We start from the raw sequence: 135,504 nt of genomic DNA, 5'->3' as shown, positions 1-135,504 counted from the left end.
CCTTCTCAAAAATAAATAAACATTAAAAAATTTTAAAAAATAAATGGATTGTAAATTGCACTGTGTTAAGATTCAATTCCTCCTCCTTTGATCCAAAGGCTTGGAAAATAATAGCAATACCCTTGGTGTCGGCCTCCAAATTCTCCACATTTGTGTTGTTTCTGTTTAGCAGAGAATGGATGCCTCTGCCATATGAGGAATGGATGAAATATAAAGGGCTTTTACTGAGATATATGGGAGCCATCTTACTAAACTTAGCCCATTGTATGCCGAAATTGATATCCACATGGCTGGAACATATGTGTGTGGGCATTGCTAAAAAAGACAGGGAAATAGACCTTGACTTTGGCCCTTTAATCCCCTCCCTCAATGGTGGGTGATCAATATGTAAGTTCCTGTTGGGCAAAAATAAAATTAGTGCATTCTATGACAACCAGGGAAGTCTCGAGTGGTCACAGTCCATACCCCCAAGGTCCTGCAGGCAGGAAACGGAGGGGTAGGAGAAATTGGGGAAGAAAAGGTCAGCTCTCAGGGGTAAGGTCAAGCCTGGGTAAGAGTGGCTACTCCCAGCACCTCACAAGACTGACAGGGCTTTTGGCTGCCAGTCACATAGCCAGCCAAAACACGGGGTCAGAAGATCAGGTTTCTCCTGGCCAGCTATAGGAAATTGAGATAAGGGATGCCTTTCTTCCTTTTTCTTATAGATGGATAATTCCCCAACCAAGGCCATTATTCCTTTGGAATGCATTATGATTCATTTCCTATTGCACAAAGCCTTGGCCCCAATACAAATTGGAGGAGAAAACATGGCTTCAGAAGGAAAATATCAATGATAATACTATCCTACAATTGAACTTGTTTTGCAAATGTAAAGAAAAATGGGGAGAGTCTCCCTATGTTCATTGTTTTGTGGCCTTAAATCAAAATATATGTAAGCAATGTAAGGTGGATCCTGATTTAATGGCAAACCTTTCTAAAGCCCAGCAATCAAGAGGGGAAACAATTAAGGGCCCCTTACCTGTATCCAAAGCAGACCTAGAGAAGGAGGACGGAAAGTCTTCCACCTCAACCTCCTCCTCCTCGGGTCCTCAATCTATATAAAAAAATTCAACTCTGCTCCCTGCTACCCACCTTATCCAGGCATGTTTCCCTTACAAGAAGCTAGAATGCCAGAAGGGGAAACCATTACATTATAAGATTTAAGACAGATAAAAAGAGATCTAGGTAAATTTTCTGATCGGATAAAAATGTACAGGCTTTTCAGAATATTGAGTATGTTTTTAAGTTGACCTGGAAAAATATAATGCTTTTGTTAAATCAGACTCTTAAGACAGAAAAATGTGGGGTTCAGGTAGCAGCTAAGAGATATGGAGATGAGCAACTCATTAATTACCATGGGACTGGAGGTCCTATAGGGAACTTTCAGCTCCCTACTACTGGAGCTCAGGCAGTTCCACCCCAAGATCCTAATTGGGACCATGACCATCCCAATGGGGAATGATATTGCTCCACCTCCAAGCTTATGTTTTGGAAAAATTAAAGAAATCTAAGATTAAGCCCTTAAATTATGCTAAATTAGCCACTATTTTACAAACACAAAATGAGAGCCTGATGGCCTTCCTGGAGACGTTGAGGGAATCTCTCATTAAATATATGGGTATCTCCCCTGACACCTCTAAGGCTGAGATGATTTTAAAGGACAAAGTTGTCAGTCAGCCCAAGATATTCAGAGGAAATGCAAAAATTGGCTGTTGGTCTGGAAGGGACACTGAAGGAGCTCTTACGAGCTACCAATTGGGTATATTACAACCAAGATTTAAAAAAAAAAAATCTTGAGGCCTTGGTCATGGCCTTATGTACCATGTCAGTACTATGTAATACTAGACTTCCAGAGGTCCTGGCACCAAATGCCACGTATGTGGCCATAGAGGGCCCTGGAAATAAGACTGCCCTCAGAAGAGACAACGAAGTCAAAGCCCTGTAAGCCATGCTCCTTGTGTGGAGACAATCACCGGAAGCCTGAATGCCCCCAGGGACCTCTATCTGCAAGGGCTCAGAAAACCAGAGTCCCTGGAAGGGATTGATGGGGTCTGGGCTCTTCGGGATGGCTCCCAGAACCAATTGTCTATTGGAAGCCCAGAGCCTCGGGTAACTCTGGAAAATTCAGGTAACTAGGAAGCCGGTTCAGTTTCTTCTTGATACTGGAGCCACCTTTTCTGACCCCCTTTCCACTCCAGGCCAACTATCCAAATGCCAGCATTACAATTAGAGGCATCTCTGGAAAACTTCTAACTAAATATTTTTCTCAGCCCCTGGGATGTATGAGGGAAAACCTAATTTTTTCTCATTCATTCCTCATAATGACAGAGAGCCTTACTCCCTTGCAAAAAAGGACATTATAACTAAATTAGAGACTATAGTGCTACAAACTCCAGGACAGATAAACAATTATGTGAGTTGGGAAATTACTGGATATTGTAGGCTGTGGATACCAGGGTTCAGAAAATAGCTCTCCTGCTATATCAACTATTTCCGACCCCCCCCCCCCCCAGGGGAGTTCTACCAGACGTTTATTTTTTTATTATTATTTTTTTCATTTATTATTTATTTATTTATTTATTTTCAATATATGAAATTTATTGTCAAATTGGTTTCCATACAACACCCAGTGCTCATCCCAAAAGGTGCCCTCCTCAATACCCATCACCCACCCTCCCCTCCCTCCCACCCCCATCAACCCTCAGTTTGTTCTCAGTTTTTAAGAGTCTCTTATGCTTTGGCTCTCTCCCACTCTAACCTCTTTTTTTTTTTTTTCCCTTCCCCTCCCCCATGGGTTTCTGTTAAGTTTCTCAGGATCCACATAAGAGTGAAAACATATGGTATCTGTCTTTCCTTGTATGGCTTATTTCCCTTAGCATCACACTCTCCAGTTCCATCCATGTTGCTACAAAGGGCCATATTTCATTCTTTCTCATTGCCACATAGTACTCCATTGTGTATATAAGCCACAATTTCTTTATCCATTCATCAGTTGATGGACATTTAGGCTCTTTCCATAATTTGGCTATTGTTGAGAGTGCTGCTATGAACATTGGGGTACAAGTGCCCCTATGCATCAGTACTCCTGTATCCCTTGGGTAAATTCCTAGCAGTGCTATTGCTGGGTCATAGGGTAGGTCTATTTTTAATTTTTTGAGGAACCTCCACACTGTTTTCCAGGGTGGCTGCACCAATTTGCATTCCCACCAACAGTGCAAGAGGGTTCCTGTTTCTCCACATCCTCGCCAGCATCTATAGTCTCCTGATTTGTTCATTTTGGCCACCCTGACTGGCATGAGGTGATATCTGAGTGTGGTTTTGATTTGTATTTTCCTGATGAGGAGCGACGTTGAGCATCTTTTCATGTGCCTGTTGGCCTCTGGATGTCTTCTTTAGAGAAGTGTCTATTCATGTTTTCTGCCCATTTCTTCACTGGGTTGTTTGTTTTTCGGGTGTGGAGTTTGGTGAGCTCTTTATAGATTTTAGATACTAGCCCTTTGTCTGATATGTCATTTGCAAATATCTTTTCCCATTCCGTTCGTTGCCTTTTATTTTTATTTTTTTTAAACGTTTATTTATTTTTGAGACAGAGAGAGACAGAGAATGAACAGGGGAGGGTCAGAGAGAGAGGAAGACACAGAATCCAAAGCAGGCTCCAGGCTCTGAGCTGTCAGCACAGAGCCCGATGCGGGACCCGAACTCACAGACCATGAGATCATGACCTGAGCAGAAGTCGGACGCTTAACTGACTGAGCCACCCAGGCGCCCCCCGTTGGTTGCCTTTTAGTTTTATTGGTTGTTTTCTTTGCAGTGCAGAAGCTTTTTATCTTCATAAGGTCCCAGTAGTTCATTTTTGCTTTTAATTCCCTTGCCTTTGGGGATGTGTCAAGTAAGAAATTGCTACAGCTGAGGTCAGAGAGGTCTTTTCCTGCTTTCTCCTCTAGGGTTTTGATGGTTTCCTGTCTCACATTCAGGTCCTTTATCCATTTTGAGTTTAGTTTTGTGAATGGTGTGAGAAAGTGGTCTAGTTTCAATCTTCTGCATGTTGCTGTCCAGTTCTCCCAGCACCATTTGTTAAAGAGACTGTCTTTTTCCATTGGATGTTCTTTCCTGCTTTGTCAAAGATTAGTTGACCATACGTTTGTGGGTCTAGTTCTGGGGTTTCTATTCTATTCCATTGGTCTATGTGTCTGTTTTTGTGCCACTATATCAACTATTAAAGGAGACTCAATCCCACCTACTCTCCCAAGGAAATAAACTGGGGTCTAACTAATGGATACTGACTCCAGCCCTTGGGATGTTTATGAACAGAGCAGGGGTAATTACTGTTGCTGAGCTAACAGAGCTAAAAAAATCATTAAAACACTGCCTCAGGCCCTTCATTTAGGGAGGGATAAAACTTATCCAATAGCGCAAAGGATGTTTACTAAAAAATTTGTCAAGGACAGTTCACCACATAGTATCAACCTCTAAGATATGATAAATGACTGCCTTGACTCTTTCTCTAATTAGGACTCCCAGCTCCTGGAAAAGTTTTACACCTCAAAAGAAAACAAACTGTCTGCTTATACTCAGCAAAGCTATAAATAACACCTCACAAGCATTAGATGCTTTAAAAAAATTAAATAAAGTTAGGGCCAAACTCTTGGAGAATAGGGCCATCATTGATTACTTACTGCTTGTCCATCACCTGGGATATGAGAGATTCCCTGACATATGTTGTTTTAATATAACTAGTAATTCTCACAGAGTCTTAGAACTGATAGATGACATTTGGGCATAATTGGACAAAGTTAGGGTCCCTCCTAGATTGTTTGACTGGTTTGGGAACTAGGAACATTATCTTTTTTAATTTTTTTAAATGTTTATTTATATTTGAGAGAGAGAGAGAGAGAGAGAGAAACATGAACAGGGAAGGGGCAGAGAGAGAGAGACACACACAGAATCCGAAGCAGACTCCAGGCTCTAGGCTGTCAGCACAGAGTCTGACGTGGGGCTCAAACTCATGAACCATGATATCATGACCTGAGCCAAAGTCAGACACCCAACCAACTTAGCCACCCAGGAGCCCCTAAGAACATTATCTTAAGTTGCCATCTTGTTGGTCAGTATAATTTTTATATTTTTCTCTTTGTGTCTGCTAATGTTTATGCCACCTCATGCCTGCCAGCCTTCCTGTAGAACCATACCGTGGGCCTCTCGACTGACCCTTGGGTAGACTCTAACTGCTGTACCCCCCAACACCATCCCTTATCAGCCTAAAGAAGCCAGAACGGTTATCATCCCTGTTCCCTAACAGCAATTACGGGCCCTCTTCCAGGGGGAAATATGGATAGAGAAATAGTTAACATTAGGCAGGAAAAGACAAGGGAACTTTAGAAATGCAGACTTCAGCTGCAAATGGGAAGCTAAAGCAGCAGATGGGGTTCTCCCCTTATAAAATCCTTTATGGGTACCCTCCCCCCATTATCAAGGGCATAAGGGTGGGATATAAATAAAAGTAGACAATCTAACCCTAAGGCAACAGTTGTGGGCCCTTGGCTCTACCTTAACCACCTTACACCACTGGGTTAGAAAACAAATCAACAAACGGAAGCAGAAATTAGCAGACTTATGGAACTCTTGGAGCAATATATAAAACTGGGCATCCTGGCTCCTCCCTTTAGCTGGTCCTCTCCTAATACTTTTCATAGCCCTCCTATTTGGTCCTTATATTCTTAATATGCTAACCAGATTTGTTTCCTCTAGCCTGGAAGCTATAATACTCCAGCTGATGCTCCAGTTGGACCATTCTAGCTGTAGCTATTGTCCTTTAAATGGTGAAAAACCCTAGTTGTCACATTCCTCCCTTCGACATCCCTGTCTAGCAGGAAGAAGACAGAACGGTCTTCGCCCCACCTCCCGTGGCAGCAAAGGTTTCCCTGGCCCTCACAAACTGATTTTCTCTAAGACTACTACAACAACTTGAGAATCAAGAGTGGGGAATGAGGAGGAAAGCTGATAAACGCAAAATTAAAAGGGCCAGCCAGATGTCCAAGGCCGGATACTCCCCTTACATGCTTTCAGCTTCTGCAGTCTTACTTGCCTTTTGCATCAGCCAGCATCCAGGAACCAGAAGTTTGACTATACTAGTCCTATCCAACCCAGAAGCACATATGTATAAAAGATCAGTAAAACCTGAGCCAGATGCTCAGTCTTTCGAGGTGACTCTGCAGGGCTGGCACCAGTGTGAAATGAACAGTCTTTTCTGATTGCCCGAGTGCTTGTTGCTTGTCTCTTCCTGGGCGCTGAGTATTTGCTGTAACATAGGTTGTGTGGCAAAATGTTCTGACCTAAGTAACTTTAGAAATTAATGGAATCTCTAAAGGAAAAATGTACTTAACATAAACAGTGGACTCTATAAGATTTTTTCCCATCTGGGTGGGTCTGAAAATCCCACATCTGTAATCTGGAAAGGAGCAATGAATTATAGAAATGGCAGGCGGTGGGAGCCAGGTATCTCACCACAGGAGTGGGGAGTTACAGACTAGCAAAGGCAGAAAATCACAATGTCCATGTGATGATGGAGAGTTTGGGGACATCAGTATAAACTCATCTTTAATTTAATATAGGTACAGACAGTTCCACATAGAAACCTTTATAATTAGGTGTGTATATATAGGTTAGAATACATGCATACATTTCTTTGCATTGTCCACTGAGCACATTTAGTTCCCACATTTAAGTTTTTTTCATACCATTCCCTAATGAAAGGAACAAGGGCTCCTTGAAGAAATTGCTGACACCAAGACTGAGACAATATAGGAGCCATGATAATCTTGAATATTAGAAAGTAAGGAAGTACCAAGGAAAACCCCACAAAGATGGAAATATGTCAAATGAAAACATGAGCCAATGGAAAGTGATCTCAGTGGCTAAGCAGGAATGAACCAAGGAGCAAACACTATACTGCTGGAGTATACAACAGCTTAAAGTGACTACCCAGGTGTCCACACTGGTAAAAATAAATGATTAGTTAAAAAACAAACCACAGGCCTCAAAGCGGACTCACTTATGTTCAGAGACCCAGGTCAGCAAACCAAGATGTACTATCTAAACTAACTGCAGTTTCACACACATGCCCCAGGTAACCTGGAAAATGTACTGAATGGCCTCTTCTGGTTCCCTTAGGACGGCGGCCTTGCCTAAAACAATGCATCCTGTGCTAATAATTTCCTTTTTTCAATTCTCCCACTACTTTTAAAAACCTTTCCTTCCCTGTAGCTCAAAGGAGTTCCTTTTTGTTTGCTAGATGGGATGCTGCCTGCTTCATTAATTGTTCAATGAAGCCAATGGGATCTTTTAAATTACTCAGTTGCATTTTTATCAACAGATTACACAGGTTTGTTTTACAAATGGGTTGAATAGACCTCTCCTATAAAATTCCATGTAATAGGTGTAGACATTCAGCCATCCATCAAGGAGGCAAAGCTAACTCCCCTCTCCTACAGTATAGGCTCCACATAGTGTATTCCTGCTCAAGAAGACTCATCATACACACATGGGAAAGAGTAATTCATGGTGAAGAAGTCTGAAAAACACTGCCTCAGCCAGGTGACCATAGTGAACACAGTGGTAAGTGGCCTCTAGAGTGTATTCCCTTGATATAAAGTGATGACAGAGCACTGTACCTCTGTGATCTGCTTCCTCAAAACCCATAACCCCAGTCTAATCATGAGGAAAACACCATCTAAATCCCACTGCGGGACTTTCTACCAAATACCTGAGCAGATCTCCTAGAAACTTCCAAGGTCACTGAAACAAGACAAGTCTAAGGGACTGTCACAGCCAAGAAGAGCCTAAAGAGACATGATGACCACATGTCATGTGGTTCCCTGCATGGGATCCTGGAGCAGGAAAATGTAGAGCAGAGGGAACCTGAATCAAGTATGGACTTTAGTAAATAATAACATATCAACATTTATTCGTTAATTGTGACAATTCTGTAGAAAACTATAAAGAGAGTAGATATTAAAGGTCAAATAAAAGAAATGTATTGCATCACACTGGACACCTAGAGGAAATGGGTGGATTCATAGTAAATATACATGTTAACAAAATGGACCCTAACATAAGGAAGAAACAAGCAGACCAATTAACCATCCAGGGACCTCTTTCTTCCTCCTGCTGGTTCTCCTTCCACTTTTCTGGAGTTTTCCTCTCCAGGGACAGAGAAGGAACAGGAACAGAGATGTTCTGGAGGTCCCCTTGAGACCTAATGCCACCTACTGTCCTCTCCCCAGCTATGGCCACTGTGCACAGGGAGTCTCAGGGACTGTTGATCCCCATGTGTCAAGATTTTGGATTGCAAGGGACTGGACACACTTAACTGCAGTAAAATAAGTTAATATTTTTAAATGGTGGAAAAAATTAATGCTTGCAAGTGGCAAGAGTGGATTTGGATTTGGCAGATCCAGGGGCTCACAGTCTCATTTGGATCTGGCAGACCCAGGGGCTCAAAACTCTCCATCCTGCTAAGTGCCTTTGGGGAGGCCCCATTCACAGGCACAGTCTCTCTCACTGCATCTGGGGCCTCCAGCAACTCCACGCTGACACTCACTCACTGTCCATTCTACTGGAAAGGGATTCTTTTTCCCTTGGGTTCCATGAAAAGTCATGGCTTTAAATGTCTTTGGCCACATTCTCATCCTTGAAGCTATCAGAGCACCCAAAGGCTGGAGCATGGGTTTGGCTAGATTTGGATAATATGCCCATCTTCAAGGTGGGTGGAATCTGGGGGCTGCCCTCTGGAGCTGCTTGGATGGGAGGCAGGGGGAGATACAGTTCCTAAAGGAAAGCCATAGTGCTGGACTTAGGCATGAGAACAGATGTTGGGGCAAGGAAAGCAACAGATTCCACACCCTTAAGGGCCCACTGCACGGTTGTAGAATCTGAAGACCAAGGAAGAAAGGGTTTTACTTAGAGTCAGGGGCTGCAGCTGCCCATCCAGTGCTCTTGTCCTCCCACAATGGCAAGACACTCTTCCACTTGCTGAAAAAGCAACTTTACTGTTGGTGATAAACTCAAGGCTCCTGCCTTGGGCATTGGGTCCTCACATCTCAGATACTGGAAGGCACACAGACCTCAGTTGTGTCCCTGGGAGGAGGGAGCCCAGGAGTCACAACTGCTCCCCAGCCACATTAATCACCCATCCTCAAAAAACAAAGTGGCCCATTTTACAGTCTCTTCTCTCTCCTTTACTAAGACCAGAGACCAAATGTGAGGATGGTAAGGAAATTATTGCTCAGCGAAGCAGTGGGAAACTCAAGGACTATTCCACAACACAAATCCACACTTGGCAGGCCACAGGCCCTGGGTCATGCAAGTGGTTCTCTGAGACCATGCAGCTTCAGTGAGAAACTGCTCACTGGGAGACACAATTGCTCCCATATCCTTGATTCTTAATGAGTATGCATGTTAAAGGTTTACATTACAATCAGGAGGCCAAAGGACTGCAGGGCCATTCTGCTTTATGGCTGTTGTGGTCAGGGCCACATTCAGCATTTGAAGGATTATTATCTCTCTTGGCAGGCTAGAAGGCTGTGATAGAGGAGGTGTTTTTCTCAACCACACAGATGTTAGGAATGGAAATATCTTGAAGGGCTGTCTACACTGCCCATGGGCCTGTTAAATTGCCGGGAGCACAGCCGCTCAGTAATTGGCCATGGCGGTTGTCAAGACCCTGGCTGGCCCAAGCTGGAGGACCACAGATGCCTGCCTGGATGGCCAGAGACCAAATACTGTCCTGTCTGAAACCTGACTACTGCTGCCTACTCATATGGGATGAAGGACCCAGCCAGTCCCAGGATGGCCCCACCAGCCCTCAAGAAGTCTGCATGTGGGGGCTGGAAGTTTGCTGCACTCTGTCCTGTATAAATCAACATGTCTACTGAGTGCCCTCATGTGTTAAGGCTGTACTGGAACCTGGAGATGCCCAGAGTGTGGCAGCAGCACCCTTTCTTGGAGGGAGGGTAGGAGGAAACCCTGCATGACTTTTGAGGCCTTCCACAATCCTTGACCCTTCTACAACACTTGAGGTTGTGTTATATTTGAAATAGGCAGTGTCCAGACAGGCATTTCATTTTTCTTCTAAAAGAGCCCAGTACTGGGGAGAATACAGCCAATGGCCCAGCCTAATCCCTGCCTCATGTGTGACCCTGGGTGAGTTCTGTCCCTCCCGGAGGCCCAGAGAGTTGGAGAGAGAGAAGGGGGAAGAAGGCTAGTTATGACTAACTATAATCCTAACCCTAACCCACTGACCCTAATCCTCTAACCTCTAAATGTAACTCCCTAACCCCTGACCTCTAACCCAGACTTCTGGCCACCAATCCTGATCCTCTAACCCTAATCCCTAACATAAGTAAATCTTGAGTCCCCAAAGCATTTGGGGGAGGTTAGTGGGAAGGGAAGGGAAAAAGAAAAGACAAATTCTACTTTTTGGCACTAAAATTGCAGTGAAGCAGGAGGTAGCTATGATCTTTAACTGTGATAGGAAATAAACTGGGAGAGAGCTGGAAAAAAGAAATCACTGAGGGGTTCTGACAGTAAAATGAAGAAATATCTCTTTTCGTATCAAAGTTTCTTGAAATATTTGATTTCTTTGTTAAGGCTTTGAAATGCATACTCTATTGTGACATTTGTGTGACATTTATTATGGGGAACTCAGTATAAAGAATGGGGAAATAGAAAGGAAACCCAGAACCTAACCCCTAACCCACTACCCCACCCAGCCCAAACCTAAACCTTAATCCTGAATCTTTAGCCTCAAATGCCAACAGTGCCAAGGGTGAGAAATCCTGGTCTAGGCAAGACCCTTCTGAGTATTCTTACAAATCGCCTGTGAATCATGAGATTTTCCAGTCTGTCTGGTAGGTACAGGAAAAATCCCTTGCCCTGTGTGAGTGTAGGATACTGTTCACTGTAATCTTTTGTGGATTCTTTCTCAGGCATTTGAGTAGTTTCCTAAGATCTCTAGAGTCCTCTCTCCAGGGCTCTCCTCTCCAATACCCAAGTCTACAAAGACTATGTGTCTTGATCTCCATGAAAATCTCAGTCACGTCTCTACTTAGGGAATCTTCCAGGCTCTTCCTGGGTTCCTCCTCACTGTATAATTGTCTGGGTACCCTCTCAACATAAGCTGGGGCAGTTGCTGTGTTCACCTCTTTGAAGTATCACTGCCTTACCTTGCCTAGAGTCCAGTGTCTTAAAAACTGTTGTTTCATATATATATTATTTTCCTCTGTGGGGTTATTTCAAAACAGAGGATAATTACAGTCCTCCTGTTACTCCATCTTGCCTAGAAGTGAAATCTGTAAGGGGCAGTACTGAATTTAATGTTCTCTCTGTGTGCATGAGACCTTTAAATTTTTTCTTTATGCTGTTACAAAATTGGAATGGGAATAAAAAAGTTATATCAGGGTGTCAGCCTGTGCATATGAATTTTCTCATATAGAGTATTGCCATTGTTTTCCTTCTTTTTGGAAAAGAGATGTAAAAAATCACAACATAGCTCAGATTTAGGTAATGTTTTGGTTTAATAAGCAGCATGAATCCAGCATAATTTTGCACAATGTACCCTAACCAAAAGAATGTTTTAACTTGCCCAAAAGGTCTTTCTCCATAAGGTAAAGCAGTTGAATTGATATTACAAATGAATCTAGGAGGAAATTGGCTGTCCTAACTGGAACCACTGATCTTCCCAGAAGCTGGGAACTTTATAGAAACTTCTTTACCTATATACTTTTAGGATTATATTTTGCCAGTGAAATGAACTCATGTGAGACTTGGAAAGCAGAAAGGAAGTAGAGGCCAATACTTTCTGAAGGTCAGGGCAGTCAGACACAAAGATGATAAAGTGCCTGGTGTGCCCCAGCTTTTTCTCATTCTCTTCCAGTCCATATCCACTTCATCCTCCTGTCTGCTGATCCTGCTGACCAAATGGGACCCCAAGCCAAGTACTTCACATCAAGCTTCCTGAGGCTATAGCTTCCATAAATCTTTCCACACCATCCTCTTCACACAGTTGCTTTGTCAAAAAGATATGTAGGGATTCTCAGGTTTTCCAGCAAGCTTCAACCTGCCCACTAGTGCTAATGCTTCAAGTAGAAATGCTTAGTACTATTCCTCTGGTTCCCTTGCGCCTCCCTTCCAGATCTTCCCTTCCCAGTTTTTTAGACACTTGTATAAGCTTAAATCCTGTATTAAACCCCCTGCTTCTTTAATTGTCTTGATTCAGTTTTCCTCACTGAATTCAAATTGACTCATAGATCAACCATCACCACCACCACCACCACCACCACCCCACCTCATTTATTATTCTTAAAAAGATGGAGCAGTCAGTAACAGACCTGCTTCTAATGTAGAATACTGTAGTAAAGTCTAATGCTGCTATTATTTTTGTTACAACCTTCAAGATACTCTAAGAAGCAATCCATTTTCTTTATCTATCTCAAGGCTAGGAAAGATAGGTACTAGCAGAGTTAAGCAAGGAGGAACCATTATCTGATGTAAGCCATATCCACTAATTCAGAAGGAAACATATGGATTGTGGCAACATTTGGCCTTACAGTCAAGGGTTTGAAGTACAAAGAAAGAGTTATTTTGATTTTTTTCTGTAAATGTCTGATTAGGGATGGAATACTTCAGTTGAAACCTAGAGGAGGCCTGGGGAAAAGTTAAATGGGTTGTTTAGAGTTGCCTTAGTCTAAAAAAACAAACAAAATTCTACCATTCCTGACTTGTTACCTAGGTTCAAATAGCTGATTATTGTTTTGTTGTGACCAAACTTCTTGTACATTTGATCTTGGCCCTTCTTTTTTTCTGTTTAGCTATCCCTGTCTGTCATAACGAATGATTGTCTCCCACCACCTTTTGCCTTTCTTTGAGCCATCTCATTCAGAGCCAACCATGCAACTTTAGATAGAAAGATTTTTTCAGAATTATGTTGAATTAGATTAAAATCCCTGTTTTTGTTTTTGTTTTCGATTATGTCTCAACCATGGTTTAAAGACGATATTTGCAGAGGTTGTGTGGTCATTTCAGTATCTTTCACTGGTTTCAGTATGGTATACATATACATTTTTTAAAACTTTTTCTGTGTCTTTTCATTTTGAAGAAACAAAACATAGCTGAGACAATGCCCTTTATTGAAAGTTTCCAGGTCACACTTCTTCTTCTTTGTTTCAAGTTTTTATTTAAATTCTAGTTAGTTAACATATAGTGTAATATTGGTTTCAGAAGTAGAACTTAGTGGGGCGCCTGGGTGGCTCGGTTGGTTAAGCGTCCGACTTCGGCTCGGGTTATGATCTCACGGTCCGTGACCTCGAGCCCCGCGTCGGGCTCTGTGCTGACAGCTCAGAGCCTGGAGCCTGCTTCGGATTCTGTGTCTCCCTCTCTCTCTGACGCTCCCCTGTTCATTCTCTGTCTCTCTCTGTCTCAAAAATAAATAAACATTAAAAAAAATTAAAAAAAAGTAGAATTTAGTGATTCATCACTTACATACAGCAGACACCCAATACTCATCACAACTGTCTTCCTTAATACCCATAACCCTTTAGCCCATTCCCTGCCACCTTCCCTCGATTAACCCTCAGTTTCTTCTCTATAATTAAGAGTTTCTTATGGTATTTTTCCCTCTTTTTTCCCTCCCCCTTCCCCTATGTTCATCTGCTTTGTTTATTAAATTCCATATATGAGTGAAATCATATGGTATTTGTCTTCCTCTAACTTATTTCTTTCCCTTAGCATACTACACTCTAGCTCCATCTGTGTCATTGCAAATGGCAAGATTTCAGTTTTTGATGGCTGAGTAACATTCTGTTATACACACACACACACCACATCTTCTTTATCCATTCATCAGTTGATGGACATTTGGGCTCTCTCATAGTTTGCCTATTGTACATAATGCTGCTATAAACATTGGGGGGCATGTGCCTTCACATCTGTATTTTTTATCCTTTGGGCAAATACCTAGTGCAATTTCTGGGTTTTACAGTAGTTCTAACTTTTGAGGAACCTACATACTGTTTTCAGACTGGCTGCACCAGTTTGCATTCCCACCAACAGTGCAAGAGAGTTCCCCTTTCTCTGCATCCTTGTCAAATCGGTTGTTTCCTGTGTTGTTAATTTTAGCCATCTGCCAGGTGTGAAGTAGTAACTCATCATGGTTTTGATTTGTATTTCTCTGATGATGAGTGATGTTGAACATCCTTTCATGTATCTGTTAGCCATCTGGATGTCTTCTTTGGAAAAAATGTCTATTCATGTCTTCTGCCCAATTCTTAACTGGATTATTTGTTTTTTGGGTGTTGAGTTTGATAAGTTATTGATTTTGGATACTAACTCTTCATCAGATATGTCATTTGCAAATATCTTCTCCAATTTCATAGGTTGCCATTTCGTTTTGTTGATTATTTCCTTCAATGTGCAGAAGCTTTTTATTTTGACGAGGCTCAAAAAGTTCATTGCTTTTGTTTCCCTGGCCTCTGGAGATGTGTCTAGTAAGAAGTTGTCATGGCTGATGTAAAAGAGGCTCTCCTCGAGTATTTTGATGTTTGGTGGTTTCCTGTCTCAAATTTAGGTCTTTCAGTCATTTTGAGTTTATTGTTGTGTATGGTGTAAGAAAGTGGTCCAGGTTCATTCTTCCGCATGCTGCTGTCCTTTCACAACGCCATTTGTTAAAGAGACTGTCTTTTTTCCATTGGATACTTTTTCCTGTTTTGTTGAAGATTCATTGATTATATGGTTGTGGGTCCACTTTTGGGTTTGCTTTTCTGTTCCACTGATCTTTGTGTCCGTTTTTGCTCCAGTACCATACTGTCTTGATCAATACAGCTTTGTAATATAACTTGAAGTCCAAAATTGTGATGCCTCCAACTTTGCTTTTCTGTTTCAGGATTGCTTTGGCTATTCGGAGTCTTTTCTGGTTCCACACAAATTTTAGGATTGTTTGTTCCAGCTCTGTGAAAAATGTGGCTAGTATTTTGACAAGGATTGCATTAAATGTGTAGATTGCTTTGGGTAGTATTGACATTTTAACAATATGTTTTCTTCCAATCCATAAGCATGGAATATGCTCAATTTCTTTGTGTCATATTCAACATCTTTCATAAGTGTTCTATAGTTTTCAGAGTACAAGTCTTTAGACTCTTTGGTTAGGTTTATGCCTAGATATCTTATGGGTTTTGGTTCAATTGTAAATGGGATCTGTTCCTTGATTAATCTTCCTGCTGCTTCATTATTTGTGTATAGAAAGAAATGCAACAGATTTTTGCACATTGATTTTTGTGTCCTGTGATTTTGCTGAATTTGTGTATCAGTTCTACCAATATTTTGGTGGATTCTTTCAGGTTTTCTACATAGAGTATCATGTCATTTGCAAAAAGTGAATGTTTGACTTCTTCCTTGCCAATTTGGATGCCTTTTATTTCTTTTGTTGTCTGCTGAGGCTAGGACTTTCAGTACTATATTAAGTAGCAATGGTGAGAGGGGACATCCCTGTCTTGTTCCTGACCATAGAGGGAAAGCTCTTTTTCCCCACTGAGAATGACATTAGCTGTGGTCTTTTGTGTGTGGCCTTTATGATGTTGAGGCATGTTCCCTGTATCCTTACTTTGTTGAGGGTTTTTATCAAGAATGCATGCTTTATCAAATGCTTTTTCTGCATCTATTGAGAGGATCATTTTGTTCTTATCCTTTCTTTTATTAATGTGGTGATTTATGTTGATTGATTTTATGAATATTGAACCATCTTTTATTCCTTGCGGCCCAGGAATAAATACCACTTGATCATGGTGAATAATTTTTTAATATACTCCTGGGTTCAGTTTGCTAGTATCTTGGTTGAGAATTTTTGCACCCATGTTCATCAGGCAGATTGGCCTATAATTCTCCTTTTTAGTGGGGTCTTTGTCTGGTTTTGGAATCAAGGTAATGCTGACCTTGTAGGATGAGTTTGGAAGTTTTCCTTCCATTTCCATTTTTTGAAAGAGTTTGAGAAGAATAGAGTTAATAGACTATTAATTCTTCTTTGAATTAAAATTTCCTGAAAAATTCTTGGAAATTTCCTAGAAAATTTCCTCTTCTAGCTCCTTTAGGTGTAAGTTTGGTTTTGTGTTTGGGAATTTTCTTCCTTCTTGAAGTAGGCTTATACTGGTATATACTTCCCTCTTATGGCTGCTTTTGTTGCACCCCAAGGCTTTGGACTGTTGTGTTTTCACTTTCAGTTGCTTCCATGTTTTTTTTTCCTTCTTTAATTTCCCAGTTAACCCATTCATTCATTCATCCTTTATTTATTTATGTATTTATTTATTTATGTCTTTTTAAAATATAATTTATTTTCAAATTGGCTAACGTACAGTATGTACAGTGTGCTCTTGGTTTTGGGGGTAGATTCCTATGGTTCATCGCTTACATACAACACCCAGTGCTCATCCCAACAAGTGCCTTCCTCAATGCCCATCATCCATTTTCCCTCTCCCCCACTCACCCCCGTCAATCCTCAGTTTGTTCTCTATATTTAAGAGTCTCTTACGGTTTGCTTCCCTCCCTCTCTGTAACTATTTTTTCCCCTTCCCTTCCCTCATGGTCTTCTGTTAAGTTTTTCAAGATCCACATATGAATGAAAACATATGACATATGTCTTTCTCTGACTGGGTTATTTCACTTAGCATGATACCTTCCAGTTCCATCCACATAGCTGCAAATGGCAGGATTTCATTCTTTCTCATTGCCAAGTAGTACTCCGTTGTATATATAAACTACATCTTCTTTATCCATTCATCATTTGATGGACATTTAGGCTCTTTCCATAATTTGGCTATTGTTGAAAGTGCTGCTATAAACAGTGGAGTACATTGTGCCCCTATGAATCAGCACTCCTGTATCCTTTGGATAAATTCCTAGTAGTGATATTGCTGGGTCATAGGGTAGCTCTATTTTTAATTTTTTGAGGAACCTCCACACTGCTTACCAGAGTGGATGCAATAGTTTGCATTCCCACCAACAGTGCAAGAGGATTCCCGTTTCTCCGCATCCTTGCTAGCATCTGTTGTTTCCTGAGTTGTTAATTTTAGCCATTCTGACTGGTGCAAGGTGGTATCTCAGTGTGGTTTTGATTCTTACTTCCCTGATGATGAGTGATGTTGAGCATATTTTCATGTGTCTTCTGGCCATCTGGATGTATTCTTTGGAAAGGTGTCTATTCATGTCTTCTGCTCATTTCTTCACTAGATTATTTGTTTTCCAGGTGTTGAGTTTGGTGAGTTCTTTATATATTTTGGATAGTAACCCTTTTCCAAAAGGTCATTTGCAAATATCTTTTCCCATTCCATCAGTTGCCTTTTAGTTTTGTTGATTGTTTCCTTTGCAGTACAGAAGCTTTTTATCTTGATGAGGTCCCAATAGTTCATTTTTGCTTTTAATTCCCTTGACTTTGGAGATGTGTTGAGCAAGAAATTGCTGCGGCTGAGGTAAAAAAAGATTGTTGCCTGCTTTCTCCTCTAGGGTTTTGATGGTTTCCTGTCTCACATTCAGGTCTTTCATCCATTTTGAGTTTTGTGTGTGTGTGTGTGTGTGTGTGTGTGTGTGTGTATGGTCTAAGAAAGTGGTCTAGTTTCATTCTTCTGCATGTTGCTGTCCAGCTCTCCCAGCACTATTTGCTAAAGGGACTGTCTTTTTTCTATTGGATACTCTTTCCTGTTTTGTCAAAGATTAGTTGGCCATACATTTGTGGGTCCAATTCTGCGTTCTTTATTCCATTCCATTGGTCTGTTTTTGTGCTAAAACCATACTTTCTTGATGATTACAGCTTTGTAATAGAATCTAACATCTGGGATTGTGATACCTCCTGCTTTGTTTTTCTTTTTTCAATATTACTTTGGCTATTTGGGGTCCTTTGTGGTTCCATACAAATTTTAGGATTGTTTGTTCTAGCTTTGAGAAGAATGCTGGTGCAATTTTTATTGGGACTGCACTGAATGTGTAGACTGCTTTGGGTAGTATTGACATTTTAACAATATTTATTCTTCCAATCCATGAGCATGGAATGTTTTTCTATTTCTTTGTGTCTCCTTCAATTTCCTTCATAAGCTTTCTATAGTTTTCAGCATACATATCTTTTACATCTTCAGTTAGGTTTATTCCTAGGTACTTTATGGTCCTTGGTGCAGTTGTAAATTGGATCAGTTTCTTAATTTCTCTTTCTGTTGCTTCATTATTGGTGTCTGGAAATGCAACCGATTTCTATGCATTGATTTTGTACCCCGTGACTTTGCTGAATTCATGTATCAGTTCTAGCAGCCTTTTGGTGGAGTCTTTTGGGTTTTCCATGTAGAGTATCATGTCGTCTATGAAAAGTGAAAGTTTTTCTTCTTTGCCAATTTTGATGCCTTTGATTTCATTTTGTTGTCTGATTGCTGATGCTAGGACTTCCAACACTATGTTAAACAACAGTGGTGAGAGTGGACATCCCTGTCGTGTTCCTGATATCAGGGGGAAAGCTTTCAGTTTTTCCCCATTGAGGATGATATTAGATGTGGGCTTTTCATATATGGCTTTTATGATGTTTAGGTATGTTCCTTCTATCCTGACTTTCTTGAGGGTTTTTTAACAAAGGATGCTGTATTTTGTCAAATGCTTTTTCTGCATCGATTGACAGGATCATATGGTTCTTATCCTTTCTTTTATTAATGTGATGTATCACACTGATTGATTTGTGAATATTGAACCAGCCCTGCAGCCCAGGAATGAATCCCACTTGATTATGGTGAATAATTATTTTTATATGCTGCTGAATTCAATTTTCTAGTATTTTGTTGAGAATCTTTGCATCCATGTTCATCAGAGATATTGGCCTGTAATTCTCCTTTTTGTGGGGTCTCTGTCTGGTTTGGGAATCAAAGTAATGCTGGCTTCATAGAATGAGTCTGGAAGGCTTCCTTCCGTTTCTATTTTTTGGAACAGCTTGAGAAGGATGGGTATTAACTCTGCTTTAAATGTCTGGTAGAATCCCCCTGGGAAGCCATCTGGCCCAGGGCTCTTATTTGTTGGGAGATATTTGATAACTGATTCAATTTCTTCCACTAGTTGTGGGTCTGTTTTCTATTTCTTCCCGTTTGAGTTTCAGTAGTGTGTGGGTGTGTAGGAATTTGTCCATTTATTCCAGGTTGTCCTGTTTGTTGGCATATAATTTTCCATAGTATTCTCTGATAATAGTTTGTATTTCTGAAGGATTGGTTGTGATAAGTCCATTTTAGTTTGTGATTTTGTCTATTTGGGTCCTATCTCTTTTCTTTTTGAAAAGTCTGGATAGGAGTTTATCAATTTTGTTTATTTATTTATTTAAAAAAAACAGCTCTTAGTTTCATTGATCTGTTCTACTGTTTTTTTTTATTCTGTATTGTTTATTTCTGCTCTGAAATTCATTATTTTTCTTCTTCTGCTGACCTTGGGATTTCTTTGCTGTTTTGCTTCTAATGCCTTTAGGTGTGCTGTTAGATTTTGTATTTGGGATTTTTCTCATTGCTTGAGATAGGCCTAGACTGCAATGTATTTTCTTCTAAGAACTGCCTTTGCTGCATCCCAAAGGGTTTGACTGTCATGTTTTCTTTTTCATTTATTTTCATATATTTCTTAATTTCTTCTTTAATTGCCTGGTTGACCCATTCATTGTTTAGTAAGATGTTCTTTAACCTCCATGCATTTGGAGGTTTTCCAAACTGTTTCCTGTGGTTGATGTCAGGCTTCATAGCATTGTGATCTGAAAATGTGCATGGTATGATCTCAATTATTTTATATTTATTGAAGGCTGTTTTGTGACCCAAAATGTGATCTATCTTGGAGAATATTCCTTGTGCACCAGAGAAGAATGTGTATTCTGCTGCTTTAGGATGAAAAGTTTTGAATATATACACCAAGTCCATCTGGTCCAGTGTATCATCCAGGGCCATTGTTTCTTTATTGATTTTCTGCCTAGATGATCTGTCCATTGTTGTAAGTGGAGTATTAAAGTCTTCTGCAACTACCATATTCTTACCAATAAGATTGCTTATGTTTTTGATTGTTTTATATATTTGGTGCTTCCAAATTGGGTGAAAAAACATTTATAATTGTTAGCATTGGGTGCATAAACATTTGTAATTTTTAGCTCTTCTTGATGGATATACCCCATAATTATGATATAATGCCCTTCTCCATTTATTATTACAGCCTTTAGTTTAAAATCCAGCTTGTCTGATATAAGTATGGCCACTCCAGCTTTCTTTTGACTTTTAGTAGCATGATAGATGGTTCTCCATCCCCTTACTTTCAATCTGAAGGTGTCCTCAGGTCTAAAATGGGTCTCTTGTAGACAGCAAATAGATGGGTCTTGTTTTTTTATCCATTCTGATACCCTATGTCTTTTGATTGGAGCAATTTAGTCCATTTACATTCAGTGTTATTATTGAAAGCTATGGATTTAGAGTCATTGGGTTATCTGTAGGTTTCATGCTTGTAGTGATGTCTCTGGTCATTTGTGGTCTTTGCAACATTCCACTCACAGAGTCCCCCTTAGGATCTCTTGTAGGGCTGCTTTAGTGGTGATGAACTCCTTCAGTTTTTGTTTGTCTGAGAAAACCTTTATCTCTCCTTCTATTCTGAATGACAAGCTTGCTGGATAAAGGATTCTTGGCTGCATATTTTGCCTATTCAGCACATTGAATATTTCCTGACACTCCTTTCTGGCCTGTCAAGTTTCAGTAGATAGGTCTGCTACTCCTGTTATGTCTATCCTTGTAGGTTAAGGCCCATTTGTCCCTAGCTGCTTTCAGATTTCTCTCTTTATCTTTGTATTTTGCCAGTTTCACCATGATATCGTTGTGCAAAAGATCGATTCCTGTTATGTCTGAAAGGAGTTCTCTGTGTCTCCTGGATTTTAATGTCTGCTTCCTTCCCCAGATTGTGGAAGTTCTCAGCTATGATTTGTTCAAGTACACCTTTGGCCCCTTTCTCTCTCTCTTCTTCTTCTGGAACTCCTATGATACAGTTATTACATTTCATTGACTCAGTTCTCTAATTCTCCCCTCATGGTCTAGAATTTTTTTATCGCTCTTTTTCTCAGCTTCATCTTTTTCCATAATTTAATTTTCTATTTCACTTATTATCCCCGCTGCCTCTTAAATCCTCACTATCACCACCTCTAGTTTATTTTGCACCTCAATTACAGCATTTTTAAATTTATCATGACTATTTTTTGGTTCCTTGATCTCTGCAGCAATATATTCCCTGCTGTCTTCCAAGCTTTTTTCAAGCCCAGCAATTAATCTTATGGCTATTATGCTAAATTCTTGTTCAGTTATATTGTTTGTATCTGTTTTGATCAACTCTTTAGCTGTCATTTCTTCCTGGAACTTCTTTCGAGTAGAATTATTCTTTTCATCATTTTGGCTACTTTTCTGTCCCTTATGTGTTTTAAAAGCTCATTGTGTGTCCTGCACCTGCGAGCACTACTATATTAGAGAGGAGTCATGCACTGCCCAGGGCCTGACCCTTCAGGAGGTGTTTTTTGGAGTGTGTTACTTGCTCTCTGTTGTTGTGACTTTGGTTGCTTTATCTCCCTACTTGTAGTGATGTTTGGACCCTCCACCAGCTGTGCTTTGATTTGTTCATTGAAGTAACCCTGGAAAGAAAACAAACAAAAAAACACAAACAAAAGCCAAAAACAAACAAAACGAAACAATGAAACAAACAAAAAAAACCCCGCAAACAAACCAGAAAACCCAAAAACACCATCTACAAAAAACAACAGGGTGACGGTGGTGTTGATGAAAGAGGCCTTATCCCTTACCAAGAGAGAAATGACAGGGGCAGGGAAAAAGAAAAGAAAAGAGAATTGACCAGGCAGAGAAACTACATGGCTTAAATCAGAGAGAGAGAGAGGAAAATAAAGGAGACATAGAATATGTATAAAGAGAATAGATTATATATGTCTGCTTAAACAAGCCAACAACCAGAATACCAGACTAGAGAAGGGAAGAAATAAGAAGGAGAAAAGGAAGGGGGGGAAATATATATATATGAATTGTCCAATAATTAAATTAGAAAATGCAAAACTGCTGGGTGCCTTGGTACTTACTGGTGGCAGTGCTGGTCTGGAGGAGGGGTCGTCTGGTTCGTCAGCATCTATCCCGCTCCAGTAGATATGCAGTTACCAGGTGCAGAGGGGTGTGGTTTCATGTAGGCAGGTCCTGCCTCCACTGTGGACCTGCTGTCTATTCCCTGAAGCCCCACCTTGTTGGTGATGGGGAGAAAAATGGCGACACCCCAGTCTCTCCTCCACGGGCCAGGTTTCTCAAACCACTCTGTTCAGTCCATCCTCAGAGTGCCACAGTCACAAACAAGGCAGTTTTTTCCACTCCGCTGACTCCCACACCTCCCTGGCACTCAGCTGGGATTTAAACCCCGATGTCTTAAAGGGTCTTGCTCCGTGTGCGTCCAGGTTCCAGGGAAGTGCCACTACGTGCCCACTGATATATGGTCTCTGGCTGGTGGGTGCAGGCAGTCTTTGTCCTTCGAATGGTTATATACCTTCTTCCCACAGCTCTCCATGCTTCGAGGGGGTTGCTTTTTTCACTGAGGACTGCGCCTCTGAACTAGTTACCAAGCCCAGGGCTGGCTCCCCTCCTCCCCAGGTGCATGAATTGGGCAAACAGCGCCAGTCTGGGGAAAGCCCCACAGAGATTGGATCTTGGTTTTTCTCTTGTCCAGATACAGTCCTACACTTCCCAAGCCTCTCTCTCTCTCTTCCCTTTGTCTCTACGCAGAAGGGGATCCCTCCCATCTGTGCCTGCACCACCTGTTTTATCTCTCCCAGTTTGCAATCACACACCTATGGCCCTCCAGGTTGTCTCTGTGGGCCCCTGGAGACATCTCTGTCACTCTGCAGCCCTGACTCTTGGAATTCAAAGTCTTTTGGCCTCAACACTGCTGTGTTTGAAAGACAAGGGAACTTTGGGTCCCCACACTTCTCCGCCATGTTGGATCTCCTCTTACCCATTCATTCCTTAGTAGGATGTTCTTTAATCTCCATAGATTTGTAGCCTTTCGAAATTTTTTATGGTTGACTTCAAGTTTCATAGCATCGTGGTCTGAAAATATGCATGGTATGATCTGTTGTAGACTCTGGGTCTGGAGTTCTCTCTTGTCCAGCAAGAAAGCAGGACACAGGATTAAAAATGTGAGAGAGGCTAATGTCCAGGAGGAAACAGCACCAAGTAAGGGTCCTTTCTCCATTTTTATTAGGATCAGAAGGCTTACAAACATGGTGATGGATGTGCACAGAGACAATGGAATCATGAACTTTAATTCATGGGCGTGAGGGAAAGGGGGTTTTGAAGATATGCAGTAAGGGTTTGGGTCAATACAAAACAAAATCTTGGTTTACAGCTGAGGTGAGGCCCCACCTCTGTTTACCTAAACTGGCCTAGGGGACATGAAAGAGCATGCTACCCCAGGGTCAACAAGGCACCTTTCTTTTGCTAATTAGTTCCACTCTGGGCAACTTCGCTCTGCTACGGTCCATAGCCCTATTTACCTGTTTACCTAATTTGGCCCTTCCTTCCTGTGAAAGCAGCTTTCTGCTATTATACTAAGTTGGGGTGCAATTCCGTCCTGAATACCTAATCTTTTTTACCTCATCTTGGATGTTTTCATCCTGAGATACCCTATTCCTATACCTTTGTCCTATACTGGGGGACTTTGCCCCATTTACCTAATCTTATTTACCTAATCTCATTTACCCAAACTTGGGTGTGTACATCCTATGGCTATTTCTTTATGCTTTGTTACCCATAGGTGCAAGCTCAGGAAATTCCTAAGCTTATTCCCCACAATGATCTAAATATTTTTGTTCTTGTTGAGGGCTGATTTGCGACCCAGTATGTGATCTATTCTGGAGAATGTTCCATGTGCACTCTAAAAGAATGTGCATTCTGCTGCTTTAGGATGAAATGTTCTGAATATATCTGTTAAGTCCTTCTGGTCCAGTGTGTCACTAAAAGCCATTGTTTCCTTGTTGATTTTCTGCTTATATTGTCTATCCATTGTTATAAGTGGAGTATTACAGCCCCCTACTATTATTGTAGTATTATTATTGAGTTTCTTTATGTTTGTTATTGTTTTATATATTTGGATGTTCAAGTTGGGGGCATAAATATTTACAACTGTTAGATCTTCCTCATGGATAGACCCCTTAATTATGATGTAATGCCCTTCTTCATCTGTTAGTCTTTGGTGTAAAATCTAGTATAAGTATGGCTACTCTGGCTTTCTTTTGATGTTCATTTGCATGATGTTTCTCCATCCCCTCACTTTCAAACTGCTGGTGTCCTTAGGTCTAAAATGAATCTCTTGTAGGCAGCATATAGATGGGTCTTGTCTTTTTTAATCCATTCTGATACCCTATGTCTCTTGATTGGAGCATTTAGCCCATTTACATTCAGAGTGATTATTGATAGATATGAATTTTGTGCCATTGTACTACCTGTAAAGTCATTGTTTCTGGAGATTTTCTCTGTTCCTTTCTAGTCTTTGTGGCTTTTGGTCTTTCTTTCCCTTTAATATTTCTTGTAGTGCTGGTTCAGTGGTCAGGAATTCCTAGTTTTTGTTTATCTGGTTAACTTTTGATCTCTCCTATTCTGAATGCCAGCCTTAGTGGATAAAGTATTCTTGGCATATTTTCCCCATTCAGCACACTACGTATATCATACCACTCCTTTCTGGTCTGCTAAGTTTTTGTGGAATGATCAGCTACTAATCTTGTCTTCCCTTGTAGGTTAGGGATTTCTTTTCCCTTGCTGCTTTCAGTATTCTTTCCTTATCTCTGTATTTTGTAAATTTTACTATGATATGTCTTGGTGTTGGCCAGCTTTAGTTGATTTTGATGGGAGTTCACTGTGCCTCCTGGACTTGGACGCCTGTTTCCTTCCCCAGATTAGGGAAGTTTTCAGCTATAATTTGCTCAAATAAATTTTCTGTCCCCCTTTCCTTCTCTTCTTCTGGGACTTCTATGATATGAATGTTATTATGCTTTATGGAGTTTCTGAGTTCCCTAAGTCTACATTTATAATCCAATATTTTTCTTTCCCTCTTTTCAGCTTCATTATTTTCCATAATTTTATCCTCTATATCACTTATTCCTCTGCTTCTTCCATCTTTATGGTCATTAAATCCAGTTGATTTTACACCTCAGTGATAGCATTTTTTATTTCAGCCTAATTTTTAGGTCTTTTATCTCTGCTGTAAGGGACTCCCTGGTATCTTCTATGCTTTTCTCAAGCCCAGCTAGTATCCTTATGATAGTTGTTTTAAATTCTGGTTCATATTACTTTTATCTTTCTTGATTAGATCCTTGTCCATGATCTTTTTGTGTTCTTTCTTTTGGGACAAATTCCTGTCTTGGCATTTTGTCTAGGTCTCTGTCTTCTGTATGTTAGGAATGCCTGTTATGTTTCCTACTCCTGACAGTAATGGATCTATTAAGAAGATGTCATAGGGGCGCCTGGGTGGCGCAGCCGGTTAAGCGTCCGACTTCAGCCAGGTCACGATCTCGCGGTCCGTGAGTTCGAGCCCCGCGTCGGGCTCTGGGCTGATGGCTCAGAGCCTGGAGCCTGTTTCCGATTCTGTGTCTCCCTCTCTCTCTGCCCCTCCCCCGTTCATGCTCTGTCTCTCTCTGTCCCAAAAATAAATAAACGTTGAAAAAAAAATTAAAAAAAAAAAAAAAAAAAGAAGATGTCATATACTGTCCAGGGCCTGGAGCTTCAGTGTTTCTGGTGCATGCTGGGTTCACTCTGCTGTTGTGTTTTGGCTGCTGTTTCCCTCCATTAAGTTCTCTGCAGAGTTTCTCTGCCTGTGTTGGGGAGTGTTTGGACCCTGCCCACTGGTTGGTGGGTTTTAATTAGGTGTGTTTTGGTCTGCTTGTTAAAAGAGGCTAGATCCTATTTCTCTTAAGAGCTGAAGCTTTGAAACACTCTATGGCCAGCAGACTTGATGTGTGTGTGTGTGTGTGTGTGTGTGTGTGTGGATTTGTGGTCCTCTGGGGGAGGGGCCCACTGCTGCTCTCACAGCACACATGCCCTAGTAAAAAAAGCACCTGCAGAACACGGGGGTGGGGTGGGGTGGTGGGGCTTGGCGCAAGCTGCTCAAGACTCCACTGTGGGTGCTGTGCTGCTCACTGAAGTCTGTCCATACTGATGGGCAGGGGTAAAAATGGCATCATCCCACTCCTCTCTCATCCCTGAGAAGTTCATGCCCACTGCTGTTCATGAAGCTCTCACAGAAGAGTAAATAATCTCCCCTCATGTGTCCCAGGTATCCCTCAGATCCCTGACTTCACCCTGTGTCTGAGCTGTCTGCCCACCCAATAGCACAGTCCTGTGTTTTATCTGCCCACCCAGCAGCACAGTCCTGTGTTGTACCTCAGGTGCACTGGTTGGGTTTCAAAACTCCAAATTTTAGGGATCTGTCATGGCATGGGCCTGCACTGATCTTCTAGGGGAGAGTCTTGCTGTGCTGCAGCTGGTGGTGTGTCCCAGAAGGGCAGTTGCACAAAAGCACAGGGGCTTGGAGTTTATGGTAAAGTTCAGCAAAAAGCCAACATCCAAGTTAGCTGCCCTCAGCAGGTGCCTCTGCTATGTTAATGAACTCAATGGTACCTAATGACTCTGCTGTCTGTGGAGAGACAGTGCCACCTCTCCTAAATGCACTCCAAGAAGGGGAACTGTCTCTCCCAGTGCCACCCAGAGGATTCTCAGACCATGCTGTCCATTCTTGGGCCTCTGCCCTCCTCCACAGGAACACCTCTATGCCCACCAAGCTCCACCCTGGTGATGGTGTGCACTTCTAAGACTTCAGACTTTGAGCTCTGTTGCTTATAAAAACTTGGGATAATCAGGTCCTCTCATTTTCCCCATCAATGATTTTGGGGAATTTTTTAAAAGTTTATTTATTTTGAGAGAGAGAGAGAGAGAGGGAGGGAGGGAGGGAGAGAGCGAGCATGCAAGGCAGGGAGGGGCAGAGGGAGAGGGAGAGAATCCCAAGCTGGCTCCATGTTCAGCACGGAGCCTGATATGGGGCTGATCCCATAACCTGGGATCATGACCTGAGACGAAACCAAGAGTCAGATGTTTAACCCACTGAGCCACCCAGGCACCCCTGGGGAATTGTTTACCTTGTGCACTGCACATGCACTCTCACTCTCCTTCTCTCCTCTCTCCCTAATCAGGGGTTCTGCTTCTCTGCAGCACCCACGATTCTATTCTCCTCCAGATCCCATCTCTACATCTACCTTCCTCAGTGTGGCCTCTTTTCTCCCACTAGTTGTGCAGTTTGTTCTCTAAGTCCTCAGATTGATTTCTTGGGTATTCAGAATGATTTGATATTTATCTGTGCTCAAGTGATGAGGCAAGCATAGGCTCCCCCTATTACTCTGCCATCTTAACTCCTCCCGGGCCACAATTCTTAATGTATTTTTAGCACAAGTGAACTATGATAAAACGTCATCAGACGAAATTAGATTCAAGGAGGAAAGCTCATTGCAGTAGTCTTAAATTTTATTAATGCCTTCAATTTGTGCGTCATTTAAAACAAGATATGTGCTTTCAAAAGCATTCTTATACATAAATAGACCAATGAACAGTTAAGTAATTTATCCCTAAAACATGCACATCAGTTTTACTCAGGTGTGTATAAGAAAGGGAAATAAGCTTTTAAGTCTTTTTCTTTGGATTAAAGACATCTGGAAATTATTATTCAGGAATGCCAAATGTTCTCCTGGAAGAAATGTGTTTTCCAGTAGGAAATGCTGATGTAATTAAAAGGCATTAGTGTTGATAAAGAAGACCGAGAAACACCTGTGCTATGTGTGATCACGAAGAGTTCCAGTGGGCCTAAAGTGTATGTGAAAGAAATGAATCAGAGAGCATGAATGAAAAGGTGTATGCAGATGGAAGAACAGGTAGCATGAGTCAGATTATGTGACACGTATATATTCAAGGCACGTGACTAGGATTACACAGATGGCTAGGTTTTACAGACTACATTGTTCTTTCATTTGGAAAATAGTCAAGTGTAGTATAATTTTCATTTACTGGCATTTACTGATAAATAAATGCAATTAGATTTAGGGCAGCAAATGTCCTTTCAGATACACACCAAACTACATAATAGCTAACAGATGCCAGTGTAGCCAAAGCAGTATGATCACACTCCAGTTTTCCCACACTGCAGTTAAATGGATGTTACACTTTCTGGTATTGTTTCTATACACCATGATGTCTACTCTCAAGTTTCACAAAAGAATTCTTCAAAACTAGTCAGATTAGAGAATTTATTAATCCACAAAGGATACTAAAACTAGTACTCAACAGCAGTCAAACCCAAACCCTAGAGTTGGCAGTTGACTATATTCAGTTTGGGCTTCTCCCAGACTGGAAAAAATTACCCACACTACCTCCTCTTCATACATCTCTAAAACACTAGCACATCCACTGTGGTTCTTTTATTTTTCTCTGGTGAGCCAGAAGAGTTTGCCTTTCCATCTCCTATACTACCCATTCTATTAACCGTACAATTGCCCTAATTATCCACCAAAGAGAAAGAAATATATAAAAAACCACAACCTTCAACAATATTTAAACCATCATCTTTTCAAATCAACTGCAATGGGGGAAAGAGAGGATATCAAGCTCTGCAAAGTTTGTGAATGGTTAAAACTTTCTTCCTGAAAGTGAATACTAGGAGGACAAGGTTACATCTGTGTGTTTCTAATGGGCTAGCAAAATGTTCCCCATATGACTGAAAGAAAATGTTTAAAACTTTACCTGCATGGGCTCCTGGAAACAAGCAGCACCAACAAATTAATTACAATTCCCCAAGTAACAACAATTCTCCATTTATATTGTTTTCAAGCACCTAAAACTCTTCAATAGCAAAAGACATTAGGATGAGATGTTAGCAATGCTTTCTCTTGAATACTGTTGTGTGCACAAACAAAGTTCATCCAAAGTCTTAGTAGACAGTGTTTAAGACTGGTGGTTTCTACCTTGGTGATAGCTTTGTGCAATTGCAAACAAAAATGTTTCTCTAAGCAGATGACTCTAGTTAATGAACTAAAGAAACAAAAGCCTTTTTAAGGCTACTGCTGCAATAAATGGTTCAATCTGAAGTGCACTGGAATAAACTGGACAAAGATAAATCTGGAAGCATACAACAAGATTAAAAAAAAGAAATAGAAGAGAGTTGAAGAGACTGGCAGACACCATCTGTCAGTATTCAAAGGCTTGAATCACATGGATTGCTTTTAACTCCTTGTTCTCTCATATCCTTGGTTAATGATAACTTTTCCTTGTTTTATTTCTTCACACAACTTGGCCATGTAAATCCACCACAGAGAGGTGACACAATGATATAGATGAACACCTAGAGGGAGAGGGAAGGCAATTTTTTTTCTTGAATCTATCATAGGCTCATAAATATAAAGCAAAGCAGAAACCTATTAACAGATATTAGTTCCATTACAGTAGCAGTTGTGTAATAATATAATACACCAACCAAGTATTTTCAAAGGTAGAAGTGGAATTAAAGTGATCCTTTTTATTATAGCTCTCACACGTTTGAATTCCACTATACTTTCTTCATTGGGAGAGAAAGCACTGGAGTTGTTTCTCTTCACTAGGAACCAGGCAGAATCAAGCTACATGAGTTAACGCTCATGAAACATCATTAATTATCAAGATCGCAAATTATCATAATTCTCCTGAAGTATGATTTTATTATGAAGCACATTTTTAGGTTTTACACATGCATTGCTTTTCATTATTAGGATGATTAGAAATATTTAAAAGTATAAGGAGAGATTCTACATCTATATAATCTATGAACAAGAATGTTATGAAACTTTTAGTGAATAATGATATAATTACAATTACCGAATCAAAGGAAAGCTGACGATACAAGTAACAGTAAAAACACTAGTCCTATTGTAGATGTGTTAGCTTTTTAACTGTATTGTAATTTTAAAGTATGATTTTTTTTTTTTTAATTTTTTTTTCAACGTTTTTTATTTATTTTTGGGACAGAGAGAGACAGAGCATGAATGGGGGAGGGGCAGAGAGAGAGGGAGACACAGAATGGGAAACAGGCTCCAGGCTCTGAGCCATCAGCCCAGACCCTGACGCGGGGCTCGAACTCACGGACCGCGAGATCGTGACCTGGCTGAAGTCGGACGCTTAACCGACTGCGCCACCCAGGCGCCCCTAAAGTATGATTTTTTAATGGTATATGCTTGTTCACATTACTAAATTCCAAAGATATATTTATTTTAAAAATTAGGTTCACTGCATTAATTTAGTCATTTGTCTTTCTTTAAATTTCAACTTTTTTGAGATCTTTAAGTGGCTGATTTCATTACTCAGTGCCTGGAAAAAAATACATTTATGAATTCCATGCTCACTTCCAAAAGTCAGCAGAGTGTTTTTGCCTACTCTATAAATGTCAGGGAGGGGGATGGTTTATAGCAAATTCTGGCTATTAATGAATAGTTTAAACTCTACACACACACACACACACACACACACACACACATACACACACAGACAACACACACACACAGACAACACACACACACACACACAGATATTCCAATTTGACATGAAGTTGACTATTTGCCACAGACGAAATATAAGGATTTTTAAAGCTAAAGTACAATATATTAGGTGACAACAGCTTTTGGGAAAGACTGATACTGCATTAAGAGCGGTGCTATGCATGTAGTAAGTAATCAATAAATACAGTCTGAATTTAACAATAATCTAGCTTTATAAATCAATCTAAATTCCCAGACCCAAGCAGAAGGAAGAAGGCTAAGCTAAGGAGCCTAGAATGTGCCACCTGAGTATCCTGAGCAAGGAAACATTCAAGGCCATGGCACAATTTCCAGTATAACATCAACAGATCGATGGCTGCCCTTCTCTGTTAGGTAGATCCAGCTATCTAAACTGGAGGTCTTTCAACAGGGGGTCAAGGAAAAGTGGAGCTGATTCAGAGGAATCTGCTCAGAATTAACTTTGGGCTTCTGCAAATGGCAACAGGATAGGGAGAAAGGCTGCTTTGCCCAGCCACAAACTACCTTCAATGTAAAGCATCTTCCTCCCACTCTCCTTAGAGCAGCAAGTCTCAAACTTTTGGTTCAGAACCTCTTTATACTCTTAAAATTTACTGAGGATTCCAAATAGCTCTTAAAATAAAAATAATAGACCCATTAGAGATAAACATGACTACTTTTCTCCAAGGTCAGTTTTATGTGTCAATTTTGCTAGGCTACAATACACAGTTACCCAATCAAACACAAATCTAGGTGTTACTGTATTTTGTAGATGTGATTAAAGCTCATATATCAGTTGCTCTTCAGTAAAGCAGATTATCCTACATAATCTGAATTAGCCTAAATCAACCAGTTAGAAGTCCTTAAGGGCAGAGCTGAGGTTTCCTTGATGAAGAAGAAATTATGCCTGTGTATTACAGCTTTGTTCCTGCCCCAGAGGTCCAGCCTGCCCTTCCTGACAGCCTGCCCTGAGGATTTTGAACTTGCCTAGCCGTTCCCACCATAGCATAAGCTACTTCCCTGTGATGCATATCTTAATATATATCCGGAGAAATTCAAGGAGATGGTACATCTGTTACAAGGACAATTCCACGGAAAAAAAAAAAGGTTATACTAAGAATAATAAGAGTTCTTAGAAATTTAAAGCATGGCTATGAAAAATAAATACATAGAATGAAGAGAGCTGAAAAGAAAATTAACTTGCAGGAAGAGTGAACTGAATGATTCTTCCAGAATGCAATGCAAAAAGGAGTTTAAGCATATTAAAATGGTTACCAGACATTTAGGATAGTTCAAAGAGGTCCAATTTATTTTTACATAGGGGTTACAAAAGGAGAACAGCATATAGACTCATTTATATTTATAGACAAGAGAAATACTAGATAAGAGAACTACTAAATAAACATTATGAAACAGAACTCATAATGCATTAAAGGAATACTACATAATAGCCACTTAGTATTTTATCCCAGAAATGAAAGGATAATTTTAAGTACGTTTATTAATGTAATTATTTATATTAATATTAAATGTAGATAGTCATATTATTAATTCATTGGGAACAGAAATGTCATTTCCCAAAATTAAATGCCTATTCCTGACTAAAACTTTAGGCAATCTAGAAACAAAAATAAAATTATTTAACTTGAAAATAAAAATCTAACAAGAATTCATAGTACCTATTACTCTTAAAAATGAAATATTAGAAGCATTCCTATTAAAACCAGAAACTAAAGATGCCACTGACACCATAATTATTCCACATTGCTAGTAACTTTAAATTATATATATATATGTATACATACCTATATGTAATTACACAGAATTATATATAATGTGCATGTATAAATTTGATGAGGTTGAAATTATTAACAGATGGTATCATAATTTACCTATAGCAGGGGCCAGCACATTACAGCCCATGGCTTGTGAGCTAAGAATGGTTTTTATATTTTTAAAGGTTTGTTTTTAAAAAAAAGGATATGTGACAGAGACTACATGCAGCCTAAAAAGCCTAAACTATTTACTACCTGGCACTTTACAGAACGTTTGCTGACTCCTGACAGAAGAATCAGAATACAGAATAAACTGACCAACTACTATAACTAGTAAGAGTTATGGAAAGTTGCCAGACACAAAAACAGATTAGAAAAGAGAAAAGAGAAATAAAGAAATGGAACATGCAATCAACTAGAAAATAGAAATGTAATTAGAAAATATGGAGTCAATTACAAAATGTATTTTTTTAAATACAAAAGGAGAGAGAGGGAGACACAGAATCTGAAGCAGGCTCCAGGCTCTGGGCTGTTAGCACAGAGCCCAACACGGGGCTCGAACTCACGAACCGTGAGATCATGACCTGAGCCGAAGTCGGAGGCTCAACCGACTGAGCCACACAGGCACCCCACAAAATGTAATTTTAAAAGAACGCCATTTCAGTAGTGACAAAAACATTAAATATCCAGGAATATTTGGAATGCCTTGCATGACTCCTTACATATAAACATTCTCAATAGCAAGATGAGATGTAAGTAGAATATTTTGGAGTGAATTCATAGCAAAGCCTCTTCTTGCTCATGTGTCTTACCACTGAAAGTTATATGTAGCTCATTTCAGAGTGCTAACAACTGAGAAAGAATTCCAGCTTCGAACTTCTTGAAGTTTGAAAAATAAAGTAACACACTATAATGCCAAAAACTTACGATTGATACGATGATGATGATGATAGTGAGCTTGAGATTCTTCATACACATGGCTCGTGCAAGATTTCTGCTGGTTGTTTTGAAGGTCACAGACTAGGGGAAAAAAACATGAATTATTTGATCCCTGGCACTGACTGCATGACTGATTTGTAGTAATTTCTGTAAACATTTTACTTTCATTAATCATGCTGAATCAAGAATTTATTACTGTCATCACAGGTAGAGACTAGCCATTCATAATCACTAGTTCTCAGAAGCAGGACTCTGTCAGGTATACAGTAAGCAGTATGAGCCCACTGGAAAAGCTTCTCCCCTTTTTCTTCTCCACCAAAGTAATATGTATGGTGCCAAGCATCAGAAGTGGTTCTTCCTGCTAGTGTGAAAGCCTTTTCCTCTTTATGCTTTTCCAGTAAGAAAGGTTCCCTCTAAGTCAGTTGTTTGCAAACACATTTGCCTGTTCTGCCTAATATAATTGTGGGATTTGAGCCATAAAAACCTGTTCAATTTCCACAAGAAGGTTATGTATTTACTTGTATGAGGCCCAAAACCCAAGGAACTTTGCTTCATCCATTATCCATTTTCTTCTGCAAGAGTGACTTCTCAATAATTCCCACCAGGACACAAACAGTTTAAAACAACCGAACAACAAAATTCCCTAATAGCCCAGCAATTCCACTCCTAGGTATATACCAAACAAAGTTGTATGCTCAAGTTCACCAAAAGTGGAAGAAACATTTCAATTATACATATACTTCAGATGCTCAAGAAGGTAGAGGAAAGTATGCATCTGCAAAGGAAACATGTGGAAGATCTAAAAAAGAACCAAATCAAACTTGTAGAGACAAAAAATACATGAGGAGGGAATAATAACAGATTACAAACCACAAAAGAAACGTAATACAAAGTATCCAAAATGAAATGCAGAAAGAAAAAAGGCTGAAAAAATGAACAGATCAATGGGACAAAATAGAGAATCTAGAATTAGAATGGAATCCCAACAGGTGAGCATGGATAAACAAATTGTGGTAGGTAAATTTATACAATGGAATAGTATAAAACAATAAAATAAACTATTACCACGTGCAACAATGTGGATGAATCTCATAGGCCTAATAGTGAAAGAGGCCAGAGAGAAAACAGTATATAACATATGAATCCATTTCTATACATTTAAAAACAAGCAAAACATCATCTAGAGTGAAATAAGTCATAAAATGGCTACTTCTGTTGGGGATTATTAATAGGAAGGAGCATGAGGCAGCTTTCTGAGGTATTGGAAATGTTTTTTATCTTGACCTAAGCAGTGGTTACATAGGTATAGATATATGTGTAAAAGATTACTGAATGGTACACTTGCCGCACTTTATCCTATATAGGTTATTCCTCCATAAAGAGAGACATCTGTTAGTTAATTAGTATCTTTCGTTATTCCGGGTCACACAGCCAACAAAATTAAAGACTTATTTGGAAAGTACAAACTATACTAACACTGGCCAAACACAGACTGTTCTAGCTAAATATAGGGCAATCTTCATAGATTAAGAATTTAGTCTGCAGATCTGGAATCAGATACTTCTTTGCCCCATAGCAATGGGTGACAAAGTGAGCCATTATAAAAACCTGGTATTCTGACTTGCTGTATGGTACCACCCTTCCTCCAATTTCCATGTGCTTTGACTGAAATAAAACTATTATCCTCCTAAGAACTATTGTTAATAGATGTCTCTATAAAACTAACAATAACAGTAAACATTGAAATAGCTCTTATTTTGCACCAGATACTGTGTTAGGCATTTTGCATGCATTACCTGCTTTAATGAGGTACATCTCCATTTTACAGATGATGAGGACTGAGGCATAGAGAAGTTAAGTAATTTGCCTAAGATCACAAAACTACTAAGTGGCAAAGATGTGATTCATCCCAGGCATCCTGACTGTGGAGCTTGTGCTCCTAACCACTACGATCTAGCTGCCAGTAAGAATAAACATGATTACTTACTGATCCATTTCAAGGTGTAAACTACTCTATATTTAAATGTGTAATTGTGTAGACCTAAAATTTAACTGATCTCTGCCCTCCATCTACTCACTGTATATCTATCATCTTTTCCTCAAAACCTTCATCCACTTTCCCGATGGAAAGTCCAAAGACACATATAACTGTAGCATAAGTAGGGCTCATTGGCCCCTCCCAATATCAAATGACTCTTGCTTGATACAATGAAGGCTCAAGCTGCCATGGTCAGCAAGAAAGAGACTGAACTGTTCAGTTTTCATGATTCATGCTGGATCACAACTGGCCTGCATATTTGTTTCATGTTTCACAAAATGTATAGAAACTGGTATATGCTGCTGAGCTAAATTATAAAGGCACCAATCTAAAGCTTTACAAAACTGTTTCCATACTGTATATTGAGTATATTCCCCAAACCAAAATTTTCTTACTGGCTTCTAATGGGTTGTGGCTTTTATTCTATACCTATACCTCATTATTATCCTCATCGTCACAACATTATCACATAATGGAGGTTAGAAAGGAAAAAAATCGCAAATTATTAAATTTAACATATTTCCCTATTATGTTAGCCATCAACCACAGTTTCTCTACTTTATTTAGACCCTGAAAAAACATTACCATATCCCATACTTACCGAATCCACAAGATTTTCTGTTTTATCTATCAATAATTCCAATCTTTCTCCTCGCTGAGCTACCAAATCTGAAAATGTTGGGAAAAAAACCCAGTAAATATCATTTTATATTATAAATCTTCTATTTTTGTTTTTAAGACAAATATGATTTTAATTGTAGTTGGTACTCTTGACAACTCATTTACTACAGGAGCACCTTTAAGTAATAAAAGACTTTAGTAAAGCTGACCAACTAAAGTAGGGATTGGCAGATTTTGTTTCTGTAAAAGGCCAGATACTAAATGTTTTAGGCTTTCTGGGGCAAATGGTCTCTGCTGCAATTACTCAACTCTGTCAGACATAGACAATATGTAAACAAATGGGCATGATGGTATTCCAATGAAACTTTATGTGGATTTGATCCAAAGGCTATAAGTTTGTAAAGCTCTAAATTAAGGGTATGATTTGAGAGTTTTCAAAAATGGAGCCCTCAACATGAGTGAGAGTTGGACACTTCCAGAATTTCAGTGTGAGAAGTTCCACAGATGCTCTCTCCAACAAAACAACTATAACTTGAAAAATTATGAAAACAAACCATAGCCACCACCATTTAAAGTGTCCTACGGGCATACAGAAAATGGGAGAAACATACACAAGAAAATTAACTAATTCTTAGTAAAAACAGTGAGTCTACAGCATTTGAGCCATGACCTGCCCCATCTTTCAGCACACTGACACAGAAGTTCTAGTCCTGGCAAGTAAGGCCAGGAGGCTCTCTTTCCCTCCAGGTCCCAGTCAAAGGCTATGCTTTCTCCCCACAAGGGACAAGTCATTAACATTTCTCCTCCTATCCCACGCTACCCCTAGCTCCATAATGCAAAAGCTCTGTTCCAGCAAGGCACACCTGATAGGCCTGGGTTCCTTTCCTTCACCTACTGCCACACATAGGGCAGAAGCTCTATTAGATTACACTGGAGTAATTTATGTCTGGGGGACCTCTTACCAAAGAATACAGCAATTAGCCTGCAATTAGTGGAGGCTGACATCTGGGTGTGACAGCAACAGAGGCAGACCAGCTATCAGCCTGACAGGGAGATTAGGAAAAGAGACACTGGAAGAGGATTGTGTCATTCCAGGGTGACTGCATATGCTCAAGGCTATTCCCTCTGAGAAATGACATTAGAGGCTGCACACTGTAGGAGAACTCAAGTTCAAAAAAAAAGTGCAGCCCAGTCACTAAGCAAATAAACAACAAAACAACAAACTCTGGAGGATGGGAATCAGTACCCAGAGTTGCTATGATACATTACCTAAAACATCCAGTTTTCAACAAAAAATTATGAGATATGAAAAAAAGAGGAAACTGTGATCTACAGGGAAAAGAGCAGAGGTTGGAAACTTACCTGGGGGGGGGGGTGTCAGCTATTGGACTTAGCAGTGGAATGATATTTAAAAATCAGTAACAGAAGGAAAGCTTATGGGGTGAAGCAAAAGCAGTTCATAGAAGGAAATTTAAAGCAGTAAACATCTACATTAAAAAGAAGAAAAATGTTATGTACTGAATCATATCCCCCCAAATTCATATATTGAAGCCCCTAACCCCTAATGTGATGGCTTTGGAGATAGGGGCCTTTAGGAGATAATTAGGTTTAGATGAGGCCATGAGGGCTTATGGTAGGATTAGTGCACTTGTAAGAAGAGACACCAAAGAACTTACTCTGTCTTACTTTCTACCATGTTAAGACATAGTGATAGGGGCCACCTGCAATCTGGGAAGAAAGTTCTCACCAGAATCTGACTAGGTAGAATATGACTAGGAAGGCACCTTGATCTTGGACTTCAAGCCTCCAGAATTGTGAAACAATGAATTTCTGTTATTTAAACCACACAGTCTACAGTAATGTTTTTATAGTAGCCTGAGCAGAGTAAGAAAAAAAGATTTCATACTAATAACCTTTCTACCTTAATGAATTGGAAAAAGGAAGAGCATACTAAATCCAAAGCTAACAGAAGGAAGGAAATAAAAATTAGAACAGAAAAATTTAAAACGCAGTAGAGAAAAACACTAGAGAAAAATCAGTGAAACCAGAAATAGGTTTTTGGAAAAGATCAACAAAATTGACAAATCTTTGCATAAACTGACCAAAAAAAAGCAAGGAGAGACAACTCAAATTACTGAAATAATCACTATCAACTTCACAGAAGTGAAAGGGATCCTAAGAGAATGCTACGAATAAGAGTATGTCAATGCATTAGATAACTTAGATAAAATGGGCAAATTCCTAGAAAGACATAAACCATCAAAACAGACTCAAGAAGAAACAGACAATTTGAACAGTTATAATAGACTGAATAATTATAATTTTTAAATTTGAGTACAGTTGACCCACAGTGTTACATTCGTTTCAGCTGCACAACAGTGATTCAACTTCTGTTATGCTCTGCTTACAAGTGTAGCTACCATCTGTCACCATATACTACTATCATTGACTATATTCCCTATGCTCTACCTTTCATCCTTATGACTTGTTAACTCCCATAACTGTATCTCCCACTCCCCTTTCCCCATTTTGCCCATCTCACACCATCCTCCCTTCTTGCAGCCATCAATTTTTTGTCTATATTTATGAGGCTATTTCTGCTTTTTTGATATATTCATTTGTTGTTTAGATTCCACACATGACTGAAATCATATGGTATCTGCCTTTCTCAGTATGACTTAATTTAACTTAGCATAATACCCTCTAGCTGCATCCATGTAGTTACAAATGGCAAGATATCTTTTTTATAGCTGCATAATATTCCATTATATGTACATACCACATCATTTTTATCCATTCATCTATCAATGAGCACTTAGCTTGCTTCTATATCTTCCTTATTGTAAATAATTCTGGAATAAACATAGGTATGCACATATCTTTTCCAATTAATGTTTTCATTTTCTTTGGGTAAATACTCTGAGGTGCAATTATTGTATCATATGGTATTTTGATTTTTAATTTTCTGAGGAACTGCCATACTGTTTGGACAGAGGCTGTAACAATTTATGTACCCACAAACACTGCATGAGGGTTTTTCCCACATCCTCACAGGTACTTGTTGTATCTTGTGTTTTTGATACTAGCCATTCTCACAGATGTAATGTGATATTTCATTGTAGTTTTGATTTGCATTTTCCTGATGAGGAGTGATGTTGAGCATCTTTTCATGGGTCTGTTCGCCATCTAGTTGTCTTTGGCAAAATGTCTATTCAGGTCTTCTGCCCATTTTTTAATCAGGTTATTTGGGGCGTTGAGTTGTACAAGTTTTTAAAATATATTTTAGATATTAAACCCTTATCAGATGTGTCATCTGCAAATATCTTCAACTTAGTACATTGCCTTTTTGTTTTGTTGATGGTTTCCTTCACTATGCAAAAGCTTTTTATTTTGATGCAGTCCCAATAGTTAATTTTTGCTTGTTTCCCTTGCCTCAACAGACCTATCTAGAAAAATGTTGCTAAGGCAATGTCAAAGAAATTACTTCCAGTGTTCTCTTCTAGGATTTTTATGGTTTCAGGTTGCACATTTATTTCCTTAACCCATTTTCAGTTTACTTTCATGTATGGTTAAAGAAAGTGGTCCAGTTTCATTCTTTTGTATGTAGCTGTCCAGTTTTCTCAACACCATTTCTTTTTTTTTTTTTTTTAAATTTTTTTTTTTCCACGTTTATTTATTTTTGGGACAGAGAGAGACAGAGCATGAACGGGGGAGGGGCAGAGAGAGAGGGAGACACAGAATCAGAAACAGGCTCCAGGCTCTGAGCCATCAGCCCAGAGCCCGACGCGGGGCTCGAACTCACGGACCGTGAGATCGTGACCTGGCTGAAGTCGGACGCTTAACCGACTGCGCCACCCAGGCGCCCCAACACCATTTCTTAAAGAGAGTGTCTATTCGGAGTCTTTTGTGGTTCCATACAAATTTTAGTTTTAGTTGTTCTAGTTCTGTGAAAAATACTACTGGTATTTTGATAGGGATTGTATTGAGTCTGTAGATTGCTTTGGGCTAGTATGGACATTATAACAATATTAATTCTTCGAATCCATGAGCATGGGATAATAGCTTTCTGTTTGCTTTTGTTGTCTTCAATTTCTTTCATGGACCTTTTTCTAGTTTTCAGATTACAAGGCTTTTGCCTCCTTGGTCAAATTTATTCCTAGGTAGTGTATTTTACTGTATTTTATTTATTTTATTTTGGTACAACTGCAAGTGGAATTTTTTTAATTTCTCCTTCTGCTACTTTAGTTATAAGTATACAACTACTGATTTCTGAGTATTATTTTTGTATCCTGCAATTTTACTGAATTTATTACCTCTAGTACATTTTGGTGGAGTCTTTAGGGTTTTCTATGTATACTATCATGTCATCTGCAAAGAGACAGCTCAACTTCTTCTTTTGCCAATATGGATGCCACTTATTTCTTTTTACTGTCTGACTGCTATGGCTAGGACTTCTAGTACTATGTTGAATAAAAGTGGTGAGAGTGGACATTCTTGTCTTATTGCTGATCTTAAAGGAAAAGCACTGCAATTTTTACCATTGACCATGATGTCAGCTGTGGATTTATCATATGGCTTTATTATATTGAATTATGTTCCTTCTAAAACCAGTTTGCTGAAAGTTTTATAGTGAATGGATATTGAATTTTGTCAAATGCTTTTTCCCCACCTATTGAGATGACTGTATGACTTTTATCCTTTGTTTTGTTGATATGGTGTATTTCACTGATTGATTTATAAATGTGTAACCATCCTCGCATCCCCATAATCAATCCTACTTGATTGTGGTTAATGATCCTTTTAACGTATTGCTGGATGTGGTTTACTAATATCTTGTCGAAGATTTTTGAATCTATGTTCATCAGGGATATTGACCTGTTTTCTTTTTCTGTGATGTCTTTGTCTGGTTTTGATATCAGGGTAATGCTGGCCTCATAGAATATATTTGAAAGATTTCCTTCCTCTTCTACTTTTTGGAATAGTTTGAGGAGAATGGGTACTAACTCTTCTTTAAATGTTTGGTGGAATTCCCCTGTGAATCCATCTGGTCTTGAACTTTTAATTTTTGGTAGGTTTTTAATTCTGATTTAATTTTGTTACTAGTAATTGTTCTTTCAGATTTTCTCTTTCTTCTTAATTCAGTTTTGGAATATTGTATGTCTCTAGAAAGTTATCCATTTCTTCTAGGTTGCCCAATTTCTTGGCATGTAATTTTTCAAAGTAGTCTATTATAACCTTTTTATTACTTTGGTGTTGGTGATTACTTCCATTTCATTTCTGATTTTATTTATATGGGTCCTTCTCTATTTTTCCTTCCTTCCTTCCTTCCTTCCTTCCTTCCTTCCTTCCTTCCTTTCCCTTTCCTTTTCCTTCCTTCCTTCCTTTCCCTTTCCTTTTCCTTCCTTCCTTCCTTCCTTCCTTCCTTCCTTCCTTCCTTCCTTCCTTCCTTCCTTTGAGTGAGTGAGTGAGAGAGAAAGCACACACAAATGGAGGAAAGGGGCAGGGGGAGAGAAATAATCTTAAGCAGGCTCTGTGCTCAGCAAGGAGACTTATGCGTGGCTTGATCCCACAATTGTAAGATCATGACCCAAGCCAAAATCAAGAGTTGGACGCTTAACTGACTGAGCTACCCAGGTACCCCTTTATTTTTTAAATTAAAATAATTTTATGCATTTGAGTTATTTCAGTATTTAATAATTTTACTTTGAGAGCCATTTAAGGCCTTAACTGTGTGACAGGTGGTGTTTAGCCATCATATAGACTGTTTTGTTTAGTAAACAATCAGGTAATTAGTAAAAGGCATATTTATAGAAACAAGAAAAATATAGATTAATATATAGTATATATATTACATACCAACATGGTTCACTGACTTTCTATATATATATATATATATATATATATATATATATATATATATATATATATATAAAACAGAGCAAATTACAAACCCAGGGTCTACCAGTGCTGCCAGTGAAAAGTTTTTTAGATGTCAGGCTTGAAGCATCCTCAAATGGGAGTTGGAACAAACAGCAGGAATCAGAAGGGTTTTTCTGGTTTGTAATCCAAATGTCTGTGATGATCTTTTTGAACGGCCCATTTTAAGAAGGAATTATTAGTATAAATTGGGGAAAGGAGAATGAAAAAGAAAAGTACAACCATCATAAGAGAAGTTTGACGTCTTTCGCAGGTTCACAGGAATGAGAAGGCACATTAGTTTGCTCATTAGTTTCCTGTGAAGGGGGTACAGGTTTTATTTTGGATATAGGAGCCCATGAAAAATGCCCCTATAGCTTTACTGCAGTGGGTGACATAATATGACCCAGTATCGCCCCTCCACAGTGATAGGAGGAACAAAGGCAAGAAGGAGATGGCAGGTAAAATTAAATTTCCTTATAACCTGCAGCCCATTGACAGATACTTGAGGCAAGCAAGCATAGCATTTCTCCAGGAACCCCCTATGGTCCTAATGTTAATGCTTTGCTAGAGGGAAAAACCACCTTAGCTGGACAATAGCAAGGCCTCAGGTATCTCAGGAGTCCTCTTTAGCATATCAAAGTCCCTCTGGAGGCCTCCCCTTTGACTGTACCCCCCCAACTCCATAGTATAAAACCAACCATTCTTCACAACCCCAATGTAGCTCTTTCTGCCCATGGGTCACCTTTTGCACCATAAATGAATGAATGAATACATTTTAATTCCAGCAAATAACATACAGTGTTGTATCAGCTTCAGTTGTACAATATAGTGATTCAATAGTTCCATATATTACTCAGTGTTCATCAAGATAAGTGTATTCTTAATCCCCTTTACCCGTTTCACACCACTCCCCACCTACCTCCCCCCACTGTTAATCTTCTGTTCACTATAATGAAGAGTATGATTTTTGATTTGTCTTTTTTCCCTTTGTTCATTTGTTTTGTTCATTAATTATACATGATTGAACTCATGGTATTTACCTTTCTCTGACTAGCATATTTCACTCAGCACTATACTCTAGATTGATCCATGTTATTGCAAATAAAAAGATTTCATTATTTTTCATGGCTGAATAATATTCCTGTGTGTGTCTAACATTTTCATCCATCCATTCATCTATTAATGAACACTTGGGCTGCTTCCATAGTTTGGCTATTGTAAATAAGGCTACTATGAACATAGGCATGCATATATACCTCTGAATTAGTGCTTTGTATTCTTTGGGGAAATACACAGTAGTGCTATTAAGGATAGTAAGGCAGCTCTGTTTTTAACTTTCTGAGGAGCTTCCATATGGTTTTCTACAGTGGCTGCACACTTTGCATTCCCACCAATAGTACAAGAGGGTTCCTTTTTCTCCACATCCTTTCCAGCACTTTTTTGTTTCTTGAGTTTTTTTTTTTTTAATTTTTTTTTTCTTAAGTTTATTTTTATTTTTGAGACAGAGAGAGACAGAGCATGAACAGGGGAGGGTCAGAGAGAGAGGGAGACACAGAATCAGAAGCAGGCTCCAGGCTCTGAGCCATCAGCCCAGAGCCCGACGCGGGGCTCGAACTCACTGACGGTGAGATCGTGACCTGAGCTGAAGTCGGACGCTTAACCGACTGAGCCACCCAGGCGCCCCTGTTTCTTGAGTTTTTAATTTTAGCCACTCTGACAGGTGTGAGGCAACAGCTTATCATGGGTTTGATTAGCATTTCCCTAATGACAAGTGATGTTGAGATCATTTCCGGTGTCTGTTGGCCATCTGAATGTCTTCTTTGGAGAAATATCTGTTCATGTCTTCTGCACATTTTTTAATTAAAATATTTGGTTTAATTAGTGTTGAGTTGTACAAGTTCTTTATATATTTTGGAAAAAACCTTTTATCAGATATATCACTTGCAAATATCTTCTTCCATTCATAGATTCTTTTAGTTTTGTAGTTTCCTTCACTGTACAGAACCTTTTCATTTTGATGAAGTCCCAATAGTTTATTTTTGCTTTTGTTTCCCTTCCCTCAGGGGACATTATCTTGGAAGATGTTGCTACAACTGTCAGAGAAAATACTGTCGGTGCTCTTCTCTAGGATTTTTATAGTTTCAGGTCTCACATTTAGGTCTTTAATACATTTTGAATTTAATTTTGTGTATGATATAAGGAAGAGGTCCAGTTTCATTCTTTTGCATGTTGCTGTCCAGTGTTCCCAACACCATTTGTTGAAGAGACTATTTTTTTCCCATTGCATATTCTTGTCTCCTTTGTCAACGATTAATTGATCTTATAATTGTGGGTTTATTTCTGGGCTCTCTGTCCCATTCCATTAATTTGTATGCCGGTACCATAGTGTTTTGATCACTATAGCTTTGTAACGTAACTTAAGTCTGGAATTGTGACATCTCCAATTTTTTCATTTTCAATATTGCTTTGGCTATTGGGGTCTTCTAGCTCTGTGAAAAATGCTGGTGGTACTTTGACAGGGTTTGCATTAAATGTATAGACAGCTTTGGGTAGTATAGATGTTTTAACAATATTTTTTCTTACAATCCATGAGCATGGAATGCTTTCCCATTTCTTTGTGTTATCTTCAATTTATTTCATCAAAGTTTGATAGTTTTCAGAGTACAGGTCTTTTCACCTCTTTGGTTAAGTTTATTCCTAGGTATTTTATTATATTTGGTGCAACTGTAAAAAGAATTGTTTTGTTAAGTTCTCTTTCTGTTGGTTCATTAATTAATGTATACAAATGCAATGGATTTCTATACATCTATTTTGCATCTTGCGACTTTACGGAATTCATTTATCAGTTGTAGTTTTTTGATGGAGTCTTTAGGGTTTTCTATATAGAATATCACGTCATCTGCACACAGTGAAAGTTTTACATCTTCCTTACCAATTTGGATGCCTTTTATTTCTTATGTTGTCTGACTGCTGTGTCTAGGACTTCCAGTACTATGTTGATTAAAAGCGGTGAGAACAGACATCTTTGTCTTGTTCCTGACCTTAGGGGTAAAGCTCTCAGGATTTCACCATTGAGTATGATGTTAGCCATGGGTTTTTCATATATGGCTTTTATTACGTTGAGGCATGCTCCCTCTAAACCTACTTTGCTGAGGGTTTTTATCATGAATGGATGTTGTACAATGTTAAGTGCTTTTTCTGCATCCTTTGAAATGATAATATAGTTTTTATCTTTTCTCTTCCTGATGTGATGTATTACATTAATTGATTTGCAAATACTGAACCACGCTTGTGGCCCAGGAATAAATCCCACTTGCATGTGGTGAATGATTTTTTTTTGATGTATTGCTGATTTGGTTTGCTAGTTATTTTGTTGGACTTTTGCATCTATGTTCATCAGAAATACTGGCCTGTAGTTCTCTTTTTTTGATGGCGTCTTTATCTGGATTTGGTATCAGAGCAATGATGGCCTCGTGGAATGAATTTAGAAAATTTCCTTCCTCTTCTATTTTTTAGAAAAGTTTGAGAAGAACAGGTATTAACTCTTCTTTAAATGTTTGGTAGAATTCCCCTGGGAAGCTGTCTGGTCATGGGCTTCTTTGTTGGGCATTGTTTCATTACTGATTTAACTTCATTGCTGGTAACTAGCCTATTCCAGGTTTTTTAATGTTTATTTATTTTTGAGAGAGACAGAGCACGAGTGGGGGAGGCACAGAGACAGAGAGGGAGACACAGAATCTGAAACAGGTTCCAGGCTCTGAGCTGTCAGCACAGAGCCCGACATGGGGCTCAAACTCAAGAACGGGAAGATCATGACCTGAGCCGAAGTCAGACGCTCAACTGAGCCACCCAGGCACCCCTAGTCTGTTCAAATTTCTATGTCTTCCTGCTTCAGCTTTGGTAGGTTATATGTTTCTAGAAATATATCCATTTTTTTCTAGGTTGTCCAATTTGTTGGTATGTAATTTTTCATAATATTCTATTATAAGCATTTCTATCTCTGTGGTGTCAGTTGTTATTTCTCCTCCTTTATTTGATTGTTTATTTGCATACTCTCTTTTTTTATGAGTCTGGCTAGACTGATGGATTTTGTTGATCTTTTCTAAGAAGCAGCTCCTGGGTCCTTTGACCTGTTCTATTGCCTTTTTTTTTTTTAACTTTCTATTTCATTTATTTCTGCTCTAATCTGTATTACTTCCTTCCTTCTGCAGGTTTTATGTTTTGTTTGTTTTTTTCTCTAGCTCCTTTAGGTATAAGGGTAGGTTGTTTACTTGAGATTTTTCTTGCTTCTTGAGGTAGGCCTCTATTGCTATAAACTTCCCTCTTACAACTGGTTTCACTGCATCCCAAAGATTTTGGACTATTTTATTTGCATTTGCATTTCTCTCCATGTGATTTCTGATTTCTTTGATTTATTGGTTGACCCATTCATTGTTTAGTAACATGTCATTTAACCTCCATGTATTCGTGGTCTTTCCAGATTTTTTTCTTGTGGTTGATTTCTAGTTCTATAGCATTGTGGCCAAAGAAAATATATGGTATGACTTCAATCTTTTTGAATTTGTTGAGATGTGTTTTGTGGTCTAATATGTGATCTATTCTGGAGAACGTTCCCCGTGCACTTGAAAAGAATGTGTTTTAGGATGGAATGTTCTGTACATATCTGTTAAATCTATCTGTTCCAGTGTGTCATTCAAAGCCACTGTTTCCTTCTTGATTTTAAATTTGGATGTGTCCATTGATGTAAGTGAGGTGCTAAAGTCCCCCACTATTATCATATTACTATCAATTCGGTCTTCTACGTTTATTATTAAGTGTTTTATCTATTTGGGTGCTTTCATGTTGAGTGCATAAATGTTTTTTTTTTTTTTTTATGAAATTTATTGACAAATTGGTTTCCATACAACACCCAGTGCTCATCCCAAAAGGTGCCCTCCTCAATACCCATCACCCACCCTCCCCTCCCTCCCACCCCCCATCAACCCTCAGTTTGTTCTCAGTTTTTAACAGTCTCTTATGCTTTGGCTCTCTCCCACTCTAACCTCTTTTTTTTTTTTTTTCCTTCCCCTCCCCCATGGGTTCCTGTTAAGTTTCTCAGGATCCACATAAGAGTGAAACCATATGGTATCTGTCTTTCTCTGTATGGCTTATTTCACTTAGCATTACACTCTCCAGTTCCATCCACGTTGCTACAAAGGGCCATATTTCATTTTTTCTCATTGCCACATAGTACTCCATTGTGTATATATACCACAATTTCTTTATCCATTCATCAGTTGATGGACATTTAGGCTCTTTCCATAATTTGGCTATTGTTGAGAGTGCTGCTATGAACATTGGGGTACAAGTGCCCCTATGCATCAGTACTCCTGTATCCCTTGGATAAATTCCTAGCAGTGCTATTGCTGGGTCATAGGGTAGGTCTATTTTTAATTTTCTGAGGAACCTCCACACTGCTTTCCAGAGCGGCGAGTGCATAAATGTTTATAATTGTTATATCTTCTTGTTAGGTTTTCTCCTTTCTGATTATATAGTGTCATTCTTTGTTTCTTGTTACAGTATTTGTTGTAAAGTCTAGTTTGTCAGATGGAAGTACTACTACTCCAGCTTTCTTCCAACATCCATTTGCATGATAAATGTTTTTCCATCCCCTCACTTCTCACAACCTTTTTCTTATTTTATCAGCTACTCTGTCACCCTGTACCTTTTGATTGTTCAGTCCATTTACATTAAAAGTAATTATTGATATATATTTATTACCATTTTGTTACTTGTTTTGTAGTTGTTTTTGTAGTTCTTCTCTGATCCTCTCTTTTGTCTTTCATGGTTTACTGGCTTTCCTTAGTAATATACTTGGGATTCTTTTCTCTTTATTCTTTGCATATGTATTACTAGCTTTTGATTTGTGATTACCATTAGGTTTGTATACAACATATGCATATAGCAGTCTGTATGAAGTTGATGGTCATTTAACTCATTTCTCACTCCTCTTCCCCCCACCACGTTTTACATATATAGCATCATATTTTCCATCCTTTTGTGGATCTCTTGACTGATTTTTACAGATATACTTATTTTTATTGCTTTTGTGTTTCCTACTCTTAATTACAGTCTTTCCTTTCCACTCAGAGTCACCTTTAATATTTCTTATAGGGCTGGTTTAGTGGTCATGAACTCCTTTAGCTTTTGTTTGAGAAACTCATTATCTCTCCTATTCTGAATAATAGCCTTGCTACATAAAATATTTTTGGCTGCAGATTTTTTCCTTTCAGCTCTTTGAGTATATCATGATACTCTTGTGTGGCCTGAAAAGTTTCTGCTGAAAAATCAGCTGACAGCCTTATGGAATTTCCTTGTGTATAATGGTCTTTTCTCCTGCTCCTTTTAAAATTATCTCTTCATTACCACTTTTTGGCATTTTAATTACTATGTGTCTTGGTGTGGACCCCCTCGGCTGAATTTTGGGAAGGGATCTCTGTGCCTCCTGCATGTGGATAGGTTTCTTTCCCCATATTAGGTAAGTTTTCAGCTATTGTATCTTCACATAAATTTTCTGCCCCTCCTTTCTCTTCTTCTGGGATACCTACAATGTCAATATTATTATGCTTGATGGAGTCGCTAAGTTCCCTAAGACCATTCTCATTTTGCATAACTTTTTTTTTTTTTTCTCTTGGCTGCTCAGCCTGATTATTTCCCACTGTTCTGTCTTCCAGGTCGCTAATTCACTCCTTGTTTTTTTCTAGCTTGGTATTTATTCCAACAAGGATATTTCTAATTTCATTTACTGTATTCTTCACTTCAGATTGGTTCTTTTTTATCTCTTTTTTAAGGGTATCACTGACGCCCTCCACTCTTTTCTCAAATATGATGAGTATCTTTATGATCATTACTTTAAATTTTCTACCAGGCATATTACTTATATCCATTTTACTTATGTCTCTTGCTGTGGTTTGGTCCTGTTCTTTCATCTGGGATATATTTGTCTTTCTCCGTGTCTGTTTCTGTGTGTTAGTCAGCTGAAAGTCAGCTACATATCCTACTCTTGAAGGTGTTGACCTTATGAAGAAGAGGTGCTGTAGTACTCTGCAGTTCAGTGTCCCTTGTTCCCCAGGACCTGGTGCTTCATGGGATATACCAATGTGTGCTGCATGCACCCTGCTGTTGTGTCCTGGCCGCTTTTTCATTCAATTGGTGCATCTGCAGAGGCTCTCTTTGCCTGCTGTGGGCAGTGTTTGGTCTCTGGTCAGGGTAGGCTGTAAAGTTTTAACAAGGTGCACACCAGTCTGCTTGCAAAATGAGACCTGCAGCCACCACGAGGACCAGGACCAGGTCAGCCTAGGCAGATCTGCAAGGCATACAGGACATGTAATTTTAATAAGGTAAGTCTCAAGCTCCCACAAGGCCTGCCACCACCGCTGCTGCCCCCACTTCCAGGACCGAGGCCCTGAAAAACATGTGGATAGGAAGACGCAGTGTTGATGAGGTTTGTTTGCACTGCTCTTCTGAGGGAGGGGATCCACAGCACGGAGAATGAGGCAAGTATGACTGGGAAGGGTAGATTCAACAAAGCACAGGGAGAACAGAGTTTCATGTGAGCAGGTTAGGTAGTAAGTGTTGGCCCCACACTTGTTCCCACAGATGCCCTGTGTTTATGCTGGGGGGTGGGGATGTAAGATGGTGCCTGCCGGCTACTTTGTTCCTATAGAAGTCTATCAGCCATCCCTGCTTCTCTGGGACATGCTCTGAAATGAGCAAGCTACTCTCCCTCCCATATGTCCCAGGCGTTTTCCAAACTACTGCTTCTATGCTATATCTCCACGGGCTGTTCATCATGCTGTCTCTATAAAGGTGGGGACTCAGTTTCCTCTCACCCTTCTAGGCTCTCCCAGAACTGAGCCCCCTGATTTTTAAAATTCCAGGTGTTAAGTCCCACTGGTTATAAGAACTCATGAAATTTGGCCCTTCTAGCTTTCAAAGCCAAACATTACATGGATTTGTCTTCACCATGCAGGCTTCCTGGTATAATAGTCTATTTCTCTCCCCTCTTCACACCCGTGGCTTGCCCCACCGCCACCACCATGGATGGCCATGGTCCATTTTGCTCTCCACCACATCTCCACCATTCTTACCCTCTTCAGTGTAGCCTCTTCTCTACCTTTAGTTGTGGAGTTTGCTCTGCCAGTCTTCCAGTCATTTTCTGGGTTATCTACACTGATGTGACTGTTATGTAGTTGCATCCATGGGCCAAGGTGAGTGTAGGGTCCTCCTATTCAACAATATCCCTAGCCTCCTTCCTTTTCTCTTTCTTTATTGATGAGTCTGGCTAAGGGTTTGTCAATTTTGTTTGATCCCTTCAAACAATCAGCTCTCAGTTTCATTATTTTTTTTCTATCATTTTTTCTTTTTTTCTAGTCTCCATGTCATTTATTTATGCTCTGATCTTTATTACTTCCTTCCATACACTCACCTTGGGCTTTGTTCTTTTTCCAGTTCTTTAAGGTGTAAGGTTAGATAATTTGAGCTTTTTCTTCTTTCTTGGAATAGGCTTGTATATTATTTACTTCCCTTTTAGAACTGGTTTCATTGTGTTCCAAAGATTTTGGACCATTGTGTTTTCATTTTAATTTGTCTCCATGTAGTTTTGGATTTCTTATTTGATTTCTTCATTGAACCATTGGTTGTTTAGTACCATACTGTTTAGGCTTCACATGTCTGTGTTTTTACCCGTTCTTCTCCTTGTGACTGATTTCTACTTTCATATCATTATGGCTGGAAAAGATACATGGTTAAGATTTCAATCTTCTTAAATTTGAGACTTGTTTTGTGACCCAACATGTAGTCTATTCTGGAGACTGTTCCATGTACACTTGAAAAGAGTGTATACTCTGTTTGTTGAATGGAATGTTCTTTATATATCTGCTAGATCCATCTAGTGCAGGGTGTCATTCAAAACCACTGTTTCCTTATTGATTTTCTGCCCAGATGATCTACCCAATAAAGTAAATGGGGTGTTAAAGAACCCTAATAATATATACTACCATCAATTTCTCTCTTTATATCTGTTAATATTTGCTTTACATATTTAGGTGGTCCAATATTGAGTGCATAGATATTTACAATTTTTATATCTTCTTTTTGGAGTGATCTCTTTATCATTATGTAATGCCCTTCATCTCTTATTACGGTACGGTATTTGTTTTAAAGCATATTTTGTCTGATACAAGTACTGCTACCCTGGCTTTTTTTTTCCACTTCTATTTTTTTGGTAAATATTTTCCTATCCTTTCACTTTCAGACTGTATACGTCTTTAGGTCTGAGGTGGCTCTGATAGGCAGCATAGAGATGAGTATTTTTTTCTTTTCAATCCATTCTGCCACTCTAGATCTTTTGATTGGAGCACTTAGGCCATTTACATTTAAAGTTATTATTCACAGATATATACTTATTTCCACTTTTGTTAATTGTTTTCTGGTTGTTTCCGTAGTTCTTCTCTGTTCCTTTCTTCTCTTGCTCTCTTTCTGTTTGACGAGTTTCTGTACTGTTATGTTTGGCTTCCTATTTTTGTGCATCTCTTATAGCTTTTGAGTTTGTGGTTACATTGAGGTTCATATATAATATCCTTATACAGCAGACTATATTAAGTTGATGTTCAAACACATTCTAAAAAAACACTATTTTTTTTTTACCTCTCTCCACATTTTGTGTATATGCTGTCATATTTTACATCTTTCTATTCATAATTTTCTTATGTCTAATTATGGTCTTTTCTTCTTCACTTGAGGAAGTCCCTTTCACATTTCTTGTAGGGCTGGCTTAATGGTAATACACTCATTTAACTTTTGTTTGTCTGGGAAATTCTTTATCTCTCCTCAATTCTGAATGATAACCTTGCCAGATAGAGTATTCTTGGTTGCAGGGTTTTTTTTTTTTTTCCTTCCAGCACTACGAATGTATCATTCCACTCCCTTTCTGGCCTGCAAAGTGTCTTCTGAAAAATCAGCTGATAGCCTCATAGAGTTTCCCTTGTAGGTAAGTTTTTGCTTCTCTCTTGCTGCTTTTAAAATTCTCTCCTTATCTTTAATCTTTGACATTTTAATTATTATGTGTCATGGTATGGACCTCCTTCAATTCATCTTGTTTGGAATTCTCTGTGCTTCTTGAAACTGGATGTCTATTTCCTTCCCTAGGTTAGTGAAGTTTTCAGGTCTTAATTCTTCAAGTAAGTTTTCTGTACCGTTCTCCTCCTCTTCTGGGATCCCTATAACATGAACATTTGTTTGCTTGATATTGTCCAAGAGATCCCTTAACCTACTCTCATGTTTTCAAATTATTCTTTTCGCTTTTTGCTATTCAGTTTGGGCGCTTATCATTACCCTGCCTTCCAGATTGCTGGCATGTTCTTCTGCATCCACTAATCTATTGCTGATTCCTGCTAGTGTATTTTTTTTTCATTACAGCTATTGTATTCTTCAACTCTGATTGGTCCTTGTTTATATTTTATAACTCTTTATTGAAGGTTTCACTAAGTTCTTCCACTCATCTTCAGCCCAGTGGGCACCTTTACAATCAGTACTTTAAATGTTTTATCAGGCATGTTGCTTATCTCCATTTCATTTAGTTATTTTACTGACATTTTTGTCTTGTTCCTCTTAGAGCATGTTGCCCTGTCTCCCCATTTAGCTTAACTTTCTATGTTTGTTTCTATGGATTATGTGGACCAGCTACTTCTAAAATTGAAGGAATGATCTTGTGTCTGGTTGTTCCCTGTGTAGACTGTGTGTGCTTGGTGATTTTTGCTGGCTGGCTGGAGCTGTGGCTGGCATGGGTTGGGGGACGCAGGGTTCTCCACACAGTGGGCACCCTGGCAGGAAAGCTAAAGCTGAAGTAGCTGCAGGCCAGTATAGTCCCTGGGCTCTCCACACAGCAGGTGCCCTGGCAGGACAGCTATTGCTTAAATGGCTGAAGTTCAGGGTATTCCACGTTGCCCATGGCGGGGCGGGGTATGCCCTGCAAGGTGGCTGGAGCTGAGACCGTGTGTGGGCTGGGAGGTCCATGGGCTCTCCACACAGAAGGTGCCCTGACGGGATTAGCTGAAGCTGAAGTGGCTGGAAGATGGGAGGGTCCTGGGGATCTATGCACAGAGGCCATCTTGGCAGGACAGCTGAAGCTGAAGTGGATATAAATCAGGATGTTCCAGGACTCTCTGCACAGTCATTGCCCTGGAGGGGCAGCTGGAGCCAAGACAAGGTATATGTCAGGGGGTCTTGGAGTGCTCCATGCAGTGGGCATCCTGGCAGGATGGGTAAAACTGAAGTGGATGTGGGCCAGTGTGATGTCTGGGTTCTCCCTACAAAGTATGCCCTGGCAGAACAGGTGAAGCTGAAGTGGGTACAGCTGACATGTCCTGGGGTGCTCGATGCAGGGGTGCCTTGGCTTGGTGAATGGAGCTGAGGCTGGCATGGGCAGAGGTGCGCCGGGGTGCTTCATGCAGGGGTGCCCTGGTGAGGCAGCTGGATCCAAAGCAGACATCAGCCAGGAAGTTCCAGAGCACTCTGCATCAAAGGTTCCCGAGCAAGCTGTCTGAGGCCAAAGTGGTGAGGTCCTGGAGTGTTCTGGGGTGCCTTGCACCTGTGTCACCTTGGCACAAAAGCTGGAGCTGTACTGAGCACTAACCAGGGGTGTCCCAGTGTGCAGCATGCGCTACTCTGTGGCCACCTTGGTGGGATGGCTTGGGCTGGTGTGGTGTGGTGTGGGCTAGAGGCCTGGGGCTCACTGAGGCGGCAGGTCAGTTTTCATGCCAAGACTGTGTACTGGTCTGTGCTTTCAAGGTGGAGCGGGGGACACAGACCATGTCTGTCAGTCCCTCCCACCCGCAGAGTATGCCAGCAGCTCCCTCACCATTTGGTGGAGTTCTAGCGCTGGCTCTTTTATGTGCTAGTTTCCCTTTTACACCGAGTTTTCCCTGTACCCCAGCTACCCAGGGCTGGTGTGCGTTAGGGAACCTGGGTCTCAAGAAGTGGCAAACTAGTTATGGCATCCAGACCTTGCTGGGTCAGTGCTTTCAAGGGGAAGCAGGAGCATAAACCATGTTGCTCACCAGTCCCTCCTCTGACCCAGAGATTTCCAGCAGCTATGTGGTGTTTGGTGGAGTTCTAAGAGTAGCTCTTTTATGAGCTAGTTTCTCTTTTAAACCATGCCTTTTTTTCTGTGCCCAAGGACAGATGACTGCTCCTGGTCCCTCAGTACTATCTCTCCCCACTGCAGTTCACAGCGTCAGGGGTGGGGGTTCCCTTCACTGCTGTGTCTCCATCTCTCTTGCCATTGTCTTTTGCTGTTCTATCTTCTGTTGTACAGAAGCTGTTCAGTTAGCCCTCAGTTCGTCCTCGGGAGGATTTGCTCTGTAAATAGGTGTAATTTGGTGCGTTCAATGGAGGAGGTGAGTTCAGGGTCTTCCTACATTGCCAACTTGAACTGGAACTTCTGAATCAGTAATTTTTAAACTTTGCCCAAGGAAAAGCCCATGACTAGATGGCTTCAAAGATGAATTTCAAGACGACTTAATACCATTTTTTCAAAAACTCTTCCAAAATAGAAGTGGAGGGAATACTTCTCAACTCATCCTATGAGGCCAGTTTTACTCTGATGTCAAAATCAGACAAAGACATCACCAGAGAAAAACAGATCACTATCTCATGAATATAAGACGTAAAACCACAGTAAAATATTAGAAGAAATCCAGCAATATATTAAAGGGATTATACCTCATGATGAAGTGGCATTTATTTCCACTATTAAAGGTTGATTTAATATCAAAAAACCAAATATTATAATATGCTGTATTAACAGAATAAATCCGAAATCCATATGATCAACTGGTGCATAACAGCACCTGGCAGAATCTAACATCCTTATGTATTATTCTATGTATATAGAAAAACATAAGGAACTCACTAAAAAACTATTAGAACTAATAAAAAGTTCAACAACGTCGACAATACAAAATCAATATGCAAAATCAACTGTATTTCTATACATGAGCAATGAAACCATCCAAAAATGATAGAGAAAAAATCCATTTACAATAGCATCAAAAAACTAAAAAATAAAACACTTAGAAACAAGGCAAGAAGTATGTTGGAAGAGAGATACTATTAAAGGGAAATTATTCTGACACCTGTCAAAAATGGTAAGGAAAATTTTATTCAAGATGACTGCAACAGGGATCAAAACTATCAAAATAGGTTAAGAAAGATTGAGCTCCACCGTAAATATAACAAGAAGTGGGGTGATGTCAGCATCACGGCAGTGTAAGACATCCCTCTATTTTGTTCCCTCTTTTAAAAAACTAATTAGGCATCCATCCTCAAACAAAAGCACCTATGTCGAAGTTGTCAGATCCAACACCATATGCCAAAGACCTGAGGGGGTCTCATGCACCCATACATTGGTAACAGGCAGACAGACCTAAGTGCAGGCTGTGGAACCAGCAGGACCAGTGAACCTGCCCTAAGCCCTCTTGGCCACAGTTGGAGAAAACCTGAAGAGTACTGACTTAGGCAGGTACTCATGGATAAGACATAATTTATAGAAGGCCAGCTTTGCCAAGAGGAGATTTCAGCAGGGGATTGGAGCATAAAATATAGATATTAAGTTTAGATGCATTGGAGAGGGTAAGAGGAACTTTGCCAGCACTGACCATCCCCAAGGTAACACAACATTGGGCTGACTAGCTGGTGGCAATCTCTCTACCAGGGGAAAGGAAAAACAGTGAGTACCTGGCTACATCAGCTATGTGACAAGCTACTGGCGAAACTCACGTCTCTTCAGCAGCACCCAGAGTACCGAGGCAAGAACTCCAAGACTGTGGGCAGGGAGGAGACTGGGAAAGAGGCGAATAAAAATATCACAGGACACGAAAAGAACATACTTCCTGATGACTGTGCTCAGAACTTAAGCAGGAAGTCCACCCACAAACCTCTTGGAGACCCTCACCCAATGATTCCTCCCCACACACCAGTCGCAAAGTCACCTCCTCCCACTCTGTGGCCAGCTCCTAATGCATGCTCCCAAGTGCAATGGCAAGAGTGCGCTCCAGTAAAAGGAGTGCTCTCAGAATATCAGATCAGGGTCTGAGGGCAAGGGAGAAACCATAAACTCAAACTGTAGTATCATTTTCTGGAAAACAATAAAAAGGTTTCTAGCTGCCAGCATGGTGAATTTTAAGACCAGAAAAGATATAAAAGCTTAAGAATTCTGCCACAAGAGTAAGAAACATGTAGCAGGAATATCCAGACAAAGTTGCAGAAAACCCCGGATAAGAGGACGACGAATGCTATTTCCTACCTGAGGGTAACTAGCAAAGACTTTAGGAGGTGTCCGCTACTTTAAAAGTGAAGGCAGCCACACAAAAGTTCAAGGACCATAAAGAATCAAGGAAATATGTCAACACTGTAAGATAACAACCATCCTCCAATAACTGAAATCAAAAGCATGAAATTTTGCAATCTAGCTAATAATTCAAAATAGCTGCTTTGAAGAAACTCAACAATCTGCAACCCCCCCTCAAAAAAAAAGGAAACAAAAAACAAAAAAACCCCGGAAAGATAATCAACAAAATCAGGAGGGGAGCCTGGGTGGCTCAGTCGGTTGAGTGTCCGACTTTGGCTCAGGTCATGATCTCACAGTCTGGTCTGTGAGTTCGAGCCCCGCGTCAGGCTCTGTGCTGACAGCTCAAAGCCTGGAGCCTGCTTCAGATTCTGTGTCTCCCTCTCTCTCTCTCTCTCTGCCCCTCCCCCTCTCACACTCTGTCTCTCTCTCAAATAAATATTAACAAAATCAGGAAAACACTACATGAATAAAATCTGAAATTTAACAGAGAGATAGAAGTCATGACAAAGAATCAAATTCTGGAGCTGAAGAATTCAATGAATGAGATGAAAAATTCAATAGAAAACATCTACCTCAAAGTAGACCAAATGGAAGACATAAATGAGCTAGAGGATAGGAACTTTGAAACAACACAGAGGATAACAAGGAGAAAATAATGTAAAATAACCAAATGCCTACATGATCTATGGGACTCCATCAAATGTACAAATATTAGAATAACTGGGGTTCCAAAAAGAGAAGACAGGGAGAAGAAGACAGTAAGCTTATTTAGAGAAATAATAGTGGAAAACTTCCCAAACCTGGAGAGAGACCTGGAAATCCAAGTTCATGAAGTTAAAAGATCACTCTATTATCTCAACACAAAAAGACCTTCTTAAGATACATTATAATAAAACTGTCAAAAATCAAAGATAAAGAGAAACTCTCAAAAGCACTCAAAGAGAAAACAAGATTGTAATCTACAAAGAAATTCCCATTAGGCTATCAATGGATTTTGTAGCAGAAACCCTAAAGGCCAGAAATGAATGTGGAATAACATATCCAAGGTGTTGAAAGAAAAAAACTTGCCAGCCAAGAATACTCTATACAACAAATTTATTCTTCAGATATGAAGCAGAAATAAAGATATTCTCAGACAAATAAAAGCTGGGGGAGTTCATCACCACTAGACTTGCCATACAAGAAATGCTAAAAGGAAAAGACACTAATTAGTGGCATGAAAACTTACAAAAGTATATAATACACTGGTAAAGGTTAAGTATACAGATTTAGAAAACTCTAATTCTGTAACAGGATGGTGTGTTAAACACTTAACTATAGTATAAAGATTAAAGGAAATGAGTATTATAAATCTCTACAGCTACTATAAATTTTTAACAAATACACAATATAAAAAGAGGTAAATTATGACATCCAAAGTATAAAAGGGGAATAAATAGGTAGTTTTGTATTCAGTCAAAGTTAAGTCGCTATCACCTTAAAATGGACTATTTTATCTATTAGATGGTTTATGTAAGCCCCATGGTAACTGCAAAGCAAAAGCCTAGAATAGATTCACAAAAGATAAAGGGAAAATGGAGCACACAATCCCAAAACATCACCAATTTTAAAAGGTAGGCAGAAATTCTGGACAATATAGATGGACCTAGAGAGTATTATGCTAAATGAAATAAAGACAAATACCATATGATTCCACTAATACATGGAACCTAAGAAACAAAACAAACAGAAACAGATCATAAATAATTACAACTGGTGGTTGCTAGAGGGGAAGGGGAGGGGGGGATAGGTGAAATAGGTGGAGTGGATTAAGAGGTGGAAAGTTCCAGCTATAAAATAATTAACATGGATGAAAAGTACAACATAGGGAATATAGTCAATAATATCATAACTTTCTATGGTGACAGACTGTAACTGCACTTCTTGTGGTAAGCATTTCATAATGTATATAATTGTTAAATCACTATGTTGTATACTTGAAACGAATACAATACGGTGTGTCAACTATTTTCCTTTTCTTTTTTGACAGAGGGAGAGAGCGTGCATGCAAGTGGGGGAGGGGCGGGGAGAGAGGAAGACAGAGAATCTGAAGCAGGCTCCATGCTGTCAGCACAGACCCCGATGTGGGGCTCGAATCCATGAACTATGAGATCATGACCTGAGCCAAAAATCAAGAGTCAGACGCTTCAGACACTTAACCGAATGAGCCATCCAGGTGCCCCTCAACTATATTTCAATTAAAAACTACATATATTTTCTGGGATACACACACACACACACACACACACACACGTATGTATGTATGTACGTATATATGTACGTACATACATATGTACGTATATATATATATAGTCTGGGGGAAATAAATAAAAGGAAAAAATTAAAAAGTAGGCAGAAATGGAAGGAAAAAGGAACAATGAAATTATAAAAACAACCAGAAAGCAGTGAATAAGATGGAATTAGTAAGCTCTTATATTTCAAAAATTAACTGTAGTAAGTTCACCAATCAAAAGGCACAGAGTAGCTGGATGGATTTAAAAAAAAAAAGATCTAATAATATGCTGCTTACGTGAGACTCACTTTAGGTTTAAGTACACACATAGGCTTAAAGTGAAGGGATGGAAAAAGATATGTCATGCAAGTGGAAACCAAAAGAAAGTGGGGATAGCTATACTTAGAAAAAATAAGACTGTACAGAAAAACAGTAAAAAAAAAAAGGACAAATACAGTCATTATATAATAATAAAGTGGTCAATTCATTAGGAAGATATAACAATCTTAAATATACATGCACACAATATCAGAGCACCTAAATAAGATTTTTAATACTAACAGATCTGAAGGGAGAAAGAGATAATACAATAACAGTAAGGGACTTCAATACACTACTTTCAACAATGGGTAGATCATCCAAACAGAAAATCAACAAGGAAACACTGGACTTAAACCATACAAGTGGTCATAACAGACATACACAGAACATTCCATCCAACAGCAAAATACACATTTTTCTCAAGTGCACAAGGAACATTCTCCAGGATATACCATATGATAGGACATAAAACAAATCTTAACAAATTTAGGAAGACTGAAATCATACCAAGTATCTTTTCCAACCACAGTAGTATGAAAATAGAAATCAATAAGAGGAAAGCTGGAAAATCTATAAATATGTGGAAAGTAAACAGCACACTCTTGAACAACTAACGGGTTAAAGAGATAAATCAAAAGGGAAAAAAAAGAAACCTCTGAGCAAATGAAAATAGAAACATAGGACACCAAAACACATAGGATGCTACAAAAGCAGTTCTGCGAGGGAAGATTATAGTGATAAATGAATATGTTAAGAAAACAAAAGACCTCAAATAAACAACCTAACTTTACCCTTCAAAGAACTAGAAACAGAAGAACAAACTAAGCCCAAAGTTAGTGGAAGGAAGGAAATAAAGTTCAGAGTGGAAATTAATGAAATAGAAACCAGAAAAATAATAGATCAACAAAACTAATAGCTGTTTTTTTAAAGATAAAATTGACAAACTTCTAGCTAGACTAAGAAAAAAAGAAGATTCAAATAAATAAAATCAGAAATGAAAGAAGAGACATTACAACTGATACTACAGAAATACACAGGATCATAAGAGATTCTTATGAACAATTATATGACAACAAACTGGATAACCTAGAAGAAATGGATATATTCATAGAAACATACAACCTACAAGACAGAATCAGAAAGAATTAGAAATTATGAACATTCCAATAATGAGTAAGGAGATTAAATCTGTAACCAAAAAGCTTCTAACACAGAAAAACCCAAAACCAGATGGCTTCACTGGTGAATTCTACCAAACATTTAAAGAAAAAATAATGCCAATCCTTCTCAAACTCTTCCAAAAAACTGAAGAGGAAGGAATACTTCCAAACTCCTTTTACAAGGTCAGCATTATCCAGATAAGGACACAACAGGGAAATAAAACTATAGGCCAATATCCCTAATGAACACAGAGGCAAAAATTCTCAAAAAAAAAAAATTAGCAAATTGAATTCAAACTACATTAAAATGATCATATACCACGACCAACTGGGATTTATCTATGGCATACAAGAATGGTTTAACGTACACAAATAAACAGATGTGATATATCACATTAATATAATGAAAGATAAAAACTTATAATCACCTCAATAGATGCAGAAGAAAACATTTTACAAAACACAACATCATTTCATAATAAAAACCCTCAACAAATTGAGTATAGAACATATTTCAGCATAATAAAAGTCATATATGACCAACACACTTCACCACATATATATATATATACATATATATATACACACACACATATATATATACACACACACAGAATATTATTGAGCCATAAAAAAGAATGAACTTCTGCCATTTGTGACAATATGGATGGATCTTGAGGGCACTATGCTTAGTGACATAAGCAGACAAAGATTATATACTACTTATACATAATGCAAGAATCTAAAAATGCTGAATTTGTAGAAACAGGAAGTAGAATGAAGGTTACCAGGAGCTGGAAGATGCAGAGCAGGGAGATGTTAAAGGGTACAAACCTGCAACTAGAACATGAATAAATTCTGGAGATCTAGTGTACAGCATACTGAGTATAGTCAACAACACTGTATTATATACTTCAATATTGCTAAGAGACTAGATCTTAAATGTTCTCACTGCAGAAATGACAATTTATATGATGTGATAGAGGTGTTATCCAAAAGCTAAAGTGGCAATCATATTGCATTATTTAAAATGTATTAACATGTTGTACACTTTAAACTCACATGATGTTTATGTAAATTATATCTCAGTAAAATAAAAAAACAAGGACAAGTAGGGTTTTATTAACCAACAAGTAGAGTGAAGGGGTGGTCAGTAGATGAAAAATTACTGGCAGAAATCAAGGGTAGGCCTAAACTGGCTTAAAAGTATCTTCCTAAAGGCAAGCCAAGGACTTTACATCAAAGGTAGAGGATGAGGAACTTGATCACCTATCAAGGGTGATCAAATATCAAGGGTAAGGGATTGACTTAGCAGGATTCTTTGGTTAAGACTCAGGTAGACATGGGACATAGCCTAAGAATGAGGCCTGGACAAACAGAGGGCTGAGAAGAGATGGTCTAACATTCGGTCAAGCAGAGAGTCTTTGTCATGTATGATCTGTATGCCAAAAACTATAAAACATCGTCAAAAAAAATTAAAAAGACCTAAATAAATGAAAAGACATCTCATGTTCATGGATCAGCTTAATATTGTTGAATTTGGCAGTATTTCCCAAATTGATCTACAGATTCAACACAATCCCTATGAAAATTCCAGCTACCTTTTTTTTTCAGAAACTGCAAAAAATTCTTATGGAAAGGAAAGGTACCCAGAATAGACAAAGCAATCCAGAAAAAGAGGAACAAAGTTGGAAGAGTCATAATTCCTGATTTAAAAACTTACTACAAATCTGCAATAATCATGACAGTGTAATACTGGCATAAAGACAGACATAAAGATAAATGGTACAGAACTAGGAGTACAGAAATAAACCCATACATCTATGGATTAACTGATTTTTGATAAGGGTGCTAAGATCATTCAAAAGGAAAAGAAAGCTCTTTTCAACCAATGTTACTGGGATGACTGGATATATACATTTGAGAGAATTAAGTTGGACCCCTTCCTTACCTTATACACAAACATTAACTCAAAAGAGATCATAGACCTAAAGGTAAGAGCTAAAACTATAAAATGTTTAGAAGAAAACACAGGAGTAAATCTTTGTGACCTTGGCTTAGGCAATGGATTGTTTTTTAGATATGACACCCAAAAGACAAGCAACAAAAGAAAAAAAATAAATTGGGCTTCAACAAAATTAAAAAAACACTTTTGTGCTTCAAAGATCACTATCAAAAAAATGAAGATAACCCATAGAATGGGAGAAAATATTTGCAAATCATATCTGATAAGGGCCTAATACCCAGAATATGCAAAAAACTCTTACAGCTCAAGATTAATAAGACAGCCCAATTAAAAAATAACAATGTGGGGGGCACCTGGGTGGCTCAGTCAGTTAAATGCCCGACTTTGGTTCAGGTCATGATCTCAGTTTGTGAATTTGAGCCCCTCATTGGGCTCTGTGCTGACAGCTCGGAGCCTGGAACCTGCTTCAGATTCGGTGTCTCCCTCTCTCTCTGCCCCTCCCCTGCTCATGCTCACTCACTCACTCTCTCTCTCTCTCTCAAAAATAAACAAACATAAAAAATTAAAAAAAAAATGACAATGGGGTACACCTGGGTGGCTCAGTCATTTTGGTGTCCAACTCTTGATGTTGGCTCAGGTCATGATCCCAGGGTTGTGAGATCAAGCCCTGTGTCGGGCTCCATGTTGAGCATGGAGCCTGCTTGGGATTCTCTCCCTCTCTCCCTTTGCCCGTCTCCCCCACTCTCTCTGTGTCTAAAAAATAAGTAAGTAAATCAAAATAAAAAATAAAAAATATAAAATGATAATGGATAGAATAGAATAGAATAGAAATTTGAATAGAAATTTCTCCAAAGATCTATAAATACAAATGGCCCATAAGCACATGAAAAGATGCTCAACATCATTAGTCATATGGGAAATGCAAACCAAACCACAATATGATACCGTTTCACACATACTAGCTTGGCTATAATAAAAAACACAATAATAAATTTGGACATGTGGAGAAATCAGAATGCTTGTACACTGTTGGGAATGTACAATGGGTGTAGCCACTTTAGGAAAGTTTGGTCTTACTCAAAATGTTAAACGTAGAGTTCCGATGTGACCCAGCAATAATAGTCCTCAGTATTTCCCCAAGAGAACTGAAAACATAGGCTCAAACAAAAACTCATACACAACTGTTCACAGAAGCATTATTTATAATAACCAAAAAGTGGAAACCACAAAAAGGTCCATCAACTGGTCTCAATACAATGGACTATAACATAGCCATAACAAGGAATGAAGTACTGATACATGCCACAACATGAATGAACCTCAACATCATTAAGGTAAGTGAAAGAAGCCAAGATACAAAAGGCTACGTATTATATGATTCCATTTGTATGAAATGTCCAGAAGAGGAAAATCGATAGAGACAAACAGAAGATTAATTGTTGCTTAGGTCTGGATGTTGAGAGCGAAAGAGAAGTGACTGTAAATGGGTATAGGATTTCTTTTAGAGGTGATGACAATGATCTAAAGTTGATTACAGTGATAGCTGCACAACTCTGAATATATTATAAACCATTGGATGGTATAATTTAAATAGGTGAATTGTATGGCGTGTGATTTTTATCTTAATAAAGCTGTTTAAAAAATCAAACTGAGATTATTAGAAATGCTTTTGATAAATTTTAATTGGATATCTCTGTAATTCTAAAAATAAGTAAGTCATTTAAAAGTTGACTTAAAAGGTTCATTTTCTGAGAAATTTATGCATTTGTAATAACACTGTAGCAGTTGGATGCTTCACTTTCAGGAGAAGTAAATACATCTGACAACCAAAAATAGAGGAAAAGTAAGTATTAGTAGTTCATTCCATAGGTTCTCTAGTTTGCATCCAGACATACAACTAAAACTAAAGTCAATGGTAGGAAATCACTTCAAATAACCAAGAGACAAAACATATCAAGAATTGCATGTTTCTCCCTTTTTATGCTTAACATCACTGATCATCAGGGAAATACAAATCAAAACTACAATGAGATATCTCCTCACATCTGTCAGAATGGCTAAAATTAACACCTCAAGAAACAACAGACGTTGGCGAGGATGTGGTGAAAGGGGAACCCTTTCACACTGTTGGTGGGAATGCAAACTGGTGCAGTCCCTCTAGAAAACAGTATGGAGGTTCCTCAGAAAGTTAAAACAGCTCCTCTACAATCCAGCAATTACACTACTAGGTATTTATCCAAAGGATACAAAAATACTACTTCAAGGAGATACACGCAGCCCAATGTTTATAGCAGCATTATCTACTATAGCCAAATTATGGAAGCAGCCTAAGTATCCATAGACTAATGAATGGATAAAGAAGATGTGGTTTATGTATACAGAGGAATATTACTCAGCCAGCAAAAAGAATGAAACCTTCCATCTGCAATGATGTTGATACAGCTAGAGAGTAAAATGCTAAGCGAAATAAGTCAGTCAGAGAAGGACAAATATCATATGATTTCACTCACATGTAGAATTTAAGAAACAAAACCAATGAGCAAATGGAAAAAAAAAGGAAATGAGAGGCAAACCAGAAACAGAATGTCAACTATACAGAACACAGTGATGGTTACCAAAGGCAAGGTGGGTGGGGGAATTAATACAGGGATTAAGGACTGTACTTGTGGTGATGAGCACCAGGTGTTGCATGGAAGTGTTGAATCACTATATTGTATACCTAAAACTAATATTACGCTGTATGTTAACTAACTGGAATGAAAATAAAAATTTAAAAAAAAGTTCCTCCCTTTTGACTATTAATCTCATTCCTGGGAATAGGCACAAAACCATATATAACAGTACTATTACTGTAACACAAACCTCTAAATCAGTGCTACCTAAGAATGTTTGCTACTGCTTCAACTATCTGTAATCACAGAGTTCAGTCCAACTGACATATTCATAACAAGATGTTCTCAATGAAGGAAGCACAGCACTGACTTACATGCTGGAGCAAGCTCTTTATCTGGTTGTAAAACAGTATTCTGAATACCACTTCTCTAAAGAACCAAAGGTCCAACATAAGGACATGATTTGTAACCTATAATATAACCCAATTACATACTATATGAGCAAAAAGTAGACTCATGATAGCTAACAGTAATTCAGCTTTCACTATATGCTAGGCACTGTACAATATGCTTCACAAATATTCTCTCCTTTTTCCTGGTAACCTTAGGTGCTATCATCTCCTTTTTGCAGATTAGGAAACAAAGTTCAGAGAAGTTAGAGGATTGACCAAGGACTGACTGGAGGTAGAAGTGACATCAGAACTCAAACTCCAGCACATAGGACTCCAAATTTTGGTCACTGTATTATACTGCCCAAACAAAACTGAATATAAACTATTATTATAATATGTATATATGGATAAAAAAATTTTTAAAAAATGGAAATAAATCTTTAGAATGGTGAGACCAAGAGTAAGTAATCTTTTTAAAAATGTCTTTACAGTTTATACCTGTTCTAATAAACGTAAAAGTAATTCAAATAGTAAATCCAAAATTACAAGTAAACTGACATTTATGAAATTTAACAATCTCAATTAAGTATCTTATAAAACAATAATATAATCAGCTTCATTCAATTTTATACAAGTTATCATCTGAGATATTCCCCTTAGAAAGAGTGGATCTCAAACTTGAATATGCATTAGAATCCTCTGGAGGGCTTCTGAAAACACAGATTGCTAGGCCCCACTCATAGTTTCTGATTCAACAGGTCTGGGGTGGGTCCCCAAAACTTGCATTTCTAACCAGTTCCCAAGGCATGTTGATGCTACTGGCCCAGGGACAGTTTGAGAACCAGTGTTTTTAGAAAAATTAGCATCATCCCAAATCTAAATACAACTACATAATCAATTAAAAAATAAACTGAGCCTGGATGGCTCAGTCGGTTAAGCATCCGATTTTGGCTCAGGTCATGATCTTGTGATTCACAAGTTTGAGCCCCGTGTTGGGCTCTGTGCTGACAGCTCAGAGCCTGGAGCCTACTTCAGGTTCTGTGTCTCTCTCTTTCTCTGCCCCTCCCCTGCTTGCACTCTGTCTCTCTCAAAAATAAAGAAACATTAAAATAAAATAAACTTGATGAATTTCTCTGGATTAGTTTAATGTGCTGAACAGCTTGAGAAAACACAGGCTGACTGAATTTCTATCATAGTTTGTCCTCTGAAGAATACAACAGTTTTTTTGGACCAATTCTTTCTTTCTCTCAATCAAGAGCTACAAACTTTCTAAGGAGGTCAAATAGTTATACTTTAGGCATCTACTGATAACATCAGCTATCTGGGTATCTCTAGCCAAAACTGATTAATTTATTCTTCACTGCTGAACTTTTTTGTAAGAGTCTCAGAAATTAGTATTGCTAAGTCAACTAACAAATTAGAATGAAGAACAGTTATAGTACTAAGAAAAAAACCATTCATATAGCAGGCAGTATCATAAGTAGTAATACCCATATCTTAGCCAATAATTAGTTTCCAATAGTAAGAATAAGGAAGTATTATTTCAGCCTTTCTAGAATAATTTGATCCCAATCAAGTAATCTATTATCATTTTTGCCCACATGCATGTGAACTATGCCATGAAACATACCTATGTTTCTGACCATGATTCCTTTCAGTTCATCCACTTGGGCTTGAGTCTCCACCACTTTGTCTATGCCCTTATTCTCAGAATGATGCTTCTATAAGAAAATAAGTTTTAACTTACCAGACATTATTTACAATAGGAAAACAAAAAGAAGAGGAATGACATTGAGGAATGCTATTAAATTATGCTGGTATTGACACAAAGGATACATGCCATTTCATTTAAAAATTGTTATCAGACCTAGGGAAAAATATAGGCAGCATAAAAAAGTGACAATCTAGGGGCGCCTGGGTGGCTCAGATGGTTAAGCATCCGACTTCAGCTCAGGTCATGATCTCACAGTTTGTGAGTTTGAGCCCCGCATTGGGCTCTGTGCTGACAGCTCAGAGCCTGGAGCCTGCTTCAGATTTTGTGTCTCCCTTTCTCTCTGCCCCTCCCCAGCTTGCACTCTCTCTCTCTAAGATGAATAAACATTAAAGATTTTTTAAATAAAAAAGTGATACCACGTGTTATAGTATAAAAATATCACCTTATTTAAATAATTAAATTAAATTAAATAATATAAAGGTATGTATATTATAATATATCAATATACATTCTGCCTTGGGACAGAAGTATGTGGTTCTATAATCTATGCTCACACAAGAAAGGAAAAAAGAGGACTGTAGTTGGGGCAGGGGGAACAGGACAAATAAAAGCACCCCAAATTGTTCCCCACTTCTTCGGTATGATGAAGTAGGGACTGGCCCAGCTTCTGAGCATCTGTTCTTTTATCTGTTGAGATCTGAGTATACATCCTATTTTCATTGGCTTCTTATAGGATCTAGAAATCTAAGACACTGATAATAGTATACATATATATACACATATATACATATGTGTATATATATATATATATATACACACACACACATATATATGTATGTGTGTGTGTATATATATATATTTTTTTTTCCTCCCTCACTCTTCCCTACACCCAGCACCTCCTCACTGCTAGACCCACTACTGCTCCTCTCTCCAATAGTATATATTTTGAAATTATTATCCATAGCTATCCATGGAGTGCTTAATATACAATATTCTGGTCACTTCACCATGCTAAATGCTTCAAAGAAGAAAAATTATTTAATCCACCCAAAAACTCCATGATGAAGATGCTTTTATTATTATCTCCATCTATAGATAACAATCCTGGCACAGATTCATTCATAGGTCACCCACAGATCTGGAGCTAATGATGAACTGGCTAAGTTGAAAGTTTTGCTGCCAGTTCCCCCTATTTACCTTCGACTGTGCATTGGTATATTTCTGGTTGGTGATGTTTTACATGGTTTCATATATTTGATTGTTTTCTAGTGGGAAGTATGAAACAAATGAACTGACTGAATATTTATAACTATATAAAGGAACTTCATCCCCAGAAGAATGCATATTTATAAGTGTAATACTCAAAAAGAATATTTAAAAAAACACTTAAAGGAGAAGTGAAAAGGAACGCATTCAATTATAATAATTCATTTTTCTCTCATTCACAACACAATCACAGAACATATGTCTTTGCACTCAAATAGTTTCATGGATAAAAGGGAAGCATTTATAAAGGTCTCAACATCATTAGTCATCAGGGAAATGTAACTTAAAACCACAATGAAATATCACCACACACCCACCAGGATGACTAAAATTAAAAAGATAGACTATGGCAAGCATTGGAAATGGTACAACCACTTTGGAAAAAAGTTTGATGATTTATTACAAATTGTGGTATATGCATACAATACTATTCAGCAAAAAAGAGACCTACTTATTTATGCAACATGAATGAGTATCAAAAGCTTTACACGGAGCATGCAAGACACACGAGAGTACATAATGTATAATTCCCTTTACAGGAAATTCTAGAAAAGACAAAACTAATTTATAGTGACAGAAAATAGAGCATAGGGTGCCTGTGGCAGAGTGTGGGGGAGGGGACTGACTGCAAAGGGACATCAGGAACTTTTAGAGTAATGGAGATATATCTTGGAAAGGGTGGTATTTCACAGGTGTATATATACGCAAAACTTCACCGAGCTGATGATTAGGTATTCATATAGATCAGCAGACTTGAAAATGACTAAGTTGAGCTGTTCAAAAATTACAATTGCCTCATGGGAGGGTAGAAGGTTAATGTATGAGTTAAAGAGGCCATTTGGCATATTAGTGGATTTATGCACTAGACAGGTAGCTAAAGTAGATGATATTTAATGTCCTTCCCCATTCCCAGATACTTTGAACACTAGAATAGAGAATATCACGTTATTTAAAATTTTTCTATCTGGTAAGTTTTCTTATGTTCACATTTAATGGCAAAATCAGAAAAATATATTTGCAGGTTAAGGTCTCCTTTATTCAAAGTGCCTTAAGGTAATAAAGAAGATAGGAATCAAAATACTACATCCTAAAAATATCTTACCAGCTGTGCAGCCAAAACACTTGAGAACTCGCTATTCATGGCATATGGGAGTGCTGTCTGTGCTCTTGAACCATATGTTGTCTGGAACCTCTTCTTTATCTCATTCAGAAAATTAAATGCTCGGGAACGTTCAAAATCCTGAAAAGAGACCAACACAGAGTTCACATCAGAAAGTAAACAAAGATGATATGGATGATTAACAACAACCATAAGAACAGCTAACATTACTGAGCAATGATTCCATGAAGAGGAACTAGCACTGACCTCATTTTACAATAAGGAAACAAAGGCTCTGAAAAGGTAACTTGCCAAAGGTCAAACAACTAGTAAAAGAGCTGAAAGTCCAATCTAAATATTAAACAACTAGTAAAAGAAAGAGCTGAGAGTCCAATTCAAATGTTTGATTACTTCCTACTAAAGATAACAGGATCTAAGTTAGCTTCTTGAGAGCAAGAATTGGGCTTTACTTCCTTCATATCTTTCACAGCATCTAATAAGAAGGCCCAGCACAAGAAGATGCTTAATAAATCCATAATAATACTGCAGTCTTTCACACACAAAGATAACACTACTGATAAATACTTTGAATTGGGTTTTTTCAGTAGTGATGGTACACTTGAAAAGATCAAGTGATGTACTCTTGTCTGGTCCCAGCCAAAAAGTATTTACATATGTATAAAATTACAACTCAAGAAACAGAAAACTCAACTCTGATGAAGCCAAATTTAGTGATATTTCTCATCTATTCCAATAAAGATTAAACCCTGACCTATGGCAATCGTGCCAATTCCATGCCTCTTGTCATTGATCAATTTAGAAATAAGTATGTAACCTACTCCTAGCCAATGAGCAATTTCAGATATAGCTGGATTTTAAAAATAATTTTAGAAAACAATGGGGTGCCTGGGTGGCTCAGTTGGTTGAGCATCCAACTCTTGATTTTGGCTCAGGTCATGATCCCAGGGTCATGGGATCGAGCCCTGCATCAGGCTCTTTACTGAGCATGGAGCTTGCTTAAGATTCTCTCTCTGCCCCTCTCACCCCTCGTGCCCTCTCTCTCTAAAATGAAAAAAAAAAAAAAAAACTACTGTGAAACCAGGGATAAAAATCATTGTGATGGTCACTATGGTTGACACTCATCTCCATTTCACCCAAGATGATTATTAGTCTATGCCAAGGGTTTGTAAGCTGGGGTCAATGGTCTGAATTCAAGGGGTCCATGTACTTGAATAGAAAGAAAAATGACATTATTTTCAGTAAGTTTTAACTTAAATTTCAAATCTGAGTGTAGGTAACAAACCAAAACAGTACCAAACAGTATCTGTCACTCTGTCACCAAAAGAAATCTTTTTTTCACATACCATTAGTTATAGATATCTCAAAATCTCATTTATATCATCGCCATTTCAAAATTATTATTAGTCATTAGACCTCTGACTAGATCTTGTTACTTAACGAATTCATAAAGAAGCATATACATTACTCTATCAATTTTTAAAATACTCTGAATACTGTATTTCAATATAATTGGTTTTGTTTATAATAACGTATTTCATACACTTAAAAACATCCTAGGAGGGGCCTATGAGTGTCAAAGGAGTCTGTGGCACAGTAAAGATTAAACCCTGACCTATGGCAATCATGCCAATTCCATGCCTCTTGTCATGGATCAATTTAGAAATAAGTATGTAACCTACTCCTAGCCAATAAGACATGAAAAGAAGTTCACTTCGAAAGCAGGGAGAGAGGACAGTGTGCTTTGGAGAACTTCCCTCATTCTTACAATAAGAGATTTGAGAAGACATAGTCCCTCTTCTCTGAATACAAAATAAGTAAGCATGTGGCTGCATGCAACCATAGGGAAATGTATCTAGGAAGAAGCTGACACCAAGGATAGCAGAGGAGAGAGAAATGACCTTGATGGCATTGTTAAGTTACTGAGCATTTTGGTCTAGAACCTACAAACTCTAAAAACAGCCTACCAATGTGAACTACAGGTCTACAAAACTGATTATGATATACTGTGATTTTGTTTTCTGAAAGTCTATATACATTAAAAAATTCATTATTGATTGAATAAAATAACCTATTTAATATTTCAGATAAATAAATTTTGGACTGGATACAAAAAAATCACGATTATGAAGACCAATTCTCACTGCACAATAGGATAAATGTAGAAGCTGCAAGAAATTAGTTAAGCTAAAACTCTACCAAAACTGAGCTGATATGCATGTACCCAGACATCACCTCTTCTTGTCATTTGCTGCTCCATATGATAAATGCAAAGTACAGAAAAAAATGTATCTATGGACACTTATATTCACATCATGTTTACCTACCATAAATATAGATAATTAAGAACTGACTCTATTAACAGTATACATACTTAAATAGCAACATGTCTTCAAGTTACTTACATCATCAGTGATACAAAGATATACAATCCTGTCTTGGCAGATGTAATGAAACAAATAACTGTAGGATAAAAGATATAAAACTTACTGTGGTTATGAGCAATATTGCTTTCACTTCCATCTTCTATGTATAAGCAAATTTAGTACTGCCAATGTGACCATATCATTTACCGATACTATCTATTCTCCCTCTCCCCCTCCCCTATACACCTGTTTCTCTCAAGTCAAACTGATAAGAATAAATAAGACATTAAAAGAAAGTCTCTACCTTAACTACATAGCACAACAGTATGCACATTACCTATTAAAATGACAGCTGCAAAAGCACAACTGGACTCTTAAGGCCTGAACAAGGGATGACATCTTAGGAGGGACACATCATTAAGATTAACCTCCAATGGGTTATCCGGTCTTCCTTGCCGCCTTTTACGATCTCAAAGCAAACACTTTTTCTACCAAACACTCAACATTAACATTTGTTTGGCATCTACTTGGAGCCAGTTACTGGGCTGGGTGCTGAGGATACAAATAGGCAAAACCATCAGTCCCTGCCTATACCAAGATCACAGTGCAGGGAATTACAGAGCAACATGGTAAAATAGGATGAGGAGAGGCAGTACACGGTGCTCTGGCAACATAAAGGAGACACCTACAGAGTTTAGCAGAGGGTAACGGGAAAGACATCCTGGAGCAAGTGATGTGTAAGCCAAGACCTGAATAGTAAGTAAGAGATGGCAAGGTAAAGAGCAAACAGAGTGTTCCAGAGTAGAAAATCAATAAACATAAAGGCTTGGAGATAAATAAAAAAAAAAAGCACATAATGGGTTTAGTAAAGTCAAAAGAGTCCACATGACTAGAGTCCACATGACTAGAGTATGAAATGGAAAGACAATTTGGCTGCACAGATGAGGCTATGGAAGTAAGCAAATACTAGGTTATAGAATATGTTACAACCTCACTATGCTTTATCCCCAGAATAATGAACAAGCATCAGAGGGTTTTAGCCTGAGGAGAATGTGGTAAGATCGGCCACGTAAAGGGATGTTTTGGCTAGAACACGGAAAACAGACTGAAAGGAGGACCTGACAGGAGACTGCTGTAGTAGAGCAGGTAAGCAAATGAGGAGGGAAATAAACTAAAGTACTATGGGCAATGGAAAAGAAAAGAGAAGAACTAGAATAGAACTTGACAACTGGCTATTGGAAGTGAAGCAGAGGGATAACTCAATTTTGCCTCCTGGATTTTACCTTGGGCAAGTGGATAGATAGGAGTACCTCTTGAATTATACTTTTAATGTCCATATAGAAGCTTAATATGAATAACAAGGAGGTATGGGGAACTCAGGCAAAATGTCTTCCTCCACTACTCTAAAACCGTTCACATCAATTCCATCAATGGCTTCCACATCACCATGTCCAGTGGCTCTCTCTGAAACATGGTAGTGTTGACCACTTCCTTCTTCTGAAAAGTGTTTTCTCTCCACTAGATTTCCTAACACCAGGCTTGCCTTGTTAATGTGGTAGTCTCTTTCCCTCTCTATTGATGTTTTCCAGCATCTTCAGCTCCCTGCTCTTTTCTCACACACTCCCTGGATGGTGGCATCCACTGTCATGTTTCGTTGTTGTTTGTTTTCAGCTACCACAATTATGATGATGATTCTCACATCTAGATCTGACCTACTTCCTGAGCTCCAGGCTTACATACACTACTGTCTACTAGACATACCCAACTGGACATACCAGTGACAACTTAAACACAATGTTCAAAATGGAAGTCATCAGTTTCCCCACAAAATTTGTTTCTCCTAAACTACATTAGGGAGTAACTTGGTGCAAAGACCACAAAAAATTACAAGGCATGGTCCCTGCCACCGAGGAGCCTACCGTCAGGGGACAGAGACAAAAAATAAAGATTGCAATTATGATACAGAGTGCTAAGTGCTACAATATGAATAAACAAAGGATGCTATGGAGACAAGCAAAAGGGAGGCACTTGGTCTGGTCTTGGAGTTCAGAGTTTCTAGAAAAGGAAATACCAAAGCTCAGGAAGACAAAGTCAGATTTTTAAAAAAGATAAACATTTTCCAGTAAAAGGTAATAGCTGCTGCAAAGAATAGGAAGAGAGAAAAAACCCAGCACTGAAATGAAAATAGCTGAGTATGGCTGGAGAACAAAACCAAAGGCTAAAGTAGTGACAGATGAGACCAGAGAAGGAAGCAGTGGCAGATCTTGAAGAATCTTCCTAGTCACATTAATAACTTTACCGACTGCACAGAGTAACTGCTGAAGAAAAGGGACATGATCAGAACTGCCCTTTTAGGACTAAAGTAATAATGAAGAAAATAGTTCATCTGGGACCTGTAAAATTAGCAAAAGTTTACCAGGGGGCTAGGAGGAGGAAGACAGTCCAAAAGCATGAAAAAAAATATATATACATATATAACAAAGCCGGGAATAACACAGCTAGGACAGGGTATAGCAAGGAGTCCTAAAGAGATAAGGGTAGAAAGGTCAGGAATGGACAAAATTGTGAAGGCAGAGTTCGGCCTTTACTCTAAAAGCAATGGGTTTTAAGCCAGAAAGTGTAATCACAGGAATATGCAAAACAGATTAAAGGAAGGAGCAACCAGAAGCCGAATGGTTAGGAGGAAGCTATTAAAAATGAAAAACAATAAAGGCCTAAACTACCACTATGACAAGTGGGGACAGAGGAAATGGAATGGATTGAAAAATGTCTTGTAGGAGAATGGCAAGGATTTGGTGAGAAAGTCAAATACGATTCTTAAATTTTAGGCTTAGCCAACTGAATGACTGGTGATGTTGTTAAAGAAGAAAGAAATAGGGGCGCCTGGGTGGCGCAGTCGGTTAAGCGTCCGACTTCAGCCAGGTCACCATCTCGCGGTCCGTGAGTTCGAGCCCCGCGTCAGGCTCTGGGCGGATGGCTCGGAGCCTGGAGCCTGTTTCGATTCTGTGTCTCCCTCTCTCTCTGCCCCTCCCCCGTTCATGCTCTGTCTCTCTCTGTCCCAAAAATAAATAAAAACATTGAAAAAAAAATTTAAAAAAAAAAAAAAAAGAAGAAAGAAATAGCAAGAGGAAGATCAGATTCAGGCAGAAATGGTTGTAATACAGTAAAAAAATGGACTTTTTTCTTCTGGTGTACAATAGTTAAAGATATTTTTAATAGAGATGATGGAACATGATTATAAGAAAGAAACAAAGACAGAAGATTAAAAGGAAAAAACTCAGTGATGGAGCCTCACTCTAGAGAATACTGGGCAGGGGTAGATTAGGAAGCAGGTGGGGAGGCATGGCAGGTGCATAATGTTTCCTTCTTGTACTATAATCATATTTTCACTGGATTACATACTCTAGCTTCCCTTGTAGTTAGATATGGCTATGTGACTAAGTTCTGGTTGATAAACTGCGAGTGGAAGGTATATCCCCTACTTCCCAGTCTTGCCTCTAGAAGGTCTGAATGTGCTTTTCCTGGGCATTTTCCTGAGAACTGACTCGGAACACAGAGACCACAAGCCTAATAAGTCTGACAAAATTATAAAGCCAGACGCACAAGAAACTGGGATCACTTGACCCCTAAGACCACGTCTGGACCGGTAAACTATACCAGCGGGCAGCAGACTACAAAACCTGTATAGTTCCCAAAGATGACACACTCTCTAACACCCATTTTGGATGTGGCCAGATGATAACGGACCAGGAAGAGCCTCGTGGAGAACAAAGCCAAGATTCAGGGAGAAAAGACAAGGGAGTTCTTCCAATAAAGCAGAACCACTAACCACTCTAGGATCAGAACAGGAAGTCTTTGAAATGGCTGTGAAGTAGTTATTTGAACACTGCTGGGAAGCAGTGACCTCTACGTGTTTCTCATTGTTCCCTTTTCTAAATTGGAGTTTGTAACTTCCACTGTGGTGATGTTGTTCTTCTTCTACAATTGTCTATTGGGTTGGCAGGGGGAGCAGGGGGAACATATGACTTCTCTTTTAGTTTATGGTCAGTAGGTCACAGGAGCCACACCTGGGCCTGATGGAGAAGACTGCATGTCACCCAGACTCTCTGAGCTGGACAGTGACCAGGAGTCTTTCGGGCCATCTCCTGCAGAGAGGATACGTGTTCTAGGTTTGAAAGGAAGGTACACACAGATATTTGAGTGGCCCAAAAGAGCAGAATGGAAGACTGCACAAGTTGTCTCCTAATATCCTCTAACTTCTAGAGCAACAGAATTTTAGCTGAACATACAGTTGCACAGCTATAAAGGACAAATTCTAACCTCCCTTCTAGCTCGGTTAGCTACATAACTATGTAGAGAAAAATAAAACGTAAGCAGAAACTTCTGAACAATAAAACATCGGCCTACTTCTGGACTTGGCCTTTAAAAACACTGGGCAAGTGCAGGGAGTTAACAAGACTAAAGGAGCTGCCTTGGCCACAGCTAATCAAAGACACTAACTGTAAAGGACAGAGCCACCCGACCAGCCTGGAAGCACTCATCTCTGGGATACCTCATTTAAGTAACACCATAATTTGGGGTATCTCTCTTATAGTGATTTAGAGTAGGTCCTAAATTATACAAGGAGGTAGCTCTGGAAAGCAATAAGAACCTCCTTCTGAGATAAGAACTAAGGAAATCAGGATGAGTTAAATAACAAAAGTTTTTTTAAGTACTGATGAGGAAGGTGGAGGCACTTTTTATCTGATTACTAAGACTTCCCATCTGTGCCCTCCCCAACCCATTCTCCAACTGCCCACCAGACTCTAAAGCAAAACCTGACCATGTCATACCCAGCTGAAAACCTTCAACACCTTCCCATGGCCCACAGAGTAAAGTCCCGTCTCTTAACATGGCCTATGAGGCCCTATATGACTTCTCTTCTACCTCTTAGCTTTGTTTTCACCAGGCTGGGTCCCAGTCACAGAATACCACCTGCAGTTCCCTACACATGCCCTATGATCTCATGACTCCATATTTCTCTACCAGCTGTTCGTTCTATCTAGAATGTGATCTCCCTACCTGCTACCTCCCACCATCTACTTCAATTATCTATGGATTTGACTTTCTCTTCCATTAAACTCTAACCTCTATGAGGGCAAATATTGTGTGATTTCTTGTTGTATCCCCAGCACCAAGCCCAGTGCCTGGCAATAGTCAGTCAAGTGCTCAGTAAATATTTACTGAAAGAATGAACAAAGGAATATCATCTCTCTTATCTGTTCCATGTTGCACATATCCTAGAGTTCTATAGCAAAGTCATTTTTACAAGTAACATTGCCATATCTTTCTTTAAAATAGTAATATAACTTCAATAAAATAATTTAAATTTATAATGAATAGAAGCAAACCATTTTCTAAGTTGGTAAAGGTTATTGTTCTGTCAGCTTATTTAAACTATCCACCAAGAACCTCGTTTTCCAGTTTTCTACTATGCTGATTATAATACAATTTACTTCTTTCACCCTCTACCCATGCAGAGCAGAACTCACTTGCCATGTGAGTACGTTAGTTTGTTATTTTCAGAAGGTATCTTAGCCAGAATCTGTTCTGTCACCTCCAGGAAGTTTCCTCCACACCAAGCATGTTTGGCAAGGATAGTTGTTCCCCTGGCAACAACTGCAAAAAGAATGGCCATGGCTTCAATCTATCAAAAGGAAAAAAGACACACAAAACTTAGAATATTTCTTTGACATTATCTTTCAAAAGAAAACTATCATATACCAACACCTACCCAAGACCAGTATTTTTTCAATACTCATTTATTTTTTTAATTGAAGTATAGTTGACACACAATGTTACATTAGTTTCAGGTATACAGCATAGTGATTTGACAATTCTATAAGTTATGCTACGCTCACCACAGTGTAGTTACCATCTTTCACCATGCAAAACTATTACAACATATTGACTATAATCCCTATGGTATACCTTCTATTCCTATGACATCGATTCCATGACTGGAAGCCTGTATCTTCCACTCCCCTTCACCTCTTTTTGCCCACCCCTCTCCCCTCTGGCAACCATGTCTGTCCTCTGCTTTTATACATCCGATTCTGCTTTTTGGGGTTTTTTTACATTCCACATGTAGGTGAAATCATACATTTGTCTTTCTGACTTATTTCACTTAGCATAATACTCTCTAGGTCCATCTATGTTGTTGCAAATGGCAATAGCTCATTCTTTTTTATGCCTGAGTAATAGTATTCCTGTGTGTGTGTGTGTGTACGTGTGTACACCACATCTTTATCCATTCATTTACCAATGGATACTTGGGTTACTTCTGTATGTTTATTATTGTAAGTAATGCTGCAATAAACATAGGGGAACATACACCCATTGAAATTAATGTTTTTGATTTCTTTGGGTAAGTATCTAGTAAAATTACTGAATCATATGGCATTTCTATTTTTGATTTTTTGAGGAACCTCCATACTATTTTCCATTGTGGTTGCATCAATTTACATTCCCACCAGCAGTGCACAAGGGTTCCCTTCTTTCCACATCCTAGCCAATACTTATTTCTGGTCTTTTTGATAGCGGCCATTCTGACAAGAATGAGATATGTCATTGTGGTTTTGATTTGCATTTCCCTGATGTTAGTGATGTTGAGCTTCCTTTCATGTGTCTGTTGGCCATCTGTATGTCTTCTTTGAAAAAATGTCTATTCAAATCCTTTGCCCACTTTTTAATTGGATTATTTGGGGTTTATGGTGTTGAGTTATGTAAGTCCTTTGTATATTTTAGATATTAATCGCTCATGAACCTATCATTTGCAAATATCTTCTCCTATTCAGTAGGGTGCCTTTTAGTTTTGTCAGTAGTTTCCTTTGCCGTGCAGAAGGTTTGTATTTTGACGTAGTCCCAATAATTTATTTTTTATTTTTTCCCTTGCCTCAGGATACATATCTAGAAAAAAATGTTGCTAAAGCTGATGTCAAGGAAATTACTGCCTATTTTTCTTCTAGGAGTTTTACAGTTTCATGTTTCACATTTAGGTATTTAATCCATTTTGAGTTTATGTATGGTGTAAGACAGTGGTCCAGTTTTCCCAGCATCGTTTGTTGAAGAGACTGTCTTTTCCCTATTGTTTATTTTTACCTCTTTTGTTGAAGTTTAATTAACCACATAATTGTGGGTTTATTTCTGGGCTCTCTATTCTGTTCCAATGATCCATGTGTCTATTTTTGTGCCAATACCATATTGTTTTGATCACTACAGCTTTGTAATATATCTAGAAATTGGGGATTGTGATACTTCCAGCTTTGTTCTTATTTCTCAGATTGCTTTGGCTATTCAGGGTCTTTCGTGGTTCCACACAAATTTTAGGACTATTTGTTCCAGTTCTGTGAAAAATGCTATTTTGATATGGATTGCAGCACTGAATCTGAAAATTGCTTTAGGTAGTATGGACATTTTAACAATATTAATTCTTCCAATCCATGAGTACAGGGTACCTTTCCATTTGTTTGTGTACCTGGAAACAGTATTGACCAAGGTCAATAACACTAACACTAATGTAAGACACTTAAAAACAGGCTTAACAAAAAGGTCACAGTCTTGTACAAACTTACGACCCTAAACCATGTTGATATGCATAGACATATAGAGATACACCAAATATGTACATGTGTGTGTATACAACGTAATGTATGTCACACACACACATAGATAGGGTGCATTTACAAATTATACAACACAATCAGATATCACCACTTGAAAAGCAATTACCATAAGCAAAGGGACATAAATAGAGGTGTTTCATCCTTTTTTTTAACTGAGGCACAATTAACAGTGTTACATTAGTTTCAGGTGTACAATATAATAATTCAACAATTCTGTGCATTACTCAGTGCTCATCACCATAAGTGTACTCTTAATCCTCTTTATCTATTTCACTCAACCCCCACCCCCCCACCACCCTCTGACAATCACTAGTTTGTTCTCTGTATTTAACAGTCTGGTTTTTTGTGTGTCTCCTTTTTTCTTTGTTCTGTTTCTTAAATTCCACATATGCAGTAATCCCATCCTGAAAATTTATCCTAAGAAAATAGTTCAACAGAAGTTTGACTCTAGATTCACAAAAAATACATAATAACAATAAAAACAGCTCATATTTATTGTTTACTGTGTGCCAGAGACCATTTTAAACACTTTACAATTATTAACTCACTCAATCCTTTCATCAATTAAATTATACACTATTATGATACTTATACTAAACTGAGCAAACTGAAGTATAGATGACTTACACAGTTTTCCCAAAATTACAGAGCTAGTAAGTGGTAACAGCTGGAATTTAAACCCAGGTGGTATGGTTCTAGAACCCACAATCTTATCCCAAACTATGTAGTGCCTCTACTTTAAAGGCATCATCCATAATAGAAACAAACCGGAAACAACCCAAACCTTCTATAAGAGGAATGGCTCTATAAATTATGGTAAGGTCTTTCATAAACAAAACATTTCTAAAACAATATACAGCATGAGTTTAGGTCTATTTTTCTCATATAATGAATTTGTACTATTTTTTCCATGTAACTTCCTCATTTCTCTTATCTATAGAATAAATTTATAAAAAGAGATGACAAAGTACTTTTCTATTCTAACTCTTCAACTTAATGTTTTTTGTTAACATGTTCAGTTTCATCCAACAGGCCAGTGGTTCTTAAAATGTAGGTTAATGAGTTATCCTGGGCAGAAGAATGACAGTCACTATTAAAAATTCAAATTCTTGGCATCATCACCTGAAATTCTGATTCAGTAGGCTTGAGGTGACACCATGGAAATACGTATTTAAGACAAGCCTGTCTGGATGCAGGTGATTCACACAACCATATTTTGTGAAATACAGCAACAGACCATAAAAATGCTTGAGGTCAGGGAATCCTGAGACTCCTTCGTGGAATCTCACACTAAAAGACAGCATACTGGGGCGCCTGGGTGGCGCAGTCGGTTAAGCGTCCGACTTCAGCCAGGTCACGATCTCACAGTCCGTGAGTTCGAGCCCCGCGTCAGGCTCTGGGCTGGTGGCTCAGAGCCTGGAGCCTGTTTCCGATTCTGTGTCTCCCTCTCTCTCTGCCCCTCCCCCGTTCATGCTCTGTCTCTCTCTGTCCCAAAAATAAATAAACGTTGAAAAAAAAAATAAAAGACAGCATACAGAGAAGAAGCACTCATCTGTCACTTGAGCTAAACACCTCCAGGGTCTCTTCTTCACTCCACTCTCTAAATAAGGGTATTCCCCCGGGTTGTGTCCTTCGCCATCATCTTCTTTCTGGATTTCTCTTTACACATATGTATCAAGTTACAATTTCCAAATCACTTTCTTGTATATTATATCCCTTGATCCTAAAAGCCTCAACTGACCCTATAACATGCCTCAGGTACTGCTTCACTTCTTAAAATCACAATCTACACACTATCTCTGCTTCTCTAGTTCTTACCTCTTCAACTTACTATAATCTGGGTTTTGCCCTAAAGAGTCCACAAAACCATGCTTGCTAAGATCATCAACAGCCTCTATGCTACAAAATTCAGTGGACACTTCTCTATTATCACTTACTTGACCTCTTAGGAACAGTCAACATTGCTGACTAACCCTCCTTCTTGAAACACTCCTACATGTCTGGATGCTCCTTGTTTTCTTTTTGAGCCCTCCTCTTCTAGCTAACTTCTAAATGTTGACTTTCCATGGGTATTAGTTCTACACTCTCATCCCAAGAAGAGCTCATCTACACCTGTTATTTTAAACATGATTTATTTGCTGAAGACATTGCATATAGAAAAAAAAAAAAAACAAAGGCACAACCAAAGTTAAGGGAAAACCAAAGACAAAATTCACGGCACAACAAATAGTTGAGAGAAAAGTAGATGAACAGAGACCCACAAAGAAGACTGAGGAGGACCAACTGAGAAAGTCAGAGGAAAGCCAGAAGAGTGTGGTGGCCTGAAAGCCCAAGGGAAAGCAAGCTTCAAGAAGGAACAAGTGTCAGCTACTACCTGTGTTCACTGATGCATAGTAGGGAGACTGTAAAAGAGCCACTAAAATTCAATAAAGAAGCAAGTCATTAGTCAAAGAGATATGTAGTAGAATGGAACAAAACCACAAAGAGAAACAGAGACAAGAAATTATATGGTCCATGAGACAGATGAAAAAGTAGCAGCTTCAGTCCCTTAGCAGCTTCAAGAAGTAAACTCAATTTGGCAACAATACAAAAAAAGTCTACTGTCTTAGTGGACCAGAAGTTCATTATGAACTGACATCAGGTAATTGCTTAAAATGCTTACATAATCCTAAATTATATTAAGAAAGAGTGTCTTGATCTTTTAAAGTACTATTACCATTATACTCTGTGCTGGTTAGAATACATGTGGAATACTGAACTCAACTCTGAGTATGGTATTTCAAGATTGGACGGAAGGGCAACATTATGGTTAAGGAACCTGGACATGCTATCATTTGAAGAATGGCTAGAGAAACTAGGAACATTTAACATTAAAAAAAGAAGACTTAGAACGTGACAGCAGCCTTGAAGTTTACATGAAGTACAGTCACCTAGAACAGGGAGTGCATTATTTGGAATATAATTAGGAACAAATGTCTGTTAAACATCAGGTACACAGCCACAGAAATTTTTACTTTCTTCTCATGTGTCAATAATAGGAATTTCTTACTCTCTTCTAGACTGTTAAAAACCTCACCTATTATCAAGTCTCATCTTCCCCCACTGTAACTCTCTTGCAATAGAATCTTTAATGTCTTTTTCAGCTTTTTTTTTTCATTTTTTAGAGACAGTGAGCATGCATGTGGGGGTGGGGGGGCAGAGGGAGAGAGAGAATCTTAAGCAGGCTCTAGGCCCAGCACAGAGCCTGACGTGGGGCTCAGTCTCATGACTGAGATCATGACCTGAGCCAAAATCAAGAGTCAAACACTTAACTGAGTGAGCCACCCAGGAGCCCCAATCTTTTTAAGTTTTTAATTCCAGTTTAGTTAACGCATAGTGTAAAATTAGTTTCAGGTGTACAATTCAGTGATTCAACACTTACATAGAACACCCAGTGCTCACAAGTGCATTCCTTAATCCCCATCACCTGAACCAGTAATGTCTTTTTTTTTTTTAACATTTATTTATTTTTGAGAGAGAGAGAGAGAGAGACAGAGTGTGAGCAGGGGACTGGTAGAGAGAGAGGGAGACACAGAATCTGAAGCAGGCTCCAGGCTGTGAGCGGTCAGCACAGAGCCCAACGCGGGGCTCTAACTAAAGAACTGTGAGATCATGACCTGAGCCGAAGTTGGACGCTTAACCGACTGAGCCACCCAGGCACCCCTGAACCTGTAATGTCTTCATGAGTATTGGGATAATAGAAACAGCTGTAAAAGAATACTGCATTTAAAGTGAGAAAACCTGGCTCTGCTAATTATTAGCAGTATGTGAATGTCTAATAAATCCTAACATGCTATAAAAATATAATATTCAAGAAAAAAAGAATGAAAAAGATAAGCCAGAGAGAAAAGAGAAGGGGAAAAAAACCCAATGATGAAATATAAAGGAAAGCCCTGTCTCAACACAGTTCTCTTTCTCATTCCTTTCTGGGTCCCAGAGCCGTTATCCCAATTCTACTTCCTTCCTGCTAAGAGTCCTGTATGAGTTTCCTGTGGCTTCCTTGACAAAGTATCAAAAGCTGCAAAGGCTTAAAACAAGAGAAATTTACTGTCTCCTACTTCTGGAGGCCAGAAGCCCAAAATCAAGATGTTGGCAGGGCCAGGCTCCCTCTGAAATGTGTAGGGGAGAATCTTATCTCTTCCTACTTTCTGGCAGTTTGCTGGCAATCCTTCGCATTCCTTGCCTTTTAATGCAGCACTTCAATCTCTGCCTCCATAGTCATATGGCATTCTCCATGTGTACCCATGTCTTCACACAGCAGTCTCTGTGCCTTTTCTTATTAGGACACCTATTCCAGTAAGTCCTCATTTTAACTTACATCTTAATTATCTCTGCAAAGACCATCATTTCCAAATAAAGTCACATTCATAGGTACCAGTGGTCAAGATTCAACATGTCATTTTTGAGGACACAAAACATCTTAGAAACTCACTGTTCCCCCCAATCATTCCTACTCTCTCTTCTACATGTATTCACATCATCCCAACTTGCCTCCCACTTCTCTCTGAAACCGTTATCCTCTTTCCTTACTCACATTATAGGCCTGTCTTTAGGGTGATGGGCCATAAGGGCAACCTCCAACAGCCTGGAGTTAGAAAGACCTGTTTCTACTGCCTAGAAGATTCCAAGGAAAGGTCATTTTTGTTTCAGTTGCTGGGATTCCAAAAAAAGATATGCTATGGAGGAATCCAACTGAGAATTCTAGATGTAGTTTTTTATAGAGGAATTATTAAATTGTGGTGAAGGTCTTTAAGTCCATTAAATTAAAGATTAAGTAAGATGTTACCAGCTGGCATAACAACTGAAATGTCCTGAATAGCATTATTTATAAAGAAAAGGCATCAAGTTTCAAATAATCTTAAAAAGGAATTTTTGGAATATATCCATTAGTAAGTAATGGATTACCTGTATTAAAAACAAAGTGCTTCCCATACCCCATCCAGAAAAAAAAATAAAAATAAAAAAATAAAAACAAATTGCTAACAAAATAGCACAGCAACAATACAAACACTGCTCCTCGGTGGAGGCATCTTCAAGTAGAGGTTGAAGACTGTTTTAGAGAACTGAGCAAAGAAAAAGGCCAAGTCAATTTTTCTCACATTCAAGTCTATGTGTTCTGACAAATTTTTTAACGTTGATTTATTTTTGAGAAAGAGAGAGAGACAGAAGGAGGGGCAGAGAGGGAGACAGAGGATCTGAAGCTGGCTCTGCACTGACAGCAGAGCCCAATGTGGGGCTCAAACTCACCAACTGTGGGATAATAACCTAAGTCAAAAAGTCAGATGCTTAACCAACTGAACGACCCAGGCACTCCTAATTTTTTAATTCTATATTTTTATTTTGATAACATCAAAAAATTTATGTAAATATTCTGGATCTACACATACACCTTATAAACGAGCAATGGCACACAATTCCATGCTGCATTTGCATTATGAAGGCCTAAGTGCCAAGAAATTCTCTAAAATGACAGTGCCTAATTTCGAATGTCTTGGAAGCATGTGTCTGGCTGCTCTTAGGCTAGCAAATCCTAAAATCATAATGACAATAATGACTCAAGAACTCCTGTATTTTTGTTGTGTTTTTTAATCAGTTACAAAGACATAATTTATCTTTTGCAGTAACAATTTACAATTGAAATCTATCTGCATAATAAAAACCTTTTATTTGAAGAATTAAGACTTGACATGCTGAAGATGACAGAGTAGCAGAATAACATTAACAATTATCTCAGGCTAAGGAGAAAATAATACTTAAAGATATGTCTGAACCAAGCAGAAACCAAATGATACTATAATGTGTTTTATGAATAAAGGATGTGCAACTGTTCAAACAAAAAAGAAGTGGAAGAATTAACTTCTGACATAGCCCATGGTTATAGTCAGTGTAAAATCAAAAGAACACATTCTGTATCATTATTTATATTATTGCAAGGGGATGTGTTATGTTAATCCCTGCAACAGTTCATTAGCAGAATGGTCCACAGGAAATACATAATGGCAATTAGATTTTTTCCACCTTTTTATACTATTAAATTGGCCCAATAAATTAAATGGGAGAGGGGCATGGAAAGTGCTCAGGAAAGGATGGGAACTCATTCTAGGGGGGAGCTATGGAACAAGAGAAGCTATAGGAGTGAGATCAAATTAGGGAAGGTAAACTAGCCTGATGAGATGGAATGGTCCACATTTGGTGGTTGGGAAGGACTAGGGATAAGTCTAATGACCTTATATAAAGAAGGCCTTGTATAAGTTAAGTAATTAATGGATTGGATCAAATAGTTTTTCTATTTCAGTTCAACACATATGTCCTAAGGGTTTACTATATGGCAACCAATGTAGTAGACACTGGTGGCATGAAGGCCATTAAGAAAGGACCTCTATACTCAAGGGAGCCATAGTATAATTGGAAAGAAAGACATAAACAAATAAATGAAATAAAGTATAACCAGTGAATGATCTAAAAATGCACACAATTGTTCAGATTTCTTAAAGTTTTGTGATTATTTCACCTGGGTGAAGAAAAACAAAACAGGTGTCAGCCTATGTATTAGGAATCTCCTCAGCATAAAGAAGATGTGGTATCTATACACAATGGAATATTACTCAGCCATCAAAAATAATTAACCAATGTGGATGGATCTGGAGGGTATTATGCTAAGCAAAATAAGTCAGAGAAAGACCAATACCATACGACTTCACCCACATGTGGAATTTAAGAAACAAACAGATGAACATATGGGGGGGAGGAAAAAGAGGGAAACAAACCATAAGAGTCTTAAAGACAGGAGAACAAACTGAGGGTTGATGGAGGGAGGTGGGAGGGCTCGATGGGTGACGGGTATTAGGAGGTCGCTTGTTATGATGAGTACTAGATGTTGTACTTAAGTGATGAATCACTGGATTCTACTCCTGAAACCAAAAATGCACTGTATGTTGGGGCACCTGAGTGGTTCAGTTGGTTAAGTGTCCGACTTCGGCTCAGGTCATGGTCTCATGGTTCATGAGCCCAAGCCCTGTGTCTGGTTCTGTGCTGACAGCTTGGAGCCTGGAGCCTGCTTCGGATTCCTTGTCTCCCTCTCTCTGCCCCTCCCCTGCTCTCTCTCTCTCTCTCAAAAATAAATAAACATTAATTTTTTTAAAAAAAATAATGCACTGTACGTTAACTAGAAATAAAAATTTGAAAAGGAAAAAATATATGTAACTCAGATTTTTACAAAAGTATTTCATTAACATACTGTTAAAATTATTTCTCTTTGGAAGAAAGGTCAAAGTCTATTTTATCATTACTGGCTTTCCAGTGCCCAGCACAGTGCCTGGCATATAATTTTCCCACAAATATTTGTTAAATGAATGAATACCGAGCATGTTTTGGTTTAAACAACAGATAACTTTATATTCAGTAGGACCTGGTAAGAAGGATATTTTGATTACTAAATTATCTCCTTAAGTAAGATAAGGCAGTTGAGCTGCCTTAATCTAATCTAATCCCCAACTCTTCTGTCCTGGTCTTAGGAGGAAATAAGCCAATGGCAGATAAACTACCAATTCTGATGTAATAACCTTAGAGGAGACAGAAGAATGATGAACAAATATTGATATGGAAGAGGAAAATGTGTTTATGAAAAGCCTGGAGTCTGGTCACAGACGTGGTGTATTCTTCTTGGCGTTACAAATATTCTTTCAGGGTGATGTTCTGAACCCAACCCAATCCCTCTGACTTTCTCAGGATAGAAGCCTACCCTGCTAAGTCAACAACCTGTTCTATTTTATATTAACTACCACCACCACCACATCACATCATCTGGATTACTCCTGTTCCCCCCCACACACACACACACAAACATGTGAACTAATGAGAGTAGCAATCTCGTATGTCTTGTTTCTAGCTATATCCTTTGAACTTGGAAGAGTATCTAGAACATATTAGCTGTTCAATCAATATTTGTTAGACATATGAATGGGTCTGGTCTCAGCCACAGCTATTCAAAGGAAAACATGTCTCTGGGATCAAGTGTGGGGCAATGGAGGTACAGGCAGTTGAGAGCAATTAATAAGACAGAAAGAAAAGGACTTGACAACTGGTCGTTTGGGGCGGGGGTTATGGGAGAGGGAGATATAAAGCATTTACCGAAGTGTCCATTACATGGCCAGAGTTTGTTAAATATTGGCCAATTATAACAACATACAGGTCTGACGCTGTGGAAATAGATCTGGGTAGAGATACAGAGTACCTATCCGAACTGAGGCAGAAGAGGAATGTCAACAATGGGTGGTGAAGAAACGGCACGCGGAAGGATAGAAACCCACGAAGGAGTTCAGAAGTAGGAGATGAAGCAGAAAAGTGACGTCATCAAAACAAGGGCGTAGAGACGAGTCGTCAAAAGACTCAAGAGAGGTCTTTTAGAATACGAACTGACGGAAAGTTAACATTTTCCTCCTGCTGTAACAACTTGAGTGACGCATTCTGACACTCATTAAATCGAGGCCTTTTCAGAGGCAGAAAACGCACTTCGCCAAAACTGAACCTACCCGACAATTCGAACCGTCGACATCAGAGAAGCCCAAGTCACCCTTGCACTGCTTCCTCAATCCACCCCAGCACCTTCCAGTCCACACCTCTACCCTCCCTCCGCCGTCGTCTCCCCGCCTCCTGCCGAGCGTGCCCCGTTCCATTTACCTGTCCGGGCACCCCCTGAGAGCGCGTGGGCTCAGGACAGAGGGGCGCAAGTCAGAGCCGGACCGCCGATTGCCAGCTCCCAGAGGAGGCTGGGACCCGACGCCGCCGGCTTCCGCGTAAAGCGCCCCGCCCGCGCGCGGCCTCCTGGGAATGTGAGCGTTCCTCCAATGGGAGTGGGCTGGGGGGGCGGGGTCTGCTGCATTCCCATCCCCAACACTTCCCAGCAGCCGCACTGCATTCTGGGAATGGTAGTTCCAATTGGCTTATAGCCCGGTCTGTTGCACAGTTGGTAGGTAACTTGTCATAAACAACATCGAGCGCTGATTCTCCGGCAAAAGAAAAGAACGCACAAAAGGAAAGGGCCACAAGGAGTCCACCAGTATTGAGTCTGCGAGATAAACGAAGAGCGAAGCTTACCCCGCCATCTCCCTGCTTAGTGTCAGCAGTTAACGTCTCCTGTTACTTCACAAATAAAATAGAATTAGTCTCACAGGAACTCCCTACTTTCTCCACGAAATTTTGTGACCTCCTTAGACCCTCAACATTTTTTTCTCCCATGCTTTTGTAGTAATAATAATAACTCCTCTCCTTTGATCTAAGCTCCCCCGTCCTCTTTTCATTCGTATTCCAGTCTTGCCAACTCAGAGTCTAATTCCACTGATGAGCCCTTCTGTCTCGTGACTCTTCAACGGCTCACTGTTTATTCCCTCTTTATTATCAGCATTTAAAGACTGGCAGAATTTCTCTCCTCTAAAACGTTACAAAGTCGCCTTTCTCAATCCCACACCCCCCAAACCTGTCACCACACACAGACTTAACCTGTGGTGTTTTTCCCACCTCTCTTTTCTAGTCAAAATTCTCAACTGTGTTGCTAAAACAATTGTCACTTTTCAACAATTCCCATACTTCAAACTTGCAGGATTTTACATTGCTTATTTCCTCCTTCTTTAAATCCTCTGTCTTAGAATGGACTTCTTTAACAAAATATAATAAACTGGATGGCTTAAACAACAGAAATTTATTTCTCAGTTCTGGAGACTGAGAAGTTTCATATCGGAATGCCAGTCAGTTGGGTTCTGGCGAGAACCTGCTTGCTACTTGCAGACTGCTGCCTTCTTGCTGTATCCTCACATGATGGAGAGACATCAGCTCTCTGACACATCTCTTACAAGGGCACCAATCTCATTCATGAGGGCTCCACCCTGCTGACTTAATTACCTAGAAAGGCACCACCTCCAACTAGCATCACATTGAGGAGCAGGGCTCCAACATATAAAAAGGGGGATCACAAACATCCACTTAATAGCACCCTCTATTCTTTTATCTCTGAGATGGTGCGCATTCCCGGTTCCCCTCCCAGTTCTGTGGCAGCTCATCATTTTCCTTTGAAATGTTCATGTTCTATAGTGCTCCATCCTACACTCTTTTCTCATTCTTCACAAGTTTCTTGGGTGATCTTACCATTCCCATTGGTTTGGTTGTCATCTGTATGTTGATGATTCCTACATACAGGGAGCCCAGAAAAGACTCCTGTAACCCAGACTGAAATGCCTAATGACATATGGGCATCTCTTCCAGGTGCTTAAAACTTAACATAGTCCTCAGTTGACCTAAGACATTTCTACTCTCCCCTCTCCCATAACCTGTTCCTCCTTCTCCTCTAATCCCATGTCAGTGAACAGCACAACCATGCAATCAGTTGCCACACCAGAAAGCTGGCTATCATTTTGAGTGATTTCACTCCCTCAAAGTTCACATCCATACAATCATCAAGCCATACTAATTCTGTCTCCTAAATACCTCACTTCTCAAGCTTCAGTTTTCTCATCTTTAAAATAAGGATAATAATAGCACCTGTCTTCATGGTTTGTTGCAATGATTAATGAACAAGAGTGTGAGGCAGAGAGTAAGCACTCAGGGACAATAAGTATTTATCAAACAAGCATGGTGTTTGTCATTGGTTCTCCTTCATTTGGTCTTACGTAATGGTAAGTAGCATTTACTTTTATTTAGTTTATATTCAGGGAGATAAATAAAAGGAAAAAATGAGAAATGGTGAGATATTTTGTGCAGGTTACCTCTATTCCATTCCTCTGTATTTTTCCAAGCATGACAAAAGTATAGTACTGGTCACAAGGCACTATACATGTGGTTCCAATCTAATACGTGCAGGATATGCCATTCCTTAGTTATTGTTATCAGCTCTGAGTGGGTTATAGACAAATTGAAGTACATTCAGAGAATCATGACTAAAATTATCAGAGCACTAGAAATCAGAAATAATGTCTCTGTACCTACAGTATCTCCTTCACCATCTCCCCACCTGCCCCTTCTTGTCACTTGAGATTGCTCTATCTAAAACAAAATCTGATCACTTTGAAATCCTACTTGAAACCTTCATTGGCTCCTCATTTTGTAGAGGATAAAGTCTAAGATTGTCAACAGAGAATTCAAGGCCCTCTGTGATCTGGCCTCTTTCTACCCCTCCTTCTTCATACTCTGCTTCTCTCACCTACACACTCTGTGTTAAAGCCTGCTCCTCTATGGTGGCATTCACTCATTCATCCAACCATCCATTCCTTCCATTAATATGCACTAAGTGCCCACTATGAGACAGGCCTGTTATGTATTCTGGAGATATAGCAGTGAACAAGACAGACAATGTCCTTGCCTACGTGGAATTAATACTTCGATACCATGCTCTTTCATGCCTCAGCACCTTTGCACATGCTGCCTCTCCTATCTAAATCTTATTTATTCTTCAAGACCTATCTCAAATACCATGTCTTCATTTTATCTTTTTAATGTTTATCTTTTAGAGAGAGAGGATGAGCGGGGAAGGGGCAGAGAGAGAGGGAGACACAGAATCCGAAGCAGGCTCCAGGCTCTGAGCTGTCAGCACAGAGCCTGATGTGGGGCTCAAACTCACAGACTATGAGATCATTACCTGAGCCCAAGTCGGACGCTTAACTGACTGAGCCACCCAGGCGCCCCTCGTCTTCATTTTACATCAAAGTATATGTTGCTTCTTTCAGCTTTATCCACCACCTGCAAAGTTATGCTTTTCATATTAGTATTAATTTTATTCAGTACCTATTCTTTGTGAGAGAGAATAGTTTCTTAGAAAGAGAATGAGTTTTGGAACCAGACAATCCTGAGTTAAGAGCTCTGTGAACTTTAAATGCTGCCTCATTTAGAGATTTTAGGGCTCTATCAAAGCCTCAATTCTTACTCCATTTTCTCTCACAAAGTAATATTTGTATTCCAAAATTTGTATTTTTAGCACAAGCCTTTATATTGGGAAATCAGGGAAGGTCTCTCTCAGGAGGTAACATTTAAGCTGAAACCTGAATGTCAAGAAAGAATTGGCCACAATAAGATAAGAGAGAACAGAAATAAAGGCAGAGTGGCTGGAAGGTAGTAGAAGTGAGAGAAGAGTGGTAGGAGAGGAGATCACACCAGCCTTCTTTCTGCTCTTTAAATATGTTGAGCTCCTTCCCATTTTATGATCTTTGCACCAGCTCTCTCTGCTTGGAGTTCTATTACATCTTATTTTCTTATGGCCAGAGGGTCTTGCAAGGCTGTGTAAGCCAGGAGAAGGAATTTGGATTTTATTCTAAGTATGATAGAAAATCATTAGAGATGTTCAAGCAGAGCAGTGACATGATCTGATGTATGGGTTTTAAAAAAAACTTATCTAGCTTTATTTAGCATGCCAATATACTATCTTGGTAATAAATTAATGTCTACAGTTTTAAAAATATGTTGGGTAGTTTCCAAGAAAAATGTTCCTGCATGTGTATACTAACGTGCATACAGAACCATTTAAATAGATGGCTTTATAATTTTATAATTTTCAATTCAGAAATTCTGTTACCATTTCATCAAGTTGCTGAAGAATAGAATTTCTTCTTTATAATCCATTATTTTAGACAGTTTGAGTTTATGGAGTAAAGGTTTCAGTTTCCATTTCAATTCCTGCAGCTGCCAAGCCTGGAATTATAGAACTGATGGCTTAGATAACCTAATCCAGTCTCCTAATTGTACACATGAAAAATCTTCTGGTCTTGACAAAGATTACAAAGCTAAGAAATGATAGAGTCTGGATTACAAACCGGCTTTCATGTACTAGATGCTCCAGAAATATCTGTTGGGCTAAAATAAAATACATATATTATACAGAGCTCTAGTGGTATCTGGGAGACCCTGTTTTTACATTCCACTTAACAAGATTGCATCCTGATGTGTTATTTTGTGGTTCACAAATCGAGTAACTGTTGTGTTGGCATCAAAATCATGCACGATGTTGCAATATATCACTGATCACCAGTGCTGTTTATGCTTCTTTTCTCCTGGATATTTGGTCTTGGGCAAATTTTCTTCTTGTTCTATGTTCAAAACAGACCTACCTCAAGAGTGCCTGTTCGCCTTTGAAATTCACAATCAGCAGAGGGAGCTAACACATTACCAATATCTACAAAATCTTTGGCATTTGAGTATGGTACAGTTCATTTTTTCTTTGCAGCTCATTCCAGTCAGTCATCACATATCCTAGTCTATTTCTCCGAGGCATCAGTGGTTCCAACACCAGCTTTGGCAAAGCAGCTCTGAGGTGTCTTTCCCACACAGGAATGAAATTTCTCATGATATCGGGAACGTGCCATTTATTTACATCTGCAGTAGAACAATGCTTCTCATAACATACCAAACACTTTCAACATCCAGTTTTTGATGATTTATTACTTCTCAGTCTAATGGCTATACATAGCCATGGTGCTAGTAGGCAAAAACAAAATAAAACAAAACAAAAAAACGTATAGAGTTGTTTTAATTTAAACCTCCAGTGTCTGTGTGCAACTATCAGTAATAGAATGTTCATTTTTCTCTCTAATTGCAGGAGCCATTTCCCAAAAAAACTGCCGGATGTCAGTGCACTGTTTTAAAGTTTTTATTTATTTGAGAGAGAAAGAGAATAAGTTGGGGAGGGGAGGACAGAGGATCTGAAGCGAGCTCTGTGCTGACAGCAGAGAGCCCAATGCAGGGCTCAAACCCACGAACACTGTGAGATCATGACCTGAACCAAAGTTGGAAGTTTAACTGCTTAACTGACTGAGCCACCTAGGTGCTCCCGGGCATTTTTGTTAACTTTATGTACACATGGGAAATTCACATATACAAAGGGGTTTTTCCAATTTCCATATAAGTGACTAATTTCTTGCTTCTCCCAGCACTATAACAAAGAAAAGCTGATGACCTTTGTGTGTTTCTTTTTCTCCAGAACAACATTTTTCTGTCAGAGTGTGCCTCTAGTTTGGTTGTAGATTATAGAGGTTCATTAGATGTGACCCATGAATACATCTACTCAGATTTGACCTCTCATTTTCAAGAGAGTCTTAGCAGTTACTTTAGATGCTTCACTTTTTAGGTGAAGTGAGATGACATTGTGATAATGCTGGAAGCATTATTGCCAGTCATAAAGAGTCTACATCAACTCCCATCTGGAGAGCAATTTCATTAGCCTTTTCTAAAAACCACTGAACCTCCATACATAGAAATTCCAAATTTTGTGACCATTTCACTTTTTTACTTTTATCCACAAAATTCTAGTTCTGGAGAAATTGGGAGCTCACTAAATTTTCTCTTTAATGGTATGACTAACACCAAATGGTGTGTAACAGAAACTACACACTGCTTCACAGAACACTAACATTCAAAAAGGGACAAGACCAAGGGCAAGCCTGAGGCTTGGTACAGAACATGGAAGTGCAACACTGGCAAGGCAACTCATTTTCTTAAGTTTTAAAGTTTCTAAAGCAAAGGTGATGTCAAATTACAAGAAGGGCTAATTTGAACTATCTTTATAACCAATTCAAAAATAAGGGATACTAATGCCTTTGAGGTAGATACTGCTGCTATCAGATAGCAAGTGATTAGGTTTAAGGCATAAAAATGATGGAATGGAGGAAAAGAAAACACTGAGTTGAAATCATCCTCCTTTAAAATTCTGATGGAAAATCAAGAACACCTCCAGTTCTGAGTTCTAAGCATAAAATCCAGATATGTCACATCTTTTGGCTTATTTCTCATATGATGTAAAGAATCTACATTCTAATGGAACAGCAAACAACAAGCCTACTATCCCTAGGGAAGAGGCCTGTAATTTGGCATTTGGTTTTTTACATCTTGGCTCATTCCCAGTTGTTCAGGATTTTGACTCCTCAGGCCTTCATCATGTAACCAATTATTCATTGGTGGAAGGGGCTTGGGATTGTTTCGCCACACATAAAGTGACCTTTGTCATTTTATGATAAGAGAACATTGAGGACATGTAGCTACATATTTCCTATTCTCCAACTCTTCCTTGGTGAGGTTGAAGATGCCCATATAAATTATCCACACATGTGCAGGGGTAGAAATACATCTGCAAGGCATGATCATATTGGAAGTGCATGTTTTCCACCTTGGAACAGACCAAGTATGTTCTCACCTTTGAGTTTTTGCATCCGCTGCTTACTCAGCATTTAATGCTGAATCTCCAGATATGTGCACATGTCTTTCTTGTAATTCAGTTCCCAGCTTATATGGCTCCTCCTCAGATGGACTCTCCATGACCAGTGATCATTAACATTTTTCTGTTTTATTTTCTTTATAAAATACATGATCAAAATAATTTTTCAATGTTTACTTCTTTACTGTATGTTTGCTCCATTAAATTTTATTTACTTATAGAAAATATAAGTTCCATATAGGAAGAAAGTTTAATGCTCTTGCCCACCATTGTATCTCCTTAAGGTGACACAGAGTGAGTGCTCAATTACAGTTTGTTGAAAGCATGCATACTAACAAGAAGGACTAATAGTCCTAATACTATTTGGTACCAAATAGTATTACTATGGTAAATATATATTACTGCACTCTATCATTATAGTAATGCTGTGAGCTATTATTATGGTCAACCTCATTTTCCAGATAAGGAAATGGAGGCTCTAAGCAGCACAGAAACTGACTGGGGCCAAGGTTTGCCTATGGAGGTCTTGGTTTCCTGACCCTGTGGCTCTTGTGTAAATTTCAGAACCTCTTTTTTTTTTTTTTAATTTTTTTAACGTTTATTTTTATTTATTTCTGAGACAGAGCATGAATGGGGGAGGGTCAGAGAGAGGGAGACACAGAATCAGAAGCAGGCTCCAGGTTCTGAGCTGCCACCACAGAGCCCGACGCGGGGCTGGCTCGAACTCACGAACCGCGAGATCATGACCTGAGCCGAAGCCGGCCGCTCAACCGACTGAGCCACCCAGGCGCCCCCAGAACCTCTTTAAATGGGAACACAAGGAGTGGGTGGGCAGTCAGTGTTGATTGCCAATATCAGTCCCTGGTGGGTACACAACCTGTTTGCTTCCCTGCCTCTCTTTCATTAGTGTTCCTGCCTCCAGGGCTGCAGCACTTAAAAGGGGACTTTTCTGACGACTTTGCTGGGGTGGGGGAAGGGAGCGGGAAGCGCTCATTTCACAGCAGAATGATTGGAAGACAGTAATTCTAGCAAGGGGCGAAGTTTTTTGAAGTACATCGCCCAGGGACCTCGGCAGAAATGCCCAAGGGCCTCAGAGCTTAAAGCGGGGAGGAGGATGCGGTTGAGGGACAGGGAGGGGGAGGCCTGGCGTCGCGTCACTGCTGGCGGCAACGGCTCTGCAAAGGGTGCGCTGGAAGGACAAGTCAGAGAGCCTTCACTGTAGTTCTTCTCTTCCCTCCATAGGTGAGAGGATTCAAGGACCGCTCTTCTTAGATAGAGAACGTGGTGCTCGTGACCCGATTTGAGAAAGTGCCGGAAACGGGCTGGACCGGAGACCTTAGAGCAGCAAGGCGACTTAACAGCCCCGGTTAGCTTTGCTTTTATTCCATCTCTTTTACTGCTCCTGGAAAACACAGGGTTTCATCTCCCTCCCCACCGGGTTCGCATGGAACATTTCTCCGAAAGAACAAGTAGGCTGGGGTTAGGAATAAGGGGAAAGCACCGCTGGAATTCACCCCTAGAGTCTAATACAGTAAGGCTCAAAGGGGTTGTTCGAAATCACCCTGGAGTTAGAGGCTGCGGAGCTGGGACTAGAACCATAGGTGGCTGCCTCCTGAACCCTTGCTCTCCCCAACATATCTTAAGGATTTTTTTCCTTCCCTCTACAGCCTGCAACTTTTTTTTTTTTTTTTTCAAATCTGTGCCTGCACTGGTTCCCTGTAAGGATAAAAACAAAAGCTTTAAATAGCTCTCATGTTAAGGTAATGGTTTTCATGTTATGCTTTAGAGTATTTGAAACATGTGAGTGAGTACATATGTAACACAAAATCAAGGGATATATATGTTGTATATTATATATGTTATAGTATATATAATTTGTCCATCTTATTCACCTCTGGAAAATAATTCCATAGAGTTTTAGAAGCTCTAAAAAAGTGGCTAGAATTCATTCACACATCTTGTGGCTCACAGGAACACTCTCAACTCTACATTGAAGGTAACTGGTACATCTTCACGCAGCTGTGCAGACCATGAACTTTGTTGAGAGATGTAAATTCTTTCTGTAATAAGACTAAGTTTCTAAGTATAATGGTAAGTCATATGGAAATTTAAGAAGATTGAGGAGCGCCTGGGGGGCTCAGTTGGTTGAGCATCCCACTCCTGATCTCACCTCAGGTCATAATCTCAGGGTTATGGGATCAAGCCTTCTGTTTGGCTCCGTGCTGAGCTTGGACCTGCTTGAGATTCTCTCCCCCCGCCTCTCTCCCCCACTTGCATGCTTTCTCGCGCGCGCTCTCTCTCTCTCAAACAAATTTTTTTTTAATTTAGGAAGATTGAAGCAACATACACGCTAATGGCTTCTATTTAGTAAGCCTTTATTTTGTTTCTTGTTTTTATTTTTTTAATTTAAATCCAAGTTAGTTCATATAGTGTAATAATTTCAAGGGTAGAATTTAGTAATTCTCACTTACGTACAGCACACAGTATTCATCCCAAGTACCCTCCCTAATCCCCATCACCCATTTAGCCCATCCCCCCACCCAGAATCTCTCCAGCAACCCTGTGTGTTCTCTGTATTTAAGAGTCTCTTCTGGTTTGCCTCCCTCTCTCTTTTTATCTTATTTTTGCTTCCCTTACCCCTATGTTCATCTGTTGTGTTTCTTAAATTCCACATGAGTGAAATCATATGATATTTGTCTTTCTCTGACTTATTTTGCTTAGCATAACACCCTCTAGTTCCATCCATGTTGTTGCAAATAACAAGATTTCATTCCTGTTATTGCCGAGTAATATTCCATTGTTTGTGTGTGTGTATGTGTATATATGTATACACATATATATAGGTGTATATTGTTTGTGTGTGTATGTGTATAAATGTATACACACACACATATATATATATATACACCTATATGTATAAGTGTGTATATGTGTGTGTGTGTGTATACATATATGCATGCCACATCTTCATATTCTTTATCCATCCATCAGTTGATGAACGTTTGGGCTCTTTCCATAATTTTGCTATTGTTGATAATATTGCTATAAACATTGGGGTGCACATGCCCCTTCAAATGAGTATTTTTGTACCTTTGGATAAATACCTAGTAGTGCAATTGCTGGGTCATAGGGTAGTTTTATTTTTAATTTTTTGAGTAACCTCCATACTGTTTTCCAGAGTGGCTGCACCAGTTTGCATTCCCACCAGCAGTGCAAAAGAGATCCTCTGTCTCCACATCCTCGCCAACATCTGTTGTTGCCTAAGTTGTTAATGTTAGCCATTCAGACAGGTGTGAGGTGGTATCTCACTGTGGTTTTGATTTGTATTTCCCTGATGATGAGTGATGTGGAGCATTTTTTCTTGTGTCAGTTGGCCATCTGGAAGTCTTCTTTGGAAAAGTGTCTATTCATGTCTTTTGCCCATTTCTTCACTGGATTATTTGTTTTTTGGGTGTTGAGTTTGATAAGTTCTATATAGATTTTGGAGACTAACCCTTTATTTCATATGTCATTTGCAAATATCTTCTCCCAACTAAAGGCTGGTTGCCTTTTAGTTTTGCTGATTGTTTCCTTCACTGTACACAAAGTTTTTATCTTGATGCGGTCCCAGTAGTTCATTTTTGCTTTTGTTTCCCTTGCCTCCAGAGACATGTCAAATAAGAAGTTGCTGCAGCCAAGATCAAAGAGATTATTTCCTGTTTTCTCCTCTAGGATTTTGATGGCTTCCTGTCTTGCATTTAGGTCTTTCTTCCATTTTGAGTTTATTTTTGTGTATGATGTAAGAAAGTGGTCCAGTTTCATTCTTCATGTCGCTCTCAAGCTTTCCCAACACCTTTTGCAATAGAGACTTTTTTCCATTGGATACTCTTTCTTGCTTTGTCAAAGATCTGTGGATCCATTTCTGGGTTCTCTATTCTATTCCATTCATCTATGAGTCTGTTTTCATGCGAGTATCATACTGTCTTGGTCATTATAGCTTTGTAATACAGCTTGAAGTCTGGAATTGTGATGCTTCCAGCTTTGGTTTTCTTTTTCTTTTTCTTTTTTTTTAATTTTTTAACATTTATTTATTTATTTTCAAGAGAGAGATAGAGACAGAGCACAAGCAGGGGAGGGGCAGAGCGAGAGGGAGATATAGAATTTTAATCAGGCTCCAGGCTGTGAGTTGTCAACACAGAGCCCGACATGGGGCTTGAACCCATGAACCATGAGATCATGACCTGAGCCGAAGTTGAATGCTCAACCAACTGAGCCACTCAGGTGCCCCTGGTTCTCTTTTTCAACATTACTTTGGCTATTCAGGGTTTTTTCTGGTTCCATACAAATTTTACAATTCTTTGTTCTAGCTCTGTGAAGAATGCTGGTGTTACTTTGATAGGGATTGCATTGAATATGTAGATTGCTTTGGGTAGTATCAACATTTTAACAATATTTGTCCTTCCTATCCAGGAGCATGGAATGTTTTCTCATTTCTTTGTATCTTCTTAAATTCCTTTCATAAGCTTTCTATAGTTTTCAGTGTATAGATCTTTTGCCTCTTTGGTTAGGTTTATTCCTAGGTGTTTTATGATTTTTGGTGCAATTGTAAATGGGATCAATTCCTTGATTTTTCTTTCTACTATTTCATTATTGGTGTATAGAAATGCAACTGATTTCTGTACATGGATTTTATATCCTTTGCTGAATCCATGTATCGGTTCTAGCAGTTTTTTGGTGGACGTTTGGATTTTGCATGTAGAATATCATGTTGTCTGTGAAGAGTGAAATTCTGACTTCCTCCTTGCCGATTTGATGCCTTTTATTTCTTTGTGTTGTCTGATTGCTGAGGCTAGGACTTCCACTACTATGTTGAACAACAGTGGTGAGAATGGACATCCCTGTCATGTTCCTGACCTTAGGGGGAAAGCGCTCAGTTTTTCCCCATTGAGGATGATATTAGCTATGTGCCTGTCATATATGGCTTTTATAATGTTAACGTTGCTCCTTCTATCCCGACTTTCTTTAGGGTTTTTGTTAAGAAAGGATGCTGTAGTTTGTCAAATGCTTTTTTCTGTATCTATTGAGAAGATCGTGTGGTTCTTTCTTTCATTAATGTGATGTATCATGTTGATTTGCAAATATTGAACCAGCCCTGTAGCCCAGGAGTGAATCCCACTTGATTTTGGTGAATAATTCTTTTAATGTGTTGTTGGATCTGCTTGGCTAGTATCCTGTTGAGAATTTTTGCATCCATGTTTACCAGGGAAATTGGTCTGTAGTTCTCCTTTTTAGTGGGGTTTTAGTATGATTTTGGAATCAAGGTAATGCTGGCCTCATAGAATTAGTTTGGACATTTTCCTTCCATTTTTTTTTTTTTTTTGGAATACCTTCAAAAGAACAGGCGTTAATTCTTGTTTAAATGTCTGGTAGAATTCCCCTGGAAAGCCATCTGGTCCTGGACTCTTGTTTGTTGGGAGATTTTTGATTACTGATTCACTTTCTTTACTGGTTATGGGTATGTTCAAATTTTGAATCCTACTGAAGACCATGAACTGGGAGACTACAAACAAGGGTAAAACCATGTGTTCACAATCTAGGTGGAGGTGTAAAATAGACAAATACATATGCATGGTACAATAATGATTGGTATGGGAGATATTTTATGAACAAATTAGGCACAAGAAGGAAAGGAAACACATTAACATTTTATTTGTTGAACATAATTTTTTGAGTTCTTGCTATGTCCAAAATACTAATGGCACAGAAAACAGTTTCTGCCCTCTTGGGGATTACATTTTTTTGAGTTCCTACTGAGTGTCAGGCAATGTTTCTTACATTATTTTTAAATATACATGGTTTCAGTTAATATTCCAATAAATCTGGGTGGTATAATTTTGAAGTCTATCTCTTCAAATTTCAGCAATAACTAGAATTTTTAAAACAATCCATAGACATCTCCTTATGTAGATATATAAAAGGACATGGTGACAAATGATGAGAAATTTTAGGTTTAAAGAGGTTAAGTACTTTGTTAAAAGTTAATAGCAAAGCTGAAATTCAAATCCAATGTCTATTTTGATTCCAGTGTCCCCTATATACCTTTATACAATGCAGCTTCCTGTGGGGCCAAGCCCAAACTGACTTCACAATCAAACCGCATTTTAAGAGATGAGTGGGACAAAAGTGCAATAGAGAAAAAGATTATTGCTTATGTAATAAATCCCGCAGAAGGAACCTATTTTTCAGTCATTAAGGTAGCATGATTCAGTTGTCCAGACATAATGAGAGAGTTATTCATACAATTTTAGCCTGTCAAATTAGAAAGACCTACATTTAGGACTATTTTTTTTTTTGAAGTTAACACCATGACTTTTATTTTTACCTCCTGCAATTAAATAGAGCACTTCAGTTCAACAAAGTTTTACTGAGGCATCATGTACCAAGAAGTATGTTAAATACTAGAAATACATGTTCTCAAGGAATTCAAATACTATACGTAATTGATTCATTAAAATACATGCAAGTGTAAGAGTCATCGTGTCCTGGATTTTGTAACAGTTCTGGTTTTAATACAATTCATATGACTTCACCTTTGTGACTTTCATCTGTAAGATTATGAGGTTATATTAGCTGATCTTTAAGAAAAATTTTTATGATCTTGCGGTATTGAAATCTATCAAAAAGTTTGCTTTTATAAAAAAATTTCTTTAATTTTTTAAAATTTATTTTTGAGATTGCGAGAGAGAGAGAGAGAGAGAGAGAGAGAGAGAGAGAGAGAGCATGAGCAGGGGAGGGGCAGAGAGAGAGAGGGAGACACAGAATCTGAAGCAGGCTCCAGGCTCTGAGCTGTCAGCACAGAGCCTGATGTGGGGCCCAAACTCGTTTACTGCAAGATCATGACCTGAGCCAAAGTCAGAAGCTGAACTGACTGGGCCACCTAGGTGCCCCAAAAAGTTTGCTTTAAGTGATAGCTTTTGCCTTTCAAATTTTGCTGCATTCTATTGTTTGGTACTTGATACTGAGGAATAACACTGTTATCATTTGCTTTCTCTTGGTTGGCAGGTGCTGGCATTGATAACAGATAGAAATTGTACCACATTTGTATTGCCCAAGGAGGGCCATACCTTAAGAAACTCTCTTCATTATATGATCATTTTGAAATGAATGTAAATGCCCATTCACCAAGAGTTTGGATATTGCTTCACAGAATCACCAGACTAAAATGTTAATTCCTTAAAATCAGTAATATATATAGGGCTATATAAGAATCACTTGAGGGTGTCAGCTGTTAATATAGATTCTTGGCCTATGAAGTCACATTTCTTTTTTATTTTAGAGAGAGAGTGCACACTCATGAGCTGGGGAGAGAGGCAGAGGGGCAGAGAGAGAGAGACAGAGACAGAGACAGAAACAGAGAGAGACAGAGAGAGAATCTTAAGGAGGCTCCATGCTCAATGCAGGGCTCGATGCAGGGCTCAATCTCACAAATTATGAGATCATGACCTGAGCTGAAATCAAGAGTCAGACACTTAACCAACTGAGCCATGTAGGCACCCCAACGAAGTCACATTTTGAAGGGTGGAAGAGGATCGGTATTTGTAGCAAGGGACCTAGATGATGCTGATAAGCTTAGAAAATACTGGAAAAGACGATGAGAAAGTGTTTAATCCCCCAATCTCAAATTAGGATCTGATTTAATCTGTAATTTAATCTGCAATCAATTAATTAATCTGTAATTAATCTGTAATTTAATCAAATTAATCTGTAATTTAATCTGAAAAATCTAGGATCAGATTTTTCACTCTGTAGTAGTGCCTACCGCAGTTAACAACACAAGCAGTTAGAATGTTATTTAGTAGATATAACCTAAATTTTTCATTCTGTAGTTTCAAGTCCATTTACTGTCCCTAGAAACTGGTACCCTATAATTCTAGGCTTAATGACTCTAGGATATACTGCTATCTAGGCCTAATTTCAGTTGCCAGTTTGTAAAACCAATGCAAATGGAATCTGTCACTAGACAGAGACCGTGTTTCATTGTTTTCAAACATTATTCAAAGCTTACTTTCATTTGATGAGTCATACAAGGTTTTTTTAGTTATACAAGTAATGCATGATCAGTAATAGAAAAATCAGAACATGCAAGTAGGTAATAAAGAAAATATAAAAATCAGCTTTAATCCTACCATTTAGGATATATATCTCACAAGACTTTCTATTTCTATATACATGTATAGATGTGAATATATATACATGTATATATGTACATGTACAGATGTGTGTATATATGTATACATATATATACATGTATGTGTGTGTATAGAATTACTTTAAATGTTTTCTGAGTGCTTATAATTTATAAGGTTGTATAGGAAAGCAAAAATCACTATGCCATGGAAAAGATCACCAGTAAATCAATCACTTATAAAATTATTTCTCCTCAAAAATCCCTCCCTGTTTAGCAATAGCCTCTATACCCTCCATCACATCATTGGTCCTCTGTTGACTAATGAATGTTAACAATGTGAAAATTACAAATTAATTGCAAGGTGAAATTATACATCTTGCAAAAGATACAGGATTTCATAAAATTGAAAGTGGTGTTGGATACCTGCTTTAAAAGGCCACAGCCACAGATACATGAATTAGATCACTCAAAAATTGAAGTGAAGAAAATCTATATGGATGATGAGTGATATGGATTTTGATACCAAATTGATGAGGGGTCTTTAGAAGAAAGGATGAGTTTTTCAAATGTTTTGGCAGAAGTGATCCTTTTTCTGCTAGGAGAATAAAAAGTGTGGTAAAGGATACTGTATCACGGTAGTTCTTTTATTGGAGCAATGCCCCAAATCCCCCAGTTATTGTATTCTTTGTCCATTTTAAAAATTAGTGCATAACTTCAGTTAAAACCTAAAATCTTTTAAATATGAGATTAGCAAGCATATTTTCACAATTTTTGGCCTATTTTTCTAGGTGAACTCCTGAAGAAACCTTGTTTTTTCCATTTGTGATGAAATTTTCTTCCCCTTTTTAGGTCGATTCTCTTCAGTATCATTTTAAGTACTAGTTGTCCTTAGATAATGAGGACTTCCTGTGTATAAGTGTGCATTGTATTGTTTTTGTTTTATTGAGATATAAGTGACATATAATATTATATTAGTTCCAGGATACAACATAATGATTTGATATTTGTATATATTATGAAATGATCACCACAATAAGTCTAGTTAACATCCATCACCACACATAGTTACATTTTTTTCTTTGTGATGACAACTTTTAAGATCTATTCTTTCAGCTACATTCAAATATACAATACAGTATTATTAGCTATGGTCACCATGCTGTACATTAAATCCCCAGGACTTATTTATAACTGAAAGTTTGTACTTTATGACTACATTCACCTATTCAGCCTACCCATATCCCTCACCTCTGGAAACTACCAATTTGTTCTCTGTATCTATGAGTTTGTTTGTTTCTTTGTTTTTAGATTCCACATATAAGTGAGATAATACAGTATTTGTCTTTCACTGTCTGACTTATTTCATTCGACATAATGGCCTCAAGATCCATCCATGTTGTGCAAATGGCAAGATTTTCTTCTTTTTATGGCTTAAATATATAATATTCCATTGTGTACATATTCACCACATTTACTTTTCCATTCATTCATTGATGATATTTTAGGTTGATTCTGTGTCTTAGTTATTGTAAATAATGCTGTGATGAACATGAAGATGTATATATCTTTTGAGTTAGTGATTTTTCCTGGATGAACTCCTAAGGAAACCTAGTTTTTTCCATTTGTGATGAAATTTTCTTCTTTTGGATAAATAATCAGAAGTAGAATTGCTGGATCATATGGGTCTATTTTTAATTTTTTGAGGAAACTCCATACAGTTTTCCATAGTGACTGCACCAATATACATTCCCACCAACAGTGCACAAGGGTTCTCTTTTCTCTATATCCTTGCCAACACTGGATATTTCTTGTCTTTCTATAATAACCATTCTAGCAGGTATGAGGTAGAATCTCATTGTAATTTTGATTTGCATTTCCTTGATGGTTAGTGATATTAGTCATTTCATGTACCTGTTGACCATTTGAGTATCCTCTTTGAAAAAACTTCTAAGGAGTTCCTCTGCCCATTTTCAATTGGATTATTTGTTGGTTTTGTTTGTTTCTTTTTGGTCATTGCTTTATATGAGTTACTCATATATTTTGGATAATAATCTCTTATCAGATGTGTGGTTTTCAAATATTTCCTCCCATTCCATAGGTTTCATTTTCATTTTGTTCATCATTTCTTTTATGTGCAGAAGCTTTTTAGTTTGATGCAGTCTTACTCATTTTTTATTTTGTTGTTGTGCTTTAGGTGTTATATCTAAAAAATCATGTCAAAATCAAGGTCAAGGAGATTTTCCCCTTTGTTCTCTGCTATGAGGTTTATGGTTTCAGGTATGATACTTAAGTCTTTAATCCATTTTGAGTTATTTTTCTATGGCTGGTGTAAGATAGGACTATAGTTTCATTCTTTTGCATGAGAATATCCAATTTTCCCAGCACCATTTATTTAAGAGACTGTCTTTTCTCCATTTAGTGTTATTGACTGCTTTGTCAAATGTTACTAGACTAGATAGATAGACATGTTTATTTCTGGGATCTTGATTATGTTCCATGGGTCTATGTGTCTGTTTTGTGCCACTACCATACTGTTTTGATTACAATAGCATTGTAATGTTGTTTGAAATCAGGAGGTGTGATGCCTCCTGCTTTGTTCTTTCTCAGGATTTTCTTGTCCGTTTAAGGTATTTTGTGGTTCCAAATGAATTTCAGGATTGTTTTTTACTTCTGTAATAATTGCCATTGAAATCTTGATGGAGATTTCATTGAATCTATAGGTGGTTTGGGGTAGTATGAATATTTTAATATTAAATCCTTCAGTTCATGAACATGGAATATCTTTCTATTTTTGTATCTTCTTCAATTTCTTTCATCAGTGTCTTATAGTTTTCAATTTCTTTTCTTTCTTTTATTATTATTATTTTAAATATCATTTATTGTCAAATTGGCTTCCATATAACACCCAGTGCTCATCCCAACAAGTTCCCTCCTCAGTGGCCATCACCCACTTTCCCCTCTTCCCCAAGCCCCATCAACCCTTAGTCTGTTCTTGGTATTTAAGAATCTCTTATGGTTTGCCTCCCTCGCTCTCTGTTTGTAACTTTTTTTTTTCTCCTTCCCCTCCCCCATACTCTTCTGTTAAGTTTCTCAAGATCCACATATGAGTGAAAACATGGTATCTGTCTTTCTCTGTATGACTTATTTCACTTAGCATAATATTCTCCAGTTCCATCCACATTGCTACAAATGGCCAGATTTCATTCTTTCTCTTTTCCAAGTAGTATTCCATTGTATATATAAACCACATCTTCCTTATCCATTCATCAGTTGGTGACATTTAGGCTGTTTCCATAATTTGGCTATTGTTGAGAGTGCTACTATAAACATTGGGGTACAAGTGCCCCTATGCATCAGCACTCCTGTATCCCTTGGGTAAATTCCTAGCAGTGCTATTGCTGGGTCATAGGGTAGGTCTATTTTTAATTTTTTGAGGCACCTCCGTAATGTTTTCCAGAGTGACTACACCAGTTTGCACTCCGACCAACAGTGCAAGAAGGTTCCTGTTTCTCCACATCCTTGCCAACATCTATAGTCTCCTGATTTGTTCATTTTAGCCAGTCTGACCGGTGTGAGGTGATATCTCAGTGTGGCTTTTATTTGTATTTCCCTGATAATGAGTGACGTTGAGCATCTTTTCATGTGTCTATTGACCATCTGGATGTCTTCTTTGGAAAAGTGTCTATTCATGTCTTCTGCCATTTCTTCACTGGATTCTTTGTTTTTTGAGTGTGGGGTTTGGTGAGTTCTTTATAGATTTTGGATACTAGCCCTTTATCTGATGTGTCATTTGCAAATATCTTTTCCCATTCTGTTGGTTGCCTTTTAGTTTTGTTGATTGTTTCCTTTGCAGTGCAGAAGCTTTTTATCTTGATGAGGTCCCAATAGTTCATTTTTGCTTTTAATTCCCTTGCCTTTGGAGATGTGTCGAGTAAGAAATTGCTGTGGCTGGAGCACCTGGGTGGCTCAGTTGGTTAAGCGTCCGACTTCGGCTAAGGTCATGATTTCGTGATTTGTGAGATCGAGCCCTGTGTCCGGTTCTGCTCTGACAGCTCAGAGCCTGGAGCCTACTTCAGATTCTGTGTCTCCCCTTCTCTCTGCCCCTCCCATGTTCATTCTCTGTTTCTCTCTGTTTCTCAATAATAAATAAACGTTAATAAAAAAAAGAAATTGCCATGGCTGAGGTCAAAGAGGTTGTTGCCTGCTTTCTCCTCTAGGGTTTTGATGGTTTCCTATCTCACATTCAGGTATTTCATCCAATTTGAGTTTATTTTTGTGTATGGTGTAAGAAAGTGGTCTAGTTTCATTCTTCTGCATTTGCTGTCCACTTCTCCCAGCAACATTTGTTAAAGAGACTGGATACTCTTACTCATTGGATACTCTTTCCTGCTTTGTCGAAGATTTGTTGGCCATACATTTGTGGGTCCAGTTCTGGGTTCTATATTCTATTCCATTGGTGTATGTGTCTGTTTTTGTGCCAGTATCATCCTGTCTTGATGATTACAGCTTTGTAGTAGAGGCTAAAGTCTGGGATTGTGATGCCTCCAGCTTTGGTTTTCTTCTTCAATATTACTTTGCCTTCTCAGGATCTTTTGTGGTTCCATTCAAATTTTAGGATTGTTTGTTCTAGCTTTGAGAAGAATGTCGGTGTAATTTTGATTGGGATTGCATTGAATGTGTAGATTGCTTTGGGTAGCATTGACATTTTAACAATATTTATTCTTCCAATCCATGAGCATGGAATGTTTTTCCATTTCTTTGTGTCTTCTTCAATTTACTTCATAAGTTTTCTGTAGTTTTCAGCATATAGATCTTTTACATCTTTGGTTAGGTTTATTCCTAGGTATTTTATGATTCTTTGTGTAATTGTAAATGGGATAAGTTTCTTCACTTCTCTTTCTGTTGCTTCATTATTTGTGTCTGGAAATGCAACCAATTTCTGTACATTTATTTTGTACGCTGAGACATTGCTGAAAGCATGTATCAGTTCTAGCAGCCTTTTGGTGGGGTCTTTCGGGTTTCCATGTAGAGTATCATGTCGCCTGCGAAAAGTGAAAGTTTGACTTCTTCTTTGCCAATTTTGATGCCTTTGATTTCATTTTGTTGTCTGATTGCTGATGCTAGGACTTCCAACACTATGTTAAACAACAGTGGTGAGAGTACACATCCCTGTTGTGTTCCTGATATCAGGGGGAAAGCTCTCAGTTTTTCCCCATTGAGGATGATATTAGCTGCGGGCTTTTCATATATGGCTTTATGATGTGTAGGTATGTTTCTTCTATCCTGACTTTCTTGAGGGTTTTTTAAAGAAAGGATGCTGTATTTTGTCAAATGCTTTTTCTGCATCTATTGACAGGGTCATATGGTTCTTATCCTTTTTTTATAAATGTGATGTATCACATTGATTGATTTGTGAATATTGAACCAGCCCTGCAGCCCAGGAATGAATCCCACTTGATCATGGTGAATAATTATTTTTATATGCTGTTGAATTCGATTTTCTAGTGTTTTGTTGAGAATTTTTGCATCCATATTCATCAGGGATATTGACCTGTAGTTCTCTTTTTTTGTTGTTGGGTCTCTGTCTGGTTTGGGAATCAAAGTAATGCTGGCTTCATAGAATGAGTCCTGAAGCTTTCCTTCCATTTCTATTTTTTGGAACAACTTGAGCAGGATGGGTACTATCTCTGCTTTAAATGTCTGGTAGAATTCCCCTGGGAAGCCATCTGGTCCAGGACTCTTATTTGTTGGGAGATTTTTTATGACTGATTCAATTTCTTCACTAGTTATGAGTCTGTTCAAATTTTCTATTTCTTCCCATTTGAGTTTTGGTACTGTGTGGGTGCTTAAGAATTTGTCCATTTCTTCCAGGTTGTCCTGTTTTTGGCATATAATTTTTCATAGTATTCCTTGATAATTGCTTTTATTTCTGATGGATTGGTTGTAATAAATCCATTTTAATTCATGATTTTATCTATTTGGGTCCTCTCTTCTCTTTTTGAGAAGCCTGGCTAGAGGTTTATCAATTTTGTTTATTTTTTCAAAAAACCAACCCTTAGTTTCATTGATCTGTTCTACTATTATTTTAGAATCTATATTGTTTATTTCTGATCTGATCTTTATTATTTCTTTTCTTCTGCTGGCCTTGGGGTTTCTTTGCTGTTCTGCTTGTAGTGCCTTTAGGTGTGCTGTTAGATTTTTTATTTGGGATTTTTCTTATTTCTTGAGATATGCCTGGATTGCAGTGTATTTTCCTCTTAGGACTGCCTTTGCTGCATCCCAAAGCATTTGGATTGTTGTGTTTTCATTTTCATTTGTTTCCGTATATTTTTAAATTTCTTATCTAATTGCCTGGTTGACACATTCATTCTTTAGCAATACATGCTTTAACCTCCATGCTTTTGGAGGTTTTCCAAACTTTTTCCTGTGGTGGATTTCAAGTTTCATAGTATTGTGATCTGAAAGTGTGCATGGTATGATCTCAATTCTTTTATATTTATTGAGGGCTGTTTTGTGACCCAGTATGTGATCTATCTTGGAGAATGTTCCATGTGCATTCAAGAAGAAAGTATATTCTGTTGCTTTAGGATGTAGAGTTCTAAATATATCTGTCAAGTCCATCTGGTCCAGTGTATCATTCAGGGCTTTTGTTTCTTTACTGATTTTATGTCTAGATGATCTGTCCATTGCTATAAGTGGAGTATTAAAGTCCCCTGCAATTGCCACATTCTTGCCAATAAGATTGTTTATGCTTGTGATTACTTGTGTTATATATTTGTGTGCTCCCGAATTCGGTGCATAGACATTTATAATTGTTAGCTTTTCCTGATGGATATACCCTGTAATTATTATATAATGCCCTTCTTCATCTCCTGTTACAGCCTTTAATTTAAAGTCTAGTCTGTCTGATATAAGTATGGCTACTCTAGCTTTCTTTTGACTTCCAGTAGCATGATAGATAGTTATCTGTCCCCTTACTTTTGATCTTAAGGTGTCCTCAGGTCTAAAATGGGTCTCTTGTAGACAGCAGATAGATGGGTCTTGTTTTTTATCCACTCTGATACTCTATGTCTTTTGATTGGAGCATTTAGTCCATTTATATTCAGTGTTATTATTGAAAGATATGGGTTTAGAGTCATTTTGTTATCTTTAGGTTTCATGCTTGTAGCGATGTCTCTAGTACTTTGTGGCCCTTGCAACATTTCACTCACAGAGTCCCCCTTAGGATCTCTTGTAGGGCTTGTTTGTGGTGATGAATTCCTTAAGTTTTTGCTTGTCTGGGAAAACCTTTATCTCTCCTTCTATTCTGAATGACAGGCTTGCTGGATAAAGGATTCTTGGCTGCATATTTTTTCTGTTCATTCCATTGAAGACTTTCTGCCATTCCTTTCTGGCCTGCCAAGTTTCAGTAGATAAGTCTGCTACTACCCTTATGTGTCTACCTTTGTATGTTAAGGCCCATTTATCCTTAGCTGATTTCAGAATTCTCATTTTATCCTTGTATTTGCCAGTTTCACTATGATATGTTGTCTAGAAGATCAATTCAAGTTACGTCTGAAGGGAGTTCTCTGTGCCTCTTGGATTTCAATGTCTGTTTCCTTCCCAAGATTGGGAAAGTTCTCAGCTATTATTTGTTCAAGTACACCTTCAGCCCCTTTCTCTCTTTCTTCTGCTGGAATTCCCATGATACGGATATTGTTCCATTTGATTGAATCACTTAGTTCTCTAATTCTCGCCTCATGGTATAGAATTTTTTAGCTCTCTTTTTCTCATCTTCCTCTTTTTCCATAATTTTATCTTCTAATTCACCTATTCTTCCTTCTGCCTCTTCAATCCACGCTGTGGCTGCCTCCATTTTATTTTGCACCTCATTTACAGCATTTTTAAACTCATCATAACTAGTTTTTTAGTTACTTGAACTCTGCAGCAGTAGATTCTCTTCTGTCTTTTATGCTTTTTTCAAGCCCAGTGATTAAATTATAACTATTATTCTAAATTCTTGTTCAGTTATATTGCTTATATCTGTTTTGATCAGTTCTTTTTTTTTTAATGTTTATTTTTGACAGAGAGAGAGAGATGGAGCATGAGCGGGGGAGGGGCAGAGAGAGAGGGAGACACAGAATCTGAAACAGGCTTCAGGCTCTGAACTGTCAGCACAGAGCCCGATGCGGGGCTCGAACTCACAGACCGCGAGATCATGACCTGAGTCGGAGTCAGACACTCAACCGACTGAGCCACCCAGGCGCCCTGTTTTGATCAGTTCTTTAGCTGTCACTTCTTCCTGGAATTTCTTTTGAGGAGAATTCTTCCATTTCATCATTTTGGCTATTTTTCTGTCCCTTATGAGTTTTCAAAGCTTGTTATGTGCTCTGCACATGTGAGCACTGCTATATTAAATGGGAGTCATATGTTGTCCAGGGCCTGGCCCTTCGGGTGGTGTTTTTTGGAGAGTGTTACTTGCTCTCTGTTGTGACTTTGGTTATTTTATTTCCCTACTCGTAGTGATGCTTTGGACCCTCCACCAAGTGTGCTTTGATTTGTTCCTTGAAGTAGCCCTAGAAAGGAGAACAAACAGGAAACAAAAACATGCAAACACAGAAACAAATCAAACAAACAAACAAACAAACAAAACAATCCAAAAGCAAAAAACTGGAAACACCAGCTACAAGTAAAGAAGAGGGTGGAGGTGGTGCTGATGGAAGAGCACATACAAAGAGAGAAATGACAGGGGAGGGGAAAAAGAAAAAATAAACATTGACCAGGCAGAGAGACTAAAGGGCTTAATCCAGAGAGAGAGAAAGGAAAATAAAGAAGGTAGTTGGGAAAAAGAAATGAAGATAAAGTTACCCAGACAGAGAAACTACACGGCTTGATTATTCCAGAGAGAGAGAGAAAGGAAAGAAGGGGGTATAGAACAGGTTTCAAGAGAATGGATTAAATATATCTGCTTGAATAAAGCAACAACCAGAGTAACCATACTAGAGGAGGGAAGAGATAAGAAGGAGAAAATGAAGGAGGAATGTATGCAAATAACCAGAATTGTCCAAGAATTAATCCAGGCAATGCAGCAGCACTGGTCTGGAGGAGGCGGCCATCTGGTTCCTCAGCATCTATCCCACTCCAGTAGATATGCAGTTACCCAGCAGGGAGGGGCATGGTTTGGTGTGGATGGGTCCCACCTCCACTGTGGGCCCCACAGTCAGATCCCTGAGGCCCCGCCTTGGTAGTGGTGTCCCAAATCACTCCATTCGAGCTGTCCTCACTGTGCTGTCTCAGATGTGGCAGTCTGTCTCACTCCACTGACTCCCGTGCCCGGCACTTCGCTGGGATTCAAACTCCCACTCCATGCACCCCGGCCCTGGGGAAGTGCCTCTCTGTGCAGCCAGATGTGTGGTCCCGGCTGGTTTTGTCCTGTCCCACAGCTCTTCAAGCAGGGGACCACTTTCTCCTACTGTGGACTATGCCCCTGACCTAGCCACCAAACCTGGGGGCGGCAGACACAAGCAGGCTTTGTCCTGTTCTGCAGCACCCCAGGGAGGGAGTTGCTTTCTCCTGCGGGCTGTGCCCCTGATCAACCACTGAGCCTGAGGCTGGCTCCCCTGATATAGATAGATATATAGATAGAGATATATCACATTTTGTTTATCCACTTATCTGTCGATTGACACTTGTGTTGCTTCCACATTTTAGCCATTGTGAGTAATATTGCTACGAGCATTACTATGCTATGAGCATAAACTATCTCTTTGAGACCTTGCTTTCAACTCTTTTGGGTATAGATCCAAAGTGGAATTGTTGGTAAATGTACTTCTATTTTTAATTTTTTGAGGAACTGCCATATTGTTTTCCACAGTGGTAGTTCCATTTTACATTCCCATCAACCCTGCACAAGATTCCAATTTCTGCACATCCTTGCCAACACTTATTTTCTGTTCTTTTGGAATTAGTCATCATAACAGGTGTGAGTTTTTATTTGCATTTCTCTAATGATTCATGATGTTGAACATCTTTTCATGTTCATGTTGGCCATTTGTATATCTTCTTTGGATAAAATGTGTGTTCAATGGCTTTACCCATTTTCGTATCTGGTTGTTTGTTGTTGAATTTTATGCATTCTCTATATATTCTGGATGTTGATCCCTTATCAGATATATGATTTGCCAAATATTTTCTACCATTCTGTGAGTTGCCTTTTCACTCTGTTGATATTGTCTTTTGATGCACAGAATTTTAAATTTTTATGAAGCCTAATATGTCTATTTTTCTTTTGTGTGTCTTTGGTGTCATATCCTAGGGAACCATTGTCAAATCCAATGTCATGAGGCTTTTTCCCCTGTTTTTTTTATTTTTTAAGAATTTTTAATGTTTATTTATTTTGAGAGAGAGAGAGAGAATGAACATGAACGGGGGGAGGGGCATAGAGAGGGAGAGAGAGAGAATCTCAAGTAGGCTCTGTGCTGTCAGTGCAGAGCCCAACATGGGGCTCAAACTCACAAACAATGAGATCATGACCTGAGCCAAAATTAAGAGTCAGACACTTAACTGACTGAGCTACCTAGGCATCCCTCCCCTATGTTTTTTTCTAAGAGTTTTATAGTCATGTCATGCATTTAGATATTTCATCTATTTTGAGTTAATTTTGTATATCATGTTAGGGTCCAACTTCATTTTTTTGCATGTGGATATTTAGTTTTCTCAGCACCATTTATTTAAAAGACTGTCCTTTCCCCCACTGAATGGTTTTGATGCCTTTGTCAACAATAATTTGACTGTATGCATGAGAGTTTATTCCCGGGCTCTTTATTCTATTCCATTGGTCTATTTGTCTTTCTTTATGCCAGTGTACCACACTGGCTTGGATTTGCATTTCCCTGATGATTACTGATAGGTACCTTTTTATATACTCATTGGCCATTTATGTATCTTTTTTGGAGAAATGTCTATTTCGTTCTTTAGGTCATTTTTAATCTGGTTATTTGTAGTTTTTGCTATTGAGTTGTTTAGGTTTATTACATATTTTATATATTAACACTTTATTAGATGTATGGCTTGCAAATTCAATAGGTTGCATACTCACTCTGTTGATTATTTCCTTTGCTTTGCAGAAACTTTTTGGTTTGATTCAATTTGACTTGTCTATTTTGCTTTTGTTACCTTTGTTTTGGGGGCCTGTGATAGTTCGTTTTATTTGTTAACTTGACTACACTATGGAAGACCCGGGTAGCTGGTAAATCATTATTTCTGGGTGTGTCTGTAAGGGTGTTTCTAGAAAAGATTAGCATTTGATTCAATAGACTGAATAAAGAGATCTGACATCAACAATGTAGAGGGGAACATCTGATCTTTTAGGGGCCCAAGTGGAACCAGAAGGGAAAATTCTTCTCAAGCTGAGATGCCCATCTTTTCCTGCCCTTGGATATTGGGGGTCCTGGTTCTTGGGTCTTTGGACTCTAGGATTTATAACAGTGGCACCTTGGTTCTCAGGCCTTCAATGTCAGACTGAGAATTACACCATTGCCCCCCCTGGTTCACAGGCCTTCAGACATGGACTGAATTATACCACTGGCATTCCTGGTTCTCCAGTTCATAGACATCAGCTTATAGGACTTCTTGGCCTCCATAACTATATGAGCCAATTCCTATAAGCAATCTCCTCATATATTTATATCTATAAATCTAAATATAAGTATATATCATCTATGTCTATGTCTATATCTATATCTATATCTATATCTATATCTATATCTATATCTATCTATCATTATTTTATTCTGTTTCTCTAGAGAACTGTGACAAATACATGGTCATGTCCAAAAAAATCATCGCACAGACTAATGTCAAGAAGTTTTACCCTATGTTTTCTTCTAGTAGTTCCATAGTTACAGGTTCTACATTTAATCCTTTAATTCAGTTTAAGTTAATTTTTGTATGTATTATATAAGGGTCCAATTTCATTATTCTGCATGTGGATATCCAGTTTTCTCAGCACCATTTATTGAAAAGATTATTTTATCTCTTTGTGCATTTTTGCACCCTTATCAAAGATGAGCTGACTGTAAATGTATAGATTTATTTCTTGACTCTCCATTCTACTCCGTTGGTATAGATGTCTGGTTTTATGCCAATAATCTTAATGTTTTAATTACTATAGGTTTGTAATACCTTTTGAAAGAAGGAAGTCTGATACCTCCATCTTTGTTCTTCTTGCTAAAGCTTGCTTTGGTTATTAAGGGTCTTTTTTAGTTCCATATTAATTATAGGATTGTTTTCCTATTTCTGTGAAAAATATAATTGAAATTTTCATAAGGATTGCATTTAATCTATATATGGCTTTGGGTAGTGTGGACATTTTAACAACATTAATTCTTCAATACATGGATATAGAATATCTTTGTATTCCTTTGTCTTCTTCAGTTTCTATTATCAATGTTTTATAGGTTTCAGTGTACAGGTCATTTATCTCCTTTGTAAAATTTATTCCTAAGTATTTTTGATATTATTGCAAATGAGATTTTTTCTTAATTTCTTTTTTGGATATTTGGTTGTGTATAGAAATGCAACTGATTTTTTGTGTTGTTATCGTATCCTGAAATTGTACTGAATTTATTAGTTCTAACAGTGTTTAGGTAGAGTCTGTGGATTTTCTATATATAAAATAATATCATCTGCCAAAAAAGTATATTTTTACTTCTACCTTATTTGGATACCTTCCGTTTCTTTTTCTTGCCTAATTTCTCTAAGTCTTCCAATACTATGTTGAATTGAAGTGGTGAGAGTGGGTATCCTTGTCTTTTTCCTGATCTTAGAGGAAAAGTTTTCAGCTTTTGACTATTTTACTGTTGACTATGATAATTAGCTATGGGCTTGTCATATATACCCTTTATTATGTTGAAGTACATTGTTGATTAACAACCTCAGGAACTTCTTGGGTATAATCTGAAGCCAGCCCCTGTATGTGGAGGACAGGGAGAGACCAAAGAAAGATGCAGACTACTCCAGATTGTTATGTGGCAGATTTAATAAGTAATGGAATTTATATATGAGGCTTCTCTGAAGTGGCCACAAGATGAGTAGATCTCCTCACCACCTGCCAAATCTTAAAATTTTATATAGATGCCTTAACTGGGTTCAGTCACATATACTGTCCATATCACTATCTCAAGGCTATATATTTGGGAAAGCTTCTGGGAGTGAAGAAGTGAAGCAGAATGCACAAAGGACTGGGGAGGGGATGAGGAGCCCCTGATTGCTGGGGCCCAGCTCATGGGTAAACCAGTGGTCACGTCCTCTCAATGACCTCCCCCAATATACATTCCTTTGATACGTAATTTATTGAGAGTTTTTGTCATGAAAGGATGTTTAATTTTGTCAAATGCTTTTTCTATATCTATTGAGATGATCACATAATATGTACTCTTCATTCTGTTACTGTAGTGTATCACATTTATTGATTTGTATATGTTGAACCATGTTGCATGATAGGGATCAATCCCACTTGATCATGGTATAGGATCTTTTAAATATGCTATTGAATTCAGTTTGCTAGTATTTCGTTGAGGATTTTTACATCTATGTTAATCAGGGATATTGACCAGTAATTTTCTTTTCTTACAGTGTCCTTGTCTGGCTTTAGTTTCAGGGTAATGCTGGCTTCATAAAATGAGTTTGGCAGTGTTCCATCCTCTTCAATATTTTTTGGAAGAGATTGAGAATTGGCATTTATTCTCCTCTGTTTGGTAGAATATACCAGTAAAAGCCATCTAATCTTGGGCTTTATTTGTTGGGAGATTTCGATTACTGATTCAATCTCCTTATTCATTATTCACTATCAAAATCTATTCAGATTTTTTATTTCTTCATGACTCAGTCTTGGTAGGTTGTATGTTCCTAGGAATTTATCCATTTATTCTAGGTTAATGAATGTGTTGGCCTATAATTGTTCATAGTAGTCCAATATGATCCTTTATATTTCTGTAGTATCAATTACATTGTCTACTTTTTCATTTACAAATTTATTTCTTTGAATCTAATCTCTTGTGTTCTTAATAATCTAGCTAAAGGGTTGCCAGTTTTATCTTTTCAAAAAACAGCTCCTAGTTTTATTGATTATTTTTTATTGTTTTCGAATCTATTTCTGCTCTAATTTTTAGTATTTCCTTCCTTTTGCTAACTTTGGGCTTAGTTTGTTTTTTTCTAGTTCCTTAAGGTGTAAAATTAGGTCATTTATTTGAGATTTTTTCCTTAATGTAGGCATTTATCACTGTAAGCTTCTTTGTTAGAACTTACTGCATCCCATAAGTTTGGTATTTTGTGTTTCCGTTTTCATTTGTCTTAAGATATTTTTTGATTTCCCACTTGAATTCTTTGATCCATTGGTTGTTTAGGAGCATGTTGCTTAATTTCTACATATTTGTGACATTTCCAGTTTTCTTCTCATTATTGATTTATAGTTTCATATCATTGTACTTGGGAGAGATACTGATATGATTTTAATCTGCTTAAGTTTATTAAAACTTTTTTTGTGGCCCAAAATATGATCTGTCCCGGGGAATGTTCCATGTGCTCTTGAAAAGAATATGTATTCTGCCATTGGATGGAATGTTTTGTATATATCTGTTAGGTCCATTTGTTCTATAGTGTTATTCAAGTGTTCTGTTTCCTTATCCATTTCCTATATGGATGATCTGTCTATTGTTCAAAGTGGGCTATTGAAGTCTCCTACTCTTATTTTATTACTACTATCTCTGTCTTCATTTCTGTTAATATATTCCTTACATACTTAGGTGCTCCAATGTTGGTAGGTTATATATGTGCAATTGATATAGCCTCTTGATGAATTTACCCCTTTATCATTATATGACTTTCTTCATCTCTTCTGAGAGTTTTTAACCTAAAGTCTATTTTCCCTGATAGGAGTATAGCCACCCCTGCTCTCTTTCAGTTATATTCATGGAGTATCTTTTTCCATCTTATCACTCTCGGCCTATATGTGTCCTTAAAGTTTAAGTGAATCTCTTGTAGTTAGATCCTATGGGTTTTTAAAAATCTTTTTAACCACCTTGTCTTTTGATTAGAAAATTTTAATCAATTTAGGTTTTTTTTTCACTTGTAATTTCAAAACAAGTTTATTGTACACTATGTATCAGGCACTATGCAAAGTGTTGGGGACACAGAGATAACAGCCCCAACCTCAAGTTCACAATGCCAACAATCAATCTATTTTTACAGCAATGTTTGAACCGTCTCAATTTTTACAGATGAGGAGAGCAGCAAAGTCTGGCTAGAAATAATATCCAGTTAACCATGTAGCTGGGGAATTCAAATCTAGGCTGTCAGTATCCTTTCAGCTATAGCATAAGGCCTCTTAGATTTTTTTTTAATGTTTATTTATTTTTGAGACAGAGAGAGACAGAGCATGAATGGGGGAGGGCCAGAGAGAGAGGGAGACACAGAATCCGAAGCAGGCTCCAGGCTCTGAGCTGTCAGCACAGAGCCTGACATGGGGCTCGAACTCACGGACAGCGAGATCATGACCTGAGCCGAAGTCGGACACTCAACCTACTGAGCCACCCAGGCGCCCCGCATAAGGCCTCTTAGATAACACTTATGATGGTCCTGGTAATGTTCTAGGCACTTTACAGATATCAACTCATCTAATCCTCTCAACAGTCCTAGGAGATAGGTACTATTATCCCCATTTTATGAATGAGGAAACAGGCACTGAAAGACTAATTTTTCCACAGTCACAGAGCTATTTATGGGCAAAGCTATGATTTCAACCCCAGAAATTCTGGCTCTTTACTACACTATACTGCCTCTGGGTAGGTTTTTCTTGTTTGTTTTTTGTAATTTCTTTTTTAAAGGGGGGAGGGGAAAAACAGCTCTTAAAGATAGGACCCTTTTAAGCAGAGAAGCAGTGTACTCATATTGTAGCAGTCATGGAAAATGGATTTGGCAAAGCAGCCAGTTTCTAGAGATCTTTGATTGACTGATCATTCTGAAGTCCTCTAAACCAATAGCCATCAACCATTTTTTCCTACAACCCATGGTAAGAAATAATTCTATATTGCAACCAAGTACCGGCAGATGCATACATACACAAACTTTATGTTAGAGATTCATGATTATATGCTGAAAACTTAAATTTCTTAAAAGAATACTTCTCATTTCCTGTGCCATGCATGCTGAGACTTTTTATTCTATTTCCTTTTTTTAACATTTATTCATTTTTGAGAGACAGAGAGAGATAGAGCCTGTGCAGGGGAGGGGCTGAGAAAGGGGGATATGTAGAATCTGAAGCAGGTTCTAGGCTCTGAGCTGTCAGCACAGAGCCCCATGCAGGGCCAAACCCACAGGCCATGAGATCACGACCTGAGCCAAAGTCAGATGCTTAACCAACTGAGCCATCCAGGCACCCCAATTTCATTTAGTTTTTTAAAGGCTGATTTAACCCCTTAAATTTATTTCATGATCCACACTAATGGGTGATAACCCAGTATGAAAACACATTAGGCACAACATGAAACAAGTAGCAGTGACACACACACAAAAAACCAGTGATGTGCTTTGAAAGGAAAAATTAAGCAGCAGTAGAAATGATCAGGGAAAAGGAGACCAGGTGGGAGAATACAACAATACAGGAAAGTGAATGGGAATGGAGAGAACATTTCAGAAGATTTTGTTTAAGACAAAATACTCTGAACTTACTTACTGGATATGCAGGGAAAGGGAGAGGGCAGAACCAGAGATAATCCTGTGATTTCCAGCCCAGGTGGCTGAGCAAATGAAGTACCTTTAAAAGGAATGGGGATTTCAGGGGGAAAGGCAAGTGGTACACTTTTAAGGTTAAGAGAAAAAAACAAAAGACCCAAGAGTTAGAGAAGTTCCACAAGGGAGCAAATTAAAAGTGGTTGATGCAACTGAGATGGAAAGATGACTGAGAAAAAGCACTGGATTTAATTAATAAGAGTAAGAGGTACTTTGAGTGAGTGGTAGGAGGAGCCAAATTCAAACAAGTTAAGCAGGGAGTGATGGTAAGAAAGTGAAATAAATTTAAGTTTGTCCAAACCCCTCTCTGAAGGTATCTTGTCCCAGAAATGTTCATTGGATTAGTAGTCGCATGGCTCTGGCTCATGCTTGCTTGCTTGTTTGCTCTCTGTCATATTTTTGTGTGCGTGTGTGTGTGCACGTGTGTGTGTGTCCATGTGCATGCTCTGGGCTCTAGGTGTCGTAGAAGTCCCAAGCTAAAATATGCTTGTTTGTCTCTTCTGTACTGTCAGTACCTGGTACCAGTGCCTGGCTTGTCCCCACTCCCTGCCACAGCCCTGGCCTGGACGTGAGAGCCAAGGCAGTGAGCATTTCCTGGGCAGTGAAGTGGGAACTGGGTATAATCAGGAGATGCCTTCTCCAAAGAGCATGTCCATGCAATCACCAAGCAAATGGAAGTGGTAAAAAGGACCTTTTGCTGCTTACTGCCTGGGGAAGGTCTTCATGGACTCCAAACCTGCTTCACAGATCAAAGTCCAAACCCAGCCAAGACTGCTGCCACAGTGACCTCTGCCCCAGAAGTAACCAACTTAGATTTAAAGTAATTATTGCTGCACCAGTTTGTATTCCCACCAACAGTGCAAGAGGGTTCCCATTTCTCCACATCCTCTTCAGCATCTATAGTCTCCTGATTTGTTCATTTTGGCCAGTGGTTTATATACACAATGGAATACTATGTGGCAATGAGAAAGAATGAAATATGGCCTTTTGTAGCAACGTGGATGGAACTGGACAGTGTTATGCTAAGTGAAATGTCATACAGAGAAAGACAGATACCATATGTTTTCACTCTTATGTGGATCCTGAGAAACTTAACAAAAGACCATGGGGGAGGGGAAGAAAAAAAAAGTTAGAGAGGGAGGGAGCCAAAACATAAAAGACTCTTAAAAACTGAGAACAATCTGAGGGTTGATGGGGGTGGGAGGGAGGGGAGGGTGGGTGATGGGTATTCAGGAGGGCACCTGTTGGGATGAGCACTGGGTTTGTATGGAAACCAATTTGACAATAAATTTCATATTAAAAAAAAGATTTAAAGTAATTATTGATAGGTAAGGACTCACTATTGCCATTTTGTTAATTGTTCTTTGATAGTTTTATAGTTCCTTTTTTACTTCCTCTCGTGCTGTCTTCCTTTGTGATTTAATTGTTTTTTTGTAATGGTATGCTTTGATTCCTTTCTCTTTACCTTTTGTGCATCCACTAGAAGTGTTTTCTTTGTGGTTAGTATTAGGATTACAAAAATATCTTACAGTTTATTTTAAGCTGATACAGACCTTCCTTCAGAGGCACCTGGGTGGCTCAGTTGGTTGAGTGTTTGACTCTTGATTTCAGCTCAGGTCATGATCTCATGGTTCATGAAACAGAGCCCTGCATCAGGCTCTGTGCTGACAGTGCAGAGCCTGCTTGGGATTCTCTCTTTTCCTCTCTTTCTCTCCCTCTCTCATTTCCTCTTTCTCTCAAAATAAATAAACTTTTAAAAAATTTTTACTTCAATTGCATACAAAAACTCTATACTTTTACTCCCACACCAAATTTTATGTTACTGATGTCTCAATTTGTCTTTTTATAATATGTGTTCATTATCAAAGTATCATAGGTCTAGTTGTTTTTAATACCTTTGTCTTTTAACTGTTATACTAGAGTTAAAAGTCATTTAAGCACCACCATTACAGTATTAGAATATTCTGAATTTGACTATATACTTATCCTTATCATTGAGTTTTATACTTTCATATGTTTTAATATTATTAATTAGCATCCTTTCATTTCAACTTAAGGAACTCCACTTAGCATTTCTTGTAAGGCAGATCTAGTGCTGATAAACTCCCTCAGTTTGTTTTTTTAAATCTTTATCTCTCCATTTATGAAGGACATCTCTGCTAAGTATACTATTCTTATTTGGCAGGTTTTTTTTTCTTTCAGCACTTTGAATGTATCATCTCACTATTTCCTGGTCTGTAAGGTTTTTGCTGAGAAATCCACTGATGGCCTAATGGTGTTTCTCTTGTATGTGATGAGTTTCTTTTTCTTTTACTGCTTTCAAATTTTTCTTTTTGTCTTTGAATTTTGAGAATTTGATTATAATGTGGTTAACCTTGTTTGACTATTTGAGCTTCATGCATCTGGATGTCCATGTTCCTCCCATTATTTAGGAAGTTTTCTGTCATTATTTTTTTAAATAAACCTGCTCTTTTCTCTCTTCTTCTATGAGTCCCATAATGAATATATTAATTCATTTCGTAGTGTCCTATAAAATCAAAAGGCTTTTTTCACTCTTTATTGTTTTTCTTCCCTTCATTGGATAATTTCAAATGATCTGTCTTCAAGTTCACAAATTCTTCCATTTGACAATTTTGCTGTTGAAGCTATTTCATCTTTCATTTCTTTTATCATTTTCTTCAGCTCCAGAATGTTTGTTTTTTTTAATAATTTATTTTTTCTTTGTTGAAATTCTTTTGTTCATATATTGTTTTCCTGATATCATTGCATTGCTTATGTTTTCTTGTAGCTTTCTGGACTTCCTTAAAAGAATTATTTTTAATTATTTGTCAGACTACTTGTAAATCTCCATTTCTTTGGGGTTGGTTACTGGGAAATTATTGCACTCCTTTAGTAGTGTTATGTTTCCTTAATTTTTCATATTCCTTGAGTTCTTGCATTGCCATCTTTGCATTTGAAGCAGTCACTTCTTTTGGTCTTTACTGATTGGCTCTAGTGGTCTCTTAGACCTTTCCTATGGATCCTCTTGTTCCTCTTAGGTGAGATTCTTAGGATTGTATGCCCTTTCTCAATCCTGCAAGACTGGACCACGTGCTGAGAGCCTCCCACTTATTTTCCCTAGGCAGGGCCCTGAAGCATTCAAGGTTATGTGTCTTCTCCTAACACAGTACAGTTGCACCACCTCTATGTGCTTGTGCACAATCTGTAGAGGCTTGAGTATGTATTTTGTGGGGGTTGTGGAGGGGACCAGCTCTGAGGGGGTGAGGGATGCATGTAGATCTAGGTTGCACTTGTGGAATAATTGGAAGAGACTGCAGGTGATGTATCTTACAAGGTTTGTTTGTGGGGTTCCTGGCAGATTATGCAAGGTAAGTAGTAGAATCTATGCCTCTTTGTTGACTTCAACTCTCCAGTTACTCTGAGTCCCCATCCCTTTTCCCTGCTCCTTGCTGCCCCCTGACTACTCAGCTACTAAGTGTTATGGGCAGGACGAGAATGGAGCAGCTAAGGAAGTCAAATACTCACTTTGCCCCATGGGAGAAATCATAGGCTGAGAGGGTCCTCTTGGCACTGAGCTGTTTGCGGAGGGTTTATACAGGTAAAGTGAAACTTTTTGTTATCCTCTTCAGTGAGTCTATTCTCAGATATTTTGGCCCCAACAAGGTGCTAGAACCTCTCTGTGGATTTCTGTACTTCCACAAAGGTATTCTTATCCATGGGTGGTTGTCAAAATTTGTTTCTTTGTGGGAGATGAAGGCTAAAACTCCTATTCTACCATCTTGCTGACATTTCTTTCCTGAGGAAATAAAACCAGATTTGTCTTGGGGTGCCTGGGTGGCTCAATTGGTTGAGCATCTGACTCATAATTTCAGCTCATGTCATGATCTCATGGTTTGTGGGTTCAAGCCCTGCATTGGGCTCCCTGCTGACAGCACAGAGCCTTCTTGGGATTCTCTCCCTCCCTCTTTCTCTCTGTTTTTCCTGTGTGCACTTTTTATCTCTTTTTCTTTCAAAATAAATAAATAAATAAGCTTAAAAATTTAAATAAAACCAGGTTTGTCTCAATCAAGCATCATGTTCTTTGAACTCTGTAGCACTACCTTATTTGCTGATTATATCCACTTAAAATGTGCATATTAAAATTAAACATGATTTTTTCATTTTATCAGGTCTATCAATAGCTTTCAACATAACTGACTCTTCCCTCTTTTAAGTCCTTTTCTATCTTGGCTTCCATTAAGATACATTTTCCTGGTTTCATTCCTATTTTTGTAGCTACTTTCCAGTTTCTGTTTCTAGATTCTTCTCCTCTACATGGCCCTTCAGTATTGGATACTCAGGACTCTTCCTGTGCCCTTTGCTTTTCAATGCTACACAGTTTACTGAAGAAATGTCTGTCATCCATTCTTATGACCAACTGTCATTAATATGCTGATGACTCCCACATTTGTATCTCCAACATCCACCATTTTTTCAAACTCAAGACTATATCCAACTACATACTCTACATCTGCATACATCTGTTACCTCAAGTTCAGTATGCACAAAATTGAACTAATTACCTTTTTTTTGCCTCAAACCTGGTCATCTTCTGGGATTCTCAGACTTGATAAATGGTAATACTGCCTGCTCAGCTATTGAAGCCATAAGCTAATGAATCAATCTTATCTCCTCCTTCTTCACCCCATATATACAATGAATCAAAATGTCCTGCTAATCCTACTTTCTTAAAAATCTCTCCAATTGATCAGCTTTTCTACATCTCTACAACCATAACATACAAACCACAAAGCTATTAACAATGCCTGGTTGTGGTGTTTCAATAGCATCTTAACTAGTTTCTTATAAGATCTTTTGCTCCACACTAATATTTTATCTACATACCAAAGAGTAAAAAAATTTTAATGCAAATTTGACTACGTAATTGCCTTGATTTCCATTGTTTTTTGCAGCTCCATAATTACTAAACCAAACTTAACATTGCCAGGTCACTGACAACTTCTCTCCTATCTCATATCCTACTTTCTACCCCTCAATTTATTCCAGGTATACTAATCTTCTTTCATTTCCTTAAACATACCAAGTTATCTCCTGCCCCAGGCATTTGGCCATATTAGTCTATCAAACCAACCCCTCCTTCTTATTCTTTAGATCTCTTAACTATCCATTTTGGTTCTGGTCCCTTGAACACTGGATTATGTCCTTCATTATACACTTCCTTAGCACTCAGTGCTCTCACTACTAGTAATTACATGGAATTGCTTAATTCCATGTAATTATTTAATTATGTGCTTCTTTCTTTCTTCTTCTAAAATATAAATTTCATGAGGGCAGAGATAATGATTATATTGTTAAATATTGTGCCCTCACTACCTGGAATATTGTTAAACTGCTGGAAAAATAATACATATCAACATATTACAATCTATTCCACTAATAAATAAAACTATTTCAAATTATTTTTCATTATAGATCACTAATGTCTTTACTCCCTTATACTGAAACATAAAACTGAGAGATATACATATTATAACCATGTCTATGACTTGGACCTATTCTTCATTCTCTATTACAATCCTATTATAAAATGTACCTGAACTGCCGACTCAAAATTTTTAATTTGTATTATATACTGCTTGAAAGTCATGCATTATTCATTCAATGTCAAAATGCCCAGAAATACTTTTAATTCTTCCTTATTTCCTACTGCAACTTTTCAAATCCTGCTGGGTCAGGCAGTGTTGACTCATCTTAGAAAATATACTCCTTTGACTTCACTTACTTTGACTTTCAAATAGGAGTTCCTTATATTACAAAAGAAAGAAAAGAAAGAAAAGAAAAGAAAGAAAAGAAAATGAAAGAAACATTTTCTCTTCTCCTCTCTTGGATACAAAACCAAGATACAACTACAACTATGTGTTGTCTATAAGAGTCTCACTTTATTATAAAGACACAGATAGGTTAAAAGGAAATATATGGCAAGCAGTATACAATATAAAAAATAATCCAAAGAAAGCTGGAGTAGCTATATTAGTATCAGATAAAATAGTCATGGAACATTTACCAAAACAGCCATACTTTGGGCCACAAGTCTCAATAACTTTAGAAATAGTGAAATCATGCAAAGTATGATGCACAGTGGAATTAAATTAGGAATCTATAACTATAAGATATCTCAAAGATATCTAAATGTTTAGAATTAAAAGCATGTTTGTACATAACACATGAGTCAAAGAAGAAACCATAAGTTAGAAAATATTTTTAACTGGGGCACCTGGATGGCTTAGCCAGTTAAGCATTTGACTTTGGCTCAGGTCATGATCTCCCAGTTAGTGGGTTTGAGCCCTGCATCAGGCTCTGTGCTGACAGCTCAGAGCCTGGAGTCTGCTTTGGATTCTGTCTCCCTCTCTCTCTGCCCCTCACTGCTCATGCTGTGTCTCTCTCTGTCTTTCAAAAATGAATAAACATCAAACAATTAAAAAAAATATTTTTAACTAAATTAAAATGAAAACATGGCATACCAACATTTGTGGGTTTTAGCTAAATCAGTGTGCTCTAGGGAAATTTATGTTATTAAGTACTCATTATATATTAGAAGAAAAGTATTTAAATCAACAATATAAGCTTCTACCTCAATAACTAGAAATGGAAGAGTAAATAGAGAAGGGGGATCAATGAAATTGAAACCAGAAAAACAGTAGAGAAAATCAATGAGATCAAGAGCTGGTTATTTGAAAAGATTCATAAATCTTAATATGATCAAGAAAAAAGGCTGAAGAAACAAATTATGACCATCAGGAATGAAAGAAGGAATGTCACTGCAGATCCTACATATATGAAAAGGATAGTAAGGAAAAATTATGAACAACTTTATGCCAAAAAACTTTATAGCTTAGATGAAATTGACAAATTCCTCAAAAAATCAAATTTTGAAACTGACCAAAAAAAAGAAAATATAAGTTTATATTTTATAAAGACATTGAATTCCAAACTTAAAATACTACAGGACCAGATGGTTTCACTGATAAATTCAATGAAACATTTAAGGAAGAAATAATATAAATCTTACACAAACTCAGAAATTAGAAAATACTGCTCAAGTATTCTAAATCGAGTTTTTGGGCCAGCATTACCCTGATTTTAAAACCAGACTAAAGTGGTGCCTGAGTGGCTCAGTTGGTTGAGCATCTAACTTCAGCTCAGGTCATGATCTCACAGCTCGTGGGTTCAAGCCCCATGTCATGCTCTGTGCTGACAGCTCAGAGCCTGGAGCCTGTTTTGGATTCTGTGTCTCCGTCTCTTTCTGCACCATCCCCTGACCCTGCTCACACTCTGTCTGTCTCTATCAAAAATAAATAAACATTAAAAAAATTTAAAAAAACAGACTAAGATATCGCAAGAAGAGAAAGCTACAGAACATCCCTTAAGAACAAAGATACAAATGTACTTAACAAGATATTATCCAATTGGATCCAGCAATATATATAAAGGATAATCCATTACATCCAAATGGGATTTATTCTGGGAATACAAGGTTGTATTAACAATTGAAAACAAATTGTTGTAAAGTAAATGACCATAGGGAGAAAATAAGAGAGAGGCAAACCAAGAAACAGATTCTTAAGCATAGAGAACAAACTGATGGTTACCAAAGGGGAGGTGGGTGGGAGATTGGGTTAAATAGGTGATAGGGATTAAAGAGTGCATTTGTGATGAGCACCAGGTATTGTATGGAAGTGTTGAATCACTAAATTGTACACTTGAAACTAACTGTTAACTAAAAGGAATTTAAATAAAAACTTAAAAACAGAAAATATTATAATTCACCATATCAACAGAATAAAGGATAAAAGCCATATTATCATCTCAATACATTTGGAAAAAGCATTTGAAAAAAATCAAGATTAATTCATGAAAAAAAAGCAAAAGAACCCATCAAAAACCACAAAAATCTTAAGGTTACTTCCTCAACTAGATGAAGGGCATATTAAAAAAAAAACAGCCCTATTGTTTTACTCTTAGAATTGAAAACAAAGCAAGGATGGCCACTCTTGCTATTTCTTTTCAACTAGCCACTGCAATGAGATCAGTATAAAAAAATTAAAGACATGAAGATTGGAAAGAAGAAAACAACACTATCTGTATTCACAAGTGACATAATTATATACATGGAAAATCCTAATGAGTTTCCAAGAAAACTATTAAGTATACAAGTGAGCAAGATCACAAGATGTAATATCAACATACAAAAGTCAATTGTATTTCTATAACAAATAACAATTAGACATTGACATAAAAAACAATTACATTTAAAATAGCATCTCCACACATGTATTACTTTTTTATTTTTTTATTTTTTTAAGTTTATTTTGAGAGAGACAAAGCGTGAGCTGGGGAGGGACAGAGAGAAAGAGGGAGAGAATCCCAAGCAGCCTCTGCAGAGTCAGCTCAAAGCCCCATGTGGGACTCAAGCCCATGAAACTGTGAGACCATGACTTGAGCCCAAATCAAGAGTTGGAGACTTAACCGACTGAGCCAGTCAGGCACCCCAAACATGTATTACTAAAAGTTACATTTAACAAAGTAAGTGCAAACCTGTACAATTAAAACTTCAAATTTTGCTTACAAAAATAGAAGAAAAGTAGAGATATATCATATTCATAGATTAGAAGAATCAGTTGTGTCAAAGTGTCAATTTTCTTCATATTAATTCATAAGTTTAACTCGAGCTGATCAATATCCCAACAGATTTTTAAAGGATATTTACAAGCTGATACTAAGATTTATATGGAAATGCAAACAATCTAAATGCCATAAAGAATTTTCTAAAATAAAAATTTACCTGATTTTAAGACTTACTCTAAAACTACAGAAATCAAGATAATTTGGTGCTGGCAAAAAGATATTCCTTTAGATTAATGGAACAGAATAGAGCATCCAAAAATAAAGCCACACAGTTATGGGTAGTTGATCTCTGACAAAGGTGGCAAATAATTAAATGGAAAAAAGATAATCTTTATAGCAGGTGGTGCTGGAACAACTAGATGTCCACATACAAAAAATAAAATAAAATAAAACAAACTTGACACCTCATGTCATATAAAAATTCACTTTAGATGGACAATAGAAAAAGACATGAGAAAATCTTTGCAATCTTGGGGTGAGTAAAGATTTCCTAGGACACAACTGTAAAACACGGGTCATAAAGGAAAAGAAAACACTGATTAACTGGACTTCTCCAAAATTTTAAAGCCTTTAGTTTTCAAAATATACTGTTAAAATAAGACAAGTAACAGATTGTGAGAAAATGTTTGCAAAACATATCTGACAAAGGATTTATATTTAGAATATACAAAGAATTTTCAAAACTTAATAATAACAAAAGGAAAACAACCTGCAGAAAAGTGGGCCAAAAATTTGAATAGGCATTTTATTAAAAAAGATACACAGACCAATAAGCACATGAAACGATCCTCAGCAAAACTAGTCACCAGAGAAATACAAATAAAATCACAAGGTGATACCACTGTACACCCAGTAGAATGGCCAAAATTAAAGGATGTTATGATACCCTGTATTGGTAAGGATGTAAGAAACTGAAACTCTCACATCTTATTGGTGAGACCATTAAATGATACAACCACGGTGGAAAACAGTTCAGCAGTTTCTTATAAAGCTAAATATATGCTGTCCATACAACCCTGTAATTCCATCCATAGGTATTTATCCAGTAAATACAAAGATATTTCCATAAGAAGTCTTGAACTTGAATATTCATATCAGCTTTATCCATAGTAGCCCTAACCTGGGAACAACTGAAGTTTCCATCAACAGATGAATAAACAAAGGGTTACATCCATACAATGGAATACTACCCAGTAATTAAAAAAGAATAAACTACTGATACATAAAACAACATAAATGAATCTCAAAAACTGTCTGCTAAGTGAAAGAAGCCAGACACCAAAGGGTACATTCTGTATGATTCCATTTTTATGGAATTCAACTGTAAACTACAGTGACAGAAAGCGATGAACTTAAGGGTTGGAGGAGGGGTGTGAGAATACTTTCTTGGGTGATGGAAATGTTCAGCATCTTGATATTGATGGTAGTTACATGATCATATACATTTTTCAAAACTCACCAAACTATAATAGGTACATTTACTGTGTATAAATTATGTCTCAGTGATTACAAAAAAGAAAAAAGCAGAAATACTTTGTATAAAAAACGAGTATAATGTCTGAGATAAATAAATAAAAACTAGTACAACCTTTGGAATAAATAGGAAAACGGATACAGCTAAGGAGTGGATTAACAAATTCTGAAATTCGACTGATGAAATTTTTCAATCAGAAAGAAAATGTAAAAGAAAACCTTGGAAATGTGTGTGATAAGAGTAAACCATTTGGGTAATGGGAGTGTCAGAAAGGGAGAAGAAAATTAAAATAGGGAAGAGAAAAATGTAAGGAAAAAATATAGGTAAATTTTCCAGAATTAAAGATAAACAACATTTCTCACTGACAGTGCTCTTAAGGATAAATAAGGAAAAACCCACACCTAGTGATAGTGAAATTTCATAATATCTTAAAGAGAAAATTCTAAGAGCTTTTAACTGAATGAGCAAATTGCCTAACAGTGGTATACCTAGTGCATTTATCACCTGGAGATCATTTTTTAGTGTCCTCTTCCTTCATGTGACAAAATTATTTTCAATGGTAAACATAATAATATGTAAATAATTATGGTAAACATATGAAAATAATGATAAACATAATATTCAAATAATTATAATAATGTTGCATAATTATGTTTTGCAATATTGCATAATAATATCGCAAATAATGCAATAATAAGTTATCTTCTTGGTTTCATCTTTAGTTTATTTTTTGGTTTCTTCTTTAGCTTAAAAACAATGTTTTAAGAAAACTAAATTGCAATTTTAAGCACATTGTTCAAACTGAGTAAAATATTTCATGTGTGAACTAAAACTTTCACAATCCGCATGAAACAAAATTTTGTATCTTTCAGTTCATACTATGTTACACTAGTAACAGAGTTCAAAACAAATAAAAACTCTAAGTGATCAAAGGAATGATGGAAATGAAGTACTATCTGTACTTACAACTACTGTGCTATCATTATTTTAAATCCACCATTTAAATGCAGGAATATGCAGTAATAGAGGGGTTGGTGACATGAACTGTACCCGCAGCAAGCTGGAACAATTAGAAATCATTATGAACTAACTGCCCAAATGAATGTGTGTCGTTGAGTCTGCATATGTCATGGGCCAACTGCACAATTGGGATTTCTCTGAATTAACTTCCATGTACAATTAAAGGGTAAATGATCAAAATGTACTAATTTGAAGGTTACATATAAATTGTTAAAAGTAATTCTTATAAGTCAACAATAATAATGTCAAATGCTTAGAACTTAGCCAAATAAAAGGGTTTATTTTTAGTTGGTAGAATACAGAAAGAAGTTGACAAATCTACTACGTGGAGACTTTCACACATTTCTCTCAATTAGTGTAAGATCAAGGAGACAAAACAATTCAGAAGAATATAAAAGATATCAACATCACCGTTAAGAAGTTTGACATAAACTAACCAATACTGACCCAAGAAAATACAAAAATTTTGAAAGTCCTAGAGTCATGAAATTGATTAAAGCAGTATTTTAAAAATATTCCACCAATGAAAATACCTGGTCCAGATGGTTTCACAGGCAAGTTCAACTAAATTTCAAGATGATCATTCTAATTTTTTTTTTTATTTTTAAATTTTTTTTTTCAACGTTTTTATTTATTTTTGGGACAGAGAGAGACAGAGCATGAACGGGGGAGGGGCAGAGATAGAGGGAGTCACAGAATCGGAAACAGGCTCCAGGCTCTGAGCCATCAGCCCAGAGCCCGACGCGGGGCTCGAACTCACAGACCGCGAGATCGTGACCTGGCTGAAGTCGGACGCTTAACCGACTGCGCCACCCAGGCGCCCCGATGATCATTCTAATTTTAATCAAACTCTCCCAAGCAACAGATAAAAAAGAACACTTTATAACTTATCTTTGAAGACAGCATAATCATAGTACCAAAAAGACAAACACACTATATAAAAGTAAAATGACATTTCTCTTTCATTTATAAATATACATGTTGAATCCTACATGAAATATTAATAACTGAATACAATGGTTGGTTTTATGCTAGAGATGCAGGAGTGGTTTAATATTAGAAAATCTATAAAAGCAATTCACCATTAAAAGATAAAACTATATGGGGGCACCTGGGTGGCTCAGTTAAGCGTCCGACTTCAGCTCAGGTCATGATCTCGCAGTTTGTGGGTTCGAGCCCCACGTCGGGCTCTGCGCTGACAGCTCAGAGCCTGGAGCCTACTTCTGATTCTGTGTCTCCCCTTCTCTCTGCCCCTCCCATGCTCATGCTCTGTCTCTCTGTGTTTCTCAAAAATAAATAAACGTTAAAAAATTTTTTAAAAAAGTTAAAACTTCATGATGATAGAAATCTATTACAGAAAGAGCCTTTTATAACATTTTGACTGTTGGAAGCAATGCAATCTATTTTCCAATAGATAGGAACAAGGAAGAATATAATTCTGATGTGTGCTGGCAGCCATCCTATGACTTTAAAAGGAGTCAGCCATAGGATAAGTCTGACAACATGAATGTCAGAATTCAATGGAGAGATTTGAACAGGAGATAATACATCTTGTATTATCAACATATATGTGGTATTTAACACTACAAAACTGGTTAAAGGAGGAGAGTAAGTGTAGGCAGGGAAGAGATCCAAGGATGGAGCCCCAATGTTTGGAAGTTACTTAGTCTTATGGGAAGCAGCTGAGACTTACCTTAAAGGGCCGGGGGAAAAAGACAGCTCTGAATTCAGTGACTCTAATAAAAGAGCACATTCTGGGTGGGATCAAAACTTGATAACCAAAGGGTGTATAAGGGCCTAAAGATACAGATTCAGGTATGCTGATGTGGCCTCCCTAAGATTTCTCTTATTTCTGAGAGTAGAGGCCAAGATTGTCTCTGGTTGAGGAAAATATCTGTCACCTGGCTTCAGAGGGGAAATTTGGGTAGATCTGAGGATTGGAATAACATAGGCAATATCATTTTAAAATTGAAATACAATTTTATATTAGCTTCAGGTATACAATATACTTATTCAATAATTCTATAGGTTACTCGATGCTCACGATGATAAATGTAGTCACCATACAACATTATATTATTGACTATATTCTCTATCCTGTACCTTTTATCTCCATGACTTTATTTTATGACTGGAAGTTTGTGCCTCTTAATCCCCTTCATATATTTCAAACACCCCCTTACCCACCTCCCCTCTGGCAACCATCAGTTCTATGTATTTAAGTGTCAAATTATTTGTGTGTTCATTTTTTTATTTTTATTTTTTAATGTTTATTTATTTTTGAGAGAGAGAGACATATACACACAGCTCCAGTGGGGGAGGGGCAGAGAGAGGGAGACACAGAATCCAAAGCAGGCTCCAAGCTCTGAGCTGTCAGCACAGAGCCTGATGTGGGGCTCAAACTCGTGAACCAAGAGATCATGACCTGAGCCAAAGTTGGATGTTCAACCTACTGAGCCACCCAGGTGCCCTTGTTTGTTCATTTTTTTTTTAGATTTTACATATAAGTAAAACCATATGGTATTTGTATTTCTCTGATTTATTTCACTTAACCTAATAACCTAAGTCCATCCATGTTGCTGCAAATGGCAAGAGCTCATTTTTATGGCTGAGTAATATTCCATTATATATATCTCCTTCTTTATCAATTCATATTTTTTATCCATTCACCTATGGATGGACACTGGCTTGCTTTCATATCTTCCCTCTTGTAAATAATAAAAATAAATATCTTCCCTCTTGTAAACATAAGGGTGCATATATCTTTTCAAATTAGTGTTTTCATTTTATTTGGGTAAATACCCAGTAGGGGAATTACTGAATCATGTGGTATTTCTATTTTTAATATTTTGAGGAGCCTCCATGTTGTTTTTCACAGTGGCTGTACCAATTTACATTGCCACCAGTAGTGCACAAGGCTTCCCTTTTTTCTACATCCTTGCCAATACTTGTTATTTCTTGTCTTTTTGTTACTAGCCATTCTGACATGTGTGAGGAAAAATATCTTTTTGTGGGTTTGATTTGCATTTCCCCAGTGGTTAGTGATATTGAGCCTCTTTTCATGTCTGTTGTCCATCTGTATGTCTTCTTTGGAGAAATGTGTATTCAGGTCCTCTGCTAATTTTTAAATCAGGTTATTTGTTTTTTTTGGTTTTGAGTTGTATAAGTTTTTTATATATTTTAGATATTAACCCCTTATTGGATATATCATTTGCAAATATCTCCTCCCATTCAGTACATTGCCCTTTTGTTTTGTTGATGATTTCCTTTGCTATGCAAAAGCTTTTTATTTTGGTATAGTCCCAATAGTTTATTTTTTGTTTTTGTTTCCCTTGCCTGAGGAGACATAGCCATAAATATATTGCTAAGGCTGATGTCCAAGAGATTACTGCCTGTTTTGTTTTGGGGATTTTAGGGTTTCAGGTCTCACATTTAGGTCTTCAATCCAATTTGAGTTTATTTTTGTGTATGGTGTAAGACAGTGATCCAGTTTCATTCTTTTCTGTAGCTGTCCATTTTCCCAACACCATTTATTGAAAAGACTGTCTTTTCCTATTGTATATTCTTGCCTCTTCTGTCGTAGATTAATTGACCACATAAGAATGGATTTGTTTGTGGGCTGTCTATCCTGTTATATTTATCTATGTGTCTGTTTTTTGTGCCCATACCATTCTGTTTTGATTATTATAACTTTGTAGTATATATTGAAATCTGGGATTGTGATACCTCCAGCTTTGTTCTTTCTCAAGATCACTTTAGCCATTTGAGCTCTTTGGGATTCCATACAAATTTTAGGATTATTTGTTCCAGTTATGTGAAAAATGCTGTTGGTATTTTGACAGGAATGGCACTGAATCTGTAGATTGCTTTGGGTGGTATAGACATTTAAATGATATTAATTCTGCCCATCCATGAGCATGGTATATCTTCCCATTTGTTTGTATTGTCTTCAATTTCTGTCATCAGTGTCTTATGATTATCAGAGTAATAGGTCTTTCACAACCTAGGTTAAATTTATTCCTAAATATTTTATCCATTGTGGTGCAAAAGTAAGCACAATTGTTTTCTTAATGTCTTTTTCTGCTGCTTTGTTATTAGTGTATAGAAATTCACTAATATAGTGCATTTTTGTTAGTTAATTTTTGTTAATTTTACATTCTGCAACTTTACTGAATTCATTTATAAGTTCTAATAGCTTCTTGATGGAATCTTTAGGGTTTTCTACTAATAGTATCATTTCATCTGCAAATAGTGACAGTTTTATTGCTTCCTTACTTATTTTGGATTTTTTAAAATTTATTTTTCTTGTATGATTGCTGCAGTTAGGACTTCTGGTGCTAAGTTGAATAAAAGTGGTTAGAGTGGACATCTTAGAGGTCATGATCTTAGAGGAAAGTTCAGTTTTTCATCATTGAGTATGATGTTAGCTTATCATGTATGGCCTTCATTACGTTGAGGTGTGTTCCATCTAACTCTATTTTTTAAGAGTTTTGTTTTATCATGAATAGATGTTGTATTTTGTTAAATGCTTTTTTGTCATCTATTGACATGATCATATAGTTTTTATCCTTCCTTTTGTTAATGTGATGTATTGCATTGATTGATTTGAAAATACTGAACCATCCTTGTATCTTTGGAATAAATCTCACTTGACCATGGTGAATGATCTTTTTAATGTATTAATGAATTTAATTTGCTAATATTTTGTTGGGGATTTTTGCATCTATGTTTATCACTGATAAATACTACTTTTTAAAAAAAAATACTACTTTTTTGTAGTGTCTGTCTAGTTTTGATATCAGGGTAATGCTCTAGGCCATGTCATTTTAAGGTTTAATTTTCAGTATTTCCTATGTAGGGTTATGGATTGAAGAAAAAAATAGATATAAGAAAATTATCACTGAGTATAACTGGAAGGG

The 135,504-nt window shown here is 38.1% G+C and overlaps 1 protein-coding gene across 2 annotated transcripts; it reads right to left on the bottom strand.

The window, feature by feature from the left end:
- Positions 1–27,647: 27,647 nt before the first annotated feature.
- Positions 27,648–88,091, bottom strand: VAMP7 (vesicle associated membrane protein 7). Of its 2 annotated transcripts, none has more exons than XM_030305094.2 (8): positions 87,965–88,091; positions 77,114–77,268; positions 71,622–71,679; positions 69,202–69,339; positions 66,750–66,840; positions 36,069–36,136; positions 33,418–33,510; positions 27,648–29,532 (listed from the first exon to the last, which is right to left on the bottom strand). In XM_030305094.2, the coding sequence occupies exons 2-8, from the start codon at positions 77,257–77,259 to the stop codon at positions 29,464–29,466; spliced, it is 663 nt and encodes a 220-aa protein (XP_030160954.1). In that variant the 5' UTR covers positions 77,260–77,268; positions 87,965–88,091; the 3' UTR covers positions 27,648–29,463. The 2 variants fall into 2 exon arrangements, with proteins under 2 accessions (XP_030160954.1, XP_030160955.1); XM_030305095.2 differs by lacking the exon at positions 87,965–88,091 and adding an exon at positions 83,469–83,598 and having other exon boundaries at positions 77,179–77,268.
- Between the last annotated feature and the right edge of the window lie 47,413 nt (positions 88,092–135,504).

This window comes from Lynx canadensis, chromosome X (assembly GCF_007474595.2).
Source record: "Lynx canadensis isolate LIC74 chromosome X, mLynCan4.pri.v2, whole genome shotgun sequence".
In the NCBI taxonomy this organism is placed as follows: domain Eukaryota; kingdom Metazoa; phylum Chordata; class Mammalia; order Carnivora; family Felidae; genus Lynx; species Lynx canadensis.
Note: the sequence above shows the minus strand (reverse complement) of the source record. Positions and strands in the feature narration are given on the sequence as shown.

Excerpts from the sequence above, each read along its gene's own strand:
- VAMP7 (XM_030305094.2), bottom strand. The coding sequence starts at position 77,259 with ATGGCCATTCTTTTTGCAGTTGTTGCCAGGGGAACAACTATCCTTGCC. Across the intron at positions 69,340-71,621 it reads ATCTTTGTATCACTGATGAT|GATTTTGAACGTTCCCGAGC; the intron begins GTAAGTAACTTG and ends GTCTCTTTTCAG. Across the intron at positions 66,841-69,201 it reads GTGTTTTGGCTGCACAGCTG|AAGCATCATTCTGAGAATAA; the intron begins GTAAGATATTTT and ends ATTTTCTTATAG.